Source organism: Leucopleurus acutus, assembly GCF_964270905.1.
Source record: "Leucopleurus acutus genome assembly, chromosome: 10".
Taxonomy (NCBI): Eukaryota; Metazoa; Chordata; class Mammalia; order Artiodactyla; family Delphinidae; genus Leucopleurus; species Leucopleurus acutus.
Window position 1 is genome coordinate 53,038,161 of NC_139153.1, and position 128,130 is coordinate 53,166,290.

At 44.1% G+C, this 128,130-nt stretch overlaps 1 protein-coding gene across 4 annotated transcripts; it reads right to left on the minus strand.

Moving 5' to 3' along the window:
• Positions 1-2,585: 2,585 nt before the first annotated feature.
• Positions 2,586-94,602, minus strand: CMTM8 (CKLF like MARVEL transmembrane domain containing 8). 4 transcript variants are annotated; one of them, XM_082849110.1, is made up of 4 exons: positions 75,179-76,979; positions 8,818-8,973; positions 4,742-4,858; positions 2,586-3,294 (listed from the first exon to the last, which is right to left on the minus strand). In XM_082849110.1, the coding sequence occupies exons 1-4, from the start codon at positions 75,389-75,391 to the stop codon at positions 3,211-3,213; spliced, it is 570 nt and encodes a 189-aa protein (XP_082705236.1). In that variant the 5' UTR covers positions 75,392-76,979; the 3' UTR covers positions 2,586-3,210. The 4 variants fall into 4 exon arrangements, with proteins under 4 accessions (XP_082705236.1, XP_082705235.1, XP_082705237.1 ...); XM_082849109.1 differs by having other exon boundaries at positions 2,587-3,294; positions 8,800-8,973; XM_082849111.1 differs by lacking the exon at positions 75,179-76,979 and adding an exon at positions 94,175-94,602 and having other exon boundaries at positions 2,590-3,294; positions 8,800-8,973.
• Positions 94,603-128,130: the final 33,528 nt, after the last annotated feature.

The window sequence follows — 128,130 nt, forward strand, 5'->3', positions numbered from 1 at the left end:
CAGGGAATAGGGAGGCCTGAGGAGAGGGAGAGAGACGGAGAATGGCTGGTTGGTGGAGCAGTCAGAACACACACATTTACTGATTAAGTTGGTCATCTTGTATGGGCATGGCCTGTGGTGCTCCCAAACAATGAACAATAGTAACATCAAAGATCACTGATCACAGATCACCATAAGAAACATGAGAAAGTTTGAAATATTGGGAGAATTACAAAAATGTGACACAGAGACATGACATGAGAAAATGCTGCTGGAAAAACGGCACCTTGCTCCACACAGGGTTGCCACAAACCTTTAATTTGTATAAAACACAGTATCTGTGAAGTGCAGTAAGGTGAAGCGCAATAAAATGAGGTCTGCCTGTATGCCTGGATTGTTTTTTTCTGTGAAAATCTCTCTTTTCAATTTAATAATTGTCTAGGGAACAGAAATACAGACTTTTAAATTGATTTTCTACCCAGGGCTGCATCTTCAGTTAGTGGTTTTAAATGTCTGTCCTCTACGCAGAGATATTTTATGTATTTAAAATCTTTTGTGTGCTGATACCCTGAAGGGATTTTCCTATGAAGTGAGCAATTTAAAAATGTACAAAAGCAACTGACACTGAACATTCTTGTCTCTAGATTTTCTTATAGTTTTAAAATATTGGCTAAATATTTACCTTTGGGGGCTATGAGTTGGAAATAGCAATGGTGAGAGATTAAATGCCTAAAGCATTTCATTGATTTGCCATGAGTGTGGAAATACATCAAATTAAAACCCACCCGGCTCTATCAAAGAGAACGTGATGGTTCTGGAAGGGCTGAGAGGTGAATGCATGCAGACAGCGAGCACAGACAGCAGCGCGTAAGCACACTCTATACTATCCCTGTAACAACATTTTTCAACCCCAGAAACCTATTCTTCTTGTTATGCTGGCTGTGTTGCATGTGGCTTTGCTTTTGTTTTTTTCTTCTTTTTCGAGAGAAAAATTAAACCCAGTTCAAAACTTATAGCTTTAGCTGAACAATAGAGAATCATTTTGTTGTCTAAAAACCCACACTTAAAAATTATTCATGAACAAAGTCTCTCAGCATTTAAGGGAAGAAATAATTTCCTTTCAGCCAAAAATAAATGTTTTTTGGTTTTCGGTGGTTTTTTGGGGTGAACTTTTAAGGCAACACAAAGGGTCACGCTCTTGAAAAGCCACATATAAAAACACGACAGCAAGTCCCCTCCGCATGGATGCAAATGAATCACTGATCTCTTGAAATAGATCTCTTTGGCGCTACCGGTTCAGGAAAGGCCTATGGCTGGTTGTGGTCTATTTGGAGACATTTCAAAGTGGCTTATGAAATCTTTTACTCCGGAAGTTACTTGCTATATATGTGTCCATGATTATAGAAATCACACTCACACACACACACACCCCCACACAATCATAAAAGCAGGCTTCTTTCTTTATGACTGTTTCCAGAAACAGACCTCTTAGGTTACAGTTTTTCTGCCTCTTATGGAGACTTGATTGCAATATAAAGTACTTTAAAAATCTACCAGGTAATGAAAGAGAATGTAAAAAAGAATATATGTGTACCTACATATATATATAAAACTAAATCACTTTTCTGTACACCTGAAACTAACACAACATTGTAAATCAACTATATTTCAATTAAAAAAAAATCCACCAGGTGCGTGCAAGGTGAACATGCTTCTGGGAGTGTGAAAGGGAGAGACAGACAGAGAGGCAGCACACACAAACCCTGACTAGTTATTTCAGCTCTTCTTGCAAAATCAGCGAGTCGGAGGCTGTCCGGGTGGTGACTGGGAACACTGCTCCAGAAAGATCGCAGCCCCGGTCACCTGCAGGTCTGCGTCACTGAAGCTAAAGCTTCATGGCTACATGCGGGACCCAAAGAGGCCTCTCGTGTTCCCCACGCCCACCCACTCCCACCCTCCACCCCACCTCTCCCTCTTGGTGTCCCCTCCCCCCTACCTTTTTGGACACACAACCCAAGAACATTCTTCATTGTTCCTTTCAAAGGTCTGGGGTGGGTGTCGTTAGACACTGAAGAAATCCCAACTCTCCTTTATAGGGGGAAACAGAGCTTGTTGGCTAAGGAATTAGCTGAACAGGAAAACCAACGCAAACAACACACAACAGAAAGAAAACAGCACTGCAACACGAGCAGAAAAGAGGAGGCCACGGGGCCATGTCCACAGAGTGCACGGCTGAACCCTCTCCCTATCATCAACTACACTAACGTTTCAGTGGTTTTCTGTTTTTCAGTTTGAAAAAGCACCCAAGATACACTGCCATTCCAGCAAGAACCATCTTGCCTAAAAACACTTCCTCTAAGTGCACATCTGCCTTCGGAACACAGTTCTTCCCATGGTCTCATAATATCTAATAACAATGTTACAAAATATTAGGGCTTGGAGATTTGGAGACTTTTGGTCCAATATGTTCCACCTAATATGGTACCTGTGTCTCTATGGTCAGCAAGATGGTTTTTAAGGTACATGCAAGTATTTATCCTTTTAATGGTTATGAGCTTATTTTAATCTGTATTAGAAAAAAATACCACCAGCACATCAGCCACTGTGCTCAGAGCACCACTCAAGGCGAGCTCATTACTAAGTTCTAAGGCTAGTGTCTCATTAGATGCTTTCTGTGCCAACCCGTTGGCATGTGGGACTCACGCCGCCAGCGATCCCCAGACTTGGGGAGATGGGTCTCTCTGACCACGCTGGCCTGGGGGCTGTGGACAGTGTCTCCTGGCAATATCACCCCAGGCAACCCCATGAGGATGAAGAATTCCGCACAGCCCCCAGCTTCAGGCTTCAGCAGTAAGTCTCCTTTCCTGAGCCAGACGCCACATTACCCTGGATTGCGAAACATTTAATGAAAAAAGAATCTGGCATTTTTAAAAGTTAGGTTTACAAACTTGATGCATTCTTAATATTAGCAATTTATCTATTTCTAATACATTGCCTAAGAAAATAAGGTCTATGAAGACATCAACAAGATATTTAAGATTCATTATAAGCTACAGCACTTTGCAAATAAGTATCCAGTTTAATTATAACAAACCACTGTGAGCAAATTTAACTAAGTATATAAAAACATTAGTTAAATACAATTCTCTGGAAATATACATTATACCTACAGCTGTTTTTACAGTGAGATTCTTCCTTTTTTTTTTCCCTTTTAATTCTCAAAATGGCGAATCACTGTATGGTCCTGGATCTCCAAGCTATAAAACTGAAATATGTGTTTCCAGCATAGCAGATGGTGACCAGGAAGGCGAAGAACTGGAGAAAACAAAGCATAATAGAAAGGGGGTTTAGGGCACATCCTAATTAGCAAAAGTTGTCATTTCACCTCTACTGAATAATGCACTTATGGCATCCCTTGACTCCAAGCTTTCTCATCTAAACCTGCTTTATTGGTTCAATTACCTTCCTTCTGAAACAATTTCAGGCTAGGCTCTTTTTCTTTTTTGGAACCTATCTGGACAGCCTGTAGTCTTACTCCAATAAGCCCAGGGTGTTCACGTTGGGGGTGAATATGGTGGTGTGCATCTGAGAAAAGCCCGTGTATTTCTAATTTAGTATCGGTGATTTTAGACCAAAGCTTAACCTCACACTGTCACAGGCTCAGTTTACACAAACAAGCTGAGTGGGCGGAAGGAAGCCAGGGGCCCACATGGGGTGTGAGTGCAGAGGCGGGAAAACGCCGGGCCCTCTCCTGGGGCAACCACAGCCCAGTTCCACCTGATTCTTCATTTTTAAAAAAATTTTACTGACGTCCAGTTGATTTACAGTGTTGTGCTAATTTCTGCTGTATAGCAAAGTGACTCAGTTATACATATATGTACGTTCCTTTTCATATTCTTTTCCATGACGGTTTATCACAGGATATTGAATATAGTTCCCAGTGCTATACAGTAGGACCTTGTTGTTTATCCATCCTATATATACTAGTTTGCATCTGCCCAGCTGATCCTTGCTGTGTGCTAACTTGAGCCCTGTGACTTTTAATCTCACGTGGACCCACGCTCTTTACCCTTAAATAGAGATTTTGAGATATAGGTCAAGAATATGATGAACACCCATGGATCACCCACCAGCTTTAACATCATACTGTTCGTCTTCCTGTCTAACTGCCTGCCTCCCGCCCCCATCACTTCTACTGCGGATGGAATATTATAAGGCCCATCTCAGAGAAACTTTTAAAATTAGTTTTTTAAATTTGAAAAATACACACTTACGGTTTAAAAATGCAAACAGTACATAAACGCATAAATTAAAAAGTAGAAGCCCCTCATCCCACACTCCTCATGGTCCATCACAGTCCCTGGAAGGAGCCTCTGCTGGTGTCTATCTTCCTAGGCATCCTCAGAGCATGAATAAACATTTCTACTTCAACAAACAGAATCCTAGTGTGCTCATTTTCTGCCTCCTCTCCCACTGACACTGTAGGCAGCAGAATTATTCTTAGAATCCCTCAAATGTTTTTTCTCCCTCAAACACTTATTTTGTTCTAGCATTTGGCTTTCACTCGAGCGGACTCTTTCAGCCTCTTTGTGCTCCAGGCCATCAGGAGGCCCCATGATGCTCAAACCAGGAAGTTCACTGCCAAGGTGTCCCTCCCCACAGGTGATGCTTTGCCCTGCAGATAACTTTGTCCTCCTCGCCCAGATCCTCAGCCGGCCTTGGGGAGGGAGGAGGAGACCGTGGGGATGAAATGCTCACTCACCGACGAGGCTGCCCAGCTGTTGAAGTTGTGACTGTCCCTCTCCGGGGAGACAGAAGACGCATCCACAATAGCGGCTGAGAGGTATAAGACGAAGGCACTGCCATTAAAGCACAGACCCTGGGAGACAGAGGCGCAGAGTGTTTAGGGAGCCTGGGAAGGTCCGGGCATACCCGGACCTCAGAAGCGGCCAGAAGCGCACCCCGGCTGTGGCAAGGGGCCCACCTGGACTCGTGAGCGGGGCAGGGGACAAGGGCGATGAGAAGGCAGCTCCTCGGCGCCTTGGGGGTACTCAGTGCACGCTGCTTCCTCGCTTACCAACGCTTTGAGGGGTTGCAAAGGGGCTCCTCAGTTGGAGCAGCAAATAAAATATCCCAACCAGAAGGCAGACGCGTCTGACGTTTAGCATCTGCCAGCAGCAAGCAAAATTTTCAAAATTTGTCTGTAAACATCTTAAAACTGGGGGAGTTTACACAGAAACCCAGATTTCTGGATTCCCTTAGGAAGGGAAAAAAACAACAACAACAGAAGATCTAGCGATCCTGGGAGCACATTTCCGGCTTACTTCTCTGTGAAGAATATCCTGCTGTTGTTTAAGTCAGTGCATATGGGTGGCAAGGATTCAACAGTTTACGCTCACTTGCATGACTTTCTGGTCTCTTCACACGCGTTGAGTGTGGAACCCCAACATGGAGGGGTCTCCTGACTGCTGGCCAGGGCTCTACTCACTACTCAGGCAGAGGAGCACCCAGAGCAGGATGACATCAGAAAAAAACTGCTGGATGGAAGTCGAGAGACATGGGCCCAATTGTGCGTGAACCTGTGCAAAGTCAGGAGGCTCCAAACCTCAGTTTCCTTAGCTATAAAATGGGGACACAGCTCATGATGATAAATTCTGAAAATGCAAATCAGAGCATTTTAAAACCAGGGAGTTTCGGAAGGGAGCAGTGTGAAACAAGAAAAAAAAAAAAGTAACATGAAAGGCAATATTTTAAGTTCTTAATGTAATAAATCAATGAAGGAGGCTTAGGTTTGGAGGAGAGACAGACTAATAGATGCTCTAGGCCAGAGGTCAGCAAAATAAGAACCCCGACCAGCAGTCAGGAGACCAAGACTTGAGTCCCTTCAGAACTGTCACAAAATAGCTAAAAATATGGAAGTGGCTTTGGCACTGGCTAATGAAGAGCGGCTGCAGAGTTCTGAGGCACATGCTAGAAACATGGATGTTTAAGGAGATTCTGGTGAGGTCTCAGATGGAAATGAGGAATATATGTTATTGGAAACTGGAGGAAAGGTGATCCTTGCTATAAAGTGGCAAAGAACTTGTCTGAAAGGTGTTTTAGTGTTTTTTTAGCAAAGTGCCAAAGGAGTGGCCTGGTTCCCCTGACAGCCCGGAGGAAAATGCGAAAGGAGAGAGATGACTTGAAGAAGGAATTGTTAAGCAAAAAAGAACCAGAACTGGGACTTCCCTGGCAGTCCAGTGGTTAAGACTCTGCACTTCCAGTGCAGGGGGTATGGGTTCGATCCCTGCTCAGGGAACTAAGATCCCACAGGCCGCGCAGCGCAGCCAAAAAAATAAAAAAAACAAAACCAAAAAGAACCAGAACTTGAAGATTTGAAAAATTCTCAGCTCAGCCATCTTGCGAAAAATGAGAAAGCTCTTTCAGAAGAGAAGGCTCAGGGTGTGGCCAAACAGCCTTTTGAGAAAGAGATTACAGGTACAAACCACAGATCTAATCGACCATCTCAGCAGAAGCCAGGAACAGGGAAGGGATTATACCAGTAGAAACTTTACAAGTTTGAACTGAAGGGGATGCAGATGGGCCAAAACGAAGGAGGGCTGTGGAACTTCTTGGATTCTATGGGACAGAATGAACCACAGAACTATTTGACTGCGAAATAGTTTTATCTTTCAGGAAAAGAATGAATCACCCGAAGGTGATGCAGAGATCATCAGGGCCCGGTGGGCAGGCTGGTTCCTCCTCAGTTTCAAAGGGTGGGTTTTCTGTGAGTCAGGATGTCCCTACCCAGTGTCCCAGGGGCAGGGCCGCCCTGCAGAGACACCAGGGTGGCAATGCCGCCCCAATGCACCAAGAAGGCAGAGCACTGAACCAAAAAAAAGGATTGTTCTGGAGCCTTAAGATCAGATGGAATTTGCCTCGTAACTTTTGGGCTTGCTGGGGCCCTGTCACCCCTTCCTTCTTTCCTCTTTCTCCCTTTTGAAATGGGAATGTCTATCTGTACCCGTCTCACCACTGTATTTTGGAAGCACTCAACTTGTCTGGTTTCACAGGTTCATAGCTGGAGAGGAATTCTGCCTCGGGATGAACTGTACCTCAAGCCCCACCCATATCTGACATAGATGATACTTAAAGGAGACTTTGGATCAAGACTTTAGTGGATGCTGGAATGAGTCTGGGGGATGTTGAGATGGAACGAATGTATTTGCATGTGAGATGGTCAAGATGGGGGGGGCAGAATTTTTTAAAATATATTATTGTTTTTATTGATATTAGTATAGTATTTTTTATACATTTATTTATTTTTATTTACTTATTATTTTTGACTGTGTTGGGTCTTCGTTGCTGCACACAGGCTTTCTCTAGTTGAGTCAAGTGGGGGCTACTCTTTGTTGTGGTGTGCGGGCTTCTCATTGCGGTGGCTTCTCTTGTTGAGGAGCACAGGCTCTAGAGCGCGTGGGCTTCAGTAGATGCAGCGCGTGGGCTCAGTAGTTGTGGCTCGTGGGCTCTAGAGTGCAGGCTCAGTAGTTGTGGCGCACGGGCTTAGTTGCTCCGTGGCACGTGGGATCTTCCCGGACCAGGGCTCGAACCCGTGTCCCCAGCATTGACAGGCGGATTCTTAACCACTGCACCACCAGGGAGGCCCAGGGCAGAATATTATGGACTGAATGTGTCCCCCCAAATTCATATGTTGAAGCCCTAACCCTCAACGTGATAGTATTTGGATACGGGGCCTTTGAGGTAATTAGGGTTAGAGGAGCTCATGAGAGTGGGGTCCCCCGAGAGGGTTAGTACCCTTCTAAGAAGAGACGAAAGGGAGCTCACATCCTCTCTTTCTCTCTCTGCCATATGAGGACACAGCAAGATCAGCAGGCATCTGCAAGCCAGGAGGAGAGCTTTCACCAGAAACCAACTATACTGACACCTGATCTTAGACTTCTGGCCTCTAGAACTGAGAGAAATTTCAGTCATTGAAGCTTCCCATCTAGAGTATTCTGTTTTGGCACCCAAGCAGACAAAGACAGGTTCTGTAATCTACACATTTTCTTATCTATTCCCCCTGCCCCACCCCCAGGCTGTGACTCCCTTTGTAATCATGCACCCAGCATGGAGTCAGGACAAGAATCCAGTCACTCTTTTTTTTTTTTTGCGGTATGCAGGCCTCTCATTGTTGTGGCCTCTCCCGTTGCGGAGCACAGGCTCCGGACGCGCAGGCTCAGCGGCCATGGCTCATGGGCCCAGCCGCTCCCGGGCATGTGGGATCCTCCCGGACCGGGGCACGAACCCGTGTCCCCTGCATCGGCAGGTGGACTCTCAACCACTGCGCCACCAGGGAAGCCCAAGAATCCAGTCGCTCTTGACCACTCCTGCTCCCCCATGTGAGGTCACCTAGTTGCTCTAACAGTGACTTTCATTTTTCATTCTAACTCTTCACCTCTCAACATCAAAGAACTCTGGTACAAAAAGGGTTAAAGCCACGGCCCCAGGAGGGGTTTGGAGGACAGAGGATCTGCAGGGGCTATGCCCTGACACACCTGTTCCTAGATGACACTGTTCATAGGGAATTAATAAAACAAGAGTGTACGCAGTGTATCTCTTGATTCAGTCTTCTGAGGACCGGTTTGCTACTTTGCCTAAAAGGAATTCCTGGACCTTCCAACAATGCTGTTTCACACTCAGGTTTAAAACACCTGTGCTGGGTTCTCCCTGGCTTTGCCCTCTGCTTTGTTGGCAGAGACAATCCCGAATTGTCTGGAGAAGGACTAAGTTCCGTCCTACCTAATGGGCAGTGGACAGGAAGAACACCCATGGTTTCCTTACCACCGTGGTCCAAGGCACCTGGGGAATCCTGGTGTAGGTCATCGTTATGTAGATGATGAGGAAGAAGACAGTGAGGACCCAGTAAAACACAGCTACAAACATGACCCAGCCAAACGCAGGGACCCGGAAGTACTCAGTTCCAGCGATCAGTGTCCATACCAGCAGTCCCAGAACCTGTAAGAGAAAAGAAAAGGGAGGCAGAAGAGAAAATGAAGGAGGAGGAGGAAGTGGGGACAGAGAAAAAAGTAATTATACAAAGTGTCAATTACAATTTTTACTCATATATATGGGTACATGTACCAAATGTAATCTGGCCGCAAGCTCACATTCTTGCAAATGCTAGGAAGGTAAAATGAATGAACAGAACAGGCAGGGCAGAGACCAGGACAAACAAGAAACCCACGCCTTGTTTCCGGGGTAAGTCTCTGCCCAGCTCTGGCCAGTTGTGGGCTGGTTTTCTCGATATTTCTCCCACCCCCACCCCCAGGAGAACACAGAAACTCAAGTTTGTACATGATGATCTTGATTTTTAAATGTCAGCACTAATAAAGAGGGGCAAAACAACACACATCTGTGGCTGGAATCTGCTCCCGATACCTGTGAAGGGAACAAGATATAAGTCATGCATTTATTGCAACGACGGCCACCCAACTTCACTGCTGCTACAGAGCAAGACAAGCCCGAAGCCCCATCACATCGCCACTGAGCGAAGGAAGGATGCTGGTCTACGCTGTGTGAGTCTCTAGTCCTCAAGGAGGGAGGCCACGGCGAGGTGTGCCTTCCAGGGCCCAGGAGGACTTTATTCCTAACTCAGGAAAGTTGGCATCGAAACTCTATTCCCAGGAGACAGCATCAGGCGTGTGGGACGGACTCTGGCAGCAGATCTGGCTGCCGTGTAACTCGGGGCAAGTGATTTCCTTCCTGTCTCAGCTCTCTCCATGGGATGTGGGACAAGACATGAAAGTGACTTTGATCACAAAGCTGGTCATTTGGCATTGACACCTGAGCACCTGCCCTGAGCACATGCCACACAGGCTGGGCTTCCTGCTCCGCGGGCCCCGAGGATAGAGCAGGGCAGAAACCAAACAGACCTGCTCATGCATGACTTAGAGTCTCATGGGGGGAAATATCTGAATAGTTACAGTTGTGAAAATGCTCTGAAGGAAATAAAGGGTGTGACAAGGGTCTGTGACAGGGGCTGTGACCTTTTAGGCAGGAACAACAAATGTCCGAGGGGGCTGCGCTGAGGAAGAGCCTGAAGACCCTCTGGGAGCTGGTAAGACGGGCAGAAGACACCGTCCCAGGCAGAGAGCATGGCATGGGCAGAGGGCTGCAGGGGAGGGGCCTTCTAGAACCTGTAGGAGAGTGGAGGACATTAGGACATGGGTACAAGATGTTAGAGGGCTTGGGGAGGGTCAGATTACGTGGGCCCAGGACACCTAAGCATTTTGTACTTTATCCGAAGAGCTACAGGAGGATTCTGAGCCAGACAATGATAAGATCAGGTTAAGTTTTTGCAAGATCACTCTGACTGCATGGCGAGAACAGGCAAGCAGAGTCGGGGGTAGGGGTGGGGAAACAGTTCGGAGACTGCTGCAATAATCCAAGTGGAAGAAGATGATGCATCCAACACCAAGATGCTGGTGAATACTAGGAAGTGAGTGATTCAGGGGAAATTTCAGAAGGAGACAGAACCTTCACAGATTTGACAGATTAGATTAGGATAAAGTGGAATTACCCCCAGGTTTCTGGAAAGACTCCCCAGTGGATTAGGGTGTCACTTCCTCAGCCGGAAAGATGAAAGAGGAACAGGTTAAAGGGCTGACCTGGGCTCAGTTTACAACCTATCCAGTCTAGGGGAGCCAGAGACCTCAGGATGGGGTTAGAAGTGGACAGCCCAGGAGGAAGAGCTCAGGCCCCTCTGTAGGAAAGACTTCGTGTTAGGATCACTTAGCCCTCCGACAGGCTTCCAGGAGACCTTTTAAACTGTTCACTGAGACAAGCCCACCTCCCTGGCGAGGTCTGGATGTCTGTGCTGGGGAACAGGGAACAGACTCTAAGTGCTGTTGCTTCCCCTCCTTAGAGCTGACAGTTGATGTTCTTTTATCTGCTTGATGTCGTATATGAATTCCGAAGAAACATTTAATGGAGATGTACTTTTGTGTTTACATCTGTGGCAACGGAATTGACTGGAAGTGAAGCAGCACAAAACAGGATAAAATCCCAGAAAGTGCCAAGCCTCAACACCCATGGGGTTTTGGTCCGGAATTCATCACAACTGACAGGTCATCTACACACACAGGTGTGCTATTCCATTGGATCAGTAAGACAGGTAACACACCTCATCCAGCACGGCAGGGTCTGAAACAACAAGAAGGGCTTCCTGATTCAAACTGAAGAGGTCAGAAGGGCCCTCTGTTGATTCACACAGGAAATAACCACAGGAAGAGCCACGGCAACGTGGCAGCTGTCTCTCCAGGAGTGTGCAAGAGTTTAAGAGCTGCCGGCATAAGCCTGTGCCAGCTAAACAGGCTCAGCTAACAGCTCTCGGCTCTGAATGTGAAAATGGTTTTCATTATTAAAGCAAGTGGAGTCCACTATCCAGAGACGCTGTCTAATGTGGTAGCGGCAGTCATCTTTTACACACAGACATGATATTGCTAACTGAGCTGTCTCTCAAAAAACAGGAATCCTCGACCCAAGATCTTACCAGCAAACACAGGAAAAGAACTGTCAAGAAAAGAATTACTCTACCTAAGTGAATTTCCTAGGTAAGTGAAATATATCCAGAAGCACACTTTTTGTCTCTCACTATAACCAATACTGATGAAAAGCACTCTACAAAAATGTTACTCAGCTGTGTGTGTGTGTGTGTGTGTGTGTGTGTGTGTGTGTGTGTGTAAGTAGATCTTTGTTTAGACTACAAAAATAGTTTGTTTTTTCACTGATAAACATTATTTTAAGCCAACCCTTTTTTTTGAATGGTAAATCTAAGACTTAAAGTTTAAGAAAGTGATAAGTGCAGGTAAAAATAAGCACAGCAGTATAAAAACTATACATAAAACACACAAAGAAGTTACAAACACCAGTTGTAAATTCTCGAGAAACCAATATAAAAATTTTACATTGAGCCTTCCTAACTTCTTTCGCTTGCATTTATAACTACCACCTGCAAATCCTTTTCTTTCTCCTTTAAAAATACGGATCACTCAGTATATGGTGCCTATAACTTGTTTCTTTCAGTCAGCCATGCCACCGAGGACCTCTTTCCAGATCTATGTCGATTTTAACAGCTGCCCAGTTTTCCATAATTCATGTAACCAGTTCCCTATGGAGAAAAATTTAAGTTGTCTCCTTTATGTTTGTACAAAAAATACCCAGGGAACATTCTTATATGAGGTATACCTCTGCAAACATGAATTCCAGGACAGATTTCTAGAAGTGGAATTTCTAGAATATTTTAAGCTTTAGAGGTATGTCAAATTACTCATCAAAAAACTTGTGCTAACTCATCCTCTCATCTGAGTATGTCTGCTCTTCCCTTCCAACCTCATTAAATGCCCAGGTTTTAAATAATTAAAAACCTGACTAAAAAACAAAACAAAAGAGATCTCATGTTTTGCCCTTCACTGCTTGACTGAAGTACAGCACAGAGAAAAGTGTACAAATCCTAAGTGAACAGCTCAATGAATTTTCACAAACTGGACCAACTTGTGTCACCAGCAACCACTCAAGAAAGAGAACATGACTAGCACTGCTGTGGCGGAGCGGGGGGGGTTCCATCACGCCTAGTTACTCCTTCCCTCCTCCGAGGGTCCCAACCCCCCTGGTTTCTGTCATCCTGTTTTGGAACTTCAGAGACATGGAATCCTATCGTCCATGCTCCCATGTTTGATTTCTCTCACTCAACATTGTGAGTTTCATCCACGACACTGAACGTCATTTGTTCACTCTCTCAGCTGCCCAGCAATGGTTCTCAAACATCAGAATCAACTGAAGGGCTTGTTAACCTACAGGTGGATGGGCTTCCCCCCAGAGTTTGTGATTAGCAGTAGGTCTAGGAAGGGATCTGAGAATCTGCATTTCTAAGTTCCCAGGGGATGCCGTTGGTTCAGGGACCACACACTAAGAACAGATGTACTGTATCCTTCTTGTTTATTTTAGTTTGCATTTTCCTGATCAGTCCTGAGGATGGAAGAGCATCTTTTCAAATACTTATTAGCCACTTCTAGTTCTGATTTATTGACGTTTTAAAAAAATCACTTTCTTACCGATCTGTAGAAATCTTTACACAACAGGGATGGTAACAAACTACATATGAGGCAATATTTTCCCATCCAGCTTTTTAAAATTCAGTCTTTAGTCACACGGGAGTTTAACATTTTTACACAGTTAACTGGTAGCTCTTTGAGCCTTCTTCTATTCCTATGTGCTTAGGAAGGGCTTCCTCAGCACAAGATTATAAAAATATTCTCCTATATTTTCTGATAGTTTTATGTGTATGCTTAAATCTTTAAACAAACTAGAACTGAATTCTATATATGGGGTGAAGAAAGTCCAACTTTATTTTTTTCCAGCAGATGGTCAGGTGATCTGTTATCACTTACTGATGACTTCTCACATTTTGGGTCAGTTTCTGGAAACTTTATTCCACTCATCTGTGTTGACTGCTGTGCTAGCACCAATTCCTGTAGCTTCAGCATGTATTTTAGGCTTTTAGGTAAAGATGTCGAAATGGACACATGAATCTAACTTTGTTCCTTTCCCAAACCCTTCTAAAATTATCATCAGAATGAGATGAATAGGAAAGGAGACAAAAGTGACACATTTTTGGAAGGGGCTCCCCTGAGTACCCAGCATAATGGATGAAAACAGACCCAACCGAGGTTCAGAAATCTCAGAACCTCAGGTGCAAAGAGAAGATGTTTTGAACAATCAAAGAACCACCAAGGATCAGAAAACAGAAAGGCTTTTAACCTTTTCCAGAAGCAGACAGAATGTTAGAAAATAATGGCAAATGCTTTCAAACTGGAAAGTGGTTTCTAACCCAGAAATTACCCAGGAAAATAATCAGTGAAGAGCAAGAGGCAGACTTTTTTTTTTTTTCAGATATGCAACATCTAAAAAGAATCCACCTTCCACACATTCTCTCTCAGTAATCTACTGAAGGGTATGACCCAACAAAATGAGGGTGTAAACTCTAAAAGAGGAACTATTGAGTAAACCAACAGAACGCTGTGGGAGAAAGGGTGAGGGTAATCCCCAGAAGGAGGGGAAATCCAGGCATGACAAACGACCCAGGCACAGAAGGTATAACCCGGTCAGATCGGAGCAGAGTGGCTCAAAAGACAGGGACTTCCCTGGTGGTCCAGTGGTTAAGACTTCACACTCCCAATGCAGGGGGCCCCGGTTCCATCCCTGGTCTGGGAAGATCCCCCCCCCCCCATGTCGCAACTAAAAGATCCTGCGTGCCGCAACTAAGACCCAGCACAGCCAAATAAATAAATAAATAATAATTAAAAAAAAAACCAAAACAAAAGACAGGCATGGTGAAGGCCATCACCACCGTGCCTTTTGTCACTTTACCTTCTTAACCTGGTGAGTCGATTAGGGAATCTGCTCCACCCCAAGTGAGGGAGGAAGCCAAGAAAGGGGAAGACAAGGGATCCAGGAAACCAGAAAGTCAGCCCAACAGAAAGGTAAAGGGAATTCCAAGGTGAAGGGAGATCCCCAGGAGAAATGCATCCAAGATAAAAACGAGAACTCTGATTATCTGATAGGAATGGCTTGTGGGAAACTTTACTGAAAGGCTATTAGAAAAACGCGAGGTGAATTAGCTACAAAGAAAAGTGAGCAAATTCTTAAAAAATATGTACGTTATTAACGTCACTAAATACCAGAAGAAACTATTAGCAGCTGTTTGTAGTTAAGTGTTCACTGTAACACGACTCTAATATTTACACAGAGATAATAAATACTGAATATTGACCTGAACAAATGATAACAAGGAGAGGAAAGCAATAGGGATGATGCAATGGACTGAATATTTCAATTAACTGCCTTGTGGAATGAGATTGATTGCCCCACCCACCCCACTTCCTGAATGGTACCAGATATCTGTGTTTTTTCTATGAAGAAAGTTTTTTAAAACTGAAAACCTTCAACGCCGTGACCTCTTGAGACCGTCAGCGAGCTGATTCCGACAGCCCTGCTGGACCCTCCGCATGCACATGCCCCCACGCAGCTTCCTTATTCTAGGGTCCTGTGGACCAAGGAAACAGATGCCTTAGATTTTTAAAAATCACACTGAAAGACACACTGAGTTTGCCTGTGAGTTCTCTCCTGCCTCTGAACTTTGCGACAGCTGTTCTGCTGCTCAGAGGAGTTTAAAGGCTCTCATTTATTCAAATGTACACTGAGCATCTCTTATGAGCCGGGGCTTTTTCAAGGCACTACGGGTTGGCCAATTTCTTTCTGACTTTGTAGCCTGGAACCGGGATGGGCACCATCTGTCCTTCAGCCTTGAAAACAGGTGACTACTGACAATGAACTAGGCTACCCTGGGAGCAATGCACCAGCTGTTTCCAGCTGGCTTTGCCCCGGGGGAGTTGTGTTGATCCAGGTGTGAGCTCAGCGCACCTCCAAGATACCTCATTGGGCTTTAGATCATTGACCATATTAATTCCTTGCAATAAAGTGGCGTTGAAAACTGGCTACTGTAGACTTACTCTTCTGTGTCCTGCAAGGAGAGAACCAAACAATATGACTATGCCAGGCTGTCTCCTCCTGCCATGTTTAATACCACACACACGTGACAACATTCAAACATTCAAAAACCTCACCGAGGGCTTCCCTGGTGGCACAGTGGTTAAGAATCCTCCTGCCAACTCAGGGGACAAGGGGTTCAAGCCCTAGTCCAGGAAGATCTCACATGCCGCGGAGCAACAAAGCCCGTGCGCCACAACTACTGAGCCTGTGTTCTAAAGCCCGCAAGCCACAGCTACTAAGCCCGTGTGCCACAACTACTGAAGCCCACGCACCTAGAGCCTGTGCTCCGCAACAAGAGAAGCCACCGCAATGAGAAGCCCGCGCACCGCAACAAAGAGTAGCCCCCACTCGCTGCAATTAAAAAGGAAGCCCACAAGCAGCAACGAAGACCCAATGCAGCCAAAAATAAATAAATAATTTATTTAAAAAGAAACTCACTGAGTGTGCACTGGTGGTGCAATGATGTGGGAAAACAGTCATGGGCTCTGCCTCTGGAAAAGGTCCGTCAATGGATATTCGACTATGAACTGTGGTTAAGTCCTATGAAAGGAAACTAGGCTGATACAAGAATGTAAAGCACAAGGACCCAACCAGGTCTGGATGGTCAGAGGTAGTTTAAGATTAAGTAGGTGAATGGGAGTTAGCCAGGCAACATTTGGGTGATGGAGGGAAAGCCAAGACTCTGCGATCTCAAAGACATCCCATCTGATGACGTGAGTCTCCCACAGGCTCTGACCTAACACACGAAGGTCAGATGGAAGTTCAGTTCCAGAGGAGACTGACCCATGGCTTGGCATCGGATGTCAGTCTCCAGAGAGCACCTTTTCTCAAAGTCAAGACTCATTCCATAGCGGTTCGAGGGCCAAAGAATGTGAATGCTGGAAGAGAAGTTCAGGAGATGTTTGGGATCAACAAGCTTAGAGCTAGTTAGTGGTCAGGGCAGAACCAAACATCTAGTCTGATGTTATTTTAGTTGGTAGCATTGGATCTTGGTGTCTTCCTCCCCTTCTCCACTTCCCCATTCTTTGGCTGGGGCGATGCTAGCACTCGCGGTAACGTCAGACTGAGAAGCAGAGCTGGCTCAGTGGGGAAATCAGGTACTCCAGATTCCGCCTGTCCTTGGCCAAGTTACCAACCTGAGCCTGTTTCCTTATCTGGAAAATGGGGATACAGAAACTTTCCTCATAGGGCTGTTGGAAGACAAAGGGAGTTAATATATGCACAGCAGTGCCTGGGATCAGCTGGGTGCTGGGTCAGTTATTACTATTCTGCTAGTATCATTAACAGGGTTGACAGTGACTCCCGGGAATCCGTCCCCTCCTCCTTTCCCAGTATCCTCTTCTCTATATTTCAAGATTTTTACACCTGTATGGAGCCAAGGAGTCTTACCTATGTCCCGCTCCCGGACATATGGACTGAACTTGAGGCCTCTCCTATGGGCAAGATGCCCAACAAGATGCCAGGCTAAGTGAACCAGGAGCGTTTGACCCTTCAGCTCTGTCCTCTCTGCCTGTGCGGACACCCTCAATATCATGGTTACCATGTCCTCCGTTCCTATTTGGTTAAATGGTACAATGCCAAAGGCCATCTGGCCTGGTAGAAAGATTCAGGCTTTGAATTCTTACCAGCTGTGTGACTGGGCAAATAACATTGATCTCTTTAACCAATATTTTTTGAGCACTTACTATGTGCCCAGGCCCCAGGTAACAGTAAGAGCATATTATGTCCTAGGGAGTAAGGAAGAGCTTCACATGCCTCACCTCGCTTTAACCCACACAGCTGCCCTCTGAATAACTTTCATCAGGACCGTTTTACAAATGGGGAAACAGGCACTAAGTGTTACATAACTTAGCCGAGACTTTTAACTATGCTGCCACAAAATATCAATAACATGCCCCAAATCAGTTAATTTCTCTGTGCCTCAGTTTCTTCATCTGTACCCAGGGATAAAATGTATCTTCTAGAATTCACATGAGACAAGATGCTCTATAAATGATAACTACTATTGTGATTAATAATGGCAAAAACAGAGCGTTTGGCAGACCACAAACCTGCCCTGAGGGCCAGCCACATGCAAGGCTGAAGAGGCCAGCACCTGCTCTGTTTTCTTTCTGTGCTGGTTCGGAGCGTCACCTAGAATGCCACCAGCCAACCCCTCCCAGGTGCAAGTCTCTGGGCAGAAATAAGCTCTGGTAAAATGAGCAGATGCCTTGATGCAAACCCATGCCTGGTTCTGCGAAACAAAATTCCTCAGAGCTGCCCACTGATGCTGGGCCACCAGGCAGTGCTGGAGCTCATCGTTACAAAGCCTATTATCTGCTGGCCTCTCACGTGGCACCTTGGTTCATTTAAAATAGAGACAAATAGAAAGAAAACAGGGATGGCTGCAAATCCTATCTGCTCTGATGCTTTAAACATCCGATTCAGAGAGTTGCTGTTTTTAACTCAATGAAGACCAAGAAATCCTGGAAGAAAGCTGATATATTACAGAGGTTGACATCAGAGCCACCTCAGGTCAGCAACCACGCCGTGAGCACCTGCTACAAGCCAGACACAGTGCTGGGTGCTCAGGGTCCAAAGGTGAGCAGGGCACGAGCCCCCACCCCTGAGGACTCTACCACCTCGTGTGAGAGATGGACACAATCCACTTCCTTCTTTTTCATGGGGGTTGACAACTGTGGGCCATGGTCACCCGCAGCCCCGCTGCCTGTTATGTACAATCCACAAACACGGCCAATGCTCATCCATTTAAGCGTTATCTAAGGCTGTTTTCATGCTACAACAGCAGAATGCATGGCCTTTGGCTGCAAAGCCTAAAATATCTACTATCTGGACCTTTACAGAAAAAATTTAGCCAATCCTGTTAACCGTCACACTTACTCTCTGCATCAGGAAATATACACACGTGCACATATAGTTGTTATATTTTTGTTTCCTGCATTTTTTCAAATAAACCAGATTAATAACACATTGAGCCAGAGGAGATGACAGGGAAAAAGCGTGCACCCTTTCCCTGCACCACCGAGGAACTGTATCACACTCAAGATGACAGCTCCCTACACCTGCTGAGTGCTGTCGAGTCACCTCCACGCCCCTTCCAGATCAGTAGTGCTTCTGTTCAGCAAGCATGGCGAACTTTTCCATTTACCCACTAGAGGGTGACCAAACACTGCTTACGAAAGATTTAGGAGCTACGGTCCCTCTAAGGTGGGATGAGATCAGAGTTTACCATCTGTCTGGATAAGTTCCTACACTTGAAGCACATTCCACAGAGGTGGCAGGATGTGGAAGAATAAACTCGGTCTGGGACCCACCCATTAGACCCAGATGTTGCCTGGAAACAGATCTGACAAGAAATGTACTCGGCTGGCTTGCGATAAGGATTAATTAATAGAAAGACTTGGAAGGGCAAATTTAATCCATGCGCCCCGACTAAGCTTTACTGAAGTATGCTTAATACCTGCTGCTTTCTTCAACAAGAAACTGTGCCTCTTCAGGCCTCTGCTTCCCGATCTGGGAAATGGGGAAGACAGAGTTAGGAAAGTAGTTTTCAAATGGGAGTGGGGGGACCAGCACCTGGGAGATGCATATGGGAGTCACCCGGGGGTATTTCAAACCACTTTCTTCTTAGTCGTCTTCCCACTTTCACACACCATGAGGGTGGGTGTCTCCCTCTGGTCCTGCTTGACCGCTCCTCAAGTACCATTACAGGAGACCTTTGGGTGCTGCAGAGCAGAACAAAGCTTGAGGCCTACGTGAAGCTAGTAGTTTGTGACTTAACCTTGCTCTCGCTTGGAACTTTAGTGTGACATCTATGATCAATTAAAGGCCTGCTCTCAGGGAAACCACAGAACCTCTACAGTCCCAGCAGGCGACTGAATGGAAATCTGCATACTGGGCTGGTTTTCAAATATATTTACAAATTCTTTGACACACCTCTTGAGTACAGGCGCCTCTCAAATACTTCTGTTGAACGGAGTGCGGCAGAAATGATGCTACGTGATTTGGGAGGCTAGGTCATAAAAAGGATCCAGCTTCTCCTGGGCTCTGGGGAAGCTGGCAGCCACTTTGTGAGGACACTCAAGCAGTCTTGCGGGGAGGCCCACACAGAGAGGAACAGAGCCCTCCCACCAACTTGCCAGCAGGCGAGTGACTGCCTTGGTGAAATGGATCTCCAGGCTCAGTCAAGCCTTAACTGACTGCAGCCCCAGAAGACACCTGACTGAGCCCCAGGAAAATGCCTGACCCAGAAATGCCCAGTTAAGTTGATCTTGAATTCCTGATCCACAGACACTGCGAGTGATAATACATATTTACTGCTGTTTAAAAGTGTTACGCTTGGGGGTAATCTGTTACGCAGTTATAGATGACTAATACACGAAGTTCATCCAATGTGGGCTTGTGTCCGAGAGGCAGAGTGGTAGGGAGGGAGGACCGAAGACCTAAGTTCGTCACTAACTTTCTGGCCCCTCTAAGCCTCAGTCTGTGCCTCCATGAGATGGGCGTGGCACCATCTAGGTTGCTGCAGGGTCTGAAGGTGTTTTGTGACCTGCAAAGAGCTACATAAACAGCAGTGATTACTGGTCTCATGCTTTTCTCCTCTAGGAAACATGATGCAATGCTTAGCAGAGCTGGCATCTTGGCAGCAAGGGTCCTAGAAATAAAGTGGGGTCTATTCCTGTAGTTAGAACCATGGGGCTCAGGGCATTAAGGATGTGCTAGAGGACACGCTGGCACACTTTTCCTGTGAAGGGCCACATAGTAAGTATTTCGGGCTTTCTGGGCCATATGGTCTCCATCACAACTATTCAATTCTGCCCCTGTGGCATGAAAACAGCCACAGACAATATGCAAAAGGATGGGAGTAACCGTGTTCCACGAAAACTATTTACAAACACAAGTGGCAGCCTGGATTGGCTGGCAGGCTATCATCTGCCAACCTCTGCCCTCGAGCCTTGCTTCTCCAAGTGTGTGGTCCCCAGAGCAACAGTCACACCTCCAAGGAGCTTGTTAGAAATGCAGACTCTGGGACTTCCCTGGTGGCCCAGTGGCTTAGGCTCCACGCTCCCAATGCAGGGGGCCCGGGCTCGATCCCTGGTCAGGGAACTAGATCCCACATGCCGCAACTAAGAGTTCGCATGCTGCAACTAAAGACCCCGCATGCTGCAACTATGACCCAGTGCAGCCAAATAAATAAATATTTTTTAAAAGAAGAAGAAATGCAGATTCTCAGGCCACCCAGCACTGAATCGACATCCCTGGGGGAGGCGTCCAGCCACGTGTTCTGAAAGCCTCCAGCAGCTCAGCTCTGAGAAGGCCCACCTTCCTTCCCTCCTTTCCCCCAAACCCCATACACCAGGGGCTTACGAGGGATCTTGGGTGACAATGACCTGATCAAAGATTTCAGGCCTCACAAAGGACACACATCATCTCAATATTCTCCATGAATCAGTGAACAACACTGGATTCATGGTCCTGGGTCACCAGTAAGCAAAGGAGCAGTCAGTCCTGGTCAAATAGCTTAGAGTCTTCAAGAAAACAGAACAAACTGTGTGGTAGCAGCACTCTCAGGGTGAAAGGATTGGGTTCAGTGACACCCAAAGGCCTCCTCAGTCCCTGAGGCTGAGGGAGCCCTTTGTGGTCAGACGCCGGCCCGGCTCCCAGTCCTTTGCTTGCTTCTTTCAGCAAAGTTCTTTGAATGCTGGCTTCCTTCCGTTTTGGTGAAGCGCTGGGGTATAAAAGGCAAAGGGCGGAAGGAAAAGGGATACTTTTTAAGGAACAGAAGAGAGATGAAAGGCTTATAGGGAAGAAGCAATACGAAGGAGGAGAAAAAAGGAATTATGGGGAGTGGGGATCACTACAAACAGCACCTTCCTCTTCAACCTGGGGAGACCCTCCATCCCATCGCAACGTAACTGTCTTGCTCTCGCATCAGCATCAGTGTCTGCCTATGGTATTGCCAGTTACATCACTCATCTCATTCAGCCACACACAGCCGCATGGTGTAGAGAGTCATGCTTCCCAGTGTAAGGTCAGGTCCAAATCCACAGTCTACAAAGCCGGGTCTGAGGACTCATTTCTGCTATAGAACCTCCCAGCACCGCCCACAGGAGCACAGCTCTGCTTGAGGTCAAGGAAGCATCTCACACGAAGGAGCCTTCCTGTGTCCTGACTCTACTGCATCGCATGCCCCCTGTGGGCACATCCCCCCAGGGGTGGGGCTCCACCTCTGTCCTCCACCCTTGAGGCACCAGGAGAAGGAGGAGGTCAGACAAAGCAGTTCAGACACTGTAAACAGTACAGTATCAGAAGTCACAGGGCCGCTCTTTAATGTCAACCTTAAAAGCACTGTAATAAAAACCAAGCAAGGAGGATCATGAACAGCTTTCCTCCACCAAAGATGCCGAGCGCTGGACCCACAGCTGCGGTGTGAAAAGCCGAACCCTCACACTGAGGAAGCCGGATCAATGTGCTGGACGTTGGGGGCTCTGCAGCTCTCTGTCCAGGCTGCTGATCTATGCAGTCTGTCCTTCCCTCGGTCCACGCGCCCTTTGGGTGTCTAAGTGACTCTGAGTGCAGGAAATAAGGTTGTGCTTAATCTTTAGCCGAGGGCTCGGATCCCTCAGCAGTCAGGTCTTGCTTCCACGGAGCTGGAAAGGCACCAGCCACGTGCTCCCCTGCTGGTCCAGCGGTTAAGAATCCGTCTTGTAGGGACTTCCCTGTTAGCGCAGTGGTTGAGAATCCGCCTGCTAATACAGGGTACACGGGTTCAAGCCCTGGTCCAGGAAGATCTCACATGCCGCAGAGCAACTAAGCCTGTGCGCCACAACTATGGAGCCTGCGCTCTAGAGCCCGCGAGCCACAACTACTGAGCCCTCGTGCCACAACTGCTGAAGCCCATGTGCCTAGAGCCCATGCTCCGCAACAAGAGAAGCCACTTTAATGAGAAGCCCACGCACCGCAATGAAGAGTAGCCCCCACTCACCACAACTAAAGAAAGCCCGCACAGCAATGAAGACCCAACACAGCCATAAATAAATAAATAAATAAATAAATAAATAAAAATAAAGTTCCCTTAAAGAAAAGAATGGGCCTTGGGCCTGGAACACAGCATTACCAAGAGATAAGGAACACAGAGAGCCTGCACAGGGCTTATCACCTTGTGTGGGAATATCTTTCCCTGTTTCAGTCACAACGAGTGTTCCTTTGTTCTGCTTTAGTATGTACACAATGGCCCTCAGGCATGTCCCCAGCTTTCAGACTCCAAAGGGGAAGCGTTGGGGGCTTTCTGCTGTGGCTTAAGAAGGGTGTTCACAGGCCAACTGCCCTATGTTGGCCACCAGGGGGGCTGCCTAGTGAGGAGGGACTGATGTCTACTATTGAAACTGATGTCTCTTCTCTACTTAGGTAAAGCGATGTCCCATCCAGTTGTGTTTTTCTTGGTAACTCCAATTCCAAGGTGCAGTGGCAGAAGTGTTTGAAGTGCTGCCTGAAATTGGTGATCAGTTCAAGATGTTCGCCTCCCTTGGGATTGAAAACTAGTGATGGTACTCAGCTTGACATCTGTCTTTATGTCATTTCCATACTGCTTTGATTACTGCAACTTTATAACAAGTTTTGAAATCAGGAAGTGTGAGGCCTCTAGCTTTACTTTTCTTTCTCAAGATTTTTTGGATGTCCATGATCCTCTGAAATTCTATATGAATTTTAAAATTTTTCTGTGCTTTGGTGCTGGGGAAAACTGGACAGCTACATGTAAAAGAATGAAATTAGAACACTCCCTAACACCATACACAAAAATAAACTCAAAATGGATTAAAGACCTAAATGTAAGGCCAGACACTATAAAACTCTTAGAGGAAAACATAGGCAGAACATTCTATGACATAAATCACAGCAAGATCCTTTTTGACCCACCTCCTGGAGAAATGGAAATAAAAACAAAAATAAACAAACGGGACCTAATGAAACTTAAAAGCTTTTGCACAGCAAAGGCAACCATAAACAAGACGAAAAGACAACCCTCAGAATGAGAGAAAATATTTGCAAATGAAGCAACGGACAAAGGATTAATCTCCAAAATTTACAAGCAGCTCATGCAGCTCAATACCAAAAAAACAAACAACCCAATCCAAAAATGGGCAGAAGACCTAAATAGACATTTCTCCAAAGATATACAGATTGTCAACAAACACATGAAAGAATGCTCAACATCATTAATCATTAGAGAAATGCAAATCAAAACTACAATGAGGTTATCACCTCACACCAGTCAGAATGGCCATCATCAAAAAATCTACAAATAATGAATGCTGGAGAGGGTGTGGAGAAAAGGGAACCCTTTTGCACTGTTGGTGGGAATGTAAATTGATACAGCCACTGTGGAGAACAGTATGGAGGTTCCTTAAAATACTAAAAAACAATAGAACTACCATATGATCCAGCAATCCCACTACTGGGCATATACCCTGAGAAAACCATAATTCAAAAAGAGTCATGTACCACAATGTTCACTGCAGCTCTATTTACAATAGCCAGGACATGGAAGCAACCTAAGTGTCCATCGACAGATGAATGGATAAAGAAGACGTGGCACATATATACAATGGAATATTACTCAGCCATAAAAAGAAATGAAATTGAGTTATTTGTAGTGACGTGGATGGACCCAGAGTCTGTCATACAGAGTGAAGTAAGTCAGAAAGAGAAAAACAAATACCATATGGTAACACACATATATGGAATCTAAAAAAAAAAAATGGTTCTGAAGAACCTAGGGGCAGGACAGGAATAAAGATGCAGACGTAGAGAATGGACTTGAGGGAAGGGTAAGCTGGGACGAAGTCAGAGTGGCATGGACTTATATATACTACCAAATGTAAAATAGATAGCTAGTGGGAAGCAGCCACATAGCACAGGGAGATCAGCTCGGTTCTTTGTGACCACCTAGAGGGGTGGGATAGGGTGGGGGGGAGGGAGGGGGACGCAAGAGAGAGGAGATATGGGGATATATGTATATGTATAGCTGATTCACTTTGTTATAAAGTAGAAACTAACACAGCATTTTAAAGCAGTTATACTCCAATAAAGATGTTATTAAAAAATTTTTTTCCTGTGCTTTTGCAAAAAATGCCATTGGAATTTTGATAGTATTGCGTTGAATCTGTAGACTGCTCTGTGTAGTATGGACATTTTAACAACACTAAGTCTTCCAATCCACAAACACAGATGTCTTTCCATTTATTTGTCTTCTTTAATTTCTTTCAGAAGTGCTTTGTAGTTTTCATTGCACAAGTCTTTTGCCTCCTTAAGTTTATTCCAAAGTATTTTATTCTTTTTGATGCTATTGTAAATGGGATTGTTTCTTAATTTCCTTTTCAGATTATTCACTGCCAGTGTATAGAAATGCAACTAATTTTTGTGTGTGGATTTTGTATCCTGAAACTTTGTTAAATTCATTTACTTGTTATAACAGGAGCTTTGTTTGGCGAAATATTTAGGGTTCTCTACATACAAGATCATATCATCTGGGAAGAGAGCGAATCTTACTTCTTCATTTCCTATCTGCATTTATTTCTTTTTCTTGCTTACTTAGTTTGGTTAGGACTTCCAGTACTATTTTGAAAGAAGTGGTAAGAATGGACATCCTTGCCTTTTTCCTCATCTCAGAGGGAAAGCTTTCAGTTTTTCACCATTGAGTACATTGTTAACTATGGGCTTTCATATATAGCCTTACTTATGTTGAGTTTGTTCCTAGTTTGTTGAGCATTTTTATCTTGAAAGGGTGTAGAATCTTGTCACATGCTTTTTCTGCATCAATTGAAATGATCATGCAGCTTTTGTCCTTCATGTGTTAATGTGGTGTGTTATACATTAACCTTCAAATGGTGAACCATCCTTGCATTCCAGTAATAAATTCCACCTGATTATGATGTATAATCTTTTTAATGTGTTGTTGAATTGGGTTTCTTAGTATCTTGTTGAGGATTTTTTCATCTACGTTCATTAGGGATATTGGTCTGCAGGTTTCTTATAGTATCTTTGTCTCATTTTGGTATCAGCTCACCTCATAGAGTAAGTCTGGTAGTGCTCCCTCCTCTTCAATTTCTGGGAAGTCTGAGAGGACTGGTGTTAATTCTCTTTTAAATGTTTGGCAGAATTCTCCAGTGAAGCCATCTTGTCCTTGGTTCTTCTTTTTTTTGGGAGGTTTTTGATTACTGATTTAATCTCTTTCTAAGTTATACGTCTGTTCAAGTTTTTAATTTCTTCACAATTCAGTCTTAGAAGATTATATGTTCCTAGAAATTTATCTGTTTCTTCTGGACTGCCCAATCTGTTGACGTATAATTGTTTACAACAGTCTCTTGTGAGCATTTTAATTTCTGTGGCGTCCGTTGTAATGTTTCCTCTTTCATTTCTTATTTTGTTTCAGTCTTTTTTCTCTTTTCTTAGTTAGCCTACCTAAGGATTTGTCAATTTTGTTGAATCTTTTCAAAAAACCAATTAAGTGTTTCTTTCTTGATGGTGAGGATCACATACCTCTATAGCACACATATAGGTATATATTCATGGGTTTTAATATTCACTGATTGAAGGTTCACCTATTACTGCAACAGAAAAGAATCCACGGAGAAGGAGGCTAATTTGCCATATTACTGAAGACTGTCCAGGCAGTTTCCGTTATCAGGATATTCTACACGTCAGTCTTTTTGACCTGTCATATAAAAAATGAAAGTTCTCTCTACATTAAGGACAAGGAGAGGCTGCAGCACAGCTTAGACAATTTGGTAGTTTGGAATGGACCCTTCCAATTGCCTTCCAAAAACCCCTCATGTGCTGAATCTGATATTTTGTAATTAAGAAAAATGCAATGGGATTATTTGGGCAATCTTGTTTCGGAGTCTCAAATTCAAACTTCACTCTAGCTTTTTTCCTAAAAGATGTTATCAAGTTGCTGTAAATCAAAATTTATTTTAAAAGCCTTAGAGAAGGGCCATTCACAAGAGGATGCATAAAATTCTGTTTGGGAGCATAATTACCTTCTAACTCCACGTAAACTTGAGTTTTCCTAGACTGCATCTATTTATAGCACATCTGTGTGAAACTCCATTTTTTCTCCTTCCACCAGCTGAATGAGGGGCACTAATATTACCGTACACCAGGACAACCAAAGAGATGGGCTTGCACGAGGCCAGTGCATGCAAGAGAAAAGACAGCTCTTTCCCTTGAAGAATGCTCAGTGTGGCCAGGGAGATGAAACAAACAGAAAACAACACTGCAGCACAGCCCAGGGTAAGGGCCTAGGAAGTGCAATCAGGTCAAGAAATGCTGAGAGGTTCATTCAGAAGGAGCAAAAAATGACTCTGGGTGCTCGGAGAGGACTAACAGCCTCAGGAAGGCCAGGATGGCAGGCAGTGGTGAGGTGGGGGCTTGGCACCCACCTGCTTTAGGGATGTGGGCAAAAACAGAGGGTTGGCAGCGAGAGACGGGGAGGGACAGAGTGGTTGGGGCCACACTGTGGAGAGTTCAGGATGGCAGGTTAAGGAGTTCGGATTTTATTCACCAGGAGGGCATGACAGGACCAGAGGCACTTTTGGAAACAGATATTTCTGGCATCAGCATTTCTGAGTTGGCACACCTTCAAAATCTCCTTTGGCAATGGCTGCATGGGGTGAACCGGTCATGTAATCGAGCACGGCTCGTCATTGGGAGGATCTGTTTCAACGTAATGTTGCCTGGACGGTCAGCAGGTCGGGGGAGTGCCGGGGCCCCTGCCGGGCTGGCCTCTGCACCACCTGGCTGCGTCTGCTTCATCTTAGGAGCAGACCTGAGTTCCTGAGGGAAGGTTCTAAGCCAGCTGTCCTGAGCCGGCTTATTCACGGCTCCCATTAAGTGTCTGCATCCTAGGTGATGACATCACCTACCACTGCTCCTGGGAGGGTAATGTCCCTCCACTCAGTGGGTTCAGATGCTCAACCCGGCATTTTACAGTCAGCCACTGGCCCCTGGGGACTTCCTTTGTGACTGTCCAGGAATACTGTACACATGACTAATCTTGGGGAGGACGTGGCACTCTGCCACATTCCTTCTTCCACCAGCTGAATGAGGGGCACTAAGGTTACCGTACACCAGGACAACCAAAGAGATGGGCTTACACGAGGCCAGCGCATGCAAGAAAAAAGACACAGCTCTTTCCCTTGAAGAATGCTCAGTGTGGCCAGGGAGATGAAACAAACAGAAAACAACACTGCAGCACAGTTGTATGGGAAGCCACATTATCTTAGCATCAATTTCATCCAAAGATTTGGGGGTAAGTTAGGGCAAAAGTGCTATCACAGATAAATAACTTAATACCTGCTATAGACTGAAAGTTTGTGTCCCCTCCAAATTCATATGCTGAAACCTAACCCCCAATGTGATGGTATTTGGAGGTGGGGCCTTTGGCAGATGATTAGGTCATGAGGGTGGAGCTTGCACGAGGCCAGTGCATGAATGGGGTTAGGCCCCTTCTAAAAAAGTCATCAGGGGGCTTCCCTGGTGGCGCAGTGGTTGAGAGTCCGCCTGCCGATGCAGGGGACACGGGTTCGTGCCCCGGTCTGGGAGGATCCCACATGCCGCGGAGCGGCTGGGCCCGTGAGCCATGGCTGCTGAGCCTGCGCGTCCGGAGCCTGTGCTCTGCAACGGGAGAGGCCACAGCAGTGAGGGGCCCGCGTACTGAAAATAAATAAATAAATAAATAAAAATTAAAAAGTCATCAGGAAGCTCCCTCTTCCCTTCTGCCATCGAGGACACAGTGAGAAATCAGCCAGTTATGAACTAGGAAATAGGCTCTCACCAGACACCAAATCTGCCAGCACCTTGACCTTGGACCTCCCGCCTCCAGAACCGTGACAGAGAAACCTCTGAGGTTTACAAGCCACCCAGTCTACGGTATGCTGTTAAAGCAGCCGAACGGACTAAGACAGTACCTTTTCACTGAAAATCAAAACCAGAACTATCCCAGAGGAGAAGGCTCACAGGAATTTTAAAAATAAAATATAAAACTCCAAAAAAAAAAGAAAAATCCACCTGGGCAGCATCAAGCCTCACCCTCAGATCCCTGAGTTCACTCTCAGAGGTTGGGGAGACTTTTGGTTGAAAAATTTGATAAGCCCAGGCTTATAGAAACAAGCCTTGTTAATTTGCATACTTACTGTCACATTTTCCTTCCACTGAGCGTCTAAAAATGACAAGTCCCCTCCCCTCCCCTCTCCTGGGAGAAGCTAATTATCTGTGGCTCAGCTTGGACTTTTCTCTGAAGAACAGGCGACCATGGAGGTTTTTTTAAGGCTGCCAATAACAATGCATCTCTATTACTGGAACTTCTTCCCTGCAGCTGAGTTACACCTAGAAACCCCTTAGTTTATTTCACAATTTAAATAGGCAGGCGATGCTCCACCGGGCATGGTCACAAACCAGTGCTCCCATTAAAACTGGAATAAGATGCTGCTGCCAAAGGAGCTGAAATTTTAAACAGTTCACCAAGCTCCTTCCTGGGCAAGATGATGTGACAGACCCCAGCCTCCTTTTCCCTTAGATGAGCTTAACAGTAATAATTCCTTAAATGAGAAAAAAAGGTCCACCCGCTATTTCCTGTGCTCTCGCAGAGAGGCCTGGCAGAGCTTCGCATTAAGAGGAGGACACACAGGCCAATAAACCTGAGATGATTACACTAAATTGGCAGCAGCCCACTGGGGGCAGAACATTTTAAAAAATAGGCATTTATAATATTTATAACAAGTCCATGTTGTCTTTGGAAAGGAGAGCCTAGAGAACATCTTTCACAGGGGATAACTAGAAGGTATTTGTGGATGGAAGAAGGTTTCCACCACTCACAAGGTAGGGCTCCTAGACGGGAGAAATGTTTTCACGTTACAAGCAAACAGCTTCACGACCAGGCCCCCGACACCACACTTTACCATTCTTAAGTAAATGGTCCAATAGATCGTGTTGCAAGCCACCAGTGAAAAGTCTCATCATAGTGAACACACAGAAATGAAGGGAAGGGCCCTGATGGCAAAATAAAGCCCAGCCAACTGAGTTGTAGAAACGTGGGGCTGGCATCCGAGTCAAAGTTCACCAGAAATACCCCAAATTCACTTGGCCAGTTTCAAAGCCATTCACTGCTGCGTCTACCCAAATGTGTTGGCAACTAGCAGAACTGATCGGCCTTGGGCTGGGTCTGCATCATTTTACACGGGGGGGAAAAAAAAAGAAACAACTAGCATTCCTTCAGTCCATATTATGGGCTAGGGGATTCCTAAGTATCACTACCTATCAAGGCAACAACTTGACAATGTTGGGGATTTTGTCCACATTTTAAAATGCAGAAACAGAAGTGAGGATGGCAATCTGCCCAAAGCCAGCAGCAGGTGTAGGATCTGCACCTGCTTTTCTGATTCTAGAGGCTGTGGTCACTTAGAAGATCTTGGGCCACCTCTTTGGAGTTATGCTCAAAAAGCCAGAAAGGGATGTAGCAGGTCAGACTCCTTGGATGACAGACACCACTCTGTGACAGAGCCTCAGAGCTCTTGGGAGTCTCTCGGATACTAGGAAAAGCTTGTGATGACTCGGCCTCTGGTTCAGGAGCTATGGGGAACTATTTATGTGGGAGGATTATTAGGGGTAGAAACCACAGAGCTGCATTATGGGTGAAAGTTACCAAGTTTGAGAGTCAAAGTCTGGCCCTGCTGGTGTAAATTTTAAAACACACTTTTTATACATAGAGCTTGTGTGTGTAAACGACTTAAGACGAAGATGGAGAGTCAGGGGAAGAAGCGGAAATGGCTGCTTTACTGCTGATGCTCGCTCCCAGAAACCCATGAATGCATCCCAAGGAAGCGAACTTGGGCAGGTCCACAACATCCAGCCCACAGTCCCGTCTCTGCCCCCAGCCCTGCCGGCCTTGGGAGCTTAGCAGCTGTCAGAGTGCAGTCGGGAGGACCAAACCTCTTCCAACCAAACCGCCTGAATCTGCTCCAGCAACCTCAGGCTGTTTGACAACCACTATGCTGGACCTCACTGCCTCCCTGCTTATGGGAAAGGTCAGGCCCCAGGGCTGGCACCTGGGCCAGCGTTTATGGTGAGAGCTCAAGTGGTTCTCCAGGAGGTCCAACCCCACCCGCCCCTAAAACACCCACTTGGCAGAAACTGGAACCGAGATCAACCAAGATGCCGTGGGGAAGGCAAGAAGCTCCCTCTGCTGTCTCCACCTCTGGATTTCTCTGTAACCCAGCCATGAAGAAGAAAAAGGCCACCCATGTTGCCAGTGTCAGTGCTCTGGCCACTTAGGGAGAGATGACAGCAACTCAAGTCTCAAGTCTAACTTCCTGGGGAGGGACTTACTTGGTGGTCCAGTGGGTAAGACTCCCCGCTCCCAATGCAGAGGGCCAGGGTTCGATCCCTGGTTGAGGAACTAGATCCCTCATGCATGCCACAACTAAGAGTTTGCATGCCGCAGTGAAGATCCTGCGTGCTGCAACTAATACCTGGTGCAACCAAAATAAATAAATATTTTTTTAAAAAAAACTAACCCGGCGACACCACTGATGGGCCGACTTGGGTCAGCTGCCCATCCCCAGACCACCCAACTGTAGCCATGGCTGGGTTTGGGGGGAGGTGGCTGCCACCATTGCCTCTTCCACTGCCACCATTTGTAGAGAGAAGGAAATTCCTAGAAACCCTGTCAGCAAAGAACTCGACAGGTGTCTGGGACCAGGACAGCATTAAACGTGGCCCAGCAAGCAAGCTACCTGGGTTACCAATCCACGAGGACATTAAAACCCTCATGGATAAAATATTAAACTTGATGTCATGCAAAATGTAAATTAGCTTCATGCCAGCTCCTCAATGACTTTAAATGCTCCTAATAAGTTATAAACCCACCACTAAAGAACACTTGCAAGATGACCAAAAATAATGACCTACCTGATAACTCCAAGGGAAAAAAAAAAAGAGCGAGCCATCTGATTAAGACAGAGCTAACATGCCGGGCAGAATAATCTGGATTGAACTGCCTGCTAACGTGGGCTCTGTAGTTTAGCTCTGGGACCTGTGGTTTTTCCTCTCAAACACACATAGTGCTCAAGTTCCAAGTACCATGGATATAGGCCTGTTTCCGGACTCCCATGGGAAGGGAATTCATCACTGAGCACTGAAGTCAGCAAACTTTTTCTGTAAAGGGCCAGAGAGTAAATATTTTAGGCTTTGCAGGACAGACAGTTGCAGTAGCTCATCTCTATGGCTGAGGCCTGGGAGCAGCTGATACGCAAACAAATAGGCATGGCTGTGTTTGAACCAAGATTCCTGAAAACTGGCAGCAGCACAGATTTGGCCCCCAGGCTGTATGTAGTCTGCCAACTCCTGATCTAGCAGATGACAGACACAATTTCCCTGCACCTAAAAAGCGGTTTGGGATACTATGGTGGGGCTCCCCTACTTGTGAGGCACGCTGCTGCTCACCAGAACATCTCCCTGAAGATGTAAGGACAGGATGTGCCTCTCCCTCTTGTGTCCCAGGAGGGAGGCCCGAGGAGTCAGTCCACACACACGCACACGCAGGCCCACAGGCACACTTTCACCAACTGTGTGGTCCTCCCCCTCTCCCCACACAATTTTCTATTTTCAGCAGATTGTCAAGTGAACAAGCTGGGGCAAGACCCAAGCCTCACTTAGGTCCCCAATGCCGTTTAAATAGCGCCACGTTTCCCTGGGAAGCATGCTGGCATGGCTTTTACACCAGCAGGAAAATACACCTCCGACTTGGGTGTCGCTTTTATTTATATTTATTTTTTTAATGTTTTGGCCCCACCACTTGGCTTTCGGGATCTTAGTTTCCCGACCAGGGATTGAACCCAGGCCCCCAGCAGGGGAAATGCAGAGTCCTAACCACTGGACCGCCAGGGAATCCCCTTGGGTGTTGTATTTAAACCCTGTCTCCTTGTGGGTCATATAAATAAAACAGCTGGTCGTTAGCCGATACCAGCACTGACTTCTCAAGACCAAAGTAACTGCCGACATAGGAAAACTCCAGAAAAGGAAAGTCACCGACTATTGCCCAAGAAGTACAACAATGCTTTAAAATAAGTTTGGGGGGGGTCTTGGGTAGAGAAGGAAGGAAGCCATTAGCTGCTAAAGGAACCACTGTCTTAACCCCGAATGAAGGACGGGAAGTAAAATAAGATCACAGGGTCAAATAAAGTCACTTCTGTTTTCCAGTGATTTTGCGGGGAGAGAAACTAAGTTTACGTGGAGTTTCAGAGATGAAAGGAAACCACATCGCCTTCCTCCCTCATCTCACCCACCACACCCCAAGTCCAGGACAAAAAGCAAAAACAGATGCCAAGGAAGAGGTTCAGGTACATCTCGAGGCATTGTAAGTTAATCCAATGCTATTTAATAACAGCTTTATTGAGATGTAATTTACACACTATAAACCCCACCCATTTAAAGTGTACAATGCAATGAATGCATTTTAGTGTATTCACAGAACTGTACACCTGTCACCATCATTTTCGAACATTTTCATCACCCTAAAGAAACCCCCTCCCCATCAGCAATCCCTCCCCCTTTCCTCCTACCATCACCACCCTCAGCCCTGAGCAAGCACTGATCTACTGTCTCTACACAGCTGCCTACTCTGGACATTTCATATAAATGGAATCATGCGATACCCAGCCCCTGTGTCTGGCTTCCTTGTTGCAGCATGTATGTTTTTCAATGGCTGAATAACATTCCATTGTATACCACACCACATGGTGTTTGTCTGTTTATCAGCTGATGGAAATTTGGGTTCTTTCCACTTTTTGGCTTTTATGATTCACTATCATAGTGTTTGTGTAGACATACATTTTCATTTCTTTGAAGTCTGATTTGATTTCAGATGTACGAGGGAAACCGACAAAGGACCTGAGGGGGTGGCACCGTTTGGGGTCAGTTTAGGTTTTCAACAACAGACTCACAGATCTCGGGTGAGAAGAAGAAGTTTCTCGGGGCACTCCCTCTCCGACACAGCTGCTCCAGCAGAGCACGCGTGCAGGAGGACGTCCACAGGGGCCTTGACTTTCAAGTCCACTCTGCACATTGCTGATTGCAGCTCCCAAAGCCTTTTATGTCAAGCATCCCAACGTGAACTGACAAACCACTATTTCCACCAAGGGTTGTTTTTTTCGAGGATGGTTTTGACAGCTCTGCCATGCCTCCCTTCTCAGCAGAGCTAGTTTGCACCAATATCTGAATATTTTGTGGCGTTTTCCCCTTCTTAGCTCATTAGAGCGAGTGTTAAATGGAACAGTGGAACCACCGATGCAGGCGACAGCATCGTTAACTATGTGTTCACAGGATGGAAGTCAGTAGACCATCCAACTGAGAAGAACAAACTTCACACATAGAAAATGCTGGAAGTAACTCTCTGGAGAGCACCTAAAAAGCAAGGTGAAGTGATGAGTGAAGTGGTAAAACCTTTTAAAGTACGGACTGAGAATTAACATTTCAAAAAAACCCCACCATGGTCAATTTTCAAATGAGACAGTATTGTGATGGTGGGTGGGGGAGTAGAGAGAAGCTGACTTAACTTTTTTTTCTATTTTAAAATATAGTATTTTCAAAAAATACTGAGTTAATTCCTATCTTTTAGAGCTACTCACCACAATGTTTATGGATGAAATGACATTTCCTTCAACATCTTCCTGGAGGAAGAATGGGTAGGAACACGGAGGAAACAATACTGACCATAAATTAATAATGACTGGGATTGGTTCAAGTTGGTGGAGTAGAAGGACGTGTTCTCACTCCCTCTTGCGAGAACACCAGAATCACAACTAACTGCTGAACAATCATCGACAGGAAGACACTGGAACTCACCAGAAAAGATACCCCACATCCAAAGACAAAGGAGAAGCCACAATGAGACAGTAGGAGGGGCGCAATCACAATAAAATCAAATCCCATAACTGCTGGGTGGGTGACTCACAAACTGGAGAACGCTTATACCACAGAAGTCCACCCACTGGAGTGAAGGTTCTGAGCCCCACGTCAGGCTTCCAAACCTGGGGGTCCGGCAACAGGAGGAGGAATTCCCAGAGAATCAGACTTTGAAGGCTGGAAGCATTTGATTGCAGGACATCGACAGCACTGGGGGAAACAGAGACTCCACTCTTGGAGGGCACACGCAGAGTAGTGTGTGCATCGGGACCCAGGGGAAGGAGTGGTGACACCATGGGAGAATAAGCCAGACCTACCTGATAGTGTTGGAGGGTCAGCTGTAGAGGCAAGGGGTGGCTTTGTCTCACCGTAAGGACAAAGACACTGGCAGCAGAAGTTCTGGGAAGTATTCCTTGGCATGGCCTCCCAGAGTCCGCCATTAGCCCCAACAAAGAGCCCGAGTAGGCTCCAGCAGTGGGTGGCCTCAGGCAAAACAACCAACAGGGAGGGAACCCAGCCCCACCCATCAGCAGACAAGAGGATTAAAGTTTTACTGAGCTCTGCCCACCAGAGCAACAGCCAGGAAACTTGCACAAGCTTCTTAGATAGCCTAATCCACCAGAGGGCAGACAACAGAAGCAAGAAGAACTACAATCCTTCAGCCTGCGGAACAAAAACCACATTCACAGAAAGACAGACAAGATGAAAAGGCAGTGGGCTATGTACCAGATGAAGGAACAAGATAAACCCCCAGAAAAACAACTAAATGAAGTGGAGATAGGCAACCTTCCAGAAAAATAATTCAGAATAATGATAGTGAAGATGATCCAGGACCTCGGAAAAAGAATGGAGTCAAAGATTGACAAGATGCAACAAATGTTTAACAAAGACCTAGAAGAATTAAAGAACAAACAAACAGAAGGAATCAATAGCAGAATAACTGAGGCAGAAGAATGGATAAGACACCTGGAAGACAGAATAGTGGAATTCACTGCTGCAGAACAGAATAAAGAAAAAAGAATGAAAAGAAATGAAGACAACCTAAGAGACCTCTGGGACAACATTAAACACAACAACATTTGCATTACAGCAGTCCCAGAAGGAGAAGAGAGAGAGAAAGGACCAGAGAAAATATATGAAGAGATTATACTCGAAAACTTCCCTAACACGGGAAAGGAAATAGCCACCCAAGTCCAGGAAGCGCAGCGAGTCCCGTACAGGATAAACCCAAGGAGAAACACACCGAGACACACAGTAATCAAATTGGCAAAAATTAAAGACAAAGAAAAATTACTGAAAGCAGCAAGGGAAAAATGACAAATAACATACAAGGGAACTCCCATAAGGTTAACAGCTGATTTCTCAGCAGAAACTCTACAACCCGGAAGGGAATGGCATGATATACTTAAAGTAATGAAAGGGAAGAACCTACAACCAAGATTACTCTACCCAGCAAGCATCTCATTCAGAATCGATGGAGAAATCAAAAGTTTTACAGACAAGCACAAGCTAAGAGAAGCAGCATCACCAAACGAGCTCTACAACAAATGCTAACTTCTCTAAGTGGGAAACACAAGAGAAGAAAAGGATCTACAAAAACAAACCCAAAACAATTAAGAAAATTGTAATAGGAACATACATATTGATAATTAACTTAAATGTGAATGGGTTAAATGCTCCAACCAAAAGACACAGGCTTGCTGAATGGATACAAAAACAAGACCCATATATATGCTGTCTACAAGAGACCCACTTCAGACCTAGGGACACATGCAGGCTGAAAGTAAAGGGATGGAAAAAGATATCCCATACAAATGGATATCAAAAGAAAGCTGGAGTAGCAATACTCATAGCAGATAAAATAGACTTTAAAATAAAGAATGTTAAAAGAGACAAGGAAGGACACTACATAATGATCAAGGGATCAATCCAAGAAGAACATATAACAATTCTAAATATATATGCACACAATATAGGAGCACCTCAATACATAAGGCAACTGCTAACAGCTATAAACGGGGAAATCGACAGTAACACGATAATACTGGGGGATTTTAACACCTCACTTACACCAAGGGACAGATCATCCAGAGAGAAAATTAACAAGGAAACACAAGCTTTAAATGACATAATAGACCAGATAGATTTAATTGATATTTATAGGACATTCCATCCAAAACAGCAGATTACACTTTCTTCTTAAGTGCGCACAGAACATTCTCCAGGATAGATCACATCTTGGGTCACAAATCAAGCCTCAGTAAATTTAAGAAAACTGAAATCATATCAAGCATCTTTTCTGAACAATGCTATGAGATTAGAAATCAATTACAAGGAAAAAAACATAAAAAACACAAACACATGGAGGCTAAACACTACGTTACTAAATAACCAAGAGATCACTGAAGAAATCAAAGAGGAAATCAAAAAATACCTAGAGACAATTGACAGTGAAAACACGATAATCCAAACCTATGGGATGCAGCTAAAGCAGTTCTAAGAGGGAAGTTTATAGCTGTACAAGCCTACCTCAAAAACAAGAAAAATCTCAAATAAACAATCTAACCTTACACCTAAAGGAACTAGAGAAAGAAGAACAAACAAAACCCAAAGTTAGCAGAAGGAAAGAAATCATAAAGATCAGAGCAGAAATAAATGAAATAGAAACAATAAAACAATAGCAAAGATCAATAAAACTAAAAGCTGGTTCTTTGAGGAAATAAACAAAATTGATACACCATTAGCCAGACTCATCAAGAAAAGAGGGAGAGGACTCAAATCAATAAAATTAGAAATGAAAAAGAAGTTACAACAGACACCGCAGAAATACAAAAGCATCCTAAGAGACTACTACAAGCAACTCTATGCCAAAAAATTGACAACCTGGAAGAAATGGACAAATTCGTAAGAGGTATAACCTTCCAAGACTGAACCAGGAAGAAACAGAAAATATGAACAGACCAATCACAAGTAATGAAATTGAAACTGTGACTGAAAATTTTCCAACAAACAGAAGTCCAGGACCAGATGACTTCACAGGTGAATTCTATCAAACATTTAGAGAATAGCTAACACCCAACCTTCTCAATCTCTTCCAAAAAATTGCAGAGGAAGGAACACTCCCAAACTCATTCTATAAGGCCACCATCACCCTGATACCAAAACCAGACAAAGATACTACAAAGAAAGAAAATTACAGACCAATATCACCCATGAATATAGATGCAAAAATCCTCAACAAAATACTAGCAAACAGAATCCAACAACACATTAAAAGGATCATACACCATGATCAAGTGGGATTTATCCCAGGGATGCAAGGATTCTTCAGTATATGCAAATCAATCAATGTGATACACCATATTAACAAACTGAAGAAGCAAAACCATATGATCATCTCAATAGATGCAGAAAAAGCTTTTAACAAAATTCAACACCCATTTATGATAAAAACTCTCCAGAAAGTGCGCATAGAGGGAACCTACCTCAACATAATAAAGGCCATATATGACAAACCCACAGCAAACATCATTCTCAGTGGTGAAAAACTGAAAGCATTTCCTCTAAGATCAGGAACAAGACAAGGATGTCCACTCTCACCACTCTTATTCAACATAGCGTTGGAAGTCCTAGCCATGGCAATCAGAGAAGAAAAAGAAATAAAAGGAATCCAAATCGGAAAAGAAGAAGTAAAGCTGTCACTGTTTGCAGATGACATGATACTATACATAGAGAATCCTAAAGATGCCAGCAGAAAACTACTAGAGCCTAATCAATGAATCTGGTAAAGTTGCAGGATACAAAATTAATGCACAGAAATCTCTGGCATTCCTATACACTAATGATGAAAAATCTGAAAGAGAAATTAAGGAAACACTCCCATTTACCACTGCAACAAAAAGAATAAAATACCTAGGAATAAACCTACTTAGGGAGACAAAAGACCTGTATGCAGAAAACTGTAAGACAGTGATGAAAGAAATTAAAGATACCAACAGATGGAGACATATACCATGTTCTTGGATTGGAAGAATCAACATTGTGAAAATGACTACACTACCCAAAGCAATCTACAGATTCAATGCAATCCCTATCAAATTACCAATGACATTTTTTACAGAACTAGAACAAAAAATCTTAAAATTTGTATGCAGACACAAAAGACCCCAAATAGCCAAAGCAGTCTTGAGCGAAAAAAACGGAGCTTGAGGAATCTGACTCCCTGACTTCAGACTATACTACAAAGCTACAGTAATCAAGACAATATGGTACTGGCACAAAAACAGAAATATAGATCAATGGAACAAGATAGAAAGCCCAGAGATAAACCCACGCATCTATGGTCAACTAATCTCTGATAAAGGAGGCAAGGATATACAATGGAGAAAAGACAGTCTCTTCAATAAGTGGTGTTGGGAAAACTGGACAGCTACATGTAAAAGAATGAAATTAGAACACTCCCTAACACCATACACACAAAAAACCCTCAAAATGGATTAGAGAACTAAATGTAAGGCCGGACACTATAAAACTCTTAGAGGAAAACATAGGAAGAAAACTCTATGACATAAATCACAGCAAGATATTTTTTGATCCACCTCCTAGAGAAATGGAAATAAAAACAAAAATAAACAACTGGGACCTAATGAAACTTAAATTCTTTTGCACAGCAAAGGAAACCATAAACAAGACGAAAAGACAACGCTCAGAATGGGAGAAAATATTTGCAAATGAATCAACGGACAAAGGATTAATCTCGAAAATCTATAAACAGTTCATGCAGCTCAATATTAAAAAAACAAACAACCCAATCCAAAAATGGGCAGAAGACCTAAATAGACATTTCTCCAAAGAAGATATACAGATGGCCAAGAGGCACATGAAAAGCTGCTCAACATCACTAATCATTAGATAAAATGCAAATCAAAAGTACAATGAGGTATCACCTCACACCAGTTAGAATGGACATCATCAGAAAATCTACAAACAACAAATGCTGGAGAGGGTGTGGAGAAAAGGGAACCCTCTTGCACTGTTGGTGGGAATGTAGATTGATACAGCCACTATGGAGAATAGTATAGAGGTTCCTTAAAAAACTAAAAATAGAATTACCATATGACCCAGCAATCCCATTACTGGGCATATACCCAGAGAAAACCATAATTCAAAAAGACACATGCACCCCAGTGTTCACTGCAGCACTATTTACAATAGCCACGTCATGGAAGCAACCTAAATGCCCATCGACAGACGAATGGATAAAGAAGATGTGGTGCATATATACAATGTAATATTACTCAGCCATAAAAAGGAACGAAATTGGGTCACTTGTAGAGACATGGATGGATCCAGAGACTGTCATACAGAGTGAAGTAAGTCAGAAAAAGAGAAACAAATATCGTATATTAACGCATATATGTGGAACCTAGAAAAATGGTACAGATGAACCGGTTTGCAGGGCAGAAACTGAGACACAGGTGTAGAGAACAAACGTATGGACATCAAGTGGGGAAAGCGGCGGGTGCTGGGGGTGGCGGTGGGATGAATTGGGAGATTGGGATTGACATGTATACACTGATGTGTATAAAATGGATGACTAATAAGAACCTGCTGTATAAAAAAATAAAATAAATAAATAAAAAGCAAGGGGAAAAAAGGACTGAAGCCGTGCAGTGGGTAGATGGGAGTTTATTACCCTTAGTTTGAAATTTCCCATAATAAAATTAAAATAAAACTACACATTCCCGAGACCTAAATACGGAGAGAAATTCCCAGGGTCTCAGCACTGTTCGGCAACAGTTTGCCGTCACCTTTATCAAAAGTGGAAGGTTGTGGTGGAAATTCCTTCTGATTATTTTAATTCATCAAACAGGTAATATACTGACATGGCTCGGAAATGGAAAAGTATAAAGAGTCAGAGAGCGAGGCGTCTCCAGGTCACCGGATCCCTCTTGGGTCTCTCCTACCACAGCTTCACCCACTCGCTCCCTCCGCCCAGAGGCAAACGTTGTTAGTTTCTTGCGCATCTTTCCGAAATTACACTTAACCCTCCCCCTGCGCCTCCCCTTGCTGTCCTGACTTAATATGTTTTGGAGCTCTTTTCCAAGAACTTAGAAAGCATCCTTATGTCTCATTAAACTGCTACATAATGTTACCGAGTGTAGAGTCTCTGCTAGTTCCATATTGGTGGACATTTCGGTTTGTTTCCGGTCTCCTGCTCTGCAAACAGTGCTGCAAAGGCTCACCTTGTACAAATACCATTTTGTATGTGTTAGGGTTCGCTGTGGGGTAGATTTATACAGCAGTGTAACTCCTGAGTCAAAGAGTACCTGTGCCTGTCCTTACAATACCTGCTGTTAAACTGCCCTTCATAAAGGTTAGACTTCCATTTACTTTTATTTACTTTCCCACCAACAATATGTGAATTTCAAAATAAAACCCAGACAAAGTTCGGAGCATCTCTTTCCTCCTTCCCTTTAGCATTGTCTTTCCTCCGACATGAATGCTTGTTTTCCTACTAAATGTCATTTCAGTTGAGATGGACCAGGCCAGACGTGAAGAGTTTACTTTAAAGAAGTAATCACAATTGTCCATGCTTACTGTTTAATCTATGTTTTAAGTCCTTACATAAAAAATAAGCTAACATTTACTGAGCAGCCCCTAAGAGCCAGGAGGAGCTTCGAGCCCTTTCCGTGGACCCACACACTTAGACACTGTATAGTTTTGAGATCAATTCTATCACCAGTCTCAGTTCAGATGAGGAGAGAAGCCCGGACTGAGTGACCATCCCAGGTCACACAGCTTGGGAGTGACAGGTGATGTCAGGGGTCCCCCACCTCTCCCTCCACCACTCTGATGGTTAGAAAAACTTATAAATTCAGCTTCCAGGCCACTTCCCAATATCCAGGTCTCTAACAGTAACATGTAAGTCTGGTGTTCCGTTTTCAAACAGTGGCTTGTCCTGCATTTTTAGGAATAAATTATACACAATAGCATTTTCTTATCAGAGGAAAATGTCCACCATATTGGCAAACAGACTTCCAAATCTGTGCTCACAACCAGTCGGATGTGAGCTGAGCGTGGAGCCCTGAAATATTTATAAATGGAAAATGTTTGACATTAAAAAAAAAAAAAACCACAGCAGTCCATATATTCTATGACTTAGGGGGGAAAAAAAAAAGAGAGAGAGAGAATTGGGACTTCCCTGGTGGCGCAGTGGTTAAGAATCCGCCTGTCAATGCAGGGGACATGGGTTTGAGCCCTGATCCAGGAAGATCCCACATGCCGCGGAGCCAACTAAGCCCATGCGCCACAACTACTGAGCCTGCGCTCTGGAGCCCACGAGCCACAACTACTGAAGCCCGTGCGCCTAGAGCCCGTGCTCCGCAACAAGAGAAGCCACCACAGTGAGAAGCCTGAGCACCACAACGAAGAGTAGCTCCCGCTCGCCGCAACTAGAGAAAGCCCGCGTGCAGCAACGAAGACCCAACACAGCCAAATAAATAAATAAATAAATAAATAAATAAATAAATAAATAAATAAATAAATAAATAAATAAATAAGAATTGAACTTAGGGGACTTCCCTGGTGGCACAGCGGATAAGCCTCCACACTCCCAATGCAGGGGGCCCGGGCTCTGCAGACGGGAGAACCAAGGCACAGAGAGGTTAAGTAACGCCAAGGTCGTGAACAAAGACAGAGCCCAATCTCCTTGTGTCCTATATCAGTGTCCTTCCCACTGTCCCACCCAACACTCCAAGGCTCTGGAGAAGGACCTGGGCAGTGGAGGGGCCCAGGTGTGTGCTAAGGGGCATTCCTGCCAATCGTCTGTTTTCTTCCGAGCACATATACACACAGAGATGGGCAGGCAACTTTATACGTTTGTTTCTCCCCATATAGAAAACTCAACAGATTACTCTGCAGCTTGCTTGTTTTTTTCTTCACATCACTAAGGTCCCTGACAGTCTGTAGACATGAACCTGCTTCTGTGTTGTCTGATGCTGCCAAGAGCAGGACCCTTTAGCCTGAAGGCATCCTCCTACCCAGGCCAAATTAGAGACAAGCGGTGGGTGGAGTCTGAGGGAGCCATGGCTCCTCTTCTATTTTTCTGAAAAGGAAGCTTATGTCTCTTCCATCCTGAAGTAGTAACATTAGGAATAATAATAATAGTAATAATATTAATGTTAATAATAGTACTACTAATAATAATAAAAGAAAAAAAATATGCTTCTCTCCATCTCCCTTTTTTCTCTTTTCTTTCTGAATTGTGCTCCTAACGGGAATGGCCTTAACTTGCACCTCGGTTTCTTCTTAAAGCAGTACCATCTTGTCTTCTAAGAGCTTACGCTCTGCCAGATTCTTGTGCTGCTTTGTTTTCCTTTGCACATTCCCTGAACGTGGTCCTCCAGGGCCTTCTCCACGTGTCCTCTTGTCCTACACTGGCGGTCCCCAGACCAGGCGCAGCATCACCTGGAAGCTCCACCCCAGACACACTGAGTCAGAAACCCTGCGGGAGGATCAGTGAGTTGAGATTTAGCGATCTTCCTGGTGGTCCTAAGGTTTGAGAGCCGCTTGCTCCCGACAATTCCAGCCCACAGTCACCTCCCTTCATCGTGTGTGCCCAGACCCTCACCTTTAACCTCAACTTCTTTCCAGCTGCACATCCACACATGCAGGTGTGCTAACACTGACCCCAAGGACTTCTTCTCTCCCCCAGGGTCCCTTCTTCCCATACCCCAATGCCACATCCCCACCTGCCTGGACGAGCCGGGCAGGTGACACCGCAGACTCCTGCTGTTCCCTCACCTTCCCCATCCAATCGGCTACCAGGCCAGGTCAATTCTACCTCTTCTCTCCATTTCTAGGGCCTTATATCTGGTCCTATCATGTCTCAGCTGGCCTAACCTGGGGTGCTTCCAAAGAGTTGGCGGCAGCGTGGGACTACAAGAACACTGAGCACAGCTGGTCTGAGTGAGGCCTAAAGCAAGCGTCTTGAAGAATGTCTGCATGTAGTCAAACTAAGTGTAGGCATATGCTGTGTCTCAGCAATCTTATTCCTGGGACTGTGTCCCCCATATTCTCACATAGGTCCACGGGTGACATATACAAGGATGGTTAGCACAGCATCCAGGGTTGGAAGCAACTTGGCCAAGCACCCCTGGGAGACAGGGTAGGTAAAAGGTAATGGACGCACACTCTGGTTGACTAATCGCATTGATGGCCCCAATTAACCTATTACCATGCCCTTTGCAATATGACTTTTCCGCTCCTTCCTTCAAGAGGTAGAGCATTTCCCCACACTTTGAATATGGGTTGAACTTGCGACTTGGTTTAGCCAACAGAATATGATGGCAATGAGTGTGTGCAAGTTCCAAGTCTAGGCCTTGTGCATTTCCCTCTCTTGGACTCCTGTCCTGCCACCACGTGACCAAGCTTGGGCTAGCCTCATGGAGGACGACCACAATATACCCAAGACCTCTGAAACTACCCAGTCCCCAGCAGACCCCAGATGAATGAGTGATCCCAGCTGAGAGGGGCAGGGCCAGGCACAGATCAGCCAAACCACTCAACCAATCACTCAGACTCAGGGAAACTCAACGACTGTTGTTTCAAGTCACTAAGTTTGTGGTGGATTGCCGCTAAGCATAACTAACTGATAACACACACCCCAAGCAGTACTACGCAGCAACTAGAAGCAACAGAACAGATGGGTGTGTAGCAAAATGAACTGATTCTAACAGCATAGAGCTAACTGGAAAAAAAGGTGAGTGAGATGATTTGTGCAAATGCAATTGTGTTAAGATATCCACACAAGTCAATAAAACGCATTTTATGCAAAAAAAGAAAACATGCAAAATCAAAGACTTATATTTAAACCCTAAGTATGGTTGCCATGGTGTAGAGGAAAAGGAGGATAAAGGGGAAACAATAAGAGGCCTCGCAGAGGTCAATGCTAATGTAGGAACAGAAGAGTGATTTTGCAACCCTCCACGCTGACTCATCCTGTAAACTCCAGCTCGGAGGAAGCGCCTGTTCTCAGCCTAACGCACCAGTTCCTCTCCAACAGTTAAGGTGGTCTGTAAACTAAGAACGTGCATTTACCAGAGTTTGGTGATTGTCTACTGGTCTGTTTTCCTAATGAGATGATCAGCTTTGAGCGCAGTGTCTTAATTTTCTTGGAACACCCAGTGCCTCATATACTGCAAACATTTGTTGATAACAGAATTCTTTTATCCTGTAAAAAGGAGCTTTTCCACCTTGGTACTACTGACATTTTGGACCTGATATTTCTTTGTTGTTGGTAGTATGTATGTGTGGTGGTGGACGGTGTCCTGTTTACTGCAGGATATTTTAGCAGCACCCCTGCCTCTACTTAGTAGATGCCAAATAGCACCCTCCCGGTTGTGACAATCAAAAATGTCTCCAGGGACTTCCCTGGTGGTCCAGTGGTTAAGACTCCACGCTCCCAATGCAGGGGGCGCAGGTTCCATCCCTGGTTGGGGAACTAAGATCCCTCAAACCATGAGGTGCAGCCAAAGAAAAAAAAAAGAAAGTCTCCAGATGTTGCCATACATTCCTTACGGCTCAAAACCACTCCCTGGTTGAGGACCACTGCCATAAAGGACTGGGCTACACGATGCTACGATTCTGAGACGGCACTTTACAAACAGTGAACATGTTTGAAATAAATAACGTCTAAGATGACTAACTTATACCACACTCTACAGAATACTTCTCCAGGAGGATTCAGATTGCCAACATTTTTCCTTCCTAGATGGTTCTCATCCAGTAGCCCAAAACTAGTGTCTTCGCTTACTACCCTAAGGGGAGAGATGAACTATTCAATACAAAATGCACTTGAGTTTTCACGTCCATGCAGAAATATTTCTAAGTTTTTAGTCAAACCTTTTCTTTTCTTTTTAATTAAAGTATGGTTGATTTATAGTATCATGTTAGTTTTAGGCGTACAGCACACTGATTCAGTTATACGTATTTTTTCAGATTCTTTTCCCTTATAGGTTATTACAAAATATTGAGCGTAGTTCCCTTGTTGGTTATCCAGTTTACAGTCAAACTTTTTATTTACAAAGTTTAAATGTCCCTTTAAGCCAGCAGTAGATGCTGCAGATTTTTCTCATGACACTGCAGAGGCTGTTTATCTAAGCCAGCGCTGCTGAAGCAGACATCCCTGTTCTGTTCTATTAACTAAACATGAAAACCAATGCGTAACCACGCTCACATAATTCTGCCTCATTTGTCTTGTGTGCGCCACCAGGGCAAACACCAGGCGTTTCAATAACCTCACCCAGACCTTCAGAAATCACTGCAGGCTACTGACTCCAGACAAATATTTGCCTTGGAGGCCTCTCTATGGGGAGACGGAGCTCAACTAAGCTTCTTTTGTTCATATAGACTGAGTGAAACAATCTGGAAACTACAGAGCACTCACATCATTCATTTCTTGCAATTATACAAATAAAGGAGCAACAGGGATGGTTCTACAAAGATCTGACTGGACGCCCTTCCTTTTACTTCTTTTTCCCTTGCAGCCTCCAACAACAAATCAAACAGGGCTAAGAAGAACATCAGTGGGTGAAAGTCTTTTGGGGAGGAGTACACTCACATGGTCTCAGAAGAGGCCCCTACAGACTTATGACAAGAGCGCCCCATTTTACAAGATCTGGCAGATACCCCTGTAACCCAGAGACCACACTCAGCAACGCTGCTGTGGAAACAAGCCATGATCATGTGCCTCCTGATGTGACCTGGTCAGAAACATACAGCACCACCTACCTTGTATTCTTGCCCACACTGTTTAACCTGAACCTTATCATGAGGAAACAGACAAACCAGGCCGTGGAACACTCCAGAAGAAAATGGCCTGGACTCCTAAAATGTCAGTGTCCTAAGACAACAAAAGGCTGAGGACGTTCCTAGATTAAAAGTGACTAAAGAGACATGGCCACCAAATGCAATCTGTGATCCTGATTGAATCCTTGAACAGAAAACGTGGAGGGAAAGGACATTAGAGGGACATACTGGGACATTAAAGAACATCTTGGGAATGCGAATATGGGCTGCATTAACTATATAGTATTGAACTGATGCTAAATTCCTTCAGTGTGATAAAGGGATTGCAATTATAGAAAAGAGCATCTTTGTTCTTGGGAGATACACTGGAGTATTTAGGGACTGTCGTATCTGCAACTTCACGGTGACTGAACAAAAAATAAAATACACAAGCAGAAACTAACACATCATTGTAAAGCAATTATACTCCAATAAAGATGTATTTTTAAAAAAAAACACACACACAAGGAGATACAGCAAGTGTGGCAAAATGTTAAACGGGAAATTTAAATGAAGGAGTCTAGGGACTTCCCTGGTGGTGCAGTGGTTAAGAATCCGCCTGCCAATGCAGGGGACACGGGTTTGATCCCTGGTCTAGAAAGATCCCACATGCCACGGGGCAACTAAGCCCATGTGCCACAGCTACTGAGCCTGCACTCTAGAGCCCCGTGAGCCACAACTACTGAGCATGCGTGCCACAACTATAGCGTGCCTGGAGCCTGTGCTCCACAACAAGAGAAGCCACCACAATGAGAAGCACACGCACCGCAATAAAGAGTAGCCCCTGCTCACCGCAACTAGAGAAAGCCCGTGCGCAGCAACGAAAACCCAATGCAGAAATCAATCAATCAATAAATAAAAAGAATGATCTGGGGCTTCCCTGGTGGCGCAGTGGTTGAGAGTCCGCCTGCCGATGCAGGGGACACGGGTTCGTGCCCCGGTCTGGGAAGATCCCACATGCCGCAGAGCGGCTGGGCCCATAAGCCATGGCCGCTGAGCCTGTGCGTCCGGAGTCTGTACTCCGCAACGGGAGAAGCCACAACAGTGAGAGGCCCCGCGTACCGCAAAAAAAAAAAAAAAAAAAAAAGAATGATCTGAAATCAGTAGTTTTGATGCATCAGAGTTCTCAAAAAGCCTAGAAATTTCTCACGGATACAATAATGGGCTTCAAGATTGTGAATCCCAAGCAAAGATTAAAGTAATCTTTGTAACATGTTAACAAACTGAATATATAGAAATCTTGCCAGGAAAGGCCTCCACTTCCCATCAAGCAGTGCACTCTCAGCAACTTAGAATAAGACAACGAAGATTTTCTTTAAAAAACCTTACTTATTTACAACCCAAATTTATTTACTTTGGACTCTGAGACCCGTACAGTTTGGACAGTCAGTAGAGAGTTCATATAATGGTGACCAAGAACAATTTGCTGAGAAAAGGAGGAGGCTGCCCAGTTGGGCACATGGTTGTTTGTAAGGGTTGGGGGTCAGAGAGAGAAAATTAATCGTTTTTTTTTTGGTCGCACCCCTGCACACGGGATATGGGATCTTAGTTCCCCAACCAGGGATCGAACCCGTGCCCCCTGCAGTGGAAGCGCAGAGTCTTAACCCCTGGACCACGAGGGAAGTCCCTACTTTAAATCGTTTAATAGGGCCGCTTGGATATTAAGACCAAGTCCTTCTTCAAAGATGACAAATTTCTGCACCAAATGCCCTGGTTCCTTTGTTCAAACTTAGCGAGTCAATCTCTTCCTGTCTGGGATCTCAAAAGACCCTGAAGCTACAGGCAAAACTTGGTGTGTGTGTGCACACATTTATGAGGAAAGGAAGCTTAGATTTCCCTGGTTCTCCACAGACCCCTGACCTCCGCAAAAGGTTAAGGGCCAACGCCTTCTGAGATCTGCTATAATCCCTTCTCTGGGCTTGAAATACCCAAGGAGCTTCAAGCACCCCACAAGAGTACTTTTTAATTCAAAAGAGCCTCTGATTCCTTATTTTCTGTTTCCATCTCTCTCCCCAAGGTTCTGGCTTGTCAGGATGCCAAACTGCCTTTCTGAAGCTTTGTTTCATCTTTTCCTCCCTTGGCCCAGGAAATCTTTGCTCTCAGACTTAAAAACTCACTTTGAACACAGAAGTGGCCCTAAGGTATAGGGAACAGAAAGATCCTGTTAAAGGCACTTGGCACCATAAACTGAACAGCAAACAAAGGCAACACAATTCCACTTTGTACTTTTCCACCATTATTTGTTCCAAGGAGAGAATTAACTTGAAAGTGGTTATCTTTATCTTTTATAGGTTATTTTATTATAAGTGATTATTTTATGCTGTATATAAGAAGTCTAAACTAGAAGTCGATTCTAAATAGACTATGCTATTCTTTTTTTAATTGATTTTTAAATTGAAGTATAGTTAATTTACAATGTTGTGTTAGTTTCAAGTGTTCAGAGCAAAGTGATTCATTTTATATATGTGTGTGTGTGTGTGTGTGTATATATACACACACACACACACATATATATTCTTTTTCAGATTCTTTTCCATTATACATTATTATAAGATATTGAGTATAGTTTCCTGTGCTATACAGTAGGTCCTTGTCGTTTACAGAGTATGTTATTCTTATTTAGGAAAAAAATTAGAAATTAGTGACTACTCTTAATTCCACCAAAGGAATGAGTCTATTTCTGTGACAAAATTTTCAGCACCAGAAGGAATATTAATGACTAGAGAGTCCCAGGTTTCCATTTTACATATGATATGCAAAAACAAAAGTACCCTGATTTATCCAATGTCACACAGCTAGCTGGCTACAAACTCAAAACTCAGAACCTCTAAAGCCAGTCCAATGTTCTCTGGAATACCACCCGGCTTCTCCACGTTAATGCCTTCTGAAAAAAATATTTTTCCTCCTTCTTTGTTTTAGACTATCAATAATAAGAACCTCTGGCTGGAGCCAAAAAGCATTCTTGGAAAACTGTGTGAGCTGTCAGGAATCTCCAGTACAATGTCACCACTGTGCCTGGAGAAGCAATGCTACAGCTCCCCTGAGCCCAAGTGGGCACAAGAGATTCCCCCCCAGCTGTGTCTCCCCTCTGCCCCTCTTCACCCACCTCCGCCCTACCTTGACCATTTCCTGCGCTCAGCTGGCAGGTTGGAAGATAAGGCATAAATCTTTTACTCTTATATTGAATGATTTATTGAATTGCCTTGTTCTTAGTTTTAAACAGAAATGAACAGAAATTTCTACATTGTTATTTAAAAGGTACCATGCTGCTTTTTATCCATGTGGCTGTCAAAGTATACTTTTTGAAAAGTTAAACACTTGCCTCTCATGTAAATATAGAGGAGACATGCCAAAGATTTAACTCATCGATGAAGGAATCGGTAGGATGACAAAGCTGGCTCAAAGGAGGGCACAAAAACCGAAGTGGAGGAAAAAAATCTATGGAAAAAACGAACTCTGGAATAGACTAGAAATTCTGATACAAAACTTGTTAGGAAATTCCCTGGCTGTCCAGTGGTTAGGACTCCGTACTTTCACTATTGACGTCCCAGTTTCGATCCCTGGTCAGGGAACTAACATCCCACAAGTTGCGTGGCGTGGCCAAACAAAACAAAACAAAACAAAACAAAAAACCCAAAAACTGATTAATGTCCTACAGGGCATAAAGCTTTAGCCTTGATGGGCCTTTCCTACCTGGGAGAAATCATTCACATCTTAATTGGACAAAAATCATTTGCAACTTATTAACAGCCTGTTTTTATAGGGCTTGTGAGTGAAAAATGATTTTTATATTTTCAAATGATTGAAAAAAATCAAAAGAAAAATATTTTATGACACATGAAAATTACATGAAATTCAAATATCAACACTCATAAATAAAGGTTTATTGGAACACAGTTGAATGCATTGTGTATGGCTGTGTTCACAATACAACGAGTTCAGTAGTTACCACAGAGATCAAACAGCCTGTAAAGCCTAAACTATTTACTATGTGGCACTTTACAGAAAAAAATTGCTGACTTCTGCCCTAGAACATCAGATGATCTTCAGGAGGCTTGTTAGACAACATTCTAGTAGGATACAGAAAGGGCACTCGGTCATCTCTTTTCGCCGTATTTTTAAGTTCTGGATAAATTTTTCTTAAATCTTTCCACCAGTTTTTGATGTTTCTCCCCTTGAGTTAATGACTCCTGTAGAAGAAAAACCTATGTCTAGTGTAGGAACAGCCAAGCTAGATAGAATCCTGGCATTCTTATGGTTAAACCGAAGTACTCCAACGTGTTTACAAAATACAGGGTAACCTAAGCCAACGTTTTCATTGATTTAAACCAATGCTCCCTTTTGAACACATCTCCAAAAGGAGGAATAGAAGGAAGAGACACTCACATTTGAAAATGGTGCCGCAACATCCTCTGACCTCGGGCTGTTTGTCTAGGACTTCGGGACTGTTCTCCGTGGAAATACACCAGACTCTTTGAAAAATGAACCCAACCACGATGGGTTTAAACTAGCCATGTGATGAGGGGCTGGCTGATAGGGGACAGCAAATGAAATATAAAATCAGGACTGTTTTCATTTTATAAGCAAAGCTGGATGTAAAGAAAAATTCCCGCTCAGGTTTCTCTGGAAAGAGACTAAGAATTCTGAAAAAAATTTTGAAGGAAAGATTTCAAAAAGCAATGAGTCACATGCCAATTGCATGTCTCATATTTTAGAGCTTCCAATACTCAAAGTTTTTAGTTAGGAGATTATCGAGAGTGTGTGGGGATTCTATGAACAAGGAACACTGCTAATGACCATGAAATGTGCTGGGGAACACAGACCAGGCCTCCTTGCCTTCGCCCTGGGGTTCCTTGGCATCTCTGACTTCTCCCTGGCTATTCTCATCCAGGGCTCCCTCATAAGCAAACACTCCAAGTCCTTAAATTAGTACCCAAACTATTCCCCCAAATTCTTCCCACATACAGATCTTCTCTTCCTATCTTAAACTGCCAAGGCCCCCTGAGTTTAAGAACTTTATTTTCTTTAACTACCACAAGCTGGTAATGAAATATTCCTCCAGATAAGGCCGGTGAACAATAGAAGAAATGATCTTTAACCACCATTTTGTGCAAGATGCTGTAACGACACTACTGGGACTTCAGGCAGACAAAGCAACCTGGAGCATCCACTCCAGCAGTGACAGGGCTGAGACCAGCTGTGGGGTTGTCTGGGTGAGGCAACCATTTATTCCACAAGGGGAGTTTGAGTCACAAATGTTGCTTCATAGAAGAGAAGAGCCTGGTTAAAAGTTCAAGCTCAGACTGTGTCCATGCAAGGCAAGGAAATGGTGTGATCCCTCTTCCAAAGTAGAGGGCAATTTCCCTAAAATCATCTCTTTACACTAACACATAATACGGGGATTGATTCTTTGTCCAGTGGCTAGGACACCCATCTCCCAGAAAAACAACCATCTTTTGAGAGCAACCACATAGGGAATGAGCTGAAAAGGTAACCTCCTGAGGCTTTAAAATGATAAAAACGTGGACATTAGGTGGGCTGCTCTGCTGCCCTGTACCGGCGGGGCCAAGGATCAACAACACACAAAGGCACCCACGCACACGTGGGCACACACACACCCCTCCTGTGCCTCTGGGGTCGAACGGGGCACTGCTCTTCCCAAGAAAAACCTGGGTAAGCAAGGCGGAGGCTGCAACCCACGGAATCTCAAATCCAGTAGCAACATCTGAAGCAACACAGCACATTACGCAACCCTACGGGCGCCATTCCCATGGAATAACGTCGACAGAGCCCTCAGAGTGAAGCAACACTGCAGCCCCAGCAGGTCATTTAATAAATGCTCTAGAAGAACAAGTGATCTCCCCAGGGTCATCGGGCCAGTAATGGGGCCAGAAGCAGAACACGAGGCTTGTCTCAAGGGAGTGGCAAAGGGAAACCAGATTCCTACAAAGGAAAACAGGTTCCAACTGGGCCAGGTTGAATAAAGCCACACAAGAACAAGCGTCCACAGTCTGTCCTATGCTTCAACTACCTCAGAGGAGATGGCGTTTGGAAGCCTCAAAAGACAGTGAAAATTCTGAAAGCAAGGAGGAATAGCATTCTTGGGGGAGGAACGGCAAGAGCAAAGACCAGAAATGGACAAGTGCAGGACACGTGCCACTCGGGAGAGCAGATGAGGCTGCATTTCACTGAGCGCCTTGTTCAACATGAGTAAGGTTATTAAAATAGATGTTGGGACTTCCCTGGCGGTCCAGTGGTCAACACTCCGAGCTTCCACTGCAGGGGGCACGGGAACCATCCCTGGTCGGGGAACTAAGATCTCACGTGCTGTGCGGCGCAGCCAAAAAAATAGAAAATTAAAAAAAAATTTTTTTAAACAGGTGTAATGCTGGCTGATGAGGAAACACGTGGCGTTGCTCACCTACAGAGCCAGCAAGAATCCGAAGTTTCTACAACACCGATGGTGTGGCAGTGGGGAAAGAGCTGACGGGACTGCCAAAGGGCACGGCCCTCGTGGAAGGGAAAGCTGGCAAGAGCCACCAAAATGAGAGGAGTTTACCCCTGATCCAGGAGCCCCACTTCTGGGGACCTATCCCACAGATACACCTGCACAAGGGGACCATGGCCATGAACAAGCGGCTGACCAGCAGCAGCCTACAAGCCAGGGCCCAACGACAGGGGACTCGCTGACTCCACCACGGCGCCGCCACCAAGGATGCGAGCGGCCGCCCAGGTGTGCGGACCCGGGGGGTGGCTGGGATGTCTGTACACGGAAAAGTAAAAATAGGCAGACAGACAGAAAGACAGGCAGACAGATATCACAGGAAGAGGAGCTGTGCATAGAGCTTGTTAAGGTAAAAAGGGGTGGGAAATAAAGATACTTGCTTGTATTTGCCTGAAGAAGCAGTTCTCAACTTTGAAACAGTTTTGCCCCCGGAGGCATTTGATGACGTCTGGAGACATTCTTGATTGTCATGAGGCAGGTGGGTGCTTCTGGCATCTAGTGCATATGCACAGGACAGCCCCCTGCCCCCCAACAAGGAACTACCCAGCCCCAGACGTCAACAGTGCTGAGGCTGAGGAACCCCAGCCTAAAGAAATGACAGAAGGATAAATAAGAAGCCTAAGGCTGTCCTGTGTAAGAGGCGGGGTTAATGACAGGGGTGGGGGGCAATATTTCTGTGCACAGCTTTTCGTAATTTTGCCTTTTGAACCATGTAGACATATTACCTAGTATATGCCTGTTTGGAAACTAAGTGCAATTAAGAAAACAGAAACACAAAGTCGTGATGTGTGTGAAACAAGAGAGGCTCCACACTGGGACTCGGGGCCCAGCTCTGCCACACCCCAGTCTCCTCATCTGTGAAACGAGGCACCTCTGTAAGAGGAGCTCCACGTCCCTTGGGAATCTCCTCCAATTCCAAGCTGCCCTGCACCACAAGGAGGTCACGACCCAAGGTGATGTGGGTTGAATGAGGGGGCAGACATTTCTCCCACACACAAACTCAAACTCAGGAATGCTCAGATCTTTTTTTCTGAATATTTTCTCCAATAATCGCCTTGAAAAACACGAAACATTCTCTGTTTCCAGAGCATGTTGTTAAAAATCAAGCCACGAGGTAAGCCTGGACAGAAGAAAATGAGAGCTACAGATCATGGGAGGGATTTAAGGAGATATAATCTCACCTAATTCATAGCCTATATGTTCAATCACCTAATTCATAGCCTATATGTTCAATTCATAGCCTATATGTTCAAGTCATAAAGGCTGGGAAAATAAATCCCACTAGCCATCCACAGAGTGGCGGCAAAGGCCACCTCCTCCTCTAAAAAATAAATTCACACGGGGGGAACTAGGTGTAAGGGGGCAGGATGTAGGGCCCAGGACCTGTGCCCAGGTCACTGGCTTAACTCACCACAAACCAGGTGGGTGCCAGGTACCTCAGACCTTTAGGTGGGAAAAGGAAAATTCAAGAAATAAGGTTTCCAGATTTCTTCCTTTCCTGGATCCAACTGTGACCATCCCCGTGAGGCCGCCACTCATCCCTGCATGACAGCTTGGTAGAAGGGGATGCGGGCTGAACTGGTGTCCTCCCTGTTTCACTTCCAGCTACGTGGCTTTCGATAAGTCACTTAACTTTTCTCCATTTCTTCATGTGATTAAGTGAAACGCCTAAAGACTTGTCAACAGCTGACCTACAACAAATACGCTTCTCCACCCAAACTCATCTTTGCCTCTCATCTCCCATGAGATTGCCAGCAGAGAAAGAAAATAAAATCTACATCATATCCCAGCCCTACTCAGCCTGTTTTAGTATTTCTCAATCTTCAATAGTACATGGGCCTCTTTAAAGTGAACATAATTCTTACAACAACCCTCAGTGACGGCTAAGCCATGTAATGTCACTATAAATGAGAACTAATCGTACATCCTTTCTTTCTTCTTTTTGGCCACACCTCGCGGCTTGTAGGATTTTAGTTCCCTGACCAGGGATTGAACCTGGGCCCCAGCAGTGACAGCATGGAGTCCTAACCACTGGACTGCCAGGGAATTCCCAAACACACATCTTTTACTTGTAGGTTCCTCCACACTGATAAACCAAACCAAACTTGCAATTAAATAGAATACAAAACCATAAATCCAATAAACTTCTAATCAACAACACTAGTTATTTTTCAGTAGCAACATTTTATGAAACCAGACACTCTTTGCAACTGAGATACGGTACTGAAAGTGTGTCAGTTGTTTTGTGTTTACTAGTCATGTCATATCCTGTGTGGAAATACAATTCTCCAGTCACTTTACTCCAGCTGCTGCAAGCCCCTTCATGAACTGTGGCATTACTTGGCCTCACTTGGTCTAACCAGACCCCTATATAATCAGTCTGTTTGTTCTTTTGTCATTAGCCCATGATGGATGACTACAGCTCAGCATCAAGGTGATGCAAACACAAACACAAGTGTCTGCCCTGAAGATGCCTGGCAACCCTTGGGCAAACTCAGAATGTCCAGAATTTGCTTGTAACATTACAGTTACGCAAACATTTTTTTAATTTCTGAAAACACAAACACTGACTCCAGCCTAAGAAACACTGCCATATTAGATCACATCTGAACTCCATAATCTAGCACCAAAGTACTCAAAATTTGGCCCCAGACTATCCTGCTTCACATAGGAACACATTTTAAAAGCAGCTTAAGTTACACATACCTTACACTTACCCACACAAAGGTTTTGTGATTTGGACTGTAATTATTTTGAATGAATTTATTTGGGAAAGAGTTGACATCTGTACAATACTGATGCTTCCCCATTCATGAACACGGTATAGCTTTCCATTTTTTTAGATCTTCATCTTTCATAGCTCTGTTCTATAAAGGTCATATATAGTAAGTTTTTAAAATTATATTTGCAAACTGTTTATTGCTTGTGTACTGAAATGGAATTGACTTGGCCATCTCTATACAGTTGGAAGATACATGAAATAATGAGGATTTTTTTTTTTTTTTTTTGCGGTACAGGGGCCTCTCACTGTTGTGGCCTCTCCCGTTGCGGAGCACAGGCTCCGGACGTGCAGGCTCAGCGGCCATGGCTCACGGGCCCAGCCGCTCCACGGCATGTGGGATCCTCCCGGACCAGGGCACGAACCCATGTCCCCCGCATCGGCAGGCGGACTCCCAACCACTGCACCACCAGGGAAGCCCAATGAGGATTTCTATACAAAGACTAATTTTCTAAAGTATTTATTAAGATTCTATCAATCTAATCAAACTTTAAAAGCCTCCCAAGATGCATTATATATTCTACTAAACTTATATCACACTAAATCCAATGTTCTAATTTAAGTGTATTCTGATTTGGTAGAATAACTGTAGTTCCTATCATACACAATGACAAAATATAAAACTTTACTAGCACCCAATAAATCTAACACTAAAATTTATTTGAACACTAAGAAAATAATTCACCTAGTAATAGTTTAATAGTATTAGCAGCTGAAGTATTTCGTGATTTTAAGAGTAAAAATAATGATCACACTGGCCCTCAACCTGGTTAGGAACAAAATATCTGGGAAGTTTAAGTAAAACTTTGAAAAAAAAAAAAATTCATGACTATGTGTCATGCTAATTCTGATAAAGATAAAATATTGAAGAAAAACTTCAAATTGAGAGAACTGAGCAGGTGTGTGTGTGTGTCTAAGAAAATCGTGGCAATCTTACTGTATTCCTTTCTAGTTGGGAACTTCCTTATCTCATCTGGGTTCAAATGTCACAGAAGGTACCCAATAAAAATGGTAGTTATGCACAAGGTCTTAATTTCTAAAATATGCAAACAGCTCATACAACTCAAGGACAAAAAAAACAAACAACCCAATCAAAAAATGGGCAGAAGACCTAAACAGACATTTCCTCAAAGAAGAAAAACAGATGGCCAATAGGCACAGGAAAAGATGCTCAACATTGCTAATTACTGGAGAAATGCAAATCAAAACTACAATGAGGTACCGCCTCACACTGGTCAGAATGGCCATCATTAAAAAGTCTACAAATAACAAGTGCTGGAGAGGGTATGGAGAAAAGGGAACCCTCTTATGTTGTTGGTGGGAATGTAAATTGGTGGAGCCACTATGGAAAACAGTATGGAGGTTCCTCAGAAAACTAAAAATAGGATTACCATATGATCCAGCAATCCCACTCCTGGGCATATACCCTGAGAAAAACATAACTCAAAAGGACACATGCACCCCAATGTTCACTGCAGCACTATTTACAATAGCCAGGTCATGGAAGCAACCCAAATGTCCATCAACAGAGGACTGGATAAAGAAGATGTGGTACATATATACAATGGAATAGTACTCAGCCATAAAAAATAATGAAACAATGCCATTTGTAGCAACGCGGATAGAACTAGAGATTATGACACTAAATGAAGAAAGTCAGGCAAAGACAAATATCATGATATCACTTTCTAAAAATCTATTCAAATGAACTAATTTACAAAACAGAAACAGACTTAGAAAACTTATGGTTACTAAAGGGGAAAGGTGGGGGGAGAAGGATAAATTAGGAGGTTGAGATTAACACATACACACTAATATATATAAAATAGTAAACAAGAAGGTTGGGACTTCCCTGGTGGTGCAGTGGTTAAGAACCCGCCTGCAAATGCAGGGGACACGGGTTCGAGCCCTGGTCCGGGAAGGCCCCACATGGCGTGGAGCAACTAAGCCCATGTGCCACAACTACTGAGCCTGCGCTCTAGAGCCCGCAAGCCACAACTACTGAGCCCACATGCCACAACTACTGAAGCCCGCATGCCTAGAGCCCATGCTCCACAACAAGAGAAGTCACCGCAATGAGAAGCCCGCACACCGCATCGAAGAGTAGCCCCTGCTTGCCGCAACTAAAAAAGCCCGTGCACAGCAAAAAAGACCCAATGCAGCCAAAAATAAATAAATAAATAATAAAATCAAATAACAGGCAAAGATAAATATTTTAAAAATGCACTAATAGAAAAAAAACCCAACTCGAAATTGTTCGGAAAAAAAAAGAATGTAGGTATATACGTATAACTGAAATCACTTTGCTGGACAATAGAAATTAACACAGCATTGTAAATCAATTCTACTTCAATAAAAAATATTAAAACTGAAAAAAAATACAGTGGTTACGTGCTAGGGACCTTACATATTGTTGTGTGTCAGTTCTCAAAGCAACATGTTGACGTTATTTATTGGGTGAGTATAACTACTTAAGCAGAAAAGGGGATTCAGTGGATGTTAGCCAGCTCAAAATAAAAGATGGGAAGCACCACAAATCTGACTCCACTGCACATCACAACTCCAATTCTAATGTGGAGGCAACTGGGTTTCAGAGGGACTGAGGGACCTGCCGCCCTCCCGGAGCTGAGAGGCTCTTCAGGCAGGCTGAGCTCAAATCTGACCTTCCAGGAGACAAGTTCACCTGGAGAACAGTCCACAGCGAGGTGCCTGGAGCTGACGGGATTTTTGTGAAATCTGCACACGGGAAATGGGGATTCCTGGACAATGCAGGCTGAGGCCCCAAGAGCGGCCTTCCTCCCATCCCAGAGAGGGACGGTTACACTTAACCCCTTGTGTGGGGGAACATTGACTCTGCCCCAAAGGCTCGAGTTTCCAGAGTTTCTGTGTGTGCCTGTAGCCAGTGACATGGAGAATGAGCTTGGGAAAAAGGCAGGGCCCACAGGCTCATGAGCTAAGGGTGATTTCTATATTTTTAAATGGTTGGGGGAAAATAAGAAGACAAATACTTCATAAAGTGAAAACTACATGAAATTCAAGTTTCAGGGCTTCCCTGGTGGCACACTGGTTAAGAATCCGCCTGCCAATGCAGGGGATATAGGTTCGAGCCCTGGTCCGGGAAGATCCCACATGCCGCGGAGCAACTAAGCCCATGCACCACAACTACTGAGCCTGAGCTCTAGAGCACACAAGCCACAACTACTGAGTCCACGTGCCACAACTACTGAAGCCCGTGCGCTTAGACCCTGTGCTCCACAGCAAGAGAAGCCACCGCAATGAGAAGCCCACGCACCACGATGAAGAGTAGCCCCTGCTCGCCAAAACTAGAGAAAGCCTGTGCACAGTAACAAAGACTAACACAGCCAAAAAATAAAAATAAATAAAATTAAAAAACAAAAAAAGAAATTCAAGTTTCAATGTCTGCAAATAAAATTGCACTGGAGCACACGCAGGCTCACTCAGCTACAGGCTGCCCATGGCTGCCTCACTGCAGTGCAGAGCTGCATGGCCTGCAAAGCCCCAAACATTTTCTCTGGCTCTTTATGGAAAGTGTGCCAAGCCCTGAGTTGAGTGTTTGCTCTCAGGCAGGCCCTGAGTTCCACCCACATTACAGACATTTAATTCTCCCAATGCCCGAAGGAGGTGGCATTGTTCTCCTTGTCAGAAAACCAGAACAGCCTCAACTTCAAAGTCACCTGTGCTACCTTCATTCAAACATTTGAGTACAAAAAACAGGTGACAGGCACTGTGCTAAGTAGGGGGGAACTTAGCAGTGAACAAAACGGATACAGCTTCTGCTTTCAAGGACTTTATATTCGCAAGGGGAGAAAGGCAAAGAGCAGTATGTAGTTATCAGTCGGGATAAGGGATATGGAAAAGTCACCGATCAGCACAGGGTAGTGTGAGGCAGAAGCCAGTTCTGTTGCCAGTCCCTGCTATAAAAACCAAAAAAAAAAACCCCAAAAAACACAAACTTTTTATTTTAAATTATAGACTCATAAACAGTACAGAAAGGTCTTGGGTACCCATCATCCAGCTTCTCCCAATAGTGGCATCTTACATTAACTGTAGTACTTTATTAAAACCAGGACACTGATACATTGAGACAGGCACAATACACTTAACTAGTCTACAGAAATTATGTGGATTTCATCCATTTCTGCAAATACTTTTTTGGGGTATACGCTTATGTATAATTCTGTGCAAAGTCCCTGCTTTTTACTACTATTATTACCTAACTTCCAACCGAACCGCCTCCAGCATGTACCCGCTGCTGCCCCTGGAAGCAGTAACATTTAGGGGCTGCTCTCCATGTGCCCTGAGGGTCCTAAGCTTCCTTCTTGGGTCAGGTCAGATGTGCCTAGACTGCATCGCTGGAGACTCTGAAACGCTCCCTCATTCAAATGCCCTGTGATGCCAGACCTGCAATTTCCCTCTACAGGGAAAGGCCGCATGGACCCTGCGTCAGAAGTTTCTCCCAAGCTTCTCTGAGGACAAGATCCAGGACACCACTCAACATTCCTGATATAACTGCCCACATGAGAGAACTCTCAAAAAGAGCCAGGAAGGGGGGCAGGGATAAATTAGGAGTTTGGGATTAACATATACACACTAGTATATATAAAGTAGATAACCAACAAGAACTTATTGTACAGCACAGGGAGCTATATTCAATGCTTTGTAATAATTCATAAGGGGAAAGAATCTGAAAAAAAGAATATATATATGTATAACTGAATCACTGTGCTGTATACCTGAAACTAACACGACACTGTAAATCAAGTATACTTCAATTAAAAAAAGAAAAGAAGGGCTTCCCTGGTGGCACAGTGGTTGAGAGTCCGCCTGCCGATGCAGGGGACGTGGGTTCGTGCCCCGGTTCGGGAAGATCCTACATGCCGTGGAGTGGCTGGGCCCGTGAGCCACGGCTGCTGAGCCTGCGCGTCAGGAGCCTGCGTGTCCGGAGCCTGTGCTCCGCAACGGGAGAAAATTCACACACACACACACACACACACAAGAAAAACAAAACAGGTACTTTCCTGGTGGCGCAGTGGTTAAGAATCTGCCTGCCAATGCAGGGGACACGGGTTCAAGCCCTGGTCCTGGAAGATCCCATATGCCGCGGAGCAACTAAGCCCATGTGCCACAACTACTGAGCCTGTGCTCTAGAGCCTGTGAGCCACAACTACTGAGCCTGCACTCTAGAGCCCGTGCTCTGCAACAAGAGAAGTCACTGCAATGAGTAGCCCGCACACCGCAAGCAAGAGTAGCCCCCGCTCGCCACAACTAGAGAAAGCCTGCGTATAGCAACAAAGACCCAATGCAGCCAAAAATAAATAAATAAATAAATAAATTAATTTTATAAAAAGAGAGAAACAAAACAAAATGAGCCAGGAAGAAAACCAAGCAACCAAACAAACTATCCCTCAAACAATTGACTGGCTGCTTCTGTTCCAGTAAGGAGAACTGTAGTACCATTCATTTACTCAATAAAATATTTATCGAGTTCCTCCTGCCTTCCAGGTACCAGAGTACCAAGATGAATAGGCACAGTTCACGGCCTCTCTGAGCTGTGATCTTGGCCAGAGGTGGAGGCACACACGAATCATCTAGAATGTCTACTCTAAGTCCTAAATACACTTTTTTCGATGATGCTATAGAATCAGTTACTTAGATTTTTCAATAAAAAACACAACATGATGACTAAAAGGAATAAAAAATTATGAGTGACAAAGCAGAGTGAGGCAGTCGTGGGGGGCAGCGCCCCTCCCCAGCTCCTGGTGGGTGGGCAGCAGAGAGCGCGGGGCGCAGGTGACACCCCCCCCATAGTGGGTCCCTCCTACCCGCCACCACCACAGTGCTCACTCACCTGCTTCCTCCTGCTCTCCCGGGCTAGAGTTTTTCCCATTTTCTTTTGTTAAATTTAAGTGTATATTTGCATGGGGATTTATATATACTCCTAAAGCTACTTCAAATCCTTTTTAGAAACAAGTGGGCTACAAATAAAATACCCAGTGGATAATTATAAACGGAGTTTCAGAGAAGACACCAAAGGCATTCTGAATATCCAGAGCATCATTTTCTGGCCAGAAACTAACACTGCACTGGAGTCTCTGCATGGATTGCCTCATTTCTTTGTTATTCCTCCTCAAAGGCTCTCTGTGCCCCAGTTCTCAAATGGGGGTATGTGCACGTGTGTGAAATGTACTGAAGATGGTTTTGGTGTCAAGATCAATCCTGGGAGCCAGAGGCAGTAAACATCTTATCACGGGGGAAGAGTCCCAAGCAATGGTCAACATTAGCCACACAGGATGAGCTCAAGAAATTGTGGTTCAGTCCAGAAAGAAGAAATTCAAGTGGGCTTTCCCCTGTTAGAGTCAATTAGAGCCAAGTTCTGCTCCATGACATGTAGCTGTCACGGATAAAATGACACAGATTGTGCCACATGGGAAAAGAGCAAAGAACAATACAGTAAGGAGGGTAATGGCAGTTCCTAGGTCATCACGAGCTTTCCCACGACCTGGGCTAAGGCCCATTTCTCAACCTTTTTTCATGATTGTCCCTCATTCCCAAGGAACCTTTGTAAACGTTTTTTCCCTAATGTCCTCCACTTCTCCCCTCCATGAAACATGTTTTTCTTTTAACAAACATTTATTTAGTGCCTATGATGTGTAACGAGATATTTCAAGCCCTGGGGGTATAGCAGTGAGCAATATAAACAGTCCCTACTCTCACAGCGCGCTCATTCTAGTGGGAGTATCAGCCCCACAAAAGTACGTACGTCAGATCGTCAGATGGTGATACATGTTATGGAGAAAAATAAGGCAGGTACAAGGAAGCCGAGTAGCTGGAGAGGCTGACCCGGGAGCGGAGTGGGATGTGGGGTCTTGTAGACTGAACAGATTTTGGCTCTTACTCCAAATGAAATGGACGGGGCATAACATGACACATCTTAGCAGGATCTCCGTGGCTGCTTTGCTGAAAACAGACTGGGGCTGGGGTGGCAGAAGCAAGGGGATCAGTTAAGAGGCAACTGTAAAAATAAGACAAGAAAGGATGCTGGTTTGGCTGAGGGTGGTAATACTGGAGGTGGGGAGAACTGGTAACATTCTGGGTAGATTTTAACTTTCTTTTCTAGTATAACCAAATCGCCATCATCACAGCTAAAAAAATTAACAGTGATTATTTAATACCAATACTCAGTCAATATTCAAATATCCCTGATTATCTCATAACTGTTTTTACCATTGGCTTGTTTAATCAATATCCAAATAAGGTCCCTATAATGTAACTCACGGACATTTACCTCTTAAGTCACTCTTAATCTATAAGGTTTCTCTCCCATTACTCACTTTATTTTTTCTTTAAAATTTGTTTTTTGAAGAAATTGGGTAATTTGTCCTATAAACACAGTCTGGATTTTGCTAACTGCATTCTTTTTTTTTTTTTCAGATGTTGGGGGTAGGAGTTTATTAATTAATTAATTTTTATTTTTGCTGTGTTGCGTCTTCGTTTCTGTGCGAGGGCTTTCTCTAGTTGTGGCAAACGGGGGCCACTCTTCATCACGGTGCGCGGGCCTCTCACTATCGTGGCCTCTCTTGTTGCGGAGCATAGGATCCAGACGCGCAGGCTCAGTAGTTGTCGCTCACGGGCCTAGTTGCTCCACGGCATGTGGGATCCTCCCAGACCAGGGCTCGAACTCATGTCCCCTGCATTAGCAGGCAGATTCTCAACCACTGCGCCACCAGGGAAGCCCCCTTTTTTTTTAAAATTAATTAATTTATTTGTATATTTTTGGCTGCGTTGGGTCTTCGTTGCTGCGCACGAGCTTTCTCTAGTTGTGGCGAGCGGGGGCTACTCTTTGTTGCAGTGCGCAAGCTTCTCATTGCGGTGGCTTCTCTTGTTGCGGAGCACGGACTCTAGGCACGCGGGCTTCAGTAGTTGTGGCTCGCGGGCTCTAGAGCACAGGCTCAGTAGTTGTGGCGGACGGGCTTAGTTGCTCCACGGCATGTGGGATCTTCCCAGACCAAGGATCGAACCCGTGTCCCCTGCACTGGCAGGCAGATTCTTAACCACTGCGCCACCAGGGAAGCCCCCACTAACTGCATTCTTGTGGGTTCTTTTAACATGTTTCTCTGACCCCCATATTTCCCGAAAATTGGTACTTAGCACTGAGTTGCCAATGAAACATACAAGAAGAGACCTATACAAATCTGGGAAGATTCAGGGGAGAGGTCCAAGCTGTAGACAGAAATTGGGAATCATAGGGACTTCCCTGGCGGTACAGTGGTTAAGAATCTGCGCTTCACTGCAGGGGGCACGGGGTTTGATCCCTGGTCAGGGAACTAAGATCCTGCATGCCGCGTGGTGTGGCCAAAAAAGAAAAAAAGAAAGTGGGAGTCACAGACATTGAGAGAGAGCGTTTAAAGCATGATTCTGGAGATCAATAAGCGCAGACAGACAAGAAAAATGTTGTAAGGCCTGAATCCCCGCACTCCCATGTTTAGAGTTGGGGAGATGAGGAGCACATCCAAGGAGATAAAAGAGAATGAATTTAGGACAATGACCCCAAATCCAAGAAAAGAAGGTATTTAAAGGAAAAAGGAGTAGTCAACTGTGTCAATGTATTACACAGCTTCAGTAAGATGAGGACTGAAAGTTTACTATTGGGTTTGGCAAAGTGGATGCCAGTGGTGACCACAGCTGGCTGGGTGGGGTAGTGACAGGCTGACTGGAGTGGGTTCAAGAGTGAATGGGATGAGAAAAGTACAGGCCAAGATCCCTGATGAACACAGATGCAAAAAATCCTCAATAAAATATTAGCAAACCAAATTCAAGAATACACAAAAGGGATCATACACCATGATCTAGTAGGATTCATTTCAGGGATGCAAGGATGGTTTAACATCTGCAAATCAATCAACATGATACACCACATTATAATGAAGGATAAAAATCATGTCAGTAGATGCAGAAGAAGCATTTGACAAAATTCAACATCCATTTATGATAACTCTCGATAAAGCTCTTTGACATCAGTCTTAGCAATATCTTTTTGGATATGTCTCCTCAGGCAAGGACAACAAAAGCAAAAATACAAAAAAAAAGGGGGGGGGATCTAAACTGAACTAAAAAGCTTTTGCACAGCACAGGAAACCACCAACAAAATGGAAAGGCAATCTACTGAATGGGAGAAGGTATTTACAAATGATGTATCCAGTAAGGGGTTGATACCCAAAATATACAAAGAACTCATACAACTGAACATCAAAAAAACAAACAACCAATTTAAAAAATGAGCTAAGACCTGAATAGACATTTTTGCAAAGAGGACATATGGAATACCAATAGGCACATGAAAAGATGCTCAACATCACTAACCATCAGGGAAATGCAAATCAAAACCACAATGAGATATCACCTCACACCTGTCAGAATGGCCATCATCAAAAGGACAAGCAATAACAAGTGTTGGCCAGGATATGGAGAAAAAGGAACCCCTGTGCACTGTTGGTGGGAATGTAAATTGGTGCAGCTACTGTGGAAAACAGTATGGAGGTTTCCCAAAAAATTAAAAATAGAGTTACCACATGGTCCAGCATTCAAATTATGGGTATTTAAGCAAAGAAAAATAAAAACACTAATTAGAAAAGATATATGTACCCCTACGTTCATTGCAGCATTATTTACAATAGCCAACGTATAGGGACTTCACTGGTGCAGTGGTTAAGAATCTGCCTGCCAATGCAGAGGACATGGGTTCGATCCCTGGCCCGGGAAGATCCCACATGCCACGGAGCAACTAAGCCCATGCGCCACAACTACTGAGCCTGCACTCTAGAGCCTGCGCACCACAACTACTGAGCCTGCACGCCACAACTACTGAAGCCTGCGTGCCTAGAGCCCGTGCTCTGCAACAAGAGAAGCCACTGCAATAAGAAGCCTGTGCACTGCAATGAAGAGTATCCCCCACTTTCTGCAACTAGAGAAAGTCCGTGAGCAGCAACAAAGACCCAACACAGCCATAAATAAATAGATAGATTTTTTTTAAAATAGCCAACATATGGAAGCAACCTAAGTGTCCATCAACAGATGAATGGATAAAGAAAATGTGGTGTCTATATACATATATACACACATATACAGTGGAGTATTAGCCATACAAAGAATGAAATCTTGGGAGTTCCCTAGTGGCTTAGTGGTTAGGATTCGGCGCTTTCACTGCCATGGCCCAGGTTCAACCTCTGGTCTGGGAACTGAGATCCCACAAGCCGTGCAGCATGGCGATAAATTAAATTGAATTTAAAATAAAATAAAATAGGGCTTCCCTGGTGACACAGTGGTTAAGAATCTGCCTGCCAATGCAGGGTACACGGGTTTGAGCCCTGGTCCAGGAAGATCCCACATGCCGTGTAGCAACTAAGCCCGTGAGCCACAACTACTGAGCCTGTGCTCTAGAGCCTGCAAGCCACAACTACTGAGCCCGCATGCCACAACTACCAAAGCCTGCGCACCTAGAGCCCGGGATCCACAACAACATAAGCCACTGCAATGAGAAGCCCGTGCACTGCAACGAAGAGTAGCCCCTACTCGCCGCAAGTAAAGAAAGCCCATGCGCAGCAACGAAGACCCAATGCGGCCAAAAATAAATAAATTTATAAAAAATAAAATAAATAAAATAAAATAATGAAATCTTGCCCTTTGTGACAATATGGATGGATCTAGATAGCGTTATGCTAAGTGAAATAAGTCGGACAGAGAAATACAAATGCCATATGACTTCACTCATATGTGGAATAACAAACAAAACAAATGAACGTACAAAACAAAACAGAAAAAGACTCACAGATACAGAGAACAAACTGGTGGTTGCCAGAGGCGACAGGCAAAATAGGCAAAGGGGATTAAGAACTATAAACTTCCAGTTATAAAATAAATAAGTCACAGGGATGTAATGTACAGCACAGGGAAAACAGTCAATAATAATGTAATAACTTTGTACGGTGACAGATGGTTACTAGATTTACGGTGCTGATCACTATGCGTACACCTGAAGCTAATATAATACTGCGTATCAATTATAATTCAGTTTTTAAAAATAGCAAATGGGATGAGAGGAATTAGGAAATAAAGACAAGTCCTTCAAGAAGTTTTGCTGCAGAGTTCCCTGGTGGTCTAGTGGTTAGTATTCAGCGCTGTCACTGCCGTGGCCTGGGTTTGATCCCTGGTCGGGGAACTGAGATCCGCAAGAAAGTTTTACTGCAAAGAGGAACAGAGAAAAGAGTGATAACTCGAGGTGCATATGATCTTGAAGAAATTTGCTGTTGTTTTCGAGAGGGGTCCCACGAGAGCACAGTCTCCTCATGCAATTTTAATAGCACAGACAAATCACTCCCAGACATAGAAAACAAACTTATGGTAAGCAAAGGGGAAATGGGGGGCAGGGAGAAATTAGGAGTTTGGGACTAACATATACACATATGTATATACTATACACAAAACAGATAACCAACAAGGACCTACTGTACAGCATAGGGGGTCATATTTAATAACTTATAATAATCTAGAATGGAAAAGAATCTAATATATATGTATGTGTATATATATACACACGTATACGAATCACATTACTGTATACCTGAAACTAACACAATACTGCAAATTAACTATATTTAATTTTTTAAAAACTGTAAATTTACTAAAAAACAATGAACTGTACACTTAAAAACAGGTGAATTTTTTTTTTTTTTTTTTTTTGGTACGCGGGCCTCTCACTGTTGTGGCCTCTCCCGTTGCAGAGCACAGGCTCCAGACGTGCAGGCTCAGCAGCCATGGCTCACGGGCCCAGCCGCTCTGCGGCATGTGGGATCTTCCCGGACCGGGGCACGAACCTGTGTCCCCTGCATCGGCAGGCGGACTCTCAACCACTGTGCCACCAGGGAAGCCCAAAACAGGTGAATTTTATGGTATGTAAATTATACCTAAATAAAACTATTTTTTAAAATACAACAGATAAACCATATATCTATTTGTGTACTATACGTATATATGCACTTATACATGAAAAGAGTAAGATTTTTTTTTTGTTCCCCCCCACTGGGAACCAGTTTTCGCTCCCTTGCAGATAATATTGCCTCCGTTGGGAATGCATGTGCTAAAGTAACCAAAATGTTCCAAGAGAAGAATCCAGCTACCTGACCCCTCCTACTTCCATTAATGTAAAATGAGTTCTTTGCTAGCCAAGGAAAGTGTTTTCAGGTATAGCCACCAGATGTATTCCAGGGAAAGCAGAGCTTATAGCTACATGTGTACTTCTACACAAAATCCTCCCATGGTGGGGATACTAGATAATTCCATATTCTGACAGTCATACATAAAGGCATCAAACCTCAGTTTTCCCCAAACAAAGACAGGAGTTCCAGGGTCATTCACTCTCCAAACAGTTGGGTGCAGTGAACTAAGCACCCACCATTTGGAGTCAGAAAGACCTGGTGTGAATCCCACTTCTGCCACTTCCTGGTTGTGATCTCAGATCCCCATAACTTCTTTTAGCCTCAACTGTGAAACGGGATAAGGGTAGTTCCAGATATAGTGGGCTCATACTTTTGCCTGTTTTCTCTCCCCTTGGAGAGCTACCTTTTCTGCAATGTAATTTGAGAGGGGATGACTCCATCTCCTGGTACCAGAAGTAGACAGATGACCCAGGTGTGGCCAGTGTGTTCTATCTCCTTGTCCATACTGACTGGACCAGGAATGGCCATACGACTTAAGGTAGGCCAAGGCGAGACCTCCTCCAGCACTTGGTTACCACTATGAAGAAAAAGATTCATGTTCTTTTTTTTTCCCTGGAATCCGTAACTATAAAAATAATACTGAACTGTGGGTGGCATCTTTGTCATCATGTAGAGAAAGCCTTCCTGAGAACAAATTCTACACAGAGAAAAGCATGGCCAAGAGATGGAGAAAGACTGAGTTCTGCTATCATTTGTGCTCCTAGGTCCAGCCATACCTGAAGCTAAACCCATACCTCCATTTCTCAGATACATGAACCAATAAGCGCTTCTCCTTTCTGCTGCTGTTCAAGTCGGTTTGGGTCAAGTTTCCATCATCTCCAACTAGAAAGGTCACGATTAACATGCTACTTCATTGTGGTACATTAAAAATGTTTATACAAGTTCTACGAAGTGTCTTTCTCTGAGTAAACACTCAATAAATGGTACTGATCATTACCCTGTTATGCACTAGGTGCTTTGCCAGGCATCGAGGATATAAAGGTAAGTAACAGGTATCGTGTAGAATTAGCAGTTTGTGTATTAGGATGGGACAAAGCAGAGAGAACTCAACTTGGGAAAGGAAGAAGGGGCTGAGTTATCCTGAGAAGGAGTTTGCCAGGCCTGAAAGGGAGGGAAGGGAACTCTAAACAGACGTAACGGAAGTATAAAAGCCTGAAGGTGTGTTGAAAGATATGATCAGGGTACAGCTGAGCAAGCAACCTCAAATGTCTACTGGGACCAAGCAGGTAACAAAATGAGTGAAACCCATGACGTATAAGGCAATGAACAGCTATGACTCTTGGGCTCAGCTGTGAGCAATCTGGATGGGGTGGAGGGCTGCATGGAGGTGAACACAGGGCCTGCAGTGGCATAAAACAGGACCCACTCTCACCTTCTCTCTTTATGAAGAAATGGGTTTTAGTTATTCACACGGCCATAGAGACAGAAACCACATTTCCCCAGCCTTAGCTGCAGCCAGATGTGGCTAAACCAACAGGACATGCCAACAGAGAAGAAATGACACATGCAACTTCCAGGTTGGGTCTTGAAGGGGTGCAGCCTCCACTTTGCCCTCCTACTGGAGCCTGGTGCAGACGTGACGGTGGGAAACAAAGTAGGATCTGGGACCACAGATGAACCCACTGTTCAGGGCAGAGAGAAAACAAGACAGAAGCAGCTGGATCCCTGGCACCTTGGAGCCGTCCTATCTGCTCTGGGAAACTAGCCTTTTGGCTGCTGAATGCAAGAATAACACATTCCTGCCTGGTTTAAGCTCCGTATCTTGGTCTTTGTCACAACAGTCAAACATGCATTTAACCAGTACTCTTAGAGGCCAGCCACCTTTTGGTTCCAGAGGATGACTGCCATGAGGGACTGTAGGCCCCAGGTTGTGCCTTGATCCAATTTTCCAAGAGAACAGGGAAATCTAGATTTTCTTTTCCTTTTTTCTTTCTTTTTTTTTTTGGCCATGCTGCTGTGTGGCATGTGGGATCTTAGTGCCCCGACCAGGGATCAAACCCGTGCCCCCTGCAGTGGAAGCGCAGAGTCCTAACCACTGGATCACCAGGGAAGTCCTGGGAAATCTAAATTTTCTTAAAATAGCTGATTTTTACATATTGGCAATGAATTCTGACTTTCAACACTATACAGGCTCATTTCTGTTCCATGGGCTTCTCTGAAACAAAGACTTGTCATTAGAATAAATAACAATTTAGGGCGTCAACAGTGACAAGACATTCAGAGTCCTGAAGAGAGTTCGTACAAGCTCTTATCACTCAGTACAGGCCTCAGGGCAACTCCGCCTCCAGAGCACCAGCTGTCCAAGCCCCAGAGCAGCAGCAGCAGCCATGGGGTCTGACCCGCCTGCAGCCCACCATGCAGGGCCTCCCTGGATACCAGTGGCCTCTGCCAGGGTGAACGCTTCCCTTTCTTTCTCTCCCTTCCCCCTTCTTTTCAAGATTAAACAATTTCTCATGAGACAGGGATTGACAGCAGTGTCTGGAGATGTCACCCATTTGTGCAAAAAAAATAGGTGGTGAGAAAGGCATCCCTCAGTTTCTTATGGAAGGGCTGGGAGCCTCACCGAACAGGTTCACCCAGACAGACAGCTCCCTGGAGAAGGAGTGGGAGGTGGCAGAAGACCTAGAAGGTATGACATCCACTGCTCATCCACCAACTGAGTGGTATCGGCGCCGGGCAGGGCCCCAAGGGATCCTTCTAAAAAGTAATCTCCTGGTGACGCAACTTCAGTTGAGCCCTCCTTCTGCCCAGGAATGCAGGGGAATCACCCACGCAAAGGTCCACGGTTAACCAGAGGCAACTCCTCTCACTGCCCAGAGGCGATGACGCCCATCAAGGTGCTCGGACAGGTGCAGACCACGTGACATCCTCGCGAGCCGATGTAAGGACAGGAGAAATACCAGGGCATTACTGTTGCTCAAGGAGCACAATGAACAAAACAAAACCAATCACGTTGTAGAAGAAGTAGTTCCTATTTATAGTGCCATCTGCCCTCTGGGGAGCTGGTTCCTAGCTTGCTGCAGAACCCTTGTTCTGTGGCGCCCTCACCGGATTAAGATGCATAACAGAGGCAGACGGATTTGGAGTCGAGGAGGGCGACCAAGCCAGGAGGGAAGGGTGACACAAGAACACTAGAATGGAGGCAGAGGTCAGTTTGCACTGGCCAAGCTCCAGCCCCCATCACTGGTCAGTGCCCAAAACTAACCCAGCACTTGGGCGGGTGGGCTTCTTATGGACACGGGAGACGGGCAACAACGAAGGGCAGGGGAGATGGGGGAGGAGGCAGGAGACCAAGAGAACACTGGCAGGGGGCCTTTAGGCTCCACCTACAGGAATACTGAGGTTCTGAGCCATTTCACCAATACCCTTGGCAATGGTAGAGGGGGAAAATGTGCCTTTCAATTTAGAGCCATATGCAGTCTCTCCTTTGGGTTGGGTCTGAGTCTGTGAAGACTGTGATAGGCATAGTAGATAGGCAAAAGGTAAAGAATTTCTAGAAACGTTAAGAGAATTGAAATTAAAATTTGAGTATATGAATTAAACTAAAGAAAGAATTATTAAAATGGAAGATATAGCAATAACATTGATACATATGTATATCAGAACACAGAGTTGGAAATTATTAATTTAAAAGACATGGCAAGGAATTCCCTGGTGGTCCTGGGTTAGGACTCGGCATTCTCACTGCCGAGGGCCTGAGTTCAATCCCTGGTCAGGGAACTGAAATCCCACAAGCCTCGCAGCGTGGCCAGAAAAAATAAATAAATAAATAAAAGACATGGCAGATAGAGTCTGAGGATCTAACACATATTTAGTTAGAGTTTCAGAAGGAGACGAAATAAAATGAGAAAGGTAATACTTTCAACATTTCAAGAGATAATGGCTGAGGGTTTTCCAATATTGTTGAAAGATCAATCACTGGATTCACGAATCCCAATTAAACCCAAAGATATATAAAAAGAAATCCTCAGCTTGACCTACTATAATGAGATTGCTGTACATACAAAGACAATTTTAAAAGCAAAAGCAGTTCAGTTAAAAAGGAATGATGGGGACTTCCCTGGTGGCTCAGTGGTTAAGAATCCGCCTGCCAATGCAGGGAACACGGGTTCGAGCCCCTGGTCCGGGAAGATCCCACATGCCACGGAACAACTAAGTGCGTGCGCCACAGCTACTGAGCCTGTGCTCTAGAGCCCACGAGCCACACTACTGAGGCCACGTGCCACAAGTACTGAAGCCCGCATGCCTAGATCCCGTGCTCCGCAACAAAAGAAGCCACCGCAATGAGAAGCTTGAGCACCACAACAAAGAGTAGCCCCTGCTCGCCGCAGCTAGAGAAAAGCCCACATGCAGCAACGAAGACCCAACGCAGCCAAAAATAAATAAATAAATAAATTCATTTTTTAAAAAAAAAAGGAATGATGAATTACGCTTTGACTGCCAACTCTGACAGCAACCATGGAAACCAATAAGACAAAATAACAATACCTTCAATGGACTGAGACAAAAATGACCGTCAGTTTGGAATTTGGCCTAATAATCTTTCAAGAATGAGGAAGAAAAAGATTTTCAGAAAAACAAAAACAGATGGGAGGTCTGAGATGGAAGAAGGAACAGTGAGCAAAGATGTCAGGCAACCACATGGGTTGTGGATAAAACTAAATTGTGGATTACATACAACAAGTGTCATGCCTATCTTGTAGGTAGAAAAGAGGACAGAACTAAATGGCTAAACCATATTTTAAATTGTGAGGGACGTCATCTGAGTTAGAGTTCCAAGGTCTCTGTTTCTGTGTAAGAAAAAGGGGAAAATACGGATTCATTTTAACGTGGATGACAGACTAAGCCTGCTTGTTGCAATAGGTAGAGAATCTACCTAACTAACAGATAGAGCATAACTTCCAAACAAACAGGAGAAAGGAAAAAAAAAAGAGAAACACAAAAAGGAGAATTTAATCCGTCTAAAACATGGCAGTCCAGGCGGCCACCAACACAGAAGAGGCAGATGACAATACATTGATATAATGGACTACAACTTGGAAAGCGAGTGAATACACATGTAGCAACGTGGAAGACGCTGAGTGATGAATGAAAGTAGCAAGTCGTAGAAGAAAATATCACGTGATACTATATTCTGTTAATGGTCAAAATAAGTCAAGGCTAAAGAATGGCGGGACCATGAACTTTACAGAATACAAAGCCAGGACGGTGGGTTACCTCTGGGGAAGTGGGCAGGGCACACCAGGAGCCTCTAAGATAAGGTCATGTTCTATTTCTTACACTGAGTGGATAGCATATGATTACTTGTTTTATTATTCTTTAAATTATATATGGGTTTAGTGATGTATGTTATTTCACACAAAAAAGTTTGAAGGAATCTTAGTTCTGGGGGCATGATAAAGTCTGCAGAGGACACACCTCCCCACTTCTCAATTATATGTCAGCCATGAAAAGACTGTGGCTCCACCTTTTTTAAGTGCCTCGGGAGCTGGGAAATGCGAGCGCCAACTCCCACCCGAGCTTCGTTCCACAGCTGGCATTTAAGCCAGCCTGATCTTAACGAGTGGCCTAGTTAACCTGAGCTCTGGTCTTGCACCTGTCGCTAAATCAACCTAATCACATAAAGGGAAGTTAAAAAATCCAACATTTGCCTCCCAGGGAAGTGTGAACATCAGCTCATGATTTGAAATGTGAATGAAAAGGAAAACCGCTCAAGATTCATGTCACAGTTAAAGGAACCTTAGCCATGACTTCCAAACTGTAAGCTAGGAGAATATTAAATACAGCTACTTTAGATCTCCTCAAACATCCATCTCTAAAGAAACTTCTGGGCCTGTGAAATCCGAAGAAAGGCAGGGCCTCAAAGCACACAGACTTTGTTCCCCCTAAAGTAAACCTAAAGCTGAAGGAAGATTGGCTGACAAACCTTCCATACTTTCTCCCCTCGACGGCCGCACACGGTGTCGGGCAACCCAGTGGCTTTGTGCCTCCAAGAATCTTATTCAAGAATGTCCCTTCGAGTCTGTTCAAAGTTTAGTGCTTCAGATAAAGTGTTTCTTTTTCTAAAGTGATCTTTGATGCCTACCAATCCATGCCTGATGCAGATTTCTTGTTGCATCCTTTAAAAACCTCAACTCAAAGATTTTTGTCCTGCTTCAAGTCCTTTCTGGAAACAAGGCAGGTTATAAATCAACGATAAACATGTCTTTCTCCTCTGAATTATTTTTCCCCCAGAAAGTGGCACTTCTGATAATTAGATGTGGGATAGAGGAAGGAAAAGGGGGAGGCAAGAGAAGAAGCAAGGTCAATGCCTTGCATGTTTTCCAAAACACCGCATTAAACTCAGACCTTTGGAAAACGGACCCGCCCCGTGGCTTTTTAGACCTTCTCTGAGTAAAGTCTACACAGGAACACAAACAGATGAAATCTTTCCACTGCACCTACAAACCTGGCATCACTCATAATTGTGGCTAGATCACTCTACTAATCTTTCACAGTCTAAATGAACTAATTGTGTTGAAAGTTAAAATAAGCAGGTCTTTGTGGTTCTCAATGTAACTTTTAAGCTTTCTTTAGTTAAAATTCTAATCCTAACCCTAACCCCACTACACACCACAGAGGCTAAATTCTATATTCATGCTCATTGCTGGGTGCATGAGAACTCACAAGAAACTAAGATTCGGCCACTCATTCCAAACGCAGCCCTGTTCAAGGAGGATTAATCTACAGAGTCTGGACCTACTGAGGGAAGAAATGAACCTACATTTACCCAAGAAATAAACTAATATTTCCATCTGAGACAGGGCTTACGTATATTTTAGCTCACTTCATCTGCTAACCTGTGAAGTCATCATCACCCTTCTCATTATTATAAATGGAAGTTTAAGAAATCTTAGGTTGGTCATGCAAGGTCACAGAGCTAGAAATCAAACGCACATCTAGAGGGAATTCTCTGGCGGAAATGACAGGTTCAATCCCTGGTCGGGGAACAAAGATCCCGCAAGCCGCATGTCCAAAAAAAGAAAAAAAAAAGAAAAGAAAATGCACATCTAAATGGAAAAAGGGCAAGTCCTTAGAATGTTCTAGAAGTGTGATAAATCACAGGAGGTCTTCCACCTCCAACACAGTGACCCTGGTAGAATCCAGTGAAGGTGGCTGTAGCAAGCACTGCACGTGGAGCCACTCAGCTCCACTCCCCTCCCCTCCCCTCGCAGCGTTGCTTACTCTCACGAGATGCTGGAAAGCCAGACCGCTGCAGCTCAGGTCCCACACATGATCAAGCTCCGGCAGACACACCCATGCAGGATTTAGAAGCCAAAGACCACATCGTGGGGCCAGGAGACAGGATTCAGCAGCTTCTGCATTCCCACTGGCAGACTCAGCAGAGGCAGCGTTTGTTTTTCGGTGGCAGCCATAACTGAAATCCCAGTGTCCCATCCCTAGCTTCAGAGTGTTGACAGATAAGTCAGGGGGCACGTGGGGCCATGTGTCACGATGGAGGTCCAAGATCCAGCAGCAATGAGGAGATCCTGCTTCCTTGCCTTCCTAGGATAGGCCAGTTTTGTGGTGTTATACTGGGAGGTGTTGCTGGAAGCTCAGCCTAGAGCCTGCTCCCCCAGCTCTACCAAAAACCTTGGAAGCCATCTAGTGATTTATAGTAAGTCTCCTGATGCTCCCACTAGCTAAAGTGGATGCTGTCGTCTGCAACTGAACCTTGACCGAGACAGTGCATATAGTACGTTCCCGCAGAAGGGAGATTCCACTGGGCTGGTTACCATGAATCTCATGGGTAGGTATGGAAGAGGGAGAAGCAACCAATGGAACTGTTTCACCTTGCATCCCATAAAGGTGTGGTTGACTCATTCACATATAATTTGAGAACTGTTTCCTCAAATCATGGCTCAACTAGAAATGGGAATGAAAGAAGGGATTCTCCAAAACCTGGGGCTGGCTTCATATCAAGTGAGATAATAAACGTGGAAATTCATTTACTTTTAAATGAAAATGAATGGTAAAATGCTCATCTAAGGAAAAGTACTACTACCTTCCTGGGAATAACTCTAGCCATAAATCTTAGCAAAAAAAGGAAACAGATTGTATTCTGCATGTGTTAAATTTCAGATTTAAGTCCTTGAGATGAATAAAAGACCAAAGGCCAGCAAGGAATAAATGCCTCTTGAGTTTCTGCTCAAATTTGAAAATTTGAGGATTTTTAAAAAACTACCCTTCGATATCATCCTAAGCATATTTTTCTTTTCATGTCTTACATCCTATCATTGATCATTCCTTTAAATAAAAATAGAAAGGTGCGGGCTTCCCTGGTGGCGCAGTGGTTGAGAGTCCGCCTGCCGATGCAGGGGACACGGGTTCGTGCCCCGGTCCGGGAAGATCCCACATGCCGCGGAGCGGCTGGACCCGTGAGCCATGGCCGCTGAGCCGGCGCGTCCGGAGCCTGTGCTCCACGACAGGAGAGGCCACAACAGTGAGAGGTCCGCGTACCGCAAAAAAAAAAAAAAAAAAAAGAAAGGTGCTATACCACTATATTTTAAATGCTAGACAAAGCTTCTGGAACACAATGACTATTCAACACATATTTGATGACTGAATAAATAAGATAAGCATTATTAATTTACACTGTAAAACTCACAGCATTATAGACTGGAAAAGACCTTGAAGAGCTTAAGAATCAAGAAGAAGATGTAACAGAAGACAAGGGAACAGCTGAGGAGTCTTCTTCTTAGGAACTATAAAGTAGTATAAATCCCTTTTCCAAAAATTAATCTATGTATTACATAATAGCCCAATCAAAAGCCAAGATAATTTGACAGAGGGGAGGGGACACAGCAGTGAATGACTCTTTAAAAAATTCTAAAACTTATGGCTGGGGTGGTTTACGTTATCAGATGGTAAAATGTATCCTAGAATGACAGATTTTAAAACTTGGGAACAAAGACTGGAATAGACTAGAAAGTACAGAATTGAGCCCAAGTCGATACAAGAACCAAATAAATGAAAAAAGAGAGCAACCCAGATGACTGAATGAAAAATAGATTTATAGGGGGAGAATAGGGGAAAAATAGATTTATATATCATATTGGGACGACCGAGAAAATATTTAAAAGCAAAGTTAGAGCACAACTTTCTACCTTCAGCTAAAATAATTAAGGTTAAACATTAAAAAGTACTATAAGAAAAACACAGGCTAAAAATTAATGTATAATTAATTACATTTAGTTTTGTTAGAGAAGTAGAATTTTCTAATGAACCAGACATGAGGAAAAAACATGACTGATAAATTTAAAGATAAGCTTTACATTGTGTAAATAAAGTCAAGGCATGAAAAGCTAGAAAAAATGTCTGCAACACAGAAAGGAGGTCAATACTCTATATACATAAAAAATGCCTTTATATGAATAACAAAATAGCAGAACTTCTCTCTCAAGGCAGCTGACTAGACCTGTATGTTTATCTCTCCATCCTTCCCAAATTCCACTGAAATGACCAAAAACAAAAAACACCACACACATGCAAATAATTTTAAAATACACAATAGTGCTGAGAAGCTGCAAAGAGCAACAGCAACAATCTATAGCCATGAGGGATTCCTGGGAGGCATGTGGGAACAAACTAAGGGTAAGCAATGGGGTTTCCAGTCTTCAGCCCTGGAGAGGAAAACAGAGGACCATCAAAAAGGGGAATTTCCAAGCAGACGCTCAGAAAAATTCAAAGATTAAAGGTAACAGCAGAAGTGGGAAAAGGAATGAGCCAAGGGTAATCTGATAAGGACTAAATTTAAATACTTAGAGAGCTGTCAATCATTCTCTCTACATCCCCTCTAGCAGTTACTTCTGGAAACAGTCTCCAAGATAAAGCTTCAAGACTTCCAGATGCTTCAACAAGCTATGTGGACACCTCATAACAAAGCCCGAGCAGCCACACTGCCCCCAGTGCCCCTTCTACCCCATTAATAATTCCTTTCCTCCGAGAAAAAGACACTACATGCAGGTCATGTGGTGAAAACTTGCATTCGCTGCTGGGGGCACAGGGATTCTCACTTAAGCTGAGCAAACAGTCTCCAACCATCTCATCTACAATTACAAATCGACAACCATGAATCACCAAATGACTGAGGAAAACAGCCGTATAGAAGCAACAGACTCAACAAGCAGAAGTGGTCCCTTTGTAAACTAAGAGAAGCTTAAATACGATTGACCTCTGAACAACACAGGGGTTAGGACCACCTCTGACCCTCTGCGGTTGAAAATCCAAGTATAACTTATAGTCAGCCAACCTCGGATCATGCGATACTGCAGTATTTGCTATTGAAAATAACCCACCTGTAAATGGAACCAGGCAATTCAAACCTGTGTTGTTCAAGGGTCAACTGTATACCCAAGAGTCTTAAAGTGGTTCAGTAAAAAAGCAATCAGACTACAAAGTAAAAGAATGACAAAATGTTGGGAATTAAAACTATCAAAGCCGGGCTTCCCTGGTGGCGCAGTGGTTGAGAGTCCGCCTGCCGATGCAGGGGACACGGGTTCGTGCCCCGGTCTGGGAAGATCCCACATGCCGCGGAGTGGCTGGGCCCATGAGCCATGGCCGCTGAGCCTGCGCGTCCGGAGCCTGTGCTCCGCGACGGGGGATGCCACAACAGTAAGAAGCCCGCGTACCGGGAAAAAAAAAAAACTATCAAAGCCAAAATAAAAATTCAGCAGTTGGGCTGAAGAGCAGAACATACTCAACTGAAAACCACCTGAATTTGGGCTGGAAGTGTTATTATCCTGCAACTCTGCAAAAGAACAAAGAAACGGAAAGTATAAAAGAAAAGTTAGGAGATACTGAAGACAGTTTAATCTCTTCTGGAACTTCTTTTGAATGAAGATTATTTTTTGAAAGAAAAAACAGAAAAAAAAAAAAAGATGCAGGAAATACAAGGAATTTCCCTGCACTGAAGACAGATTTGAATATTAGTTATAAAGGGCCCAACGAGTACTGGGAAAAATGAATTTTAAAATGCCCTTCTGGATTCATAGTGGTGAAGCATATGATTTCTAAGGAAGGGGAGAAAATTCCAAAAGCATTCAGGGAGATTTTTTTTTTTTTAATTTGGTTACTTAAAAGGAAATTAAAAAAAAAAAAAGGAAGTGAGAACCTAATTCCCCCAGAAGAGTGGGTTTGAAGCCTAGTAAAACAAGCCTTTGACTTAAATACTATAAAGCTCACAGTTTACTGCAACTGATGCAAAGGACATGTTCTCAGCCGGGAACATCTGGCTAGAGCTGTCCTGAGAGAGGGGTTTCAAGGTCTTCCTGATTTCTCCCAGGCTGGAATGAGGGCGTTCAGCCTGCCCAGGCACAGATCCCACCAGGACTCAGGAAACTCCAGGTGGAAGCATAACAATCTTTTACTCCCAACCACATCAACCTGATGCTCCAGTATAATTACCTCATATGGTTGCAAAACTGCCTTTCATGAGCCATTTCACCCTGATACAGTAACAACATTCCACCTACAATTTCTTGCTACACCATCAACACCAGCTTTCTACATTCTCATAGGTAATTTAATGTGCAAGGCATCATTCATGTATGGTTGTACTGCAACTAAATCTGTGGGAATGGCAATCGTGAGACCAAGGGGGGTGGGGGGGACTGAACCTTACAGGCCTGTCCAGGAACTACCAGACCATCAGGTCTCTTATTAACACCACCGGATGCTAGAAGACAATGAAGCAACATCTTCAAAGAATTAATGAAAAGAAATTTTAAGACCTACAATTTTATACCAACCAAATTATTCAAGTATAAAGGTAAAAGAAAGATGTTATTAGATGTGCAAGGATTCAAAAAATTCAACACCTTCAAACCCTTGCTAAAAGAATTACTCAAGGACGTACTTCAAAAGTGAAAAATAAACCAAGAAAGCAAATAACACAAAAAACGGCATGAAAAAAATTAAACCTGTAGTCGTCAAAATAGTTGTTTGGTAATATGGGTGGAAAGCTTCAGACAACTGGCAAGTAATTATTCCTAAGAAATCATTTTTTAAAAAAGTAGCCCAGGGATTGTAAAATGGTGCATTCACTTTGGAAACCAGTCTGGTAGTTCCTCGTACAGTTAAATATAAAGTTATCACACAATCCAGCAATTCCACTCCTAGGAATACATCCAAGAGAAACGAAAATATATGTCTACATAAAAACTTGTACATAAATGTTCTTAACAGCATTACCAATAGCTAAAAGGTGAAAACAACCCAAATGTCCATGAACTCATGAATGGATAGATAAAATGTAGCCATACAATGAAATAATATTTGGCAATAAAAAGAAATGAAGTACTGATTCATGCTTCAACATGGATGAACCTTGAAAATATTAGGGTAAGTGAAAGAAGAGAGTCACAAAAGATCACATATTGTGGGATTCTATTTATATGAGATGTCCAAAATAGGCAAATTTTATAGAGACAGAATGCAGAATTAGTGACAGCATAGGGAGAGTTGTGGGGAAATGGAGAATGACTGCTAATGGGTATGGGGTTTCTTTCTGGGACAATGAAAATATTCTAAAATTGATTATGGTGATGGCTGCACAACTCTGTGAATATTCCAAAAGCCACTGAGTTGTACACTTTAAGTGGGTAAACTGTACGGTATACGAATTATATGTCAATAAAGGTTATTAAAAAAACAAAAAATTGTCTAACACGAAGTGCATGGTGAGGAATAGGTTAAGTGTTATCTCTTGAATGGAATGTGGTTACACATCTTAATTCTCTGGGTAGTTAGAAAAATATGTATAAATATTTTGGGTAGATTTTTAAAAGTAACTGCAAACAAAATAGAAATGGAATTTATAACTTTCAATCACTAGAGGAAAAAATAAGGAAAACCAAAAATTCTAAATAAGTTATCACAATAAATATGCGTTAAAAATTTCCACATTGAAAGACAAATTCTCAGACTCAGTATAGAACTAAAATCTAGTTATATGATCAATACAGAAGATATAACCAGATGACAAAAAGGAAGAAAATTAAAGGTAGGGTTTCCTTTGAGGAGATAAAAATGTTCCAGAACTAGAAAGAAGTGATCACACAACATTGTGAATGTACTAAATGCCATTCAATTGTTCATTTTAAAACAGTTAATTTTATAGACATACCTCATTTCATTGCACTTTGATTTAATGCACTTCAAAGATATTGTGTTTTTTACAAATTGAAGGCTTGGGGCAACGCTGCATCAAAAAAGTCTTATTGGCACCATTTTTCTAATAGCATTTGCTCACTTTGTGTCTGTCACATTTGTTAATTCTCACAATGTTTCAAACTTTTTCATTATGTTAAGTAGGGTATGTTCTGTTTTTTTAAATTAATTTAAATTTAATAATAAATTAATTTAATAAAAAAATAATAATATAAAATAATAAAAATAAATAATTAAAATAATAAAAAATAATAAATTAATTTAAATTTAATTAATTAATTATTTTTTGGCTGCATTGGATCTTTGTTGCTGCGCGAGGGCTTTTTTCTAGTTGTGGCGAGCGGGGGATACTCTTCATTGCAGTGCGCGGACTTCTCATTGTGGTGGCTTCTCTTGTTGTGGAGCATGGGCTGTAGGTACGCAGGCTTCAGTAGTTGCAGCATGTGGGCTCAGTAGTTGTGGCTCGCGGGCTCTAGAGCGCAGGCTCAGTAGTTGTGGCACACGGGCTTAGTTGCTCCATGGCATGTGGGATCTTCCCGGACCAGGGTTCGAACCCGTGTCCCCTGCATTGGCAGGCATATTCTTAACCACTGCACCACCAGGGAAGTCCCAATCTTTTTCATTATTACTACATTTGTTATGGTCATCTGTGATCAGTGATCTCTGATGATACTATTTTAATTGTTTGGGGGCGCCATGAACCTGGTCCATGTAAGATGGTGAACTTAATCGACTGCTGAAATGACAACAGAGGATTTAGAATATTACATAAACTTAGTTGATAAAGCAGTGGCGGTGTTTGTGAGGATTGACTCCAATTTTGAAAGAAGTTCTACTGTGGGTCAAATGCTATCAAACAGCACTGCATGCTATAGAGAAATCATTCATGAAAGGAAGAGTCAATTGAGGTGGCAGACTTCACTGCTGTCTTGTTTTAAGAAACTGCCGCAGCCTCCCCAACCTTCAGCAGCCACCGCCCTGATCAGTCAGCAGCATCAACATCCAGGCAAGACCCTCCACCAGCGAAAAGATTAGGACTCACTGAAGGCTCAGGTGATGGGTAGCATTTTTTAGCAACAAGGTATTTTTAGTTAAGGTATGTACATTTGTTTTCTGAGATGTAATGTTATTATACACATAATAGCGTACAGTATAGTGTAAACATAACTTTTATATGCACTTGGAAACCCAAGAATTCATGTGAGTAGCTTTGATATTTGCTTTATTGTAGTGGTCTGGAACCACAATATCTCTGAGGTATGTTATGTGAATCTCACTTCAATTAAAAAAGGACAAGAACACATCAGATAAATGCTAGCCAAAAAAAGCTGGGGTGAGTGGCAGTATTAAAATCAGACAAAATAGAACACAGCAAAGTGATCTACAAGGCTGGTCTTATATATGAACATAGACACAAAACCCTCAGATATGATACTAACAAATCAAACCCAAGAGTTAAAAAAAAGTCTTAAAATCCACTAGTTTATTAAAAGAATACCTTATAACTAAACAGAGATCATCCTAGGAGTACAAGAATGATTCAACATTAGATCTCCTAATACAACTCACTCCATTAGCAAATAGAAAAAAACAAAAACCTATATGATCACCTAATAAAAAGGCACCCCCCCAGCCAAATCCTATCTCCCCAATTCAACAACCATTCCTGATTAAAATAGTTACACAGTTAAACCTACCTTCCTTAATTCAATAAAGAATATCTACCAGAACCTACAGTAAAACCTGTATTATCATTAAAGCATTAGAAACACCGCAATTAAAGTTATGAGTCCACCAAGGATACCCATCTCATCCCAATCATTCAACATTACACCGGCAGTCCTAACCTATGTAATAATGGGAAAAAAAAGTATAAATATAAAAAGAAAATCATCATTGTTTCACAGATATTACTATAATTTACTTATAAAATAATAAAACTATTAGAACTAATTACTCAAATAAAATGGCTACACACAAGAGTAAAACAAGATAATCAACAGCTTTCTTACAAACCACAAATAGTCAGAAATTGCCAAATCCAATTCATTTTTTATAAATCCTATTTATCAAATATAGTAAGAAGTACATACAACTCATCTGGAAAAAACTTACGACTTCAAGAGCATAAAATGACCTTAAATAGGGCTTCCCTGGTGGCGCAGTGGTTGAGAGTCCGCCTGCCGATGCAGGGGACGCAGGTTCGTGCCCCGGTCCGGGAGGATCCCACGTGCCGCGGAGCAGCTGGGCCCGTGAGCCATGGCCGCTGAGCCTGCGCTTCCGGAGCCTGTGCTCCGCAGCGGGAGAGGCCACAACAGTGAGAGGCCCACGTACCGCAAAAAAAAAAAAAAATGACCTTAAATAAATAGAGAGATACAATATCCCTAGGTGATAAGATTCAATATTATAAGGACATCTCTTCAAATTAATTTATAAATTTAATGCAATCTCAATCAAAGTTGTAGTGGAATGTAAGGAACACTGATTTTAAAAATCACCTCTGGGTGGGAGGGAGGGAGACGCAAGAGGGAAGAGATATGGGAACATATGTATATGTATAACTGATTCACTTTGTTATAAAGCAGAAACTAACACACCATTGTAAAGCAATTATACCCCAATAAAGATGTTAAAAAAAAAAATCACCTCTAAGTGTTAGTGTAAGTATACAAGCACAGCAAGAAAGAGAAAAATTTGTATGATTTACCCTACTGAATATTAAAATGCATGATAAAGCTATAGTCAATTTGGAATGACTCAGAAATAGAACAGGGTCAAGAAATAGTTTCACGTATGTGGGAATATAATATGATTAATGGTGAGACAACTAGCTATGCATTTGGGGGAAAACAGTGAGATTACATTCTTATCCACACAGAAAGAACTTACAGCTTTAGATGGCAATTTTTTAAAAAAAATATTTTTTTAATTTATGTATTTATTGTATAATTTGTATTTATCAATAAATAAATACACCCTGTGCGGCGCGCGGGATCTCAGTTCCCCAACCAGGGATTGAACCCAGGCCATGGCAGTGAAAGCACTGAATCCTAACCACTGGAGCACCAGAGAACTCCCACTGGTAAATATTTTTAGCATTTAAAGAAACTATATTTTCTTCAAATATTTGTATAATCCTGGGGATAAGGAAGCCGTGTTTAAGCAAACTAAACCCCGCAAGGCTAAATAAAGGTAACACTCTAGATTTCATGCAAATTAGAAACTTATTTTGATGAAAAATGTCATGAATGATACTAATAACAAATGACTAAAGAAAATTAATACTCATAACACACAGGAAACATAAATCAACAAAAAGCGATATGGAAAAATATCAAGATATTATTAAATGAAAAATAAATTGCAGAATATGTAATACACTCATTCGTGTGTATTTGTTTTATACTACATGTGTATTTGCAAGTGTACAGAACAACCATACAGAAAAATGTGAATGGTAGGGACTTCCCTGGCAGTCCAGTGGTTAGGACTCTGTGCTTCCACTGCAGGGGGCCCGGATTCTATCCCTGGTCAGGGAACTAAGATCCTGCACGCCGCAGGGCGCAGCCAAAAAAAAGAAAAAGAAAGAAATGTGGAGTGAAGGAGGTAGGTTAGCGGAGACCAGAGATATTCAGTTTTCACTCTATAGATACATGATTTTAAATTTATTTGTACAACGAACACACTGCTTTAAGCTTCTCTAATTACATTAATGTATAAATATATTCATTATAAAAAATTTAAACCATACAAAAGATAAGGAGTTAAAAAGCAAAACTCCCTATTCAAACATATCCCCCAAACCAATCTTATTTCCCTCCTGGAAGTAATTTTCATTAACGTCTTTGCTCCCTTTTATATCTCTAAAACATTTTTTAAAGAAAGAAAGAGCCCCGGGATTTCCCTGGTGGTCCAGTAGTTAGGACTCCAGGCTTTCACTGCCAAGGGGCCGGGTTCAATCCCTGGTCAGGAAACTAAGATCCCAGAAGCCATGCAGCCAGCCAAAAAAAAAAAAAAGCCCTATTTTTTTAAATGGGTGAAGGAAAAAAAAAACAACAGGTAGTTACTAAAAGAAAAAATAAATGGCTAATAAGCATATTTAAAATGTTCAATTTTAATAATCACAGGAACACAAACAAAAACCATTTGCTTTCTGTGTGAAATCAGACAAAGACAAATATATGATATCACTTATATGTGGAATCTAAAAAAATAGTACAAATGAACTTATTTACAAAACAGAAATAGAGTCACAGATGTAGAAAACAAACTTATGGTTGGGGTGGGGTATAAATTGGGAGTTTGGGATTGACATATACGCACTACTATATATAAAATAGGTAACTAATAAGGACCTACTGTGTAGCACAGCCAACTCTACTCAATACTCTCTAATGACCTATATGGGAAAAGAATCTAAAAAAGAGTGGAGATATGTATAACTGATTCACTTGGTTGTACACCTGAAATTAACACAACATTGTAAATCAACTCTACTCCAATAAAAATTTTTTTTTAAAGTTTGCTTTTTTACACATGTGCAGGGCTCCCCTGAATATTAGCTGATGGTCTGCCTGGTGGGTGTTTATGCCAAGTCAGTTTTTATTAATCTGAACATCTCCCACCCCAAGAAAACGGGCAAATATTAAAAGTTTGAGCATTTGCAGAAACAAACCCTGTCAAACACTGAAACACCACTAGAGGGAATGCAAATCAGTTTAAACCTTTCTGTACAACTTGGCAGTAATAACAAAAGCCTTAAAAACAGATAGGCCAACCCCACCCCACCCCCTACACACACACAAACACACACAAAACTATTAGAACTAATAAATGAGGTCAGCAAAGTTGTAGGATACAAGGTCAAGGATACAGAACTCAGTTGGATTTCTATGATCTAGCAATGAACAATTTGAAAATGAAATTAAGAAAATAATTCCATCTTCAATAGCATCAAAAAGAATAAAATACTTAGGAATAAATTTAACAAAAGAAATGCAAGACATGTATGCAGAAGACTATAAAACATTGGTAAAGAAATTAGAGAAGATCTAAATAAATGGAAAGACGTCCCATGTTCATGAATCGGAAAACAATTTTTTTAAGGCGGCAATACTCTCCAAATTGATCTACAGGTTGAACACAATCCGTATTAAAATCCCAGCTGCCAGGGCTTCCCTGGTGGCGCAGTGGTTAAGAATCTGCCTGCCAATGCAGGGGACACGGGTTTGAGCCCTGGTCCGGGATGATCCCACATGCCGCGGAGCAACTAAGCCCGTGCACCACAACTACTGAGCCTGTGCTCTAAAGCCTGCGAGCCACAACTACTGAGCCTGTGTGCCACAACTACTGAGCCTGTGCTCTAGAGTCTGCGAGCCACAACTACTGAGCCTGTGTGCCACAACTACTGAAGCCCGCACGCCTAGAGTCCACGCTCCGCAAAAAGAGAAGCCACCGCAATAAGAAGCCTATGCACCTCAACAAAGAGTAGCCCTCACTCACCACAACTAGAGAAAGCCCACGCTCAGCAACAAAGACCCAATGCAGCCAAAAATAAATAAATAAAATAAATTTATATATATAAAAAAAGAAAAATTTGTTAAAAAAAAATCCCAGCTGCCCTTTTTGCAGAAATTGGCAACGTGATACTAAAATTCAAGGGCTTGTATTTGGAAATACAAACCAAAACCACTATGAGATACCACTTCATACCTTGTAGGATGATTAGAATCAAAAAGAAACTAAATCTTGGTGAGGATGTGGAGAAACTGGAACACTCATATTGCTGTTGGGATTGTAAATCAGTGCAGCCACTTTGGAAGCAGTCTAGCAGTGCCTCGAAATATTAAACAAAGAGCTACCATATGATCCAGCCATCCCTTCCTAGGTAAATGCCCAAGAGAACTGAAAACTATGTCCACAGAAAAACTTATACATGAAGGTTCACAGTAGCATATTCGTAATAGTCAAAATGTGGAAACAACCCAAATGTCCATCAACTGACAAATGAATAAACAAAATGTTATATATATATAATACAATGAAATATTATTTGGCAACTAAAGGAATGAAGTACCGAGATATACTACAGCCTGGATGACCCTTGAAAACATTATGCTAAGTAAAAGAAGCCAGACAGAAAGGGCCACATATTGTAGGATTCCATTTATAAAGAAATGACCAGGATAGACAAATCCATAGAGGTAGAAAGTAGATTAGTGGTTACCAAGGGCTGAGGCCAGGGGAGACCAAGGAGTGACTGCTAACAGGTAGAGGTTTCTTTTTGCAGTGACAGAAATGTTCTAAAATCAGAAGTGAAAGCTGTACAAATGTGAATATCCTAAAAATCCCTAAACTGTACACTTTTAAAAGATCAACTTTTCGTGAATGATATCTCAATAAAGCTGCTTTTTAGGGCTTCCCTGGTGGCGCAGTGGTTAAGAATCTGCCTGCTAATGCAGGGGACACGCGTTCGAGCCCTGGTCTGGGAGGATCCCACATGCCGCGGAGCAACTAGGCCCGTGAGCCACAACTACTGAGCCTGCGCGTCTGGAGCCTGTGCTCCGCAACAAGAGAGGCCGCGATAGTGAGAGGCCCGCGCACGGCGATGAAGAGTGGCCCCCGCTTGCCACAACTAGAGAAAGCCCTCGCACAGAAACGAAGACCCAACACAGCAATAATTAATTAATTAATTAATTAACTCCTACCCCCAACATCGTCAAAAAAAAGAAAAAAAAAAAGCTGCTTTTTAAACACGGCTATGCCCAAACTCATAGAACTCTACACTAAAAAAGGTAAATTTTACTGTATACCTCTATAAATTTGACTTTAAAGAAGATTCATATACCCTGTTACTCAATTCTAAGTACTCATCTGTAGAAAATATTAAAGACCACCCAGAAAGATGTAGCTTAAAGAATGTTTGTTACAACACTGTCACAGAAAAGAAAGAAACCTAAACTGAGCAGCAGGAACCTGGATATTTATGGAATACTAGGTGGCCTTTAAGAATGCCAGAAGAGAGCTTCCCTGGTGGCGCAGTGGTTAAGAATTCACCTGCCAATGCAGGGGACACAGGTTTGAGCCCTGGTCCAGGAAGATCCCACATGCCACAGAGAAACTAAGTCCGTGCGCCACAACCATTGAGCCCGCATGCCACAACTACTGAAGCCTGCGTGCCTACAACCCATGTTCCACAACAAGAGAAGCCCGTGCACCGCAACGAAGAGCAGCCCCCACTCGCCGCAACTAGAAGAAAGCCTGCGGTGCAGCAACAAAGACCCAATCAGCCAAAAATAAATAAATTAAAAAAAAAAAAAAGAATGCCAGAAGAAATTAATCACTGATGGGGAAAGGTAACTTATCAGGTCTCCCCAGAAACTGGCACATTTAGATTGAGTAATCTGAGCAGAGTTTAATAAAGGTCTTATTTAGAAAGCAGGGTGCAGAAGACCACAAGCCATAGCGCAGTGCCTGGCAAGAGGAAGCGGCTGGGAGTGACCAGTCAGCAGAGCCAGGGAAAACAGCCGAGTGCAGAGGGCTGCCAGACGGCCCGCCCAGCACGGAGGGACACAGCCAGGCTGCTGAGCCCCAGCAGGGAGGAATCCCAGGAACCTGCTCCCCTCCCACCTTACAGCCTCCTGCGGGTGCCGGGAGGACATCGGAATCCAGTGGGACATCAGAGGGGACCCTGGACACGATCCGTGCAAGTCAGCCTGCAGGGTGGAGAGCCGGGTGGAGAGTGCATCCAAGTGACAAATGGAAGATGTCCAGCACAGATGGTCACAGCAGTAAACAAGGAGTAGTTTACAAGTGACTACATTTAAAAAAAAATAAAGATAAGTAACATACAACCACTTAAGAAACTCTAGAATGGTTTACTCCAAGGGGTAAACAGTGGTTCACCCAGAGTTCCTCAATGGTGGTGCTGTTGGCAGCTGGCAAAGCAATTCTTCATGGTTGGGTACTGCCCCAGGCACTTTAGGACATTAGCCTCCCTGGCCCCCAGGGCACTAAACACCAATAGAAACCTCAGGCATTACAATAACCAAAAATTTTTGAAAAGCCTCCCCACTCCCAGACATGGGTTGGTACCATGCCTGACAGTAACCACCGTGAGGGCGAGAATTAAAGGGTGTTTTTTTTTTTCTTATCTGCATTTTTATAATTTTTCTACCAAGACTAGGTATTGTTTTTGTGAAGCAGAAAAAATATGTTCATTATTCTTTAAAAAGAACTCAACAGGATAGAATAATTTAGATTCCAGCTCTCGGGAAACCCTATTTTGTCCTTCCCCTAACTTTGCTCATGACAGTAAGTAAATGAAAGGCGATCTGACATTATTACACGGATGACATAACTCATTTTGAAGTCACCAATAACAGGAAGGGTGAGATTAACTCACCTTCTGACAAATCACTTTTATTCTTCATATACTCATAACTGTTATGAGATCACAGCGTCCTACAAGTCACAGGTCAAGTACTAGATTGCTTCCAGCTTGTTATAAAACTTTAAAAGGAAGGAAACCATTACAATTTGGTTTCTACACGATGCTACATTGGCACAGCCTAGAGTATTTTATCAGGTTTACCTATTACCACTCACCCCTGTGAGAAAGCCAGGGCAAGGGATTTTGACAACAGATTTGGGGAAACATTGTGTTTTGTTCTCTATTACTTCCCCCAGGCTCAAGCAGGGAGTCAGGTTCTTAGCAATTCTTTGTCTCAGTATTTTGTATTTTCAGGGCAGAAAGCAGCATTCTTCTGGGGGCAGGTCTAACTTAATCTCAGGGCTGGAAGAGTAATAGTTTGAAACAGCCCTGCCGCCATCCTGGGATAAAGAAGCAGTGGTACAATTTTTCACTAAGTTCAAGAAACCATCCATTGTAAGCTGCATCCTGACCCAGATATTAAAACATGAACAAAAAACGATCTTGGGTCAATAAAACATAGTATACCATTTAGGGTGATCCTTAGCATTTTTAATTTTAAAAGTTCTTCTAACGTAAAAAAATATTTTTTTATTTTTTTTCTGTGGTACGTGGGCCTCTCACTGTTGTGGCCTCTCCCGCTGCAGAGCACAGGCTCCGGACGCGCAGGCTCAGTGGCCATGGCTCACGGGCCCAGCCGCTCCGCGGCACGTGGGATCCTCCCGGACCGGGGCATGAACCCATGTCCCCTGCATCAGCAGGCGGACCCTCAACCACTGCGCCACCAGGGAAGCCCTAAAAAAATATTTTTAGTTTAATAGGCTCACATTACTGATGCCAGTTTAAATTAATACAGCTTTGGGGAAAGATAACTTCAGGATATATATCAAAACAGAATATGTAAATTTGTATACCCTTTGACACATCAATATATACTTTAAGGAACTTTCCCTCAATAAAGTCAACTGGAGGGTTTCCCTGGTGGCACAGTGGTTAAGAATCTGCCTGCCAATGCAGGGGACAAGGGTTTGAGCCCTGGTCTGGGAAGATCCCACATGCCGCGGAGCAGCTAACCTGTGCATCACAACTACTGAACCTGAACTCTAGAGCCCGCGAGCCACAACTACTGAGCCCATGTGCCACAACTACTGAAGCCTGCGTGCCTAGAGCCCGTGCTCTGCAACGAGAAGCCACCGCAATGAGAAGCCCACGCACTGCAATGAAGAGTAGCAACCGCTCGCTGCAGCTAGAGAAAGCCCGTGCGCAGCAACGAAGATCCAACACAGCCAAAAATAAATACATAAATAAAATTAATTAATTAAAAAAAATAAAAGAAAGTCACTGGAAAAGTGTGGAAAGAGAGGGAAAAACGGGAAGTTTGCTACACCACTGGCTATACTAGTAAAACCTAGAACATGTTAGTTTTAAAACAGAAAGCTGAGGAAATCAAATATAGTACTTCTATATGACAGAAAACTGTAATAATGCAAGAGATCCAAGACCCTGAAAAATGTTCATGGTAAGTAAACACAGCAGTTAACAAATCCATGAGAAAAATGATAAGAAAATACATGCGTAGGGGAAAAAAAGTGTAAAAGGAATTTCAGAAAAAAACCTAAGAAAATGGAAAGATAAAAAATCAAATTAAAAAAAATCTCCTTAAACGTCCATGAGTTTTCCTGATTGAGAGAACACACCAGGTCCTTAGTGCCTCCTATGAAGGCACATCACTATGATGTTACAGATCTCTGGGAGGAAAGAAGATTCTACAAGCTTCCAGAAAGGGGGGGGTGGGGGGTGGGGATCAAGAATTGGAATTCTTTTTAAATAATTATAAGAGCTAGAAGATAACAGAGGAATACTTTCAAAATTCTGAGGGAAAACAATTTCCAATCTACCATTCTTTACATAGTCAACCTATTAATTATGTGTAACAGTGGAATCAAGATATTTTGAAAGATGCAAATCTCGATTTACACACGCATCCTTTCTCAGGAGACTACCAGAGGCTGTGTATTCCCCCAGGGCGGTGAGTCAAGACAGAGAAGGGCACAGGTCATGGGAAGGAGGGGGTCCAACCCAGGAGAGAGGGGAAGAGAATCTCCAGGGTGACACGCAGGAGATCCCAGGCCATTAGCTGTGCCCAGGTGAGCAGGCTGGGTGGGAGGAGGTGAGTAGCTCCCAGAGAGGATTGGTCAGAAGGTTGACACTGACTGAGTACCTGCTGTGTCTCAGTTTCCTGAGAGGGAATTCAAACAACTAAGGTAAAGTTAGTGTCTAAATATCTAGAGAACTAAAACACGGAAATAGAATTACAAACTGCAGGGAAAACAAGAAATTGGGCAGAAAAGGTAAAGCACTCATAGATCACTCAGTGGCTCCTCTGTGAACAGTGTTCCCTGTACCCTAAGGTAGCACTGGTTAGTGATGCAACCCAAAGACAGGACAGGTGTATGTATAATGGGGGTGGGGAAGAGGTGGTCCAAGAGAGCTAAAGCCTCATCTTTCAGAATGGGAAGCCACTGAATAACATCTACAATTTGGAGGGGCGGGGGGAATCAAGAACCAGCGATGGTGGGGGAAACTTACATTTTTACCCGTAGAACCATGACTCTTTAAAACTTGTGCATATATAGACATGTTAAAAATAAAAACCCAACTCTAGTAGTAATAAGGACAATTTTTCTTACATATTTTTCCATTTTTTTCAAAAAACGTATTGAGGGGCTTCCCTGGTGGCGCAGTGGTTGAGAGTCCGCCTGCCGATGCAGGGGACACGGGTTCATGCCCCGGTCCGGGAAGATCCCACGTGCCGCAGAGCGGCTGGACCCGTGAGCCATGGCCACTGGGCCTGCGTGTCCGGAGCCTGTGCTCCGCAACGGGAGAGGCCACAACAGTGAGAGGCCCGCGTACCGCAAAAAACAAACAAACAAACAAACAAATTTTAAAAAAGTACTGAAATCGTAAAGTATACATGCCAACATATCAACAGTGGTTATTTCTAGTAACGCGATTGTGGACCATTTACATTTTTTCTTTCACTTTCCAACTTTCGGAAAAAGTATGTAACATGGAGTTTATTGAACATAAATCAGAAAACAAGAGGTGTTTTACTTTAAGCCTGGTCCACATCCACCACAGGGTAGAAGCCCCATCTCTGTCATTTTAGCTTCTGCTCTTTCTGCTGGAGCAGGGGAGCCTGCCAACTCCTTCATTCACACAGCAAATATTTGTTGAATTCCTATAAGCCAGGCCCTGCCCAGTGATTCCAATACCCCAGCTTTTTTTGGATCTCCTGAAGGCCTCAATGCCAGCTGGGGGAACCAGCTGGGGCAACCAGCTGAGAGAACCAGCTGGGGCATGGGCTAAGCCAACACTTCAAACTCCCCGTGCACTGGATATACCTGGGATGGATTCAGTTGGTCTGGGTTGGGCTCTGAGGCTCCGGAGGAGCAAGCAAGCTACTTGATGTGCACAGGTTTTGCTGAAGGTTTCTCAGAGGAACCACTGGGGTCCTCAGTCACTTCGGCACCATCATGTCCCCATATAGGCTAGATTTCAATCCCACAAATGTTTAAGTGAAAGTATACGAGATACAGCAAAAGGGGCGCTGCTTAGACAGCTGCAAGGGATGCCCCTTGGCAGTTAAGAGCAGGACTCTGGAGTAAGGCAGGCCTGGGTTTGAATCCCACCTCCACCACCCCCAGGTGCGACCTACTTCCTCTCTCTGAGCCTCAGTCTCTTCACATGTAAAATGAGATAATAATTAAAGCTACATTCACAGGATAGGGTTGTTGTGTGGTACATGAGAGCACGAAGGCATCTAAAGCGCTTGACGAGACCCTGGCACAGGATGAAGACAATAAATAGTGGCAACCACTAGCTGTTAACACGGCCGGCGTCCTTTCTCAGCCACGATGGGACCTAAGGGGCGATCACTCGACCTCTCAGCCTCCATGTCTTCCTATGGAGAGGAGAAGGCACATGCCCGGCCTCCTCCCCAGGAACGTTCTGAGTCTTAAACCAGGATGTGCACAGCACCAAACAGGAGACCCTTTGGTCTTCAAAGAGCACCAGACAGGAGACCCTCAGATTTTATTCAGTAAATGTCTCCTGATTCACCTCGATTTTACTACCAGGGAGATAAATTTATAAAAAGAAAAGTCTTCTCCTCTCCTCTGATCTTCGTAAAGTTTTTCTTTTAGGGAAAAGGCCACCCAGGTAGAGAGCAGATAAGGGAGGCGCCAGGTGTCCCTGACACTCATTAACACAAACTCAATGCCCACCAAGCCTCCTGCTCTCAGAACACACCACGACCACAGAGAGGACCCAGCAAGTCGAGTTTCTCTCCAACGGACCTCCCAAGGGTCACGACCGTCTCCCCCAAAAGAGCCCAAGGTGATGAGACCTCGTTCAGAGAGGGGGTCTCTGAGTTCGGCACCTGGGGATGAAGAAGAGGCTGAGCAAAAAGGATTCCTTCGAAGCCCTCCCGAGCATGTGAACAAGCTCCCAGGCGAGGAGCACGGCGCGGGGCCCACCTGCGCCCCTGCCCCCAGCCCAGCCCGCCCGGAGGCACTCACGATCTCCGCCACGATGAGGAGTCCGGGCAGGGTGCGGAGGAACTCGCGGTCGTAGGCGAAGCTGCTGCTGGTGGTGGAGAAGTTCTCCGCGAAGGAGCTGGCGGTGGTGGTGACGGTGTGCGAGCGGGCGCGCTGCGGCTCCTCCATCGTCGCGCCCCGGCCGGGCCGGCCCCGCCTCGGGGACCCCCGGCGCGTCGGGGCTGGCCGCGCGGCCCTGAGCCCGGGGACACCGGCGGGGGCGGGGGGAGGGGAGCGCGGCGGCGCGGGGCCCAGGGCGCGCGGGGGTCACCGCCTGGATCCGTCCGGCCGCAGTGCGTGCCCGTAGAGTGCGCGGCCTCCCCTGCTCCTAGGCGCGCGGGCTCTCGGCCTGCGCGGGGGCCCCGGAGCAGGAGACCGGGCGAGGGGAGGCCGCCAGCAGCCAAGGGAGGCGGCGAAGGCCGGGCGGAGGGGAGGGGGCGTGGAGAGGGGCGGGCGCGCGGCTGGCGGGGAGAGACCGCCCCGCGGAGGCGCCGAGGAGCGGAGGCCGCTTCACCTGTTGCGGGGCTCACGGACGGAGGGCGCGCTAGCGCGCGCGGGGCGGCAAACTACACGGAGAGTTGGGGCAGGAGGGCGCGGGGAGTTGCGGGAGGGAGGGAGGGCGCGGGGAATGGGGGGAGGGAGGGCGGGGGTCGCAGCCGCTCCGCCAGGCCCCGCCTCCCGGGGGCGGGCCGCCGTTAACCTGTCTCCTTCCACCTGACGGCGGCCAGCCCTGGGTCCTTGGACCCCGGGGAGAGCCAGGCCTCCGGGCCCTGCGGCTCCGGGAATGGAGGGTGTGGGGAGGGGCGGTGACTCTAGGGGCGTAAGAGCGGCTGGAATTACGATCCGGCCGGACCTTAGACCCGAGATCGATGCGAGGCCGCCGGGACGGTCCAACCAGAGCTTCTCCCCCTGCCGCCGCTTCCGCTGCCGAAGCCCGGCGTGATTTCTTGCCCCTCCTGCCAGGAACAAATTTGAGGAACCAACTTTTTCGCCGGGTTTGGAAAGCGAGATGCTTCTTGGCGCTCGCAGTGGCTCGATCGCCGGGATCCGTGGAGCCTCGGGGCCGGCACCTGGCCCGGAGATAAGAGCGGGGAGATATTTGGGATCCCTGGTCATGATGAGTCAGTGTCCCATAACCCTCGGGAGGAAATGTTGGAGGAAAGCTTGAACGGTGTGTGTGTGTTGTGCAAACTGAAGTTTCTGACTAACGGGCTGTATTTTCCTGGGGTGCGGGAGAGGATGAGGGAGCCCCACACAGTGAGGCAGCTTGTTAGAGGGTCGGGCTGACCCGAGCTCCAACACCGGCACTTGCATTTCTCAGCTGTGTGACCAGGAGCAAGGGCCTCCACCTCTCTGTGCCTCAGTGGTGCCATCTGTAAAATGCGTACATGGGCGCCTTGCCAACAAAAGCATCTTCATGGCGCTCTCTCCTTTTGTATTGTGAAAGGATGGCAAGAAACGTTCTATTTTATTCAGAAACCCCCAAAAGGAAAGGAAATAATCCTTGTTCACAAATAAAGCGTCGCTCTGGAGTCACCGCATCCCTCTTATCCGTCCCAAGACACGTTTAAAAAAGATCAGAAGGGACATTTTTTGCCACAATGTCCTATCAGCTGAGCAGAGAAAGCAAAAACTATTGCATATGATCTAATAAAACAAAACAAGGAATTCGTTTCTTTTAGTCTAGGGCCTACTCAGGAGGACCTCAGGGAGTAAAAAGTTAAGGTTTCAAAAGCATTACAAAGACGACGATTTAGAGAAATTCCATCTATGAGCATTTGCTAAGCATCTTGGGCTGGTGGGTAAAGAGAATAAGAAATATAGCCCTTTCCCCGAGAGCAGCGGTTCCCAACGTGTGGTACCCGGACCAGCAGCATCAGTATCAACCAGGAACTCTCAGAAATGCAAGTTCTCAAGCCCCTAGACCCACTGAATCAGAAACTCTGAGGGCAGACGCCAGGAAGCTGGTTTTGAACCAGCCTTCCAGGAGACTCTGATACATACTGAAGTTTGAGAGCTACTGGTTTAGAGAAGTTTGAGAGCTACTGGTTTAGAGAAACCAATTTTGCAGCTGTGGAAGTAAGAGATACACACATGGAATGGCTGGAGAAGCTGTCTGTGGCATCACGCAGGACATTTAACGAAGGCAGGAAGGAAGTCGAAACAGCTCTATTTCTGTATTACAAAGGGCAAGCCCTTCTCAGAGGCCAAATGGATTTCAAAACTCAGATCTTTAATTTAGAAAGGTAAAAATGTACATATACCATACACCATATAACACCTTCAGTGAGGTCTGGAGTGGTACTTTCATCAAATACACTAGTTTTCGGCAATGAAAATACGTGAATGAATTAAGTGTGTGTTTGGCTTATCTACTGCAGTGTGATAAATGCTCCCAAACATCAGTGGTTTAAACTAACAACCATCTAGGGCTTCCCTGGTGGCGCAGTGGTTGACAGTCCACCTGCCGATGCAGGGGACACGGGTTCGTGCCCCGGTCTGGGAGGATCCCACATGCCGCGGAGCAGCTGGGCCCATGAGCCATGGCCGCTGAGCCTGCGCGTCCGGAGCCTGTGCTCCGCAACGGGAGAGGCCACAACAGTGAGAGGCCTGCGTACGGAAAAAAAAATAAAAATAATAAAATAACAACCATCTTACTCATGAATCTGTGGGTCAGGAATCTGGGCGGGGCTTGGCTGGCAGAGTCTTCTGCTCCGCAGGGTGTTGGTTGGAGTCATTAACTCAGCTGTTTTCGGCCGGTGGCAGGGCAGGTGTGGAAAAGCTGAAAAGCCTTCACTCACATTCTGTTCACTCCCTTTCTGGCACTTCAGTGCCCCTCTACCTGGCCTCTCTCTCTCTCCATGAAGCTTATTAGGCTTCCTCATAGCATGGTGGGTTCAGAGTAGTTGGACTTCTACACAGTAGTTGGCTTCCAAGAGGGGAAAAAATAAGCAGAAGCTGCAGATCTCTTAAGATCCAGCCTTGAAATCCACAGAGCATCATTTCTGCCACATTCTATTGGTCAAAGCCAGTGATAAGGGCAGCCTGATTCAAACAGAGGGGAAATAGACACCATGTCTGGATGAGAGAAGCAGCAAAAGACTGTGGCCTTTGCTTTTAATCCATGGCCTTTCATTTTTTAATCCATTAAGTGGGATAAAAAAAGACAATGAATAACTTCACAGCATAACTTCACACCAGGTTAAGTCATATGTTTCTACCAAATACATTTTCTGCAAACTTGAAACTTTTGGTTTTCAGCTTCTTAGATTTCAGAATTACAAAGAAGCAATTATACACTGGTTGTTGACAAATGGGCTGCTCCTTTCCAACTGCTGCCTAAATTCAGGCACTCATCTTCTGCCTGGAAGCCTCCTGATGGGATGTCCATTCCTCCAATGACATGTTTATACAGTCCACCCTTCATCTACTTGCAAGAATTATTGTCCTGAAACCCCAGGCTCAGATCTGGGTTAATGTCCCACTGTGCACACTATAAAAGCCACTAGGAGGTGGCACACCTCATGCTTCCAGCCCTTTTCCCAAACTGCTCTAGAATGCTTCCCATTCCATCTCCAAATACATTTTCACATGTCTCTGTAGGTGTGACCACTTTATGTCCATAACCAGCTCTTCTCAGCCTAGAAAGCCTCCTACCTTCACCCACAGCTCAAATCTACATCCTTTGGGCCCATTTCAAAAGCCACCTTTTCTGTGATTTCCATTAGATTTCCATAAAGCTTATTCTTTTCTTCTTTGCTTTAGAATCCATTCATTTTACGCACCTCTCTTTACCACTTCTTGAGGGACTATGAACTACCCTTCTTTATCTCCCTCCCCACCAGAGGAGGTATTGAATGAATGCTGAAACCCAAATTTTATTCTTTTTTTTTAATGTTGATGAAGTCTAGCTTATTTTCTTTTGTTGCTCATGCTTTGGATTTTATATCTAAGACTCCATTGCCAAATCCAAAGTCATGAAAATTCACACCTGTGTTTTTTTTTTAGTTGATTAATTAATTTATTTTTGGCTGCATTGGGTCTTCGTTGCTGCGTGTGGGCCCTCTCTAGTTGTGAGCAGGGCCACTCTTTGTTGCAGTGCGCAGGCTTCTCATTGTGGTGGCTTCTCCTGTTGCTGAGCACAGGCTTTAGGCGCACTGGCTTCAGTAGTTGTGGCGCACAGGCTCAGTTGCTCCGTGGCATGTGGGATCTTCCCGGACCAGGGCTCGAACCCATGTCCCCTGCATTGGCAGGTGGATTCTTAACCACTGCCCTACCAGGGAAGTCCCCCAAACTTTATTCTTAAATGCAGAAAAATATCAGAGGAAGAAAAGGTAGGCCCTGCCCTCCTATAAAAGACTTCATGCAGAACAGAGCTTTGAGCTTAGACTTGTAGGAGGTATCTAATTCACTAAAAGGGAGGAGAAGGTGGACAGGTAAGAAAGACATCACCCAGCCTATAGGAACAGGCGAAGCGACACCACAAGTGCCAGCATGAGTAGGCCAGGTACAAACAGATACAGAGAAATCTAAGGAGATCTGTTTGCATGGAAGAAGGTTCTCGTGTGCGTTGTTGAGGGTTTATACAGTCTGAAATATGGTTTCCACTAGGCCATATTACCCAAGAAGCAAGCTATGAGATGTAGCATTGCCAAGAATCCGTGGAGCCCAGGCCATTCCATAGGGACCCAAGGCTCATCAATAATTCAGTGAAAAAGTGGACACCTTGTGACTTTTACCTACTATCTGAAAGAGGACCAAGGGACATTCTCATTTATAAGAATTTTTTTATAGATTCATCTAACACTCGTTTCTCTTCATTATTATTCTAGTTTAAAATTAATTAATTTCAGGCAAGAATCATCAATGGATGTTAGAATTAGTGAGTGGAAGTATGATGAGAAAAAAGGATATTTACATCATCTCTAAGTATCTCCCCAGAAGATACAGTTTTCCCTTTGAATACTTATGAATTCATAAGTAACTCTGCAGTAGGGAGACCTGTGAGACACCACCAGATGTCAAAGTCAGTATTATCAGATAGCGTGTACCTCCTGATCTGACGCATCGAGGAGAAGGCAACATCACTTCTGTGGTCTTCTTATCAAAATGAATAACCTGACTTCAGTCATGAGGAAAGAACAGACAGACCAAAATCAAAGGACATTTTGTTAAGTATCAAGGTCATAAAAGACAAAGAAACACTGAGGAATGGTTTCACACTTGAGAGCCAAGTGCAAGGTAAAATGCTAGATGAGTTGGAAAAAGAACCTCAGGGGACTTCCCTGGCGTCTGGTGGTTAAGACTCCATGCTTCCAATGCAGAGGGTTCGGGTTCGATTCCTGGTTGGGGAACTAAGATCCCACATGCCACTCGGCCAAAAAATTAAAAAATAGAATAAAATACATGTGCATTCAAAAATATACAATTAAAAAAAACACCTCAGTGAGACAGTGGGGGAAATCTGAATAAATTTTGTAGATTAGATAACAGCATTGTATCAGTGTTAATCCCATGATTTCAATCTGGATACTCTTGTTATGTAAAATGTTAATATTTGTGGCATCTGGGTGAAAGTTTACAGAAAATCTTTTTTTTTTTTTTTGCAATTTTTTTGGTTAGTCTGAAATTATTTCCAAAAGTTAAGAAAATAAAAATAATTATTTATGGTTGATCACAAATAGGGTTCTCTAGTTCCAACTGTAGTTCAGATTCTCCAAGCACATTTGATTTTGTAGTTTATCTACCCCAGAACTTCCTGTCTCCCCTCCTCTTGTTATTAATGTGTTTTGTAGGGAAAGCAGGAGTTTGGCTTAGAAGTGAGAATGTTCTTTCACTCAGTCCTGAAAGCTACCAGTCAGTCTGGTCTGTCCTCAACTTGAAAACAGGCAGACATGGGGCCCAAATCCATTCACCAATGAAGCTGTAGGTCTGTTTGTTTGTGTTCCAAGATGCTCTCTCAGTTTGACCAGAGGCCTTAAGTCCTCTGGGGTTAGCAGATAAGGTCAAACAAGTAAATGTATCAGCCAGTTTTGTTTCAGAATGGCTTCTTGAATTGTGGTCTTCTAACCAGATACACTTGGGCTTAAAATATTAACTTTGTAGAAGGTTCTTACCTCACACAAAGGAGTCCATTCACTCCCATTTTCTTGAAACATATGATCACCTGGGTCACACTTTATTTTTGTGTTTTAGTTTTAGAAACAGGGACCAGAAATATTTCACTTTCCTCTTACCATAAATCCACATTTGGGAACCTGGAAATGCAGTGAAATCAGCCCAACATTCAAACTCAGTTGAGGGACATGTAATAGAGAATGGTGGGGTCTGTGGTGAACAAGAGCACGAATGCTCTAAAATGGCCACCTGGGTTTCTACCCCACCTGATTGCTACCTTGCAAAACTTTGGGCCTAGTATTGCTAGAAATCCCAGTTTATTTATTTATTTATTTTCAGCCACACAGCGCAGCTTGTGGGATCTTAGTTCCCCGACCAGAGATCGAACCTAGGCCCTCGGCAGTGAAAGCTTGGAGTCCTAACCACTAAAATACCAGTTTTTAAATATTGCCAGTTAACGTCCATTATTTTAAAAGACTGTATGTGTCACCTTTGTGGGCTGAACAACGAATCTGAGAAACCATCAGTTGGCATCACTTGATTCAGGCAAAGGGGGAAGGCTCTCTTCTCCCTTCCCAGCCCCCTCTCGCTCTCCCTCCCCTTGGGAGGCCCTCTAGAAGTCTGAGAGGGTGACTCTGAGGGTGACTCTGAGGGTGGAGGGGCTGGAGGAACTACTGAGGAGAGAGAGGTGAGTGAAACGTGAAATCAGTGGAGGGGTACTTAGGGTTGACCAGGGTTCTCTGGAGCCGAGGAAGGTTAAGAGTGGGAAAATTTAGACGGGTTAAGAGTCAGCTGATTTAGAACTAGGTGTTTAGAAGGTGTAATAATAATAACTAAGTAGTAATTAATTTATCATTGGCTTATTTTGGGTCAAGCACTGCCTTAAGTTGAATTCTATTCGATTTTTTAAAAATCTTCTTGGGACTTCCCTGACAGTCCAGTGGTTAGGACTCGGCGCTTTCACTGCTGAGGGCCCGGGTTCGATCCCTGGTCAGGGAACTAAGATCCCACAAGCTGGGCAGAGCCAAAATAAAATAAAATGAAAAATAAAAATCTTAAGGGTCTTGATCTCGATGAAAAAGATGGGCTCCCCAGAGTTCTTAGCTGCAGCCATTGGCTCAAAAAACATTGATCTAATATCTACAATGTGCTGTGCTCTATTGGACTACACAGCTCTGTACGACTGTCCCTTCCTTTACTGAATATGTCATCAGAAACGGGGAGAGAGCAGTAAATGAGTGATGAGTGGGATCCCTGCCAGGCCAGGGGTGGGCCCAAGGTCAGCCTGCACAGTGGGAAGGCAGCATGGTCAGCCTGGGGACCAGGGACTGTTTCTTCCAGCAGCAGACATTTAACTGTTTTCAAGGGCCATTCGAAGTTAACTAAGCAAAGAATCGGGATAGAGGAGGAAATTCCAGAGGAAGGACACAATTCCCCCATCAGGAAGCACTGGATCGGTGTGTTTGCTGAGATATATGGTGAGTTGGGTTTTCAGCCCACCTGGCTGTCCAGGGTAAAAAGCAATGGGCCTGCTCCCTCTCCATTTGGTCCATAAACATTAATTACACTGTGCTTGGTCAAAGGGGGAGATGGGGAGAAATTCCATCAATGAGCATTTATGAAACTCGTTATCATACCATACCCGCTCCTGTTCGAGCCACTGAGAGCTGCAGGGGTGCATGTGTGTGTGTCTATGTTATCATCTTCCTAGAGGAGTGAATAAAGTCAAAGTCAGGTACTTGAGGCTCTCGTGATCGTCAAGCTTTTTACTTTTTCTGCAAGTACTTTACAAGCAAGTAGAAAATTCAATTGACGATACATATAACATTTCCACCAAACCAAAGCTCAAGAAGAGGACTGGGGGCTTCCCTGGTGGCGCAGTGGTTGAGAGTCCGCCTGCTGATGCAGGGGATACGGGTTCGTGCCCCGGTCCGGGAAGATCCCACATGCCGCGGAGCGGCTGGGCCCGTGAGCCATGGCCGCTCAGCCTGCGCGTCCGGAGCCTGTGCTCCGCAACGGGAGAGGCCACAACAGTGAGAGGCCCGCGTACGGCAAAAAAAAAAAAAAAAAAAAAAAAGAAGAGGACTGGGAGGTGGGGGGGTGGGTACCGTTCACTCCCTCCCGAGGGGCAGCTTAGTTGACCCCTCACACCAGGTCCTAGAGTGGAAAATGACTGAGGTTTGTGGAAGGAAGGGCAAGTTTTCCTGCAGCACCTTGCAGGGGCCCATTTATCACATTCAAACAATAAAACAGCATCAATCATAAGCAAATGGAAACCCTGGAACGTGTCAGAATGAGGCCCACGCGGCTGGGCACTGGATTCAGAAAGGAGACCCAGTGCGTTTGGAGGAGCCACCCTAGAAGTTCCAAAAGCGGTGGGAAATCGGAAGCAGCCGCTGCTAAAAATGCCCTGTGCTTGTGAATATCGCTTTGCGGAGGCTCCATGGGCCTCACCTACAGACTTTGCTTTGTAGGACTGAAAAAAATTCTAGGCGCTTATAACAATCGGAAACAGAGGTGAATTTGAGGGTCCTGTTGCCAACACCTTTTAATGAATAAAAGTTAATTAATGCTAACGAATAGCGTTAATTAGGTGCCCACGAGCAAATTCCTCTGACCCAGGTACTGGATGAGCAAAGACCTGTCCCCACATAGCTGACCACACTCAAAGAAGCGCCAGGAACCTTCCCAAATGAAATCAGAAGCACATCCAAAAACTGGATGGCAGAGATAAAGATCAGAGCAATTATACCCACAAGTGTCTCTCCAGAAGACTCTGGAGAGGTACGCATTAAGCAAGCAATTTACGGAGTGGGTGTTTGCTTACCAACTACCTTTGCTTTAGAAAGAATTAATTGGAGGGTTTGTTTATAGATGATTAACTGTTTGACTGAAGAGACAGGATGCTGAGAAATTTAAAGGCAGCTAGGATCTTTGGCCAAAGAGTCCGAGAAGCACCAATGAAACACCCCATTTGTACAAAGAGATACATTTAAATGCATTCTTGAAGAGTTGCTGGCAAATAAAAGGTAAAATGTATTATGGGGTTGCCTGTTTATAATGCCAAGAATCACCCCCTTGTGTATTTGTCTTGGAATTCCCACGTCAAATCCACTTTGTTCACAGGTAAGTTGCTATTTCTTTGCCCGCAGCATGTACTTGCCTTGGATGGTGGGGGAGAGGCTCCAAGCCTGGGTAGCACGTCCACATTTGCACAAGCCCAAGTCATATTAGCATCAGGCTTATTAACGGATGGATGACAAACTGCACTTGGGTTTCTCCCCTCCCTCGACCTGGTGAATCTGTAACCAGAAAAGCCAGTTAGGTCTCCTGGCACAGTCAGGGGTGGGGGCTGACTGTGGGATCTGTGCTTTTCAGAGGGGAGCATCCCGTGAGAGCTTCGGAATGTATTATAAACTCACTGACCTCGAGAATGGAATTCACCACGGACTCCTAGCCTCGTGCGTGGAAGCTGATAAGCACGCAACAATATCTGAGGCGGGAATAGAGTAAAAAGAAGTACTTTTCATAAAACCACAGTACTGTGGGACCTCTAAACAGGTTGTCACAGACAGTTGAGACAGCGCTCGGCACAGAGCCTCATACGTTATTCTTATTTTTAATTCTTATTATTATTTTGGCCTCGCCGCACAGCTTGCAGAATCTCAGTTCCCTGACCAGGGACTGAACCCAGACCAGGGCAGTGAAAGCGCCAAATCCTAACCACTGGACCACCAGGGAATTCTCACGTTATTATTGTTATGATGATTGTCTCCATCTCTAGGAATGGATCATGTCCACCCCATCACACAAGGAAGAGTTGACATAGGGTTTCTAGGCCCAAATTGGAGATTACAATCGCTTCTCATCAGAAGTCTTTTTACAGGACTGACTTTAGCAACTCTGACATGACAGAGACTCTAGCTGTCTTCAGATGTCCCCTCCTTCCTTTAATAATAGAACTCTAGAGTTTTAGCAGGGCATACTGTCACCTAGTTAAGGACATTTCCCAGCCTCCCTCAAAGTTAGCTGTGGCCATGTAGCTAAACAAATAATAACAATAACAACTTACAGTCTCATATGTTTCAGGTAACTATTCTAAGTGCTTTAGATGTACCAACACGTTTAATTTTCACAATAACCCCATGAAGGATTAGGAAACAGAGGTGCAAAGAAATTAACTGGCTTGGCCAAGACCACAGATGGTAAGTGGTAGAACTGGGATTTCACCCCCAAAATCTAGCTCACATTCAGCCCAGTGGAATGTGAGTAGAACTTCCAGGCCCTGCCTTCAAAGGGGAGAGGCTCACTCCCCATCGCCCTGTCTCTCCTTCCTGCCAGTGGGAAATTGCCATCTTAAGCCACAAGATGGAAGCCACCTGCTGAAGATGGCGGGACAAGATGAAAGGATGGGTACCCAACACCACAGAACCCATCAGCCTGATGCCTTATGCTCAGCGTGTTACAGGAGAGAGAAAGAAATCTTTATCTGATTTTAACCATTGCTATTTGGGGAGAGAAGGGTTAGGGTTAGGTAGTCTTCGTTACAGTAACACTGTAAGAACATAACCTAACGAATCCACCTTAGGTCAAGAGTGAAGTCATGGAGGGAAGGGAAACATGTCTTGGAGCACCTACTGTCTTCACACATTGTCTCATTCATTCCCCACAGAAGTTCTGCAAATAGGCATTGTTAGCCCATATTTGGAACGAAGAATCTGAGGCTCAGAGTAGGTAAGAAACTTGCCTAAGACCACACAGCTCGTAGATGGATGGGCTGAGATTTCAAGAAACCTTCTCCAAAGGCCTCTTTTCCACTGTTCCACAGTGATGCTCTGGGAAAAGTTGACTCATTTATAAGATGCATTTCTACAACATCTGTAATGTGATCAATACCCTTTTATGAGTTACTCCTCAAAGAAATCTGATCAGATTGGTGCTCTTAGTTCCATGCTGTAGATGAGAAAACAGGCAAGACAAGCAATTATACCCCCAACATCCACAGAGGGCTAGATTTAGAAGCCACAGCTGCAGAAATTCAAGGCTGATGATTCCTCTATAAAGAGAACAAATTTGAGAAGCTAGCAGTCCTTATTTTTAAACTTGTGAAGTGTCTTCTCATTTTTCAGGAATTTTAATGGTGGAGGATAGAAGGGGAAGAGGTCAGTTGCTGATGATACAGAAGTGCTGTGTTTATTATGAGTTTTACAGATTTTTCCTATTTGACTATTCAAGGTTTGTTGGTCACATCAGACCTTCTGAGTTGCAGGGGACAATTACATAAAGACCCCCCAACCCAGAAGCTGGCCCTCTTCTAGAGACAAAGGAGGTGGTCACCGAGGGTCTCACTCATTCTGGTCATAGAGAGCCTCAAGATGGGAGACCTGGGGACCCCTGGGTCCTCAGTACCACTTTGCCTCTTCTCCTGTTTCATGCAGGAAACCAGCTTTCTCTGTTCCTGGTCTGTCTGTGGGGATATGGTAGCCAAAACTTCTCTACTCCATTTCTCCTGGGTTAACAAGGGCAGCCAGACCACGCTGGAATCTGCATCTCCCATCCAAATTCCCAGGGAAGGGGTCCAAGAGTGTAGTTTAAGCCCACTGCCTGCCCCCTCATACAATCAACGATGGCCGATGCACCACAACCCTGTGGATTGGGGGTGGGGAGGCATTCCCATGGAAACAGCAGTGGCCAGATGACTTAGTACAAGGGGTCCTCAAATCTAGCTGCACATCAGTCATCTGAGGAACTTAAAAAACTGTCCAAGTCCAATCCCCACCTCCAGAAACTTTGATTTAATTGGTCTGAATGAGATGGAGTATGGAATCCTGGCATGAGTGTTTTGGGGAAAGTTCCCCAGGTGACTCTTTGTAGCCATAGTAGGGCATTTGCAATGTATCTTAACAGCAAAGAGGAACATTTTCAGGAAGATTTTTAAGCAGGAGGCTGTGTGTTCTGAAAAGCTGTTTGCTTTGCTGTGATTTGTCAGTGGCTCCATTCCTCTCTTACGTTAAAGAAACGTCTGAAGATCTTGCTACGTGAAGAGTGGCCCCTAGACCAGCCGCTGCAGCAGTGGCACTGCAGAACCTCGGGCCCTGCTCAGACCTGCTGGACTAGACTCTGCATTTTAACAAAATCCTGGGTGCTTCCGTGCATATTAGAAGCGCTGCTTTAAGCCCCTGGTTCTCAAACCTGGCTGCACATTGGAGTCACCTGGGGAATATTAAAAACTACTGTGGCCAGGCCCTACCCCCAGGGATTCTGATTTAACTGGGCTGAAGAACAGCCTGGGTGTTGGGATTTTGAAGAGCTCCCCAGATGACGGTAATAGGCAGCAAAATTTGAGAACTATGGCCTTAAGAGTCTTCCCTTCCCACATTCCCCACCCCACTTCTCACCCTGTTTCCCACCCCCCGCACCCGCCCCGCCAAAAAACAAGTAGGGGAGTCAGTACTGAAGATCCTACTCTGTTAGGATGGTGAATTCCAAGAAAGCAGTTTTCCTGCTTTGTACAATTTCCTGTAGGCTTAAGGATGGTAAACAGCTCCAGGCAAAAATACAGCCCTAAAGATTCGACTTAAACTTTTACAAGAATTGATTTGGAGACCGTATGCCTGTCCAACTCTCTACCCTTGCCCTCTCCAGAGCCGTACCCCTAGGTGTCAGCCTGGCATTCTCTCCAAGCCACTACTTGAGGGCAGGGGAAGGGGGAATAAATACTAGGCTTCCAAACACCTCGGTGTCCACAACACAGGAGAGAGTTTTTTTCTTTCTTTCTTTCTTTTTTTTTTTAAGTGGGCTGCTCAGTTTATGCTTTGCCCTGCTCTGAGCAGCTGAACTGAAAAGCACTCCAGAGTCCATCAAGCAGGGCAGACAGCTTGGGAGGGAAATAATGGAAAACCATAGCAGAACAATTGTCCTTTTATACAAGGTCACCTTCGCTGGGGGAGGGGACTCTTTTGTTTTATTTTACTCCAAATTAGCCTCACAGGAAAGGGTCTGTGCTCTCCCCCGAATGCCCATCTCCCCAATCCTGGGCTTTTCTTTGTCACCTTTCAATCTCCCCAACTCCGTAGTTTTTCTTTTCTTGGGAAAGAATCACGTTTCCTAAAAAGGGTTGAGGCAGATGTTGAAACTCAAAACCAAAGAACTTAAATCTGTAGGATTTCAGGAGCACCAGTGACCGATGAAATACGGCAGAGTAGAGACAAAACTGAACGAACAGGGAACTGGGTCATCTCCCCAATACCTGGCTCCAAGAAGCAGCCACCTGGAACTATGAAAATATGCCACGGTTCCTTAGATCTTCCTGAACCAGGTCTTGAAGTCGAAGGGTAACTTCCAGTGTGACAGGATGGGTTTGTTGGACTTTGAGTTTGCCTCTCTAACATCAATCATATCCCTCCATCATTGTGGGGTTGCCAAGGTGGGAGAATGAGCCTGACCCCACCCCCAGCCCCTTGGCTGGTCCCTGATTGGTTCAAGGCAGTCGGGATACTCCTACCCCTGCATCCTGATTGGTTGAAAGAGAAGCCTTTCTCAATACTGTGAGGGGAAGCTGGACTGAGGACCAAGCCTACACGAGGGAGGAACACTGAGCTAAAAAGCAGAGATGCGCCCCTCAACGTGGCCCTGAGGAGTCAGCGCATATGCAGCCCAGCGTCCTCATCCCTGGGTCGGGAGAAATCTGCGGCGTGTGTTCCACCCCACTTCTGAGAGCTTCCCGAGGGATTAAGCTTAGGGGCCCAGAGTCTGTAACTGACTTAACAATGCTCCCTTTATTGGCCGCCTTCCCTTCCCCTGATCACTTCGCAGCGCTTTTCTCGTGTTCCCTTCAGATCCCAGAATAAACTACTTGTACTCAAATCCTCATCTCATGTCTGCTTCTGGGGGAAATCTAAGCTAAGACAGTTTTGTTCAAGTCGAACTTTTAGAACAAATAGGTAGCTTTCTCTTTGTGGATGCTGTGGTGCTTTTTGATCCTCTGCCTGGATTGATTGCCCCTTCTCCCTGGTCTCTGCTAGACAAACTCCTACTCGCGCTTCAAGACCCAATTCAGGGCTTCCCTGGTGGTGCAGTGGTTGAGAATCTGCCTGCTTAATGCAGGGGACATGGGTTCGAGCCCTGGTCTGGGAGGATCCCACATGCCGCGGAGCAGCTAGGCCCATGAGCCACATCTACTGAGCCTGCGCATCTGGAGCCTGTGCTCCGCAACAAGAGAGCCCGCGATAGTGAGAGGCCCGCGCACCGCGATGAAGAGTGGCCCCCACTTGCCACGACTAGAGAAAGTCCTCACACAGAAACGAAGACCCAACACAGCAAAAATAAATAAATTAATTAATAAAACTCCTACCCCCAACATCTAAAAAAAAAAAATTATTTTAAAAGACCCAATTCAGACTTGTCCTTCTCTGTGGGTTCTTCCTAGAAGACTTAGTTATGGCCTCCCTCGTGCCATCACTGGACTGTGAACAACCCTCCACTGTTGGAATGACCTTACTGGAGACGGGCATTTACCTGGCAGTCTTTCTTCCAAACCGAGTCAAGCTCCTCTTCCCCATGGACTTGCACAGAAGGTGGCACACAGCTGTCATTCAATAAATATTTGTTGAGTCCATGTGTGAATCCCTGACATGATAACATGGTGGCTGTTTTACATCACTAAGTTTTGGGATGGTTTGCTACATAGTAGTAGCTAACCAGAACAGCCATGATTAACTTTTTTACCTTGTGCATGCTACTTGAACTTTCAGATCGCTTACCTGAAAAATGGGGATGATAATAGTCGTACATGCGGTCTAGCTGGGTTTTTGTGAGTGTAAGTTAAGGGATTTGTGCCTGGCACGTAGTAATTGCCCAAGGAATACTTTCTCTAGAGTTCTTACTGGCAGGGCCAAGCACTGAACTTGTGATCTTAAAGAGATGTTTAATAACCAACACAGCTGGCTTTCCAACAGGGTCCTTTTAAGCAGTTTCAGTTCTGAGACTAATTTCTCCCCCAGAGGTTTAGTTCTTCACCTGCCACAGGTGGTGTTTTTTTGGGCTTTGGGAGGCAGGGGCTTGTGGCAGATGGGTACCCGTTCCCCAACCCTTTCCCTGGCCTCATCCAAGGCCAGAGGGCTCACTTTAACTGCCAGTAGGAGAAACAGGCTTCCCAATTCCCTTAATCCCTGATTCTCACAACATTCTGCTGCCATCGTACAGAAGATGAAGCAATCAGCCTGTGCCAGCCTTGCAAGGGCCTCCCCTCCCCTCCCTCCAATCTCCTGCTGAGGCTCCCGAGTGGCTAAAGAGAGCAGCCTCCAGAGCAGTTTGGTACCAGAGCAGGATGGGAAAGGGTAGAGAGGAGACTACAGGGGCAAACGGAAGTCCTCCAGCTCAGCATCGGTGTCTTGATTGAATTTTCAGGGGAAAACCCATAAAGAATCAAAAAAGATTAAATCACTTTCCCAAGGATACAAGGAAATGGATGGCGCTCCCTGGAGGGATGGCCTAGCTATTCTCCTTATAAATATGTCTTTGAATGCAAGTTCCTTGATAATATCAGAGCAAGATTTTTAAAATTGTTTTGGTGGTGGAGGGAATGGGATGCAACCTAAATATATTTGAATCTTCTTTTAAATCATATTTATGTCAATTAGGTTGGTTTTTTTGCTTTGTTTTTTTTTGCCGCACAGCAAGGCTTGTGGGATCCTAGTTCCCCAACCAGGGATTGAACCTGTGGTCTTGCAGTGAAAGCATGCAGCGCTAACCACTGGACTGCCAGGGAATTCCCCAATATCAGGTAGTCTCCTTGGGAAAATGTTTCTCTCACTGGGCTGGGTCTAGGGCTGGGCTGAGAGCAGGGTGACAGTGATTAAGGTAACTCCCTCGAACCCTGGAAATCACTGGTTTTGAATGGAAAGGCACCCAACATTTTTCCCATTTTTCCAACTAGGTTTACAGTGTGACTTAACTCCGTTCTTCCTTTTCTCATATGTTTCAGCTAAGTCTGGGTTCTAATAAAGACTAAACTGAGACATGTTGGTCTCCCTTTCTAGTGAGCAGTCATTATTTGCGGTATCTAAGGACTGCATACCGTAGGCAAATGCCAGAGGCTTGGAACTACTTCAGGCATGAATAAAAGCCGGCTTGTTTTTAACTATTGCTGGTCCCTGGATTTCCCTGAGCCTTATCTGGGAGGCAGGAGTGTAGCCAGAAGCACAGATCCTGAAGCCAGAACACGCAGGTCTGCCATTTCTAGCTGTGTGACCATTGGCAACTAACTTAACCTCTCTGTGCCTTGGATTACTTATATATATATATATATATAAGGAATATATTCAGTCATATATATATATATATATATATATGACTGAATCACTTTGCTGTTCGCTTGAAATACTGTAAATCAACTATATGTCAATAAAGAAAAAAAAATCCCTGACCCTCTGGAGCTGACATTCTAACACTGTTGGTCGTAGACATCAAAGGTAGACTTACCATGAAGATCAAGGCTACAGGCCCCTCAATTGCACAGGCCCTTCCAAAGGCTCTATGGGGGCCCCTACCAATGCCTTTTCATTTCTTGCCTAATTTTGTGCTCATAATTGTGTCTCTTTCTTCAAGAGGGCCCTCAAAATTGCAGAAGCCTGAGTCTGAAAACCCCACAAAACCTGAGTCTGCCTTCTTTTTTTTCTTCTTTAAAAAATATTTATTTATTTATTTGGCTGCACTGGCTCTGAGTTGCAGCACACATGATATTCATTGCTGCGTGTGGGATCTTCGTTGTGGCACGTGGGATCTTTAGGTGCAGCATGCGGGATCTTTTAGTTGAGGCATGCAGGATCTTTAGTTGTGGCATGTGGGATCTACTTCCCTGACCAGGGATCGAACCCTGCATTGGGAGCACGGAGTCTTAGCCACTGGACCACTAGGGAAGTCCCAAGTCTGCCTTCTTACTGTTTATTACTAGTAATAATTATTATTTGGGTGATAATAATCATTATCATTTGTTGGGAAATGAGGCAATGTTGTAGGTGACTTCTGAGGTCTTATGTTATTACTCTGAATATCTATTCCTTTAAGTAGCCCAAAGAAGGCCATCCCTGGTGGACTCACAGGCCAGGTGCAGAGCCTTGTGGATCCAAATAGGAATTAGAGCATCTCTTCCTTTGTCACCTCCCCCATCCCCTTTGGCACACTGTGCCATCTAGTTAAGCCTAAAAGCTGTCAAAAAAGAAAATTGTTTGCATCAGCTGCTCCACCTGATTCATTCCCTTAAGGCTGTGGACTGGGCTTGGACTCTTTTGGTGAGAAGGGGGCCTGGAGACCATAGGGCTCCAAACCCTCATTTCACACACACAAGAGCAACCCAGGGTGCTCAAAACTAGGACCTGAATTCAATACTTTTCCCTATAGCGGCCTGGATCCAGCATCCAGAGAGGGGACAACCCATATTTGTCAAAATATCATGTAACAAGTATTCAGGTGTTTTTTTCACAATGTACCTACGGCTCAGGTATCTGCAATACACATGCAAATATAATTTCTAACCTGCCCCCATGGAGTGGCCTCTTTGGATGGCAAACAAGACTTTGCTCCCTTTAAATGCCTCTGTACACAGAGTGTGTGCAGCCCACCTCACCCCACGCAGCTGACTTGGGAAAACAAACATATTTATCAATAGGCACAGCCATTAAAGACCCATGCAGGAATTTTATTTTACAGGTTCTAAGTCCCTCTAGAAAAACTTTTGCTTTTTGGACTGGGAATATCTAAGGAAGTAGATTTTAAATAGTTGGTTTCATATCAGTTATCTTGTGCTATTTATTGCCATTCTGAAAAAAAAAACATATAAAATAGAATTGCCTGTCATGTAGATTCTGGGGGGAATTACATGCAAAATTAATTTACTCCTTAAGCCAGACAGCATATATAATTATCTGCTGTGGCTAGGATTGCAGTTTTAAAGAGTGCTGGGAATAGCAATGGGTGAAAAAGGAAAGATTTGGATAGGAGCTTTCAAATAATTATTCCATTAGAGCTGGTTTATTAACTTTGGTATTAAATTAATATATCAATGGCATACTCGTTCCAGGAACAAATTTTCTTTAACCTTCTCCATGTATCCAAATGCCCACAGAACTTTCAAAAATTATGCTGGGCAATTTTGCTTTTAAAAATGCCTTGAAGGGGGCTTCCCTGCTGGCGCAATGGTTGAGAGTCCGCCTGCCGATGCAGGGGACACAGGTTCGTGCCCCGGTCTGGGAAGATCCCACGTGCCGCGGAGCGGCTAGGCCCGTGAGCCATGGCCACCGAGCCTGTGCATCCGGAGCCTGTGCTCTGCAACGGGAGAGGCCACAACAGTGAGAGGCCCGCGTACCGCAAAAAAACAAAAACGAAAACAAAATGCCTTGAGAGACTTCCTGGTGGCGCAATGGTTAAGAATCCGCCTGCCGATGTAGGAGACATGGGTTCGAGCCCTGGTCCAGGAAGATCCCACATGCCATGGAACAACAAAGCCCGTGCGCCACAACTACTGGGCCTGTGCTCCAGAGCCCATGAGCCACAACTAACGAGCCCATGTGCTGGTAGTCCAGTGGTTAGGAATCCTCGCTTCCACTGCAGGGGGCATGGGTTCCATCCCTGGTTGGGGAGCTAAGATTCCACATGCCCTGTGGTGAGGCAAAAAACCCCACTGCCTTTTATACAATAGTCTTTTGAATAAAAATTCGGGGCTTCCCTGGTGGCACAGAGGTTAACAATCCGCCTGCCAATGCAGGGGACATAGGTTCGAGCCCTGGTCTGGGAAGATTCCACATGGCGTGGAGCAACTAAGCCCGTGCACCACAACTACTGAGCCTGTGCTCTAGAGCCCGAGAGCCACAACTACTGACCCTGCATGCTGCAACTACTGAAGCTCACGTGCCTAGAGTCCATGCTTCTCAACAAGAGGAGCCACCGCAATGAGAAACCCGCACACCACAACGAAGAATAGCCTCTGCTCGCCACAACTAGAGAAAGCCCACGGGCAGCAACGAAAACCGAATACAGCCAAGGATAAATAAGTAAATTTATTAAAAAAAAAAAAAAAGTTCTTCACAAGTTAAATAACTTAATTGCACATGATTTTTCAAAGCATAACTTTAAAGTACTAAGGGATCTGAAATGGATGGCAATTTTTATTTCAGTTGTTTTGTTTTTTCAGCCCGTGTGAGTTTACGTATCTTGTCTAGGTCTCATGGTAATATTGGTTGGCCAAAAAGTTCGTTCGTTTTTTTCCCTACGATGGCTCTAGTAGCACTCAGTTGTCTTTAACTTCATTCGAAACAATTTTGTTAGATTGTATTGTGACAGCTGTCATATTAGCGTGCATTTAGAAAAAAACTTATCAATTGGTGAATTTTTGTGTAGCCATTTTAATATTGAAGACAGAAGAAAAAAAGCAACATTTTTGGCATATTATGCTTTATTATTTCAAGAAAGGTAAAAACGCAAGTGAAACGCAAAAAAAGATCTGTGCAGTGTATGGAGAAGGTGCTATGACTGATCGAACATGTCAAAAGTGGTTTGCGAAGTTTCATGCTGGAGATTTCTCGCTGGACGATGCTCCAGGGTCAGGTAGACCAGTTGAAATTGATCAAATCAGTTGGATTTGATCAATCCAGTTCGATAGCGATCAAATCGAGACATTCACTGAGACCAATCAACGTTATACCACACGACCGACATACTCAAAATATCCAAATCAATCGCTGAAAATCATTTGCGCCAGCTCGGTTATGTGAATCGCTTTGATGTTTGGGTTCCACATAAGTTAAGTGAATACAGCCTCCTTGACCATATTTCCGCATGCGATTCTCTACTGAAGCATAACAAACACGTTCTGGGTTTTTTTTGTATTTTTGGGGTTTTTTTGCGGCACGCGGGCCTCTTACTGTTGTGGCCTCTCCCGTTGCGGAGCACAGGCTCCGGACGCGCAGGCTCAGCGGCCATGGCTCACGGGCCTAGCCACTCCGCGGCATGTGGGATCTTCCCGGACCGGGGCACGAACCCGTGTCCCCTGCATCGGCAGGCAGACTATCAACCACTGCACCACCAGGGGAACCCAAACGTTCTGTTTTTAAAACAAATTGTGACGGGTGATGAAAGTGGATACTATACAACAATGTCGAACCGAAGAGATCATGGTGCAAGCGAAAGGAACCACCACCGACCACACCAAAGGCCAGTCTTCATCCAAAGAAGGTGATGTTGTGTATATGGTGGGATTGGAAGGTAGTTGTCTAGTATGAGCTCCTTCCGGAAAACCAAATGATTAATTCCAACAAGTACTGCTCCAAATTAGACCCACTGAAAGCAGCACTTGACAAAAAGCGACAACAGAAAACGCATAATCTTCGATCAGGATAACGCAAGATCACATGTTTCTTTGCCTTTGTAACAGGCAAAAACTGTTACAGCTTGGCCGGGAAGTTCTGATTCATACACCTTAGGCACCAGACATTGCACCCTTGGATTTCCATTTATTTCAGTCTTTACAAAATTCTCTTACTGGAAAAATTTTCAATCCCTGGAAGACTGTAAAAGGCAACTGGAAGAGTTCTTTGCTCAAAAAGATAAAAAGTTTTGGGAAGATGGAGCTATGAAGTTGCCTGAAAAATGGCAGAAGGTAGTGGAACAAAACAATGAATACGTTGTTCAATAAAGTTCTTGGAGAAAATGAAAAATGTGTCTTTTATTTTTACTCAAAAACCGAAGGGGGACTTCCCTGGTGGTGTAGTGTCTAAGACTCTGCGCCCCCAATGCAGGGGGCTTGGGTTCGATCCCTGGTTGGGGAACTAGATCCCAAATACATGCTGCAACTAAGAGTTCGCATGCCGCAACTAAGAAGTCTGCATGCCACAACTAAAGATCCCGTGTGCTACAACAAAGACCCAGTGCAGCCAAAATAAATAAATAAATATTTTTTTAAAAACCGAAGGAACTTTCTGGCCAACCCAATAGTATCTTCTCTGGGAGTTCCCTAGTGGCCTAGTGGTTAGGATTCTGGGCTTTCACTGCTTCGGCCCGAGTTCAATCCCTGGTCGGGGAACTGAGATCTCACAAGCTGCGCAGCCAAAAAAAAGAAAAAAAGTGTCTTCTCTGACACTCAGAACTGTCCCACCTTGAGGATAACTTACCTGGTCACCCTAATTCTACTGCAGGTCATGTTTGGTAAAGGTGTCTCCCTACAAAGACTATCAGTTTTTTACTGAATGATTAACCTCCAGTCACCAAAGGACTGATATTTCCTACTGAGGTAGATGGACTAAGCCCAGTGTTAATGATTTCATTCTATTTACTGAATTGTGCTGGAGCCCATTAGCTAACCGGCAACTGGCCATTAGCATGCTGGGAAAAGAAAAAAATAAATGATAGAGTTACAACAATATACCAGGCAGAGGAAAACAAAGGAGATGAACATGAGCAAAAGCCAGGGAGTGTTCCAAATATAGAAATGACCCCAGAATCTGTTTTTCCTTTTAATTGAAGTATAGTTGATTTACAATGTTGTGTTAGTTTCTGGTGTATAGCAAAGTGATTCGTATGTGTGTGTATATATATATGTATGTATGTATGTGTATATATATATGTATATATAGATATATAGATATACAGATATATTCTTTTCCATTATGGTCTATTACAGAATACTGAATGTCGTTCCCTGTGCTATACAGTAGGACCTTGTTATCTCAGAATCTTTTTATTTAACAAGATCTGCCACTGAAAAACGAAAGTTTAAAATAACCTATCTGGGAAGAGAATCTGAAAAAGAATGAATATATGTATAACTGAATCACTTTCCTGTACACCTGAAACTAACACAACATTGTAAATCAACTATACTGCAATATAAAATAAAAGTTAAATAAAAAGGAAAAAGAAAAAAATTAAAAGTATATCTGGATGTATAAAAACAACAACAACAAAAATGAATGTTTGGAAAAAATGGAATCTACCATGCAGTCAAAAATTATTAACGGGACTTCCCTGGCGGTCCAGGGGTTGGGACTCTGTGCTTCCAATGCAGAGGGTGCGGGTTCGATCCCTGGTCTGGGAACTAAGATCCCACATGCAGCGAAGCCAAAAAAAAAAAAAAATTATTAATATCTTTCAATATTTACAGTAATATCACAGCTGGAAAGATAAAATTATTTATAGTGTATGACTTAGCTGTGACTGGAGAATGATATATTTTGCTCCTGAAAAAATAAAAATGATGTTTTATGAAATTTTAATAACATCCTTTGTGAAAAAATCTAGAACGTTTGGGGAAATGCATGCAAAAAGTCAGTTTTAATTCAGTAGTTCATATTTATTTATCAGAGTAGTAGAAATAGTTTTGATGTATAAATTTATTCCCATGCTGAAATTATTCCTAAAACATAAATTTCAGAACCACGAAAAATGGAAAAAAGGTTTCCCTCTGACAATGAGGAATGTTCAGGAACATTTTCACTGGGTGACTTGAGTCTTGTAGTTGTTTAAGGAAAAGTCTACTCTGAGCACGTTTCCTTCCCCAAATTATTAAAGCAATAAAAATTCATTGTATAATATTCCATCAGTAAAGAAATGCCAGAAATGAAAATTACTTCCTCCCTATTCCACTCTCCAGAAGTAACTATCATTTTTGCTTTCAACTGAAGTGGGATTTTTTTTTAAAAGAAATCTTTATTTTTTTTTTTTGGCTGCGTTGGGTCTTCGTTGCTGAGCACGGGCTTTCTCTAGTTGTAGCAAACTGGGGCTACTCTTCGTTTCTGTGCATGGGCTTCTCGTGGCAGTGGCTTCTCTTGTTGCTGAGCACAGGCTCTAGGCACGCGGGCTTCAGTAGTTGTGGCACATGGGCTCAGTAATTGTGCCTCACAGGCTCTAGAGCACAGGCTCAGTAGTTGTGGCGCACGGGCTTAGCTGCATGTGGGATCTTCCCAGACCAGGGATCGAACCCATGTCTCCTGCATTGGCAGGCTGATTCTTAACCACTGTGCCACCAGGGAAGTCCCTAAAAAGAAATCTTTAAAGCTTAGAATAAATATGTTTTGTGAACAAAAAAAGTGAAAAAAATTAATAATATCAATGCAAAGAGACTTTTTCCAGGGGGCAATTTCTTTTTACTTGTTAATGGTATAAAAATCAATTTCCAATCATAAAGCCAAGACATAATGATCCAAAAGATCACTTTTTTTTTGAAATTTTTATTTTGAAATGATTATAGTCTTGTTATGGACTGAATATTTTTCTCCCTAAAATTCAAATGTCGAAGCCCTAACCCCAGTGTGATGGTATTAGGAGGTAAGTTAGGTCATGAGAGTGGAAACTTCATAAATGGGATTACTGGCCTTAAAAGAATAGGCCAGACAGCTGGCTTCCTGTCTTTCTGCTACGTGAGGATACAACCCAGAGGCCTCTGACCAGACCCCGACCCACGCCAGCACCCTGATCTCAGATGTCCAGCCTCCAGAACTGTAAGAAATAAATTTCTGCTGTTTATAAGCCACCCAAGTCTCTGGTACTTTGTTATTATAGCCCGAACTGACTAAGTCTCAAAAGAAGTTGCAAAAATAGTACAGAGGTCCAAGGTATCCTTCACCCAGCTTCCCCTAATGGTTACTTCTGACATGACTATGGTATACTATCCAAACCAGGAAACTGACAAGATCATTTCTTTTTGAAACACCAAGTGTTTGGGGGAAAATCCTGCCATAAATATGATAAGAGACCAGTTGGATTCTTTATAGTCAAATAAGATTATTCTCTAGGGTATCTATATAGTAGAAGGACCTAGTAACAACTATTATTATTATATGTAACCTGACATCAAGTCACAGGCCTGAATAGATGTCAACACAGAATATTTAATGGATTTTGATGGATTACATATTGGTTTAAATGCTATGCCATCCTGGTTTAAATAAGCTGAATTTAAAGTAACAAAGGATATTGATGGAATGAATACATTTATACTTAATGGTAATGAGATTGGAAATACATTTCTCTTTTTTTCTTTTTCTTTATTGGAGTATAGTTGCTTTACAATGTTGTGTTAGTTTCTGCTGTACAGCAAAGTGAATCAGCCACAGGCATATATATGTCCCCTCTTCCTTGGATTTCCTTCCCATTTACCTCACCACAGAGCACTGAGTAGAGTTCCCTATGCTATACAGTAGGTTCTCATTAGTTATCTATTTTAAGCATAATAGTGTATATATGTCAATCTCAATCTCCCAATTCAGCTCCCCCCTTCCCCACCTTGGTATCCATATGTTTGTTCTCTACATCTGTGTCTCTATTTCTGCTCCACAAATAAGTTCATCTGTACCATTTTTCTTGATTCCACATATATGTATTAATATACGGTATTAGTTTTTCTCTTGCTGACTTACTTCACTTTGTATGATAGTCTCTAGGTCCATCCACATCTCTGCAAATGGCATAATTTAGTTCTTTTTTATGGCTGAGTAATATTCCATTGTATATATGTACCAGTACCACATCTTCTCTATCCATTCTTCTGTTGATGGACATTTAGGTTGCTTCCATGTTCTGGCTATTGTAAATAGTGCTTCAATGAACACTGGGGTGCATGTATCTTTTTGAATTATGGTTTTCTCTGGGTATATGCCTGGGAGTGGGATTGTTGGATCATATGGCTCTGTTCTTAGTTTTTTAAGGAACCTCCATACTGTTCTCCATAATGGTTGTACCAATTTACATTCCCACCGACAGTGCAAGAGGGTGCCCTTTTCTCCACACCCTCTCCAGCATTTATTGTTTGTAGATATTTTGATGATGGGAAATACGTTTTTCTTTAAAGTACTATTTATTTAATTTTTAAAATTATTTATTTATTTGTTTGTTTGTTTGGCTGCACCAGGTCTTAGTTGCGGCATGCAGGATCTTCATTGCCGTGTGCGGGGTTTTTAGTTGGTGGCATGAGAACTCTTAGTGGCGGCATGCATGTCGGATCTAGTTCCCTGACCAGGGATTGAACCCAGGGTCCCTGCATTGGGAGTGTGGACTCTTAGCTGCTGGACCACCAGCAAAATCCCTAAAGTACTATTTAAATATAACATTGCTTCAAATGGAAATCAGCAGCTATACACAACCACAGAACTTATGGCACTGATATTTTAGTTGTAACAGAAAAGCCTGTCTCCCAGGCCACACTTAACATTAGTTCCTCAAAAGTACGGTTTTAATTTATTTTGGAAACACCTACATTTGGTGGATCCTTCACTCTTGAGATTGCATTTAGCAAAATCCAAGAAAACAAATAATAAAGTAATGTGGGTACTACCACTATAGTTTTATAGTTATTAAGCAGGTGGTTTGGGGCTTGGAAAACGTAATGACAGTATATTTTTATAGGCCAGAACTACTGAACAGAGGAACATAGAAGGTCAAAGGACTTTTCAAGATTAAAAAAAAAAATCTATTTATTCAAGAAATACTTGTTGAAGATCACCTGGTAGGCAGGCACAGGCCCGGGCACTGGGTACACAATGCTGGAATAGCCTTTTTTTTTCTTTTTCACATTTTGACACCTCAGAAATAGAGAGGTCATTAATGGTGTCCTAAAATCACTGTTGGCCGTAAGGCAATTGTGGTGTAGTCATCTCTGCCTACAAATTTGTGGATTTAGCTATAATTCCTGTTTGTGATACTGGTTAACTGCTACCTTTCATTGGTTTGGTCAACAAATCATTTAAGAAGCATTTGAAGAAGGAATATGAGTCCTAGATTTTGTATGAAAATCTTCCATTGACCCTTCCAGTAGCATCTTGAAAGCATAAAATCAAAACTTGCAAAATGGGCATCAGGTCATTGGAAAAAAATCTAGAGACAATAGTGGAGTACTTTCTAAAGAGATCCTGAATATATGACATTCTTGATGTCTTAGAGGATAATATCATGTTGGAAAACATTTACACAAAGACTCTGGATTGAAAAGTGGTTCAGAAGAATAAGATTACAAATGTGAATTTTATTACTCATGTATATATTATAGCTACATACAGGGTATATATGTGTGTAATATGTAGCATATCATACACATGATATATAAGATACATATATATGAATCAACAAATATATTTCTTTCTACATAAATGCAAGAGGGATATATGATCAAATATATGTTTAAATAAGCTTATTAAAAAGGCCAAAGAAATCCAATAGGAAAGGGACATTTTTTTCAACAAATGGTGCTGGAACAATGGCTATCTATTAAAAAAAATAAAAAATAAGGGCTTCCCTGGTGGCACAGTGGTTGAGAGTCTGCCTGCCAATGCAGGGGACACAGGTTCGTGTCCTGGTCCGGGAGGATCCCACATGCCGCGGAGCGGCTGGGCCCGTGAGCCATGGCCGCTGAGCCTGCACGTCCGGAGCCTGTGCTCCGCAACGGGAGAGGCCACAACGGTGAGAGGCCCGCGTACCGCAAAAAAAATAATAATAATAAAATAAAATAAAGAATACTGACCCCAACTTACACCATATACAAAAGTTATTTTGACAGCTTAAGGCTGTGGATACATGGTGTAAAATTGTTTCAACTTTTTTGTATGGTTGAAAAATTTCAAAATAAAATAAGTCTAAAAGAGCTCTATCAATCAATATAAAATAAAAATTCTAAGTGGTAAGGAGTCATTGTCTCCTAGTTTAATTGACAGGGTGTTTTTTTTTTCTTTCTTAATTGTACACAAGATAATGATGTACCTTAAAGTTGACAGAATTTCAGATTTGAAGAAATACAGTGGTTCCTAGGATGGAGGAAAATACAGTCCTCTTTCACCCTTTGGGACATGAATCTGAGATTGGGAGGTGTTAAGTGCTATAACAGGGTGGTGTGAATGCAGCCCTAAAGTAACGCTTACATTTTAGAGCTTTGCAGTTTGTATTGGGCATCCACATTATAATTGCAATGAATTATAATTCACTGTAATTTCTTAACCATCTTGCAGGTAGGTCACACAATTAGCCCAATGTTCATTGGTCAACGAATGAATGAATGAACACATAAAGAAACTAGGGCCCACATCATTAAAAAGTCTACAAAAAACAAATGCTGGAGAGGGTGTGGAGAAAAGGGAACCCTCCTATACTGTTGGTGGGAATGTAAATTGGTGCAGCCACTATGGAGAACAGTATGGAGTTTCCTAAAAAAACTGAAAATAGAATTACCGTATGATCCAGCAATCCCACTCCTGAACATATACCCAGACAAAACTCTAATTCAAAAAGATACATGCACTCCTATGTTCATAGCAGCACTATTTACAATAGCCAAGACATGGAAGCAACCTAAATGTTCCTCAACAGATGAATGGATAAAGATGTGGTACATATACACAATGGAATATTATTCAGCCATAAAACAGAATAAAATAATGCCATTTGCAGCAGCATGGATGGACCTAGAGATTATCATATTCAATAAAGTAAGTCAGATAAAGACAAATATCATATGATATCACTTATATGTGGAATCTAAAATTCAATACAAATCAACATATCTACAAAACAGAAACAGAATCACAGACATAGAGATCAGACTTATGGTTGCCACGGGGGAGGAGGGAGGGAGAGGGATGGAGTGGGAGTTTGGAGTTAGCAGATGCAAACTGTTATACATAGGATGGATAAACAACAAGGTCCTACTGTATAGCACAGGGAACTATATTCAATAACCTGTGACAAACCATAATGGAAAAGAATATGAAAAAGAATACATATGTTTGTATAACTGAGTCACTTTGCTGCACAGAAGAAACCAAACACAACATTGCAAGTCAACTATACTTCAATAAAAGTTAAAAAAAGAAAAAAAAAATTTAAAAAGAAAGAAAAGGAAGAAACCAGAAGGTACAGAAAAATTAAGTATCTTAACCTAAGATCATCCAAGTAAGGGTTCTAAGAGACCTCTTCCTGCTATACCATTTATCTTTTATTGGGTTCCCTAAAAGCAGAGCCTGAGCTGAGGATGTCCTGTGCATGATTTATTGAGGTTGTTATCTCAGGAAAAACCTGTAAGGGACGAAGGGAGACAGGATAGGTCCAGGGATTGAAGCTCCGTGGAGACGGGAGTTCAGCCAAAGTCCAGCCTCAGCCTGCTCACAGGAACCCTGGAGAGGGAGTGTCCCACCTTGGGGCGGGGGGCTGGGCTTGTTTACTCCTACATCAGCCTGTTCACCACTTGGGAGGCCCCACCTTCTCATGTAGCGGGTAGGCATCTTAGAGCAAAGTGGCTCTGAGCCAAAACTCAATTGCAGCTCTAGAATGGGGGCACCAGCCAGGGATAGGGGGCCTGGGCAGAGCAACACAGCCTCCCCTCTACCAGTGGGAAGAATGTTCTCTTTAAGACTCAAGAGAATATACAATGGAATACTACTCAGCCATAAAAAAGAACGAGATTTGCAGCAACATAAATGGACTTGGAGGGCATTATGCTAAGTGAAATAAGTCAGATGGAGAAAGACAAATACTGTATGATATCACTTATATGTGGAAACTAAGAAATACAACAAACTAGGGACTTCCCTGGTGGTGCAGTGGTTAAGAATCCACCTTGCCGGGGACACGGCTTCAAGCCCTGGTCCAGGAAGATCCCACATGCCATGGAGCAACTAAGCCCATGTGCCACAACTACTGAGCCTGAGCTCTAGAGCCCATGAGCCACAACTACTGAGCCCGCATGCCACAACTACTGAAGCCCGCATGCCTAGAGCCAGTGCTCTGCAACAAAAGAAGCCACCACAATGAGAAGCCTGTGCCACAACAAAGAGTAGCCCCCGCTCGCCGCAACTAGAGAAAGCCTGCGTGCAGCAACAAAGACCCAGCACAGCCATAAGTAAATAAATAAACAAATAAAAAGAACTACAACAAACTAGTGAATATAACAAAAGAGAAGCAGACTCACAGATACAGAGAACAAACTAGTGGTTACCAGTGTGTGTGGGGGGGAAGGGGCAATATAGAGCTGGGGGAGTGGAAGGTAGAAACTATTGGGTGTAAGATAGGCTCAAGGATGTATTGTACAACACGGGGAATATAGCCAATATTTTGTAATAACTGTAAATGGAATGTAACCTTTAAAAATTGTATTAAAAAAAAAGACTCAAGGGCTTCCCTGGTGGCGCAGTGGTTGAGAGTCCACCTGCCGATGCAGGGGACACGGGTTCGTGCCCCAGTCCGGGAAGATCCCACATGCCGCGGAGCGGCTGGGCCCGTGAGCCATGGCCGCTGAGCCTGCACGTCCGGAGCCTGTGCTCCACAACGGGAGAGGCCACAGCAGTGAGAGGCCCTTGTACCGCAAAAAAAAAAAAAAAAAAAAAAGAGACTCAAGAGGAGAGGAGGCCTGATTTAGCCCACATTGTTTACCCTCAGCTTCATGCTTTGGTCATGAGGAGTAAGGAAATGAGGCTGAGCCTGCCAGTTCTGCTTTATGAGTGACAGCTCCACAGGGTGCCAGCTCTCCCCACGCTGCCTCCTCCCCCTCCTCCCTCCCTCCTCCCCTTCTCCCCTCTTCCCCCCCTTCTCTCCTCCCCCTCCTTCTCTTCTTCTTCCTCTTCTCTTCCTTCTCCTTCTTCTTTTTAAATTACGGAGCGACCAAGAGCCAAGCACAACAACTGAATGAGGTGCTCAGTATGCATATTATCCCCTAGTTGGTGTGCCAGCAGTCCACATCCCCTTGGATTTCTTTACCACTTCCCTTCACACAAACTCCCTAGCTGAGTCTCTTTGGTGTCTTTGTCCTAACACAGCCCTCAGGCTGCTGGGCGCCAGCTTACAAATGCCTGGCAGTTTACAGACCTTCCCCAGGAGCCCTTAATCCCTGTGGCCCTGAGTCAAAGGGACCGTCCCACCATCTAGTTCCGCCGTGGGTTTCTTCTGGGAACCCTTCCCGATACATAACTTTCACATGAATATATTTGCTGTCCTACAAAATTTACCACATTGACATTTTTCCCTCCTTTTCATTATGGCAGTCTCACATGAGACTCTAGTCTCAGAGTCTGTTTCTGGGAAATTCAACCTAAGACATTTCTTTTTATCACTCAGGGAAACTGAGATGTAAGTTGCCCGAGCAAAAATAAAAAAAAAAAAAGTGATTAATACTGAGATGGCTCTCTTCTGGTTCTCAAATCCACATACCAACTATTCTATTCAATACGGCTTTGTGAATCAAGGTCCTCATTAACGTCCAGGTCTCTCTGCAGGACAGCTCTGCACAAAATGCTGCTAGGAAGGGCCAGCCATGCCAGTCCGGCCACCTCTTTATCCACCATCCCAGGGTTCATTAAAGTTAGTTCTTAGAGAGTAGACTCTGCTGTCCTCAACTTTGCTCCCCTCCTCCTGTAGAACCCAGCAAATTTTCCAATATCCAGATATCAAGGACCAATGCCTGGCAATGATAAAGTTTTCATTATACCATAATGAAAAGGAGGGAAAAATGTCAATGTGGTAAATTTTGTATGACAGCAAATGTATTCAATTTAAAGGACTCTTCTTTACGCTGAGATGGTGTCCTTCCAACATTTTTTTTTTTTTTTTTTTTGTGGTACGAGGGCCTCTCACTGCTGTGGCCTCTCCTGTTGTGGAGCGCAGGCTCTGGACGCGCAGGCTCAGCAGCCATGGCTCATGGGCCCAGCCGCTCCGCAGCATGTGGGATCTTCCCGGACCGGGGCGTGAACCCGCGTCTCCTGCATCGGCAGGTGGACTCTCAACGACTGCGCCACCAGGGAAGCCCCCTTCCAATATTTTTAATGTTGAAATATCCTTTCTTATATAAGATAATAGTAAAAGTAGACAGCAGTTGACTTTTTTAAAGTGGTCTAATGTAATAATATTAAAGTTGGCAACTCTGTTATAATAGATTTTTTTAAGGTAACGGTGGGTGGGTTGGGGGGCAATTTTATTCCTCTTGAAATCCAGTAGCCCAGAAGTTACAATCTTGGGGTTGTACCAGGCCCTGCGGGTGTCAGGAAATTTTCTTATTTCAGTAGAACCCTTCCTTAATCATGACTACCAGTGTTAACCAGGATTCTCTTGATAGCAAGTGAGAGAAATCCAATGATCTTAGATTAAAGAGGATTTTGCAAGGCTCTCATTACTTCAAGAAGGTGCTGGTAGGCCTCACAGACAATGGAGCTAAGCACTCAAAAACCACTGTGACTAGGAGTTTGGGATTAAAATATACACACTACTATATACGAAATAGGTAAACAACAAAGACCTGGGAACAGGGAACTCTACTCAATATCTCGTAATAACCTATGATGGAAAAGCATCTGAAAAAATACATATACATATGTATAACCGAATCACTTTGCTGTACACCTGAAACTAACACAACATTGCAAATTAACTATACTTCAATAAAAATTTTAAAAAACCTCACTGACTCTCCATGTTCCCAAGTATAACAATTGTGTATATTTTTAATTAATTTATTTATTTGTTTATTTTTGGCTGTGTTGGGACTCGTTGCTGCACGTGGGCTTTCTCTAGTTGTGGCGAGTGGGGGCTACTCTTCGTTGCGGTGTGTGGGCTTCTCATTGTGGTGGCTTCTCTTGTTGCGGAGCACAGGCTCTAGGTGCACAGGCTTTAGTAGTTGTGGCACGCGGGCTCAGTAGTTGTGGCTCGTGGGCTCTAGAGCACGGGCTCAGTAGTTTTGGCGCACGGGCTTAGTTGCTCTGCGGCATGTGGGATCTTCCCAGACCAGGGTTCAAACCTGTGTCCCCTGCATTGGCAGGCGGATTCTTAACCACTGAGCCACCAGGGAAGCCCAACAATTGTGTATTGTTACATAACAAAACACTTCAAAAATCAGTAGATTAAAACAACAATAGTCACTTATTATGCTCATGAATCTGCATTGGACAGGGTTTGGCAGAGAAGGAAAGGCTCGTCTCTGCTCCATGCGGTGTCAGCTGGAGGCCTCACTTAAGGGCTGCTTCTAAGGTAGCGCGATCATGTTGGCAAATTGGTGCTGTTAACTGGGTGATCATCTGCGCTGAGGGCTCCAGGTGCAGGTCTCTCCATGTGACTACTGCTAGCATGAGAGCTGGATTCTAAGGGCCAGCGCCAGAGGGCCAGCCAGGGGGGGAGCTGTATTGCCTCCTATGAGCTGGCCTCTTAGTCAGACGTACCGCTCTGCCCTCCCTACCAGGGGAGGGCAGTCACAAAGCCCCACCCTGCTTCAAGGGTTGGGGATAAACTTCTCCTCTTGACGGGGAGTGGCCAGGTTCTGGAAAAGCATGTGGCATGAGAAATACGACTGTGGCCACCTTCTGGAAACACCATTGGCCACATCTAGCATTGTCTTCCTTCTCTCCAGTGGATTTCTCCCAGGCATGGAGGGCATGGCCATCTGTGATTCTCAGGCTCCTATCTTCAGCTCCTTCATCTGAGAGGGATGTCCTCTTGCCTTTGGCCCAGCTTGGGGTAGATCTTCGTACCAATTACAGCAGGAAGAGACTGAATAATGTGATTGGCTTATTTGGGGTTAGGGGTTTACCAATCACTGTGGCCTACGGGGTGAGATCTGAAAGAACATGGCCCTAAGCATGGGACCAGGGGCAGGATAGGGGCAAAACACAGAGCCAGCAGAGAGGGGAGTACTATTATGAGCAGACAGGTCAATAGCTGTCTACCACAGGGCTTGCTAGTAAAGGCTGCTCTTCCCCTCCCCCACGGGGTGACAAGGAATGCGGCCAAGGCCCTGATAAATGGGATCTCTGCTTACAACCCCAAGAGAGGAATTGTATTACTTTATAGACCCAATTCTGACAATATAACTACAGGTTTGGGTGGAAGCTGTGGAGATTTACGTTTAAAGAAGCAAACCCGGCAGGCTTAGCAATAAATGGAATTCATTTCTTTCTGGAGGTTTCTGCCCCCGAGGAGTTGTGACGTTTCAACCTATATGCTCCTGATGGCTGCAAGCAACTCACATACGTTTCTCAAAACAATTTCTTTGGTTGAACACTTCAGCTTTTGAACGCCAAATTTGGCCCCCAAAATGCAAGAAGCCACTTGAGATCATCTGAATAAAATCGAGATTTGGGGATAGTCAAGACCTTCTACCATCTGGCTCCAGCTAAAAAAAAAAACAAGCCTCGGGGCTTCCCTGGTGGCGCAGTGGTTGAGAGTCCACCTGCCGATGCAGGGGACACGGGTTCGTGCCCTGGTCCGGGAAGATCCCACATGCCGCGGAGCGGCTGGGCCCGTGAGCCACGGCTGCTGAGCCTGCGCGTCCGGAGCCTGCGTGTCTGGAGCCTGTGCTCCTTAACGGGAGAGGCCACAACAGTGAGAGGCCCGCGTACCGGTTTAAAAAAAAAAAAAAAATGTGTAAGGTCAACTAAGGCATCTTCTAAACCATTTTGCTGGTCATTTTGAAGCCTGGACGACTCAGGAAGAGTCTATTTTTGTGCTTATTGTTGAGAGCGGCAGGAATCAACAGGAAAGCAAACCCCATGAATGACATCAGATCATCTCGGACAATGGGTTGTGGAGCCACTGTCCCAAAGCTGCTGGGTGAGTCTGAGAGTTAGGGTCTCCCCCATCCGCCACTGGAGCAGCCCAGGTGCTTCTAGGAGCTTCACAGAGCAGAGGTCAGAGGCTGATCAGAGGGGCTGGGAACCTGCCAGCCTCTGATTTGTGTGGGGTAACGGTCAATGGGGTAAGACAAGGAAATAGAAATGGTTTCTGCTTGTGCTGACGCAGGCCAGGCCCTTGGGCTGGAGTGTGTGTGCCTCTGTGTGTGTGTGTGTGTTTCTGTGTATGTCTGTTTGTGTGTG

Coding starts and splice junctions, on each gene's coding strand:
- CMTM8 (XM_082849109.1), bottom strand. CDS start 75,391: ATGGGACACTGGGATTTCAGTTATGGCTGCCACCGAAAAACAAACGCT. Junction 8,974..75,178: donor CTTTCCAGCATCTCGTGAGA/GTAAGCAACGCT, acceptor TTTCTCTTACAG/GTTCTGGGACTGCTGGTATG. Junction 4,859..8,799: donor AGGTGCCTTGGACCACGGTG/GTAAGGAAACCA, acceptor TCTGTCTCCCAG/GGTCTGTGCTTTAATGGCAG.